Source organism: Amia ocellicauda, chromosome 21, assembly GCF_036373705.1.
Source record: "Amia ocellicauda isolate fAmiCal2 chromosome 21, fAmiCal2.hap1, whole genome shotgun sequence".
NCBI classification, from domain to species: domain Eukaryota; kingdom Metazoa; phylum Chordata; class Actinopteri; order Amiiformes; family Amiidae; genus Amia; species Amia ocellicauda.
Window position 1 is genome coordinate 5,857,224 of NC_089870.1, and position 106,130 is coordinate 5,963,353.

The 106,130-nt window shown below is 39.0% G+C and overlaps 7 protein-coding genes across 15 annotated transcripts; 3 read left to right on the forward strand and 4 right to left on the reverse strand.

The window, feature by feature from the left end:
- Positions 1–1,365: 1,365 nt before the first annotated feature.
- ubr1 (ubiquitin protein ligase E3 component n-recognin 1) lies at positions 1,366–31,822 on the reverse strand. 2 transcript variants are annotated; one of them, XM_066694971.1, is made up of 47 exons: positions 31,773–31,822; positions 29,928–30,187; positions 29,182–29,260; positions 28,556–28,666; positions 26,986–27,116; positions 24,363–24,501; positions 23,984–24,046; positions 23,331–23,454; positions 22,628–22,735; positions 22,402–22,490; positions 20,751–20,849; positions 20,321–20,478; positions 20,105–20,204; positions 19,809–19,937; positions 19,341–19,521; positions 19,143–19,204; positions 18,779–18,886; positions 18,005–18,070; positions 17,804–17,905; positions 17,435–17,498; positions 17,224–17,348; positions 16,529–16,581; positions 16,193–16,295; positions 15,820–15,868; positions 15,337–15,491; positions 14,923–15,022; positions 14,715–14,818; positions 14,407–14,487; positions 14,070–14,251; positions 13,785–13,987; positions 13,510–13,603; positions 13,058–13,210; positions 11,085–11,185; positions 10,876–10,960; positions 10,568–10,716; positions 9,918–9,973; positions 9,433–9,529; positions 7,225–7,292; positions 6,979–7,126; positions 6,780–6,867; positions 6,511–6,647; positions 6,227–6,335; positions 5,875–5,931; positions 5,647–5,724; positions 5,383–5,553; positions 5,170–5,271; positions 1,366–4,396 (listed from the first exon to the last, which is right to left on the reverse strand). In XM_066694971.1, exons 1-47 carry the CDS (start codon positions 31,815–31,817, stop codon positions 4,255–4,257), a joined length of 5,208 nt encoding a protein of 1,735 aa, XP_066551068.1. In that variant the 5' UTR covers positions 31,818–31,822; the 3' UTR covers positions 1,366–4,254. The 2 variants fall into 2 exon arrangements, with proteins under 2 accessions (XP_066551068.1, XP_066551067.1); XM_066694970.1 differs by having other exon boundaries at positions 13,785–13,990.
- Positions 31,823–31,967: 145 nt separating this feature from the next.
- Positions 31,968–39,615, forward strand: atxn3 (ataxin 3). Its single transcript, XM_066694488.1, has 11 exons — positions 31,968–32,256; positions 33,094–33,258; positions 33,511–33,555; positions 34,208–34,293; positions 35,389–35,455; positions 35,882–35,969; positions 36,326–36,461; positions 36,757–36,920; positions 37,255–37,378; positions 37,866–37,966; positions 38,237–39,615. Exons 1-11 carry the CDS (start codon positions 32,233–32,235, stop codon positions 38,314–38,316), a joined length of 1,080 nt encoding a protein of 359 aa, XP_066550585.1. The 5' UTR covers positions 31,968–32,232; the 3' UTR covers positions 38,317–39,615.
- Positions 39,616–42,898: 3,283 nt separating this feature from the next.
- LOC136716747 (protein Z-dependent protease inhibitor) lies at positions 42,899–45,547 on the forward strand. The gene is made up of 5 exons (XM_066694116.1): positions 42,899–43,002; positions 43,327–43,943; positions 44,302–44,575; positions 44,829–44,976; positions 45,208–45,547. The coding sequence occupies exons 2-5, from the start codon at positions 43,355–43,357 to the stop codon at positions 45,397–45,399; spliced, it is 1,203 nt and encodes a 400-aa protein (XP_066550213.1). The 5' UTR covers positions 42,899–43,002; positions 43,327–43,354; the 3' UTR covers positions 45,400–45,547.
- A 133-nt stretch (positions 45,548–45,680) lies between these two features.
- ppp4r4 (protein phosphatase 4, regulatory subunit 4) lies at positions 45,681–73,515 on the reverse strand. 6 transcript variants are annotated; one of them, XM_066694112.1, is made up of 25 exons: positions 72,610–73,515; positions 70,619–70,692; positions 60,881–60,983; positions 59,852–59,999; positions 59,271–59,347; positions 58,457–58,563; positions 57,547–57,654; positions 56,792–56,913; positions 55,726–55,848; positions 55,441–55,604; positions 53,214–53,333; positions 52,888–52,965; positions 52,330–52,413; positions 51,641–51,820; positions 50,099–50,204; positions 49,614–49,761; positions 49,112–49,256; positions 48,890–48,928; positions 48,725–48,796; positions 48,327–48,390; positions 48,019–48,099; positions 47,495–47,585; positions 47,141–47,202; positions 46,418–46,559; positions 45,681–46,323 (listed from the first exon to the last, which is right to left on the reverse strand). In XM_066694112.1, the coding sequence occupies exons 1-25, from the start codon at positions 72,697–72,699 to the stop codon at positions 46,278–46,280; spliced, it is 2,574 nt and encodes an 857-aa protein (XP_066550209.1). In that variant the 5' UTR covers positions 72,700–73,515; the 3' UTR covers positions 45,681–46,277. The 6 variants fall into 6 exon arrangements, with proteins under 6 accessions (XP_066550209.1, XP_066550208.1, XP_066550207.1 ...); XM_066694111.1 differs by having other exon boundaries at positions 59,271–59,344; positions 59,825–59,999; XM_066694110.1 differs by having other exon boundaries at positions 59,825–59,999.
- Positions 73,516–73,865: 350 nt separating this feature from the next.
- ddx24 (DEAD (Asp-Glu-Ala-Asp) box helicase 24) lies at positions 73,866–80,124 on the forward strand. 2 transcript variants are annotated; one of them, XM_066694966.1, is made up of 9 exons: positions 73,866–73,972; positions 74,598–75,364; positions 76,217–76,654; positions 76,854–77,007; positions 77,477–77,992; positions 78,141–78,216; positions 78,317–78,505; positions 78,820–78,949; positions 79,105–80,124. In XM_066694966.1, the coding sequence occupies exons 2-9, from the start codon at positions 74,602–74,604 to the stop codon at positions 79,380–79,382; spliced, it is 2,544 nt and encodes an 847-aa protein (XP_066551063.1). In that variant the 5' UTR covers positions 73,866–73,972; positions 74,598–74,601; the 3' UTR covers positions 79,383–80,124. The 2 variants fall into 2 exon arrangements, with proteins under 2 accessions (XP_066551063.1, XP_066551064.1); XM_066694967.1 differs by having other exon boundaries at positions 73,877–74,035.
- A 130-nt stretch (positions 80,125–80,254) lies between these two features.
- On the reverse strand, positions 80,255–90,396 carry LOC136717354 (ubiquitin thioesterase OTUB2). Of its 2 annotated transcripts, XM_066694968.1 has the most exons (7): positions 90,230–90,396; positions 89,998–90,123; positions 89,783–89,860; positions 89,243–89,361; positions 88,796–88,880; positions 88,498–88,689; positions 80,255–81,097 (listed from the first exon to the last, which is right to left on the reverse strand). In XM_066694968.1, the coding sequence occupies exons 2-7, from the start codon at positions 90,007–90,009 to the stop codon at positions 80,891–80,893; spliced, it is 693 nt and encodes a 230-aa protein (XP_066551065.1). In that variant the 5' UTR covers positions 90,010–90,123; positions 90,230–90,396; the 3' UTR covers positions 80,255–80,890. The 2 variants fall into 2 exon arrangements, with proteins under 2 accessions (XP_066551065.1, XP_066551066.1); XM_066694969.1 differs by lacking the exon at positions 89,998–90,123.
- Positions 90,397–90,669: 273 nt separating this feature from the next.
- Positions 90,670–96,868, reverse strand: ccdc197 (coiled-coil domain containing 197). The gene is made up of 9 exons (XM_066694679.1): positions 96,638–96,868; positions 95,923–95,968; positions 95,290–95,466; positions 94,405–94,562; positions 94,143–94,225; positions 93,595–93,767; positions 92,621–92,731; positions 91,652–91,768; positions 90,670–91,288 (listed from the first exon to the last, which is right to left on the reverse strand). The coding sequence occupies exons 1-9, from the start codon at positions 96,742–96,744 to the stop codon at positions 91,082–91,084; spliced, it is 1,179 nt and encodes a 392-aa protein (XP_066550776.1). The 5' UTR covers positions 96,745–96,868; the 3' UTR covers positions 90,670–91,081.
- Between the last annotated feature and the right edge of the window lie 9,262 nt (positions 96,869–106,130).

Sequence of the window (106,130 nt, forward strand, 5' to 3'; positions counted from 1 at the left end):
AGATAGTCTAACATTTTTTGTGTAATTGTAACCACAAAGTTTGCTTATGTTTATTGGATCTCATACAAAGGATATTCAACAATTATATTTAACAAAGTTGCCATAAAGGTACAGGGCCAGGTATTGCATTTGTGTCGAAAAGGTACAAATCAACAAATGTCACAAATTAAAAAAGATATGTTTACATTTCAATCGGAGACTCTTTAAGATAGCATGCTGAAAAGCATATATTAAACTAAAGCTATTTACATGTATATTGCTTCACTTGCTTCTTGGAAAAATGTAAATACAAAACTAAGCAAAACAACTACAAAAACAAAAACAGCAGCAACACCCAAAAGGATTTAAACATGTTGCTGTGGAAAATAGCTTAAAGTCCCAACTCAATGAGACATCAAAGATGGTTAAAATGTAATCCTTGCAAAAACAACCTTATCAGATATAACATCAAAATTGCTTCAGAAATTCCACACAGCCCAACACCTGTTGATTACAGCTAAGGGACTGCATGCTCACGAAGATTAAACTGCAATTATATCCCCCGTAGGGCTGGTCTTAATGTAGACTTGGTTCTTTGAATTGCATGTTACATGGGGTTTAAATCACATACCTCAGTGTTCTGCACTGTTGGTTCAGCAACGTTCTCTGGGATTAAAAAGAACAAACAACAATAATACGCCACCTCCAAAAGAAAATGGATACAAAATGTAAAATTCTCACCCCCAATGAACATAGTTTTTGGATATATTTACGGTACTCACTCCTCCAAACTAGTATACCTATAATCATACATTTGGTTCTTTAAAACAATTGTATATATACAGGACCACCTTTAAAAAATATTAAGCATATGTAAGACCTGTTTAAGGGTATATGGTTTAATTGCTCTATTGTGTAAATGGTACAACACACAACAAAAACAATTTCCTTGCCTAAGCATTCATTTTCTAATAGATTCAGCTCAAGACTTTCCTATAACCTTCCCTCAAATTGAAAGTGACACATGAGGCATAAGCAGTACCTGAATCCCAAAGCCAAAGCCCCAGTGTCTCTCTAAGCCACATTTAAATGCGATTCCCAATCTGTCATACAGCGCACATCCGATTACAGAGCAAGGCGTGGCCCTTAGACCTGCAAAGAGTGAAACAAGCAGAAAATAAGCCCTATCCTCCTAGAACAATTACAATATTGTAATTTTCGTTTATTTGGGGAGCCAAAATCAGGTTTCTTGCCCACTGCTGCTCCACACACACTGGTTGATGACTTTGTACAGCAAAACTCCCATTACATTAACATTCATATTACCAGAAAAAGTATGTGCATGCATTGATTATAAATTCATTAATAAATCAAAAAAAGACAACATTTTACACAAGATAAAGGTTTTATTTTATAATGTGCATTTGTATTTAAGTACAAGAAGTACACTGTGAATTAAGTGTTTGCATGAGACTTCCTTTTTTCAGATATGTATGCACTCAGTCCTTCAGTTGGCTAGTTCACTTTTTCTGGGCTTAAGTTTTCCGTCTGGTGATTTATAGAGCTTACATTGGAAACGTGTTTAAGCCGAAGCATATTATCTCGGGATATATAGTTGTGCACGTGTACTTCTACATACAGACTGGTGACACAAACCACAATCTTCAGCCTCGCATGAAAGATGCCAAAACTGAAACTGGATTTTGTTGCCTTTTTGTTTTTGTGTCCACCGATGGGAGTGGGAAAAAGCTAATGAAGCAAAAGATGTAGAAAGGAAAACAAAAGCACAGTTTACAGATTGTACTCATGAGAAACATTAAAAATGCTTTGAAACACAATAAGCAATAATCACTTGGAAAACAAAAAGACCAAGGAGAGAAATAAATAAAAAGATCGTTATTGCAATTATTTTATTTATTCTTTACTCTGTGCACAGTGTGCTTTTTAAAAAGCGACTTCTTCTGTAACCTCAGTTCAAAAAATAAAAAAAGAGAAATATTCAATGGAGGTCCCACATAACCAAATTACATTTTACTGCATCTTTGACCTAGTAAGGTTTCGCATACATTAAGTTATTTTACTGTTATGCTTAAATATTAAGTATGCTGTAGAATCTATTGTAAATCTAGTAAAACATCAACATAATAAACGTCGAGCACCACAACACCTTCAGAGGTTACAGGCGTTTACGGCTGTGGACATGTATGTGAATTCCTATGGTTTGTGAAGCTGCTGCTGTTGTTGTTGTTGTGTTTGTGTTTCACAAACATCAGTTTTAAATTAATTGATGGAAAATGCCCGAAAAAACTAAGGAAAAAACACGTTCATTCAAGCTTCATGGACAAAGCCTGAGAAACAGAGAGCCGATAGCTGGACGGCCACGGGCAAATATAAAGAACACCACTTTGTGAAAAACACAAAGCACTAGCCAGAGAGAAAGCTCAGAAAAGTATCTGGACTATGTGAACATAACTGCTTACGAAAACGAAAATCGGACTAAAACTAATTAATTTAATTAAAACAAAATATACATAAACGTAACCAATATACATCTTCCTTAGCTTATGTTTTATCATCCCTGTTTTTCAATAATTGCCCCCTAAGGACGGATGCTTCATGAAGAGGAAGAGATCAATCCAATAGTATGAAGTCTTTTTAAATATCAACAAAATAAGAGGTATATTTCCAAACTTCCTGGAGTAGTTTTATTAACAGTTGGAAATGGAAATGATTATGTGATTTTGATATTTATGTTCAATTCCCTGTAAAATAGAAACATGACACCCAACCTTGCCAGTTCATTATTTTGTAACATGATTTTTAATGGGAAGGATAAAATACTTTCGTTTACACTATGAATTGAAATGCATTGTTCTAATCTAAAATGTCACATTGAGAAAAACCACATACCTATAGTATAGTGAATAATAGATTGGCAGAGGATCACTCAGTTTAGGTATTTTATTGCTCCTGCACAGATTTCAAACGTTAGATCTGTTTTTGTCTTCTGTAGTAGGGTTAAGTTCATTTAAATAAATTTAATACATTTACATTATTTTAATCTTTAATTCGACAACATATCTCTTAAAATGTAATACTCTCTTAAGGCTTGTGCTTTTATTATTTCAGAAGGGGATTTTTTTAAGGATACTGCTACAGATGTTATACATTGATGCTGTTCTGGTTTCACAGTTTCTCCTTCTACATCTCTGCTTTATACATGTTATTCAACAGGAATACTCATAATTTATACATTTCCCACATTACATTTTGTGGCAATGGTAAGAATGCACATCAAACAAAAAAAAACACACTATGCCTTGTCAATTTAAAGCCATCTGCAACAATGGATTATAAATGAGATCTTTTGATCAGTAATCTTTTTCATTGATAGAATGCAAGAATCCTTTGATGTAACCTTTGTTGCAACTTAAGGATCAGCATCTGGCTTTGCAGTAAAACCCTATAAGTTCAGTTGCGATTCACACAAAACACTAATTCTGGAAAGACAGTCCCTAAAAGACTTTATAGATCTACATCCAACTCCTTGGTCCGTAATTGAAGACTAATATGGTAGATAAGAATCTTCAGTCATTTTGAATGGAGGGGCCCACTGTCACATTAGTACTGCCCAATTACAGTGCATATACTGATGCACATATAGAATTGAGTTGAAAACCTGAATATGATTCATATATTAACCATGAGATACAGAAAATTATGTTTTCAGTAAGGTCTATATCATTGGTGGATTCACAATATTTAGAAACAAACGACATCAACAACAACAAAAGACTGGATGAAATCTGAAGAATGAAACAAACTGGCTGCTCACCTTTCTGAGCACTTGGATTAAATGAAGACTTACAAAAAAAAATATTTTGATTGAGCGTAAACCCTTTACCATTAATGATCTGAAAAATAAAACTACTGTGGTGTGTGAGGTGAAAGCAGGAATATAGATTTATTTAAACAGCTCAGCAAATAATGCTTAATGTAAAGCCGTTCTCCTTGAACAAAATGGGGCCCAGCAGCTGCAACTGTGGACGATAAAAAGGCAATGTGGGCTTGCGTTGCGTTCCTCCTCCGTGGCAGCTGCCTCGCTTTCACTGCACTCCTCGTGGAATCTGGCCAGGAAGCAGGAAACGGCAGCTTAATCTTAAAGACTTCCAGGAATTGGATTTCGGATTGTGAACGGAGGAACCAAAATGGTCTCCACCGCCGAATTGAAAGCGATTTCCCGGTCATGCCATTTTTTCCTTTAGTATTCCTTCTTCAAAGCATCTGCCATTCGAAAGCAAACATGACACTGACTACCTCCAGGCTGCGCGCAATTTCTTCCATGATGCAGTGCTGCTGCCAGAGCTGGTGGAGCTTCTTGTATCTCTCAGGGGAAAGGTGCAGGGGATTCCCCCTCCTGTGAAACGAAACAGGTTCTCACTTAGCAATCCAATTTAAGCTCAGATACACTGCATTCTTAAAGTGAAAGAATGCAAAAAGGTTTGGTTACAAAAAGTCCTGCTGTGGTTGTATTTAATCATTCTGTAATAAGACTGTGTGCCAGCACAAACATACCCAATCGCCAATTTGATTGAGAGAACTCACCACTTTTTTTTACAATTGCAATTTATTATCAATGAACGGGATGAACAGCAACCTATCATGTTAATAACAGCAAACAAGATGAGGAATGCTTAGCAGCACAAATGTCTTATGAATCTCTATTCCTTACATTTGTTGCAGTGCACCAATTTTGCAACGGTGTACATAATGTAATTTACGATTAAGACATTAACATCTTTCAGTTAAAGGCAACTTTAAAATCCCCTGCCGTCTCAAAGTCTCCCAGTGAACACGGAGCATATACTGCCTTTAAGAATACATTTAAAACACAGAAATATCATACATAAGCATAAGCCATGAAAGTAAGTGCATGTATTTATGTATAGATTTGCATGAGCCGAGCATCCCAGGGATAATTTTTCTGTGCGTACCATTTTTGGGGAGAGAAAATGTTCATATAATTTGCCTATGCATGTATAATATATATCTGCAAAGCAATTAGGAAATTAAAGACAACAGAGTGCTGGATTTTAGATGGGAGAACTGCAATGTTTATGTATTTAATTGGTTTATTTATCAGAACAAATGCATAAAATGTCCTGAATGAAGTGACATCGTGTGACATACCCCAGCTGTGGGTCAGTTTCTCCGTAGTCATCCAGGTAAGGGGCTGGATACGTGCTCCCTCGGGTCTTGCTAGCCATGAGAACCACTTCACATTCCCGAATCCTGAGGACAGGAGCACAGCCCAAACAAGACTTAGCGTAACATTCGATTGATCACGGCCACCTGGCTGAATGTTAATCGACTTCACCTAGGGACTTCCTGGGAAACACACACCTGAGGAACATGCCCACTCCCGCCCCGCAGGTGGCCGCGTGAGCAGTGCAGGCCCCTACTTCCTCGCCATCCACCTCCTCCTGGCAGCAGGGGCTCTGGGAGCACAGCATGGCTCCACAGAATAGGCACAGCGTCGGGTGCTTCTTGTCCTCATCTGAAGACTTGGGACACCTGCTCAGGGTCACAGAATATAGTTTTGTGAATGTTAAACAAAGATTCAGGGGAAGTGGAGGAGAAAAACAAACAAAAAGATGAAAGCCGTACCTAAAGTGACACGCCTGGTTCAGCAGGCAACTGTAATCCTCGGGAAGCTCGATTAACCGATTCCGTTTCCTCGGATACCTGGAGGAAAAGCTGAGTTTGTTAAAAAGGGTTTGCATGTGAAAAGCATGATGTAAGCGTGTGTCAAATGTCGCAATACAGAAGCACTCTTATTGACCGTTTGAGTCAAGCTACATGACCGTGGAACCTGTGCGATTGAATGTCACTCACTGGATCACAGATGCTTCTTGTTTAAGTGCTTGTGACACCGCTGGATCTCCACACCACCTGGTAAGCAGACATTATTATTATTATTATTATTATTTATGTCTTTGAAGACGCCTTACCCAGGGTGACGTACAGTTTACACAAGAAGCATTTTAAAGCATTTCAAAACTGTGGTGAAACAATCAATACAAAATACATTAAGCACTAATCCTAGTACAGTGAGTTAACAAGTGCCAACAATTAAGTCCTAGGTAAGCAATAAAAAGGAGGTGGGGCATAGAAGTTGCAAATACAAAATACTTTTATATGTAGGGACGGCTGGAAGTTTGTTTATCTGTCTGTTTGTTTGATGTACCTTTGAAGTAAAGGAGGCACGGTCTCCTTGTAGTCCTGAAAGAGTTGGAAGAGGTTCCGTGGCAATGCCAGATAACTGCACAGAGCCTCCATCTGTCCTTCAGGAGAAACTGCAAAAGATCCAGAGAAATGCGTCATTCACTGATACGCAGACAACACACAGATCTGGTCTTGAGGATGAGGGGGAAAAACAAAAAAAGACTAAGATTAAACCATCAGATACTAAAGATGTGTATCGAGTGTTGGGAGTCTGGAGACCAGCAGGTCAAGCAGATTGAGAGTCACCTGCAGTGCTGGAAAGCTCCTCTGGGGGGGCCACTCCCGTAAGGCAACTGAAGAAGAGAGCCGTGCAGCGCAGGAACGGCAGGACTCCTTTGTTCACTCTCTCAGCCACACACCAGCCGGGCAGGTCTCCTCTGAGTCTGCAAGACACGGGGAAGACAAGAACATAAAGCTTCACCAACTTATTAGAGAAGATTAAAAACCAGCATGTGTTTAGATTGAAATTGGATTCAAAGGTGATCTCGTTCCCAAGCTACAGGTGTTGGACTCACCCCTCCGTGCACCGTATCATGGCCTGATAGAGCTCTGATGCTGCCTGGTCCTCCTCTCCTGCGTCTTCTCCCATCATCCCCGGGGGATCTGGCAGCCGAAACAAAAGGGTCCATTTCACATCTGGTCCTCTCTTCAAAACACATACCATACAGAGTTAAACCAATCATCTATCCACATGAATAACGCCATCAGCCTCACCGTCAGACGAGAGCACGATCTGCACCACGTGTGCCATGGTGATCAGGTGGAGGATGTACAGGTGATTGCAGGACGAGCTGACGGGAGAGGGCTGGAGGTCCACTGCCTCCTCCTGGTACAGTGCTGGGATGGCCAGCACCAGACCCACCTGCACAAAGCCCACAGGAACACAGTAAATCAAGGTTCTCAAAGGGAACTTTCATTGTCGAGGTACAATACCAAGTCAAGTCCAAGTCATACACTTACAAGAAGATGAAAGAGATCAACGTCTAGAATGCATGGCGTCCCCTCAATTTTCATATTGGGTATTAAGGCTGGTGAGAAAGACAAAGGGTCATGAGAATGTCAAACTTCTTATCATACAGAGTTTAATTTCACTACTCCATCGCAGTCATTAAAATAAATTAAAAATAAATAACATTAACGTGAAAATCAACAGCAGCAAAATATAGAATAAATTGCTGTGACCAGGGAAAGTGGAAAAACATTGTCAATGGACATATATATACAAAACATATTTATACAAATCTCTGAAACCGTACACAATAAACCATTCTTACATTTCACATACTTTTTTTTTTTTTTTAAAAGACGTGGCTCAGACTCATAAAGACTACAGTCTTTGAGGAAACATTTTTAAACCTATGCACTTTAAACTAATGCAATGAATTGAAGCAGGAGCACAGAAGTCTTCGGGGGATTTCAACCTGTGTGGGGATGCGTTAATAAATAAAAAAACCTTCAAGAAAACAGCTCTCCTTCCCTCCACAGAAGCAATGTCTGTTCTAAAAAGAGCTCTTGGATTACCCACTCAGCTCGATTACAGTCCCACAGGAGGTCAGTTTAATATTCAAATGCTGCTCTCCAATGAAGTCTCTCCGTTACTGCAGCGGTATCGAGCTCAGCTCCACAGGGGCTGCCATGTCTACTGGATTTTATTAAAACCCAGAACTATACTACTTAATATTGGTGCTTTAGAGGCAGTTCAGAGGAGAGCAACCAGACTTATTCCAGGACTGAAGGGAAAGTCCTACTCAAAGAGACTGAGGGAACTGAACCTTTTCACCCTGGAACAGAGGAGACTACGTGGGGACTTGATCCAAGTCTTCAAAATCATGAAAGGCATCGACCACATCATACCAGAGGAGCTTTTCCAGATCAGCTGGGACACACGCACCCGAGGACACAAATGGAAATTGGGCTTCAAGACATTCAAAACGGAGAACAGGAGACACTTCTTTACACAGAGAGTAGTCACAATCTGGAATAAACTACCCAGCGATGTGGTAGAAGCTGAAAGTTTGGGATCATTTAAAAATAGACTGGATAGGATCCTTGGATCACTTAGATATTAATGAACACCAAACGAGCACGATGGGTCGAATAGCTTCCTCTTGTTTGTAAACTTTCTTATTGTTCTTATTTGTCAGTTTACATCATTAACTGGATGAATTGAACACCTCTCCCCAGGCCCCAGAAAGTTCTCTGAAGACTGAAGTCAACAATATATGTTAAGCTCTTAGCTGTAACAATAAAATGTTGAAATCTTATACTAGCCAGAGTGAGGAAGTAATCAGGTTGATGTTGAAACTGAGAATATCAGTTGGAACAGACACAACACACTGTAGCTTCCAGGCCCCAAGTTTGGCATCTCTGTGTTAGAGTTAAAAAAAAAAAAGCACCAGGTGGTGCTTGGTATTTGCTCCAATCACACCGAAAATGTATCACTCCCTACTCCTACAAAAAGCAACATAAATACAATGCCTTGAAAAAGTATTCAGACCCTTCCAATGGTGTCCCATTTTGTGAAGTTACAAAATTACAAAAATGTTATCTTAATATTTTCTGAAAAACTTGAATGCTAATACTGAATACATAAGTTACAGAAAATGTCAGCAAAAGCTAAAGAGAAAAAAAAAAATTGAATGCATAAGTATTCAGAGCCTTCTACTTGATATTTGTTGCAAGTACCTTTGGTGGCAAATACAACTGCATATCTATTTGTGCAAGTCTACACTAACTTTGCACAACGGCCTGGTGCAATTTTTCCCTGCTCAGTCTTCTTGGCAGATTTGCTCAAGCAATTTGAAGTTGCTTGGGGATCGCTTATGGACAGACAATTTCAGGTCTTTCCACAGGTTCTAAATACAGGACTTTGACTGGGCCACTTAAGGGCATTTTCTTACACATTGTTGCCCCAGGTTTTGGTCTTTAGCAGACTATAGTATTTGCCTGTAGTTGCATTCCCATAGCATGATGCTGCCATCATCAAGCTTGACTGTAGGGATGGTGTTGACTGGGAGATTTAGACTTTAGAATTGTATATTATACTGATTTTAAACCTTCTGTTTTGTGGTGAAACCTCTGTTCCACAATGGAAAACCAGGGAACTTTGCTGACAGGGTAACGCTGACAGGACTTTAGCCTGTTGTCTGCGGATGGAGGGTACAGTACCTGCAAACAAACCCGTGAAGTGTTTCTGAATCACAGCTTGTGGGGACTTCAATCTCTGAGCTGCTGCAAACTGCACCAGCGCCTTCAGCCCTGCATGCTAAGGTTGGAAATTAAATAAACAAAAGAGCATGGTATGTCAAAAGGTTATAAAAGCAAAACCCGACTTAGTTGTGCACTAAACAAAAAAGACATTTGTACGTGTTTTTAAGAACATCTGTGTTTTTAAACATCTTACGATTATAGAGTGAAATATGATCTGAAAAACTAAATAATAGTCATGATTTTTAAGGAAACAAAGGGAGCGAGAGTATGGTCTTATTCATTTTTCTTGCAGACTGCCTTTAAAGTAGGTGTTCATGCATTTTCGTTGCAATGGTCGGTTTATAATCAAAGTAAAGTAAAGCATCCTTACAAAAGAATACCATTGTATGAAATGTTTCTTAATTTGTGTTGGTAAGAGATGTAACAGTGGTAAGATACTTCACCTGTCTGTTTTGAAGGGATCCAAACAATGGTTTACCCTCTTCCTCAAGCATGTTATCTATTGGAAGAGAGAAACCGGTTGAAATGTGAACCCTAGCTAATCCATCCTGTTCAACTGCATTGTTAGCATTAACAACAAAATACACAAAAGGACTTTTGTGTGTGTGTTATATATATATATATATATATATATATATGGCCTCCCCAAGATGTTTCCTCTTATTTTGACATACAGCTTCTCTTTTCCAGGAAAATCTTCTAATTTAATCTTCCTCTCTACTATGTGGTCATCTTCTAAGTCTTTTAAATCTCTTGGGATGCATTCAATAGCTTCCTTTGTCCATCTTTGGTCTGTTCTTCTTGCAACGTGTGCTGCTCTTTGTAATTTTATCCTCACTCTTTCAATGTCAGATTTTTTGTTAGTCTGTTCTTGTTATTCCACACATGCTTCATTCCATGCTGGTAAGATGCATTGATCAAATACATTTTTCCATCAAGCAAATGGGTAGTTTCTTCTCAATAGTATATAGTTTCTCCCAAATGTACTCCATCCCATTTATATAACAAATTAATTGATTTGTTTGTAGTAGTAGTTTGAACACAAATATATGGAGAGCTTGTTGTTGAAAATAAGAAAACAAAGCCCCTTTACCTATAGCCTGGATTGTGAAGGCACATGTGTTCCAGGTCATTAAGGGGACTCTGGGATCGATTTCATTGGGAGCCACCTTTAACCCCACTCTGTACACAGTGGTGGCACACACCACTAACATCTCGTTGATGCTGTCTGAATACCGCGTGCTGAAACAGAAGAACATACAGTTTTCATAGCACTGCAACCAGACTGTCACTTATCAACACAAAGAGCTGTGAATGACAGATGAAGACAGTGTCTCAGAAGAGGTTGTCACATTGCACTTCCATCTTCTATCAAGATCTTAATTCGATAGGTCTACTTACGGTGCCTGGACTCCAAAACTCAAAATAGATCTAAAATCAGCTGGGTTTTCCACAGAGAATGAGCTGTCTATGTCACTGCTTTTTTCTGCCAAATAAATACAACAGATGCTACGGTTAGTATCCAATCATTAATAATGCTGATTTAAAAATCTTGAACATTTTTTTTTTTTTTCTTCTTCAAGATATGGCAAATTCATAAGTAACCTCACCATCTCCTTGAGTGGCAGATCCTAATCCTTTTATCCTGGCCAGGATTATCTGTATCCATCTGGGAAGAGTAAGAAGTTGCCCCACTAATTCTGCATTCTCACTGTGAAGACAAACACATGGCATTGAAGGCACAACTAGTGGGAATTCAAATAGTTCACATTATCATGTGAAAATGCTAGCAGATTGACAAGCAGTGGGGATGTAGCCATAGGAAACAAGAGCAGGGAGCGGATCATGTGCTTTAAAGTTTCTTTGTTGTTGTTCTTTGATTTGTTTTGTTCATGTATTATGTTTGGCTAGGTGGCACCAATTTTTGCACTGGTGGGCCACCTGGCCTGAATAGCGCTGCAGGAAACCCTGGGACTGCTCATTCAGTCAGTACATTCCAGATTTTATTCTAAACACATGCACCACATTTGTTTACTAGGGAACGAGTCACTTCATTTCAAAGTTGTTTTTCGGCTAAGGTTGATTTAAAAAAAAAAATAATCTATTTGGCCCTTGCATATATTCTGTTTTGTGTTATGATTGTCATCATTAGTTTATTTTTTAGTTGATAAATAATTATTTGTATATGTCCACTCAGCCATATAGCCTATAGGTGCATACTCTGCGTTTAAACACATTATTTAATGGCATGTTTCCTGTTGTAATTAGTACTAATTACTACTTTTAAAAAATTGTTAAAATATATGAAAATCTTTGCTAGTACTGTACAGACTTGCTACCTATTCCAATTTCCAAAAAGGAAAATGATAAACAATGCAGAAGATGCCAGATTACAAATTTAATATGCATTAGTGCATGTTTGAGAGGATTTTATTATTGGCATCATTTGGAAACAGTAAAACATGGCAGACGTAGTGTATGTTTAAGAAATTACATAAAAAGTTGTTACTTAATATTTTATTACCCAAGCACCACCCCGTAGTGTACAAAGTCAACGTTGATCATTGCAGCAGCTACTGCCTAACAATGCAGAGCGGCTCGAGTTTTTTTAAATGTAATTTAAAAAGTACTAAGCAGTAATGACTTGTAATAGTGGTATCGATTCCTATGTTAAGAACTTAACAATCCATGTTCAGTAACTTTTGCATCTTTGAACAGTTAATTCAGACTGTCTGACAACTAATGCAATTGTTATAGTTTTACAATTTAAATGAACGTAATTAAAAGTAATCCATTACATTCAATTTTAGGACTATGACTGGATGTTTATTTAAGCTCAAACACATTTACAGCCTGTCATATTAAAATGTTAATAAAAACTGTAGCAAAATTACTTTACAGTAATACTGGCAAAACAAAAAATGCCTCTCAACCTACAACCAACTAAATACAACAAATCTGCATATGCATCCACATCTGAACGGATTGAATGCTTTAAATCCGCATTCGACAGATGTTTAATACTTTTATTGGGTAAAAGCAGGATCAATATTGGGGTATACATGGTAACCAGGATTAGTTTGTTTTGTCTTGTTTATCCGCCAAACATAAATCCAGAAAAAATGGCCAAAAACAAATTCATTCCCATTACAAAACTACTCGTTATGCCACCAATTCGCATACTGCCATCTGCCAAAGAGGTTTGAATCTCAGTACTTGTATTTAGTACTCGTTATTCCGCTAAATGATAAGTCCATCCAATGCAAATTGAAAACATTGACCGACTCTTGTATGCAATAACATAAATCTACGGTGAATATATACATTACTGCAACCCCATATACATATACCCACTTGTATAGCTTACTACTATTAGGCTACTAGTACAGTGGGTGTGACATAAGGCTATATAATAAGCTATAATGAACCTATACACCAGTAATTGCACATGCCTATAGAGAAAACAAATAATTAGATCTGGCAGCTATTGACAAATGAATGCATATATAATTCAAGCGTTCATGTTTTTCACATTCAGGAAAGTGTGTGGGATATGGCATTGTGCTGTAACAGGGGCTCTTACTAGTTGAGTTTGAGGGTCTCCAACGGGATTATAGGGATTACAGTGTTGCAGAGGGATTTGCACAGAGGACAGAGGTACTCTGCGTTCTCCAGGTCAAAGATCAGTTCTGCGTGCAGGCGGTTTCGGGTCGTGTTCTGCACAGCCTCAAAGTATCTGTAAGGGTAAAACATGGCTATAAAATTAATATTTCAAGGAGCCGGGTGATAAGAGAACAAGATCAGCAAATGGAAAGAAAGGGATTGAAACACATTTTCACTGCAGAAAACAAGCAAGACCCTAAGTACAATCACTTTAACGTGTACAGAACTGAATGGCTTGACTAACAATACTTGTTTATCTGTGCTAATCCTACTGTTTGGTAATTGAGTGTGTAGATCAATACACTTAAACTAACTTGTGACGTATCTATGAAACGAGAAAACCGCAATATTTGGTGTGCATGAAATACTCACTTTTGCCAGCAGAGGGCATGCATGACATGACCACAGCTTCCTGTGTGCGTTCCCACTGCCAAGTCTGGAGACATGTACAGAGGAACAAAGGTTTCTTCCAAAGGAGAAAAAAGAAAAAAATATATGAGATTCCCCCACTGAAGAAGAAAATCCAGAGCTATATCTTTATGAATTTAATATTCTGAAAGTAAAATCAAATTGCTGGTAAAGTCAAATTGAATGCAGCTTAAATACATAAACCTAGAATTAGATAATTTATGTACCATGCTCCTCACCTGTGTTAGGCAGTGCTTTGCCCCTGCACTGAGTTAGCACTGCTGACCTCTGTACACAGGCAGTCAGGACCATAGCTGGGCCTCTCGCTTGCACTTCCTGCTCCTCTTGGCACAGGATGCAGGTGAGAACTTCTCTCTCAGCCAGCGTCACTCCGCGCTTAGGGCCCACAGCCACTCTCGACTCGCCCAGGATCATAGCCGAGCTGCTGGACAGAACAAGCTCCTTTTAGACAAGGAAAGCAGTGCGCAGGAGTGAGTGTGTGCAGAGCTTCGAAGGGATCTCACCTCTCCAAGGTCTCTGAAGGTCCCCCCTGCCCTGTGCTCTCTGGCGTGCTCTCGTACAGCATCTTGTGCGTCTCGATGAAGTTCTTCTGCATGGCCGACATCTGAGCCATGATCTTCTGTCTGTGGAGCTTGGCTGCTTCGGCCTTCCTCTTCCTCTCTGCCTTCTCCTTGTCCTGAACACTCTGCCCCCACAAAACAAGACACATGCACACAAACGGAGACTTGAATAGTGTCTTTGAGGTGAAAAGGCAAATATGAATAGGCAAAAAGATTGATTCTCTCTAACTGGACATACATTATGATTCATATTTTTTAATCTGCAAAGACTTCAACATACCTCCTCTGGTTTGGCATGATCAACACTCGTTGAGGAAGAAGGGCTGGATTTCTCCCGGAGACATTTCACAATTTCAAACATCTACAAAAACAAAAACAAAGGAAAATATATAATCAAGGATACTTGCATTACAAATTTGACAGGTCAATCCTTTTCTTATTTTACAAAGGTTCCTGACCAATTGTCCTGTTCTACTGTTAGTAGTCTTGAAATTCAGCTGTTTAAGGTTCAGGTCACAGGTCAAGATCTTTCAGATAGTTTGATGCAGAAAGAATAGGCATTTGGGTCAGAGCAGAAAGACTCTTTACCTGCAGATTCCATTTGATCATATCCTTCTGAGCTTCCAGAGGTGGAAGACCCTTTAGCCTCCCAAGTAAATGCAGCAGAGACTTGCCATGCTCACTCCCATTCTCTACGAGGAATGCAAAATACAACATTAGGTCATCAACCTGATGTTCTTTTAACCTGCCACAGATAGAGAGGCCGTGAGGAACATGCATCCCCCAGATGACTTACTCTTTGCTTTGAGACTAAAGTCAAAGGCTACTTCCTCTTCACTGCAAGTCTCCAGCTGTTGTTTTTCTTCAATCAACGCCTGGGCGATGAGGTGGAGTGCCTGCCGAATTGAATTGAAAGCATGGTTATAACACAATATAGCCACACAATATTCTGCAGCCTAAGAAGCACACGTTTAAGGCTGCGTTACATTGTGTAGAATTGGACCCACACAACAGAAAATGTTTGCAGTCACTGATCACATGAAGACCTTTTGAATAGTTCTTTATTATTTTATTGAGGTCTTGTAATGTGAAATGCAGAGAAAGGCAAGCTGCTGCAGAATAGTGTCAAGGGTCATAAAAACAAAACAAAACGTTGATGAGAAATGCAACAGAGAACCTATTTAATTTTTCCTTCCGTTTTATTTTTTACCCTCTGTATCATGGCTTCGTTCCACAGTGTGGCCCGGTCTTCCACAGCCCTCTGCAGCACTGTCCTGAGCACGTACACGAAGATGTCACAGCACAGCAGCTGCACAATCTTTGCGAAATCAGGAGAGAAGGCAGGAGGGACTGGAGGTGGAAGAGCTGGAAGATGAAAGTTTGATTAAATCGAGATAGAAGAGAGTAACTCTTGCCGATACATTCCAGTGCAAGAACAAAATATGATCAGCTCTTTACCTAATTAACAATTAATAAAATACTTCAGAAAGTGGCGATTTCAAAATACTGCTACGACACAAGGCTACTTTTTCAAGATCTCTGTATCAGTGTAAAAACCTCCCGTCTTGACTCTCTTATGGCACAAAAAATTAAACACTTTTGCATTCAACCTAAGTAATACTAGTCAGAACAAGAAGGGTTAAAATGCTTTGATGTTGATTTGGTTCAAGTATAAAGTTTTAGGCAAAATTACCTTTATCGTTGATCTCCTGATTTCTTCTCTTCTTCTGAGCATCTTCAGCCTGAATTAGAGGAAGAAACCCTTAGAGCAAGAAACCAGTCTGATGTACGTCTAGATCACAACAGCTTTCAAGGTCATTGGCAATTTAATTAGATCAATGGAACGGAGTGGGGTCAGATGTGATCTGGATAAATATTTTTTTATTTAAGGTAGACAGATGGGAAAATAGATGATTGAAGGAAGACAGATGAGGAAAAACATTGACTGTGTGTCCAAAAATCTCCAAAGAACACAAGCATAAAAGATAAACAATAATTATAAGTGTGTCACAACCTTTTCCAAATAAAACTTTTCTTTTTACAAGCATTGAATGAAAAATGCATACCTTACTATGCTGCGACTTGGAATAGTGGTAGAAAAAAGGGTTAAATTCTTTTAGACATTCCTTCTTTACTTCATAAAGACCATGACCAGAAACTCCTGGTTTCCTACACAAAGAAAAGTCAGATTGTAAGCCACTGATGTTAGAACATGGTTAAATGGAGCCGCAACACTGATGACAAAATACAAGATTAAATAATAACATTTTCCATAATAATAAAAATATACTGTTTTTACTTAAATATAGTTATTCACCAAACAGCTTCTAAAATCACCAATTAAAAAATAAATATAAGCTTTAAACTAGTGTGGTGGTGATAATAAAAATAATAATACTTACTTAAAAGTGGCTACTTTGTGGATGACATTTTCCAATCCAGTTTCATTGTTTTCCTGTTCAGAGAAAAATAAATAGTAAATTTAATACAGTAAGAAATAAGCTATAATGAAACGCCATCATAAGCCCCATTCACACTGAAACGCTGGAAACTTGCAGGCAACCTTTGCCTGTTTCTGTCCTGTTGCACCCCGTTCACACTGGCTTTGAATGCCGGAAAATTGCCAGCAAGGAACCATTCACGCAAGGACGTGACGCGCCATTTGCTAGCAATTAGATTAGGACCCTTGCCGGGAAAAATAACCCATTCACACAAACCTTGCCAGCAACAAAATGCCACCAAATTGCCAGCAATTGTTCCAGTGTGAATGGGGTTTAAGTTCTCCCTTGAGTCGACAACAAATTTTTTCTTGTCCCAGGAGTAATAAAGCTTATATAAAATTTTAAAGAAAACAAATGTTTCTTTAAAGTAATCTTTAAAGAAAGAAGATTGTTTGGATGCTAAAAAATGATACATTAAACACTTCCTGCAGTTTCTGAACTTCGAAAATTTCTGCAGTATATAGACTCTAGTGCATTTATGCATTTATAGTGTATATTAGACTTTTCTGCATTTCACTAGGACGTCTAACCTCTGATTTTGTAGAAGAAAACTACTGTTAAGAGAGACAAAGAAAATAGAAATGCACTGCACTTACGTTCTCCGGCAGGGCCTTGACCAGGCTGCTGTGTGCCATGGGCTCTATGCAAAGCAGATGGATCACCTCCCTCATAGTCATATCCTCCTTCAACACATGGCTGATTCCCGGGATGTACCTCTCACCTGCATCCAGGAACACACACGTGAAAAGACATAAGACCTGGATGTTTTGAACAGAATGGTATCTACACAGATGTTTCCCCACTTGCCTGTAACAATGATGAGAAGGTGGAGCATTTCCTCTGTGAGTCGATTCCACTGCTTGACTAGGTCCTGTAGGGTCACAGTAAAAGAGCTTTTATTCAGGGTGTAAATATCAGAACACAATCTTGCTAGTAATGCAATTTTCACGATCCCGAACTGCTTTCTTATTCAAAGTATTAAGTGAACGAAATGTGATGGACTCATGCCATTATAAGTCAAATGTTAATTTAAACTGTAAAAATGTGTCATAATTGGACATAAAAACAGTGAGAGAGAGAGATGGATTATAGTGACCAAACTGTGACTACATATAACTGTTATTCTGGCCACACATTTTTTTAAATGACAAATTGCTTTAATACTGTTTTTCTCACCTGATCTTTACAAGTGATGTTCCCATTAAAGACATCAAACAGCTCAAACCTCTGCAGAATTATCATCAGAAAACTGTTGGGATCCAGTTTGGAAGCAGCAATCTATGGGTTTGATTAAACGCATCGAAAAAGCAGGCAGTCAGGAGAAAATCAAATACATACAGATCACACTCCATGTTTGGTAACTGAAATTGGACCTACCTGCAACATAATTACATCCTTGTCAAACATTTCATCTCTGCATTTTACATCTTGATAATAATACACCTACAAAATAAAACATGGTGTTATTAAAGAGATGATAATAAAAAGCAACACCGTTTGAATCACGACATGTAGAAATCCACCAACCCCGACCCCCACTGTGCCAAGGTGAATTTTCTATGTCTATGGTTTCAAACAATAAATGTAAGTTTTCCAAATAATTTGCATGTTTAAGCACTATAATTCTAGCTGGCAAACTCCAATATTCAAAGTCAAGAAAAAATTCCTGCATGGGAATTTAAATAGAGCAAGACAATGTATGAGGCAAAACAATGTAACTCGAGCTGATAACAGCTTTAGGAGAATATGTATGCACTATACATGCCAATACTTCCCAGCACCTGACAATTTAAATTACACAAAGAGTGACTGCGAAAATACAGGAAAACACCAGAATGACATGTGAATGTCCAAGAAAAAAAAAAAAAAATATATATATATATATATATATTGTAATTGTTCTTATTTCCTTATTGAAATGTTAGAAAATCCTAAAAAAAAAAAAAAAAAAAGTTACTTCTCACTTTTAGATACATTTGTTGCAATTGAATACAGTAAATCAGTGTACGTTATTTTGATTATGAATGTTGAATGCATGTAAATGATGTATCCATATTTGTGTGCCACACTGTAAAGAGGAAATGTGCTAGGAGCAACACAGATTTTAAACTCTGTCATACAGGCAGAGCAGTGCAGTTCCCCGTATCTCACCTGGCTGACCAGAGACAGCCCGTTTCTCCTCCACATCTCAGCGGACACCTGTGCTGCCAGGACCACGCAGCGCAGCGGGTACTCCATTAAGAGACTGAAGTCGCAGCTCTGCGGAAGCACACAGAGGAGACGCTTTTCCTTTGTATTCACAAATAAAAGGTTTTCTCAAGTAAGGTTAGATGATAGAATGATAATATTACCCATGAACACATTTTGCTCAGGAAAATGCACTGCCTGAAGCAACAAAGTCAAAGTTGTTGCTGTATGATGGAAGCCTAAACTGAGTTTAGCAAAAACACCAGAGACGTCAAATGTAAGGTCAAAGCACTTCAAAAGCCTTTATTTACCAACAGCATATACTCACAGTATCAATGTACTCACGAAGTCGCTCGATTGCACCAGTTCTGCAGAGGTGGACATATAATCCTGAGAGAGACATGGTCAAGACATTTGCTACACAAAATATTGTATGAATTAGGGTTCTTCATAAAAAGAGGAGTGGGATATTTAATTGTAAGATTTAAAGTAAAAAATGTAGTGTACCAAGAAGACCAATACTCACCAGCTAGAAGTCTGGAGATTGGGAGGTGGATGCTGACAGGTTCCTGAGACACTTTGTAGGGTCTGGAGTGCAGTATGTGTTTACACATATAGCTGTCTGTGGCTTCGCTGTGGAAGGTTTGGTTTGTGCATTGCCTCAAAGCAGCATGGCTTTCTTTAAACGCCTGCAGGAGAACCTCTTCCTGCAATGTCAAAAAATAGAACAGATCAAGCGTGCCAGAGTGGATTACTTACCAAAAAAACACTTCTCAGTTGTGTGACGAGTATGAACTCAGGCACTGATCCTCATTGTTTATTTACTTAATTACTGGAGTTTTAAACTTCCGCCTTCCCAAGAATAAGTGTTCAGCAACAAACACACTTTCCCGGCATTGGTTGCATTGCGTTATAAGTTGCTGATGGAATACAGCCCAGTTGAGGAGGTTTCTTTGAGTTTTTCTCTTAAAGATTATAACATGTTAAGACTCACATCAGCTGAACACCAGTCCTGGAACATGGAAAGGATGTGTCGAAGCTGGATCTGAATGGAAAATCCTGCCTCCCACTCCGGCTCGACCTCGATGTGCTGACCGAACTGCCTTTTCACTTCCTCCATTCCCTGAAATACAACCAGCTTGGTTTCACTTCCATTCATTTGAATAAAACATCTTAATCAAACATTTAAATAAAACCTACTTATTTGGAATGGTGTGCACTGATTCAATAAAACAGGGCTGCTTTAATAGCCATGAGTCATGAAGAAGCACAGATTAAACACTAAATTACCTGCATACAGGACAGCATTCTTAAAAACATTTGCAGGCCCTCCAGGAACTGCTGCCGGAGCTTCCTGGTCCAGACGGCAGGCTTGCTAATGAGAATGTATCTGTGCAAAGAGCAAGACTAGATCAGAGCCATCAACTGAGAAAAGCGTTTAAAATAAGAAAATAATGAATCCGGCTCAAAATCAGTTTCCTGACGGATGGGGAATCCAACACTCACTTGAGATCATGGAAGACAACCTGAATCCTGAAGAACTTGTCCGAGTTGTAGCCCTGGAAGTGGAATCTGTTATTGTTGTCCAGGTGCTCCGACAGCATCTCCATGAGGGTGTCGATGATCACCTTCAGCACGTTGCCCTCCTCGATCAGCTGCCTTGCCTGCATCAGCCAGGGACATAAATGGCACCAACGCTTACTTGCATTTGCCAAGAGTGAAAATATGGGCCCTCTACCCCAAAGCAGTAGCAGACCATGAATGCAAAACAATCAACTTCCTTATTTTTTATTTTTATGTATTTAAAATGTCAAATTCTCTCCTCTATCCACATGTGGCTTCCAGAGACTTTGATTTCCAACAATTTATTTATTTCTTATCATTTTCCTTTTTGGGATATTGCATTATAATACAATGTTTTTGTTTTTTTCCTTACCAGTGTAGGGACAGTGAAAATCTGCACAGACAGAGCTGTAATTGAAATACTGTGCTCATGGTCATCATTTATGAAATCTATCTGCAGCTGTTTATAGTGCTGTGGGAATACAAAAAGAGTGGATTAAAATTCTGATGCTCACAAGACCAGCAAATAACTGCATGCCTGGAAGGCTGATTTGTGAAATCTCACTGCATACATTATAAGCGGTTAAATTAAAAATACTGTCAATTAATTTCATATCTATAGATGCCAAATCAGCACATTTTAATATAATTTGCTGTCTTGGACCGATCTTATGATGGCATATAGTACTGTGCAAAAATTTTAGGCAGCTTTGAAAAAATGCTGTAAGGTAAGAATGCTCTCAAAAATAGACATGTTAATAGATTATATTTATCAATTAACTAAATGCAAAGTGACTGAACAGAAGAAAAATCTAAATCCATATTTGGTGTGACCACCCTTTGCAAAACAGCATCAATTCTTCTAGGTACACTTGCACACAGTTCTTGAAGGAACTCGGCAGGAGGGTTGGCCCAAACATCTTGGAGACCTAACCACAGTTCCTCTGTGGATTTAGGCACCTCAGTTGCTTCTCTCTCTTCATGTAATCCCAGACAGACTCGATGATGTTGAGATCAGGGCTCTGTGGGGGCCATACAATCACTTCCAGGACTCCTTGTTCTTCTTTCAAATTTTCACTCATCAGTCCAGAGCACCTGCTGCCATTTTTCGGCACACCAGTTCCTGTGTTTTCATGCATAGTTGAGTCACTTGGCCTTGTTGCCATGTCAGAGGTATGGGTTTTTGGCCACAAGTCTTCCATGAATGCCACTTCTGACCAGACTTCTCCGGACAGTAGATGGGTGTACCAGGGTCCCACTGTTTTCTGCCAATTCTGAGCTGATGGCACTGCTGGACATCCTCTGATTGCGAAGGGAAGTAAGCATGATGTGTCATTCATCTGCTGTAGTAAGTTTCCTTGGTCGACGACTGCATCTACAGTCCTCAGTGTTGCCCGTTTGTTTGTGCTTCTTCAAAAGAGCTTGGACAGCACATCTGGAAACCCCTGTCTGCCTTGAAATTTCTGCCTGGGAGAGACCTTGCTGATGCAGTAGAACTACCTTGTGTCTTGTTGCTGTGCTCAGTCTTGTCATGGTGTATGACTTTTGACAGTAAACTGTCTTCAGCAGCCTCATCTTGTTAGCTGAGTTTAGCTGTTCCTCACCCAGTTTTATTCCTCCTACACAGCTGTTTCTGTTTCAGTTAATGATTGTGTTTCAACCTACATATTGAATTGATGATCATTATCACCTGTTTGGTATACTTGTTTAATCATATACCTGACTATATGCCTACAAAATCCCTGACTTTGTGCAAGTGTACCTAGAAGAATTTATGCTATTTTTAAAGCAAAGGGTGGTCACACCAAATATGGATTTGATGTAGATTTTTCTTCTGTTCAGTCACTTTGCATTTAGTTAATTGATAAATATAATCTATTAACATGTATATTTTTGAAAGCATTCTTACTTTACAGCATTTTTTCACACCTGCCTAAAACTTTTGCACAGTACTGTATATATTTTTTTTTTTTCAGCACAAACATTAATCTCTGCAAAATCATATGAATTAAATGAACACTCACCTTGGCAAATTCAATGGCAAAGAGTCTTTTATACTCAGTTTCCATTAGCAAACTGCAGACAATTAACTCATGGACAATCTTCCGTGCTCCTACAGATAAAAGTCAAGTGGTAAGTTCACATAGGCTATATTGTGTGTATTTCAATTTACATTTATTGAAAGTGCTTTATTCTGAAGCCAGCAATCCCCCACCTCAATCAAAAACTGTTTAAACTGGAGGTGGATACCTTTATAGAGTTTTGCATCATAGAGCATGAGACTGCCGACGAGACTGTGACTGTCCACGAGAGAACGCGGCTCCAACATGACCTGACAGAAGACCTGGCGAAACCCAACTGGGGATCAGAGGAGAGAGAAAATCACAATCGCAATCACGCAGACTTTAGGAACATTTAAATATGAACAGCATCATGATACAAGGTGCATTACGGGCACAAAGAGGTCACACACCAACAGAAAGTCATACGGTTTACAATCAATTCACAATCAACCTGCAGTTTGATTTTCATAAAATCAAGACAGTTTCCTAATGATGGCAACAGAGGTGCTCAGTGGATGTGCAAACAGCTATTCAGATTTAGAAAATCTTCAAGTTGTTCCTTCTATTTGTTGATCATTTGCTTATGCAATGCATTAGTTTATGCAATGCACTTAAAAAGGGATGTTTAATTTGAATAAACTTTACATAGCATAAGCAGGACATTCTTAAGGTTCCACAAGTACACATACATGTCAAAGAAAAGCAGAAGGCAGCATCATGAAGTCTTGTATAACTATTTCAGCAGCAAACAAAAAATATTCGACAGAGAGAAAAAAAAAACTAAAGCTAAAAAAAGATTACTCAGAAAAACGGTTGTTTTCTGCTTTTAAAGTGTTGTTTTCGTCTTTTTAAACTAAGAACCCTTTCACACAGTTATGCAGAGAGCAGACCTGAGTAGTTGATGATTTGCTGGAACCAGTTTCCAAGCCTGAGGGCAAAGCTCTGGTGAGCCATCACATGGGAGTGCAGAATCTCGACTCGCAGGGGCTGGAGGGAGATATGCTCCGAGTTGGACTGAAACACAGGACACAACACATTCACAATGTCCTCAACTTACTCAATTGAAAGTTGATTTTCTAGTTTCTTTTCCAAAGTGGTTGACAGCTTGGTGTGACAATCTTTAGTTTACTGGATGTTATATTAAGCACGGTCTGGTAAATTCTCGATTACCATTCCTGGCTTAGATTATGCCTTACTTTGAAAACTTTTCCCGAGAAAAAACCCTTCTTAAGCTTGATTAAATATGAATGTTTTGGGGAAGTCAATTTGTATCACAAACTGCTCTGAATGTCTCTGGTTTCCAACCAATATTTCATACTTCACATTGAAGGAAGATATTATTGACTGGGATTTATACTCAGAATAAACCAACTAAGCAGAGACAGCAAATAACATGGATATACAAATCTGTGTGATATAATATACTTTTAAAATACTGAAACATAGAATACAATGCAAATCAGCAGTCAACATTTTACAGTTAACCTTTACAAATCACTGACTTAACAACAATCTGTTTTGAGAACACAATGTGTGCACTTACCCGGATGAGTTCCTTGGCTTCCCGACATGCCTGCAGAGGTCCCCTCTTCACTGCTCTGCGTCCCTACAGAAACATCCATTAGCAGAGTGTTTATACAGAAAGCACTGTGTTCAAAGCCAAGGCAAATCTGGAATACAAATCTGGAAGTACTCTAAGGTCAATGGTTCATTATAGTTCAGAAGTACAGTTTTTCAACTGAGCTTTAGATAAATACATATATATTTTTTTTTTGCCCTTAATTATTTGTTCTGGTGTCACATTCAGGAAATCTGTAATCTGTAACGTTAACAATAATATTCCATATAAAACATAGATCAAATAAAGTTTCTAGTACACTTTGATAGTATAACATTGAAAGGCATGGTCCCCTGGTCTTTACCTCTTTGTCAATGAGAGCAGTGTGCGTATGTGCCTCTCTCTGATTGCAATGCACTGATCTCTGGAGAGTGTAGATTACATGGTCATAAGAATGATGCTCGTCGTTGTACAACACACAGTAGTAAGCATCTTCATTCGCACTGCAATGAAGAAAACAAGAGATGGGATTCCCAATGAACAGCATGTACTCAAGCCAGAGTTGTAATGACTCGACTCGGACTCAAGTCACAATTTTAGATGACTCGACTCCGAGTCTTTGATAGCAAATGAGTCGACAACTCGATTCCCTGCAAGAAAAGACTCGACTCGATTCAGTGCTCATAAGACTCGACTCGAGTCATTGCATTTATGATAAAAAATAACTAAAACAAAAAATGCAGAAATCGGTGGTACCAGAAAGAATCCTAATATGTAGGCGGGGAGAAGATGTCATACAGTAGTGTTAAACTGTACAACAATATGGAGAGCCGCACACAAGAAAATAATATGAACATTAAACTGTGTGTATGCGCGCGCGTGCGCACATAATACATCTGCCTAGTTTTTTAATATTCATCCAGAGGTCACAACAGTTAAGTACTGCCTTGGTTAATCCAGTGTCATACAACAAATTACGTTGGAGTTGAATCTGAAATGTCGGAAACTGTAAATCGGATGCGTTTGAGAATGAAACGCGCTGTTAGCCAAGACAATAAGCTTTCAAACGATGTGCGCATTGTAGGAATACAGTGTAACTTCTATGCACAGGAGCTGCACGTAACACGGACAAATAATGCTTAAGAGGGTGTTGTAACACAGTATATTACTCTGAAATGTACACTATTTTTCATGGTTTTTTTACCTCTAGCAGTTTACCGCTTACCTTTGTACCATTTCAGGTTATTCACTGCTTAAATTTCAATAAAAACTGGAAAAACGGCGGTGTTCTAAAACTTTTGTACCTATTTTGATTAAGTTGTAATTGTTTACTGTACTTTTGCATTGCTCTTGTATCCTGTAAGTTGCCCTGGAAAAGGGTCTCTACCAAGCAATAATTAATAACAGAAACACACATACTGATACACACACAGTAACAGACATACATGCTGACAGTCTTGTACATGAAGACATTTAATAATGGGGAAAAAGTTTGAGAGAAAAATGAAAATATGCATTACATGTACATTACAACCTTGTTATTTTAGTTTTCTCTTGGCCTCAGTTTTTTGTCACCATATAAAGTTTAAACCCACCAAATTTCCTTTCATGTTATGTCTGAAACAATTATAGGGTAGTGTCACTGAAAAAATATAAAATAATTGTTTAATTTTGGTATTATTCATTACTGTACATGCAACACAATTGAGCACACATTTATATATATTGATACATGATTTTCTGTAATAAAATAATCAGATCAAATCAAGATGCCTTGAACAGTTGAAAATGAATGACTCAAAGCGACTCCAGCCAGGTATGTGACTCAACTCCACTATGCACTCCTAAGTGACTCGACTTGAGTCCTAGTTTTAGTGACTTGGTTACAACTATAGCAACAAACCTTAAAAAACAACTGGCGTGTTTTCTTGGTGGGGAAAACAAACACAATGTTATAAAAACTAGGAGAAAAAAAAAAACAGAACCAGCAGTTTCACATATTCTCATATCATTTTTTTATCCGGCAACATATAACATTTGGAAGTTCGTGCGCTTCCTTTTTTTTTTTACTTTCATAAAAACTGGCAAACCCTGCAAAGGCTCAAAAACGCTGCATTAATCACAGGGCTACATAAGATCTTAATAAGCTCTGCTGGAAGAAGCAGCAAATTTGCTGCCAATAGAGGTTCAGACAAAACATTTTTATGGATTGAAAGCAAACACACAAGAATGAGTTCAGGTGGACGGACACAGAGTAAATAAATTGTTAATTTCCACGATTCGTTTTTTAATGACTGAAACCAATTTAAAACCATGAGAAAGAGGATTATAGTGTTTGAAGGCTGTCTGTATTCAAATAAATATTATTTCTTGTCCACATTAAAGGATACCACCCACAACCACATTTTCCAGTTAAGCTGCTGTAATTCACCTGTTACTGCCAGATTTCTCTGGTATAAATAAAATATATATATTACTAGATTTTGTCCTCACTTTATTTCACGTTGTTTACAGACCAATTTATTTAATTCTTGTCACACATGTATGAATTAAAATCACGTTCCAGTCAGGAGCAAGGCTGACCGTGCTCCCCAAAGCCTTGCCAAATTATGCACTTCTGTTTTACAGAGTAAGCATCTCTCTCTCTTTAAAAAGATGCACTAGGAATACCAATAACTGCTCAAATTAAGTCACTGGCACTGTAGACAAGGCCAATACAGAGCCTTCATTTTCTTTTCCTTGCTGCAATAAACCCAGATGGTGAACATAAGAGGGCCTATAAACGTATTCCCTGGAGGGACAGGTGAAAAACAAAAAAAAGCTGACTCAGCTAAAGAAATATAGATCAGAACCAGAAGTGATCACGCAAGCATTTCTTGGTGATAATGTCTGTTGATACAAAAAAACTAAACTTGAAAACTGTTACCTTCAGGTATGCTGGCCATTTATGCAAAAGCTTAGTAGTGATCTGCAGGCTATGACTGTACCTGGGTTGCAGCTCCGAGGGCAGTTCGAATCTCTCTTCCCACACCAGCATGTCCACAGTGTACCGGAGCAGCACCCGGAAAAGCTTCTGGGCTCTCTCCCGCAAGCCTGCCTCCAGCACACACTCAGCGCCCTGCACAGGAGGACAAACCAAACCTTATCGAAGACTCTTAGGCCCCATACCTTTGGCCTATTTATTCCAAAAACAAATCATTGCAGATTCAACATTAAAAAAATCAGAATAAGCCCTAACCTTCTTGACTTTTTAAAAAACACTTTGAAAAAGTGCATCTCGCAAAATGTTTCACTGCGAAGTGAAGATGGGATTGGCTCAGCTTCTGCTTCTATACCCCGTCACTATATGAATAATAGTACATTCTTTCAAATCGGCATGGAATTTCAATATAGTTTGCCCGTCATTATTTTTATTTTCAACCCTACGTGCACAGAAGCACTTTATACTGGAATGCTCAGTAAGCAAAGGCGATCACAGGCTAAGTGGATATGATGACACTGAACTACACTGAGAACACATTGGTCTTCAAAAAGAATACAAGAAAAATAATGCGAGAGGATTTACACAAAGAATCTTTTTCCCAAGGACGTATTCTTTAAAAAAGGCTTTGTAATTACAATGACAAAATACCATGATTTTCCTGCTTTAGCTTTATTTGGGAGGGGGGACAGGACTTTTGGGCAAAACTCCAAGTTAATTCCAAGACTGTTGTAATAACCTTTCATCCCACTTCCTCTCTGAATGAAAGAAAATATTCCATTACGAGCTCCAAGTTAGTATCTCTGAGAACATATCCTTGCTCAGTCAAATAGCTAAATCAGGTCATACAAGTCTTATTCATAAAATCCCTTATGAAATAAGAATGGGATTATAAGGTTGGCCCATTATATCACATATACATTAAAAATAATAAAAAAATAGATTTCAAAATTATCTGATTTTAGATAAATAAATGCTGAAATACATGTTTTAACATATTACGCATTAAACAGTGACCATGGTAAAAATGCATCTTTAGACATAAGTCCAACCTGTACTAAAAACATCATAAATTAAACACAAGCTTTCCCTATTTGAACTAAGGCTCTTTTCAACATGTGCTGCCACTTGTACTGCTGCATTGTCTTCAAAGCAGTAAACACAAACAGAGCAGAACATGCTTTAATTCAATAGAAACACCTGCTGTTTGTGGACAGACATGAGGGGAAATGAGTAACTGGCTGTCTGCTCTAAAGCACATCTGTTAAATAATCTCCCTGTAGATCTTTTTCCTTTGAGGCCGACTGATGCAAGGAGTCTGAGTGAAAACAGTTCATTCTGTTCTCCACTTCTACTTTCCTGCTGCCTCAATAAGTTTTTGCACACCTGTAAAGTGCCCCTGTTTGATATTGACAATGAAGTGACCAAACACAAGGTAACTACTCAATGCATTCCTAGCCAATATAAATCGCGGGTTGGTCTGTGATTGACTGCAGATTAAATCTCCGGCAGCTGGCTTAATACAATGTTGCAGGCTATTCCTATCAGAAACCGTTGTTCAGTTTTTATGCACATACGGTTTCCATATCCCCTGCAGCTCCTTGTTCGTGTGTCGTACAAGAAGGCCCTGTCTTCCAGGCCTCCAAGTCACCACAGTCGCAGAAACCCCCTCCAGAGGACGAGTGCATCTGATGAAGGAACATCACATTGTTTGTAGGCAGTTGAGCAATCAGTCAAACTGTAATGGATGACTGGCAATGAAATACTAAACCTTCACAGTACAATTCTAAGTGCTAACTACGGATTAATGTGGGTTAAATGGAAGTAGGTGGTTTTTTTGTTTGTTTGTTTTTTCTTAACTTGGATTTTAATACAATGAGTGACTGATCAGTAAAATGTCTACGTTGATGTCCACGGTTTAATCAGAGTGGTAGTCAATATGAAATTCAAACAAAGGCATCGCCCACTCTGATCTGTGTCCTACTGAATGGAGCTCAAATACCGAAGACAAAGCATGATTTACATTCTGACATGCAAAACTAAATTTTTAAAACTCCATAGTTTTATTCCTGTTAACAACAGTGACTAAAGCAAATGCAGGATGCCTTTATTATTTAAATACAAAATCAAATAAAGTAGAAGACATCATGAGTTCTTGATAAAGCCCTGCAAAGGATTTTCTTATCTGGGTGTATTCACCTACCTTGTAGCGATGATTCCTGTGCACACTGTTCTGGAAACAGTCCATACATAGCACGCATGTAGGATCTATTGCACAATCTCTAAAAAAAACACACACACACAAAATTATAAAACCAAATATGAATTTTATATTGATCACTAATTTCAGGGCCCATGCACTGTTTCCATTAGACACCAAGGTCTTTTCACAAAGCTGTTTTGTGTGTCTTTGCAGTTTTTTTTTTTTTTTTTGTATATGTATGCATTTCGTAATATCTCTCTACATCTGAAAAAATTAAATATAGTTGAAAACAGTGATTCTGCATTACATCCACATTAACCTGCAATGTCTTATGAAGTACCACGAAAGATTATATATGGCAGACAGGTACACAAACTCCCATGGCATATAAACCATTTGAGGTTTTTTTTTCCGATTTGCATCCTATTATGTAAGCCGACACCTGGTGCTCGAAATGTCAAGTGAGAGTCTTTATTTGAGTCAATTTACATAGACAAGCGCTTGGAGTCTGATAATATTAAAAACACTACTCCATTACTCATCACTAGAAGACCTACGAGCTTGTAAGACCTGATAGCCCATTTTTCCCACAATAAAACTAAAACCAAATAAATTAAAGGAAAAAATAAATTGTCTGTAACTTTAGTTTCAACAAAATAAATAAATACAATAAAATGAAAAGCTGAAACGCTCTATAAAAGCGATACAGTGTTGCAGATGCTCAGTGGCTCCTCAAGGTATCTAACCTGCAGGAATAAGTAGTCTCTCCTTCTTTGAATACTCGGCCGCAGAGCTGAGAGGAGGTGCTACTCTGCTGTAGTTTCTCCAGGCCGGTGCCGGGATCCTCCCCGAAAAGGTACCACTCCAGGGGCTGCAGAAGAAGAGCCCCCGCCTGCTCTTCCTCTTGCGTGAGCTGCGGCTCGGGGCCAAGGCAGTAGATCTTCGGCACCTGCTCGGCCAGGTAGCGCAAAAGCTCAGGGCCCAAGTCTGAGAGCTCCTTCCACTTCTGTAACAGACAAACACAGACATAAACTAGCAAAGGAAGAATGGATGTAAAAAAAACCTTCATGAATTCAGTCCCAATAATGATAGGCAAGACATCTAACAAGACTGGTAGATTAAGGAGTAACAGTCATCAGAGTCTTGCTTCAGCAACAACAACAGAGGATATACAAACACAGTATATATTTAGATTGCTCCCCCATGACTACTATGGAGTGGCAACCAAATGTTTCAACTTCCCATACCTTAACTTTCAACTAAAGCCAGTGTTTAGCAAGATAAACAGGTCTAAGTATAGTTTAATGGACAGTATTTATTCAACTAAATGAAGTGTTGGATATCATTGTCCTGTTGTTATTATTATTATAGCAGGTTGAGAACACTATCCTGTTCATTATAGCAAATTAGCCAATTCAGGAGGACAGACCATATATTTGTGCAGTGAAAACAACATTATTTTCACTAGATACACAAACCGCATAGAGGGCAATAACATGTTTTGCAAATGCATGTCCTCCATGGAAAACAATTATTGTCATGTAAAAATAAACACGCTGGAGTGCAAGGTCTTCCTTCTGATTTGTGTTGATCTGGTAGAGATAAGCTGTAATAAATACCGATTGTCATCGATGTGTACGTTTTTGTATTTCTCCTGTTACGTCTACTATCTTACAGCTACTGGAAAGAGAAGCAGTGTTGCAGGTTGCCACATTTAGGTTGTACAGTCTTCACTATTTAGTTTGATTTGAATTTTTGTGGTTAAGGAGAACTATGGAAAATATGTCCCTAACAACATAGGGTGGTGTATATGATGTTTTCGTTTCGTTTTCACTTCTTTGCTGCGTGCACTGGACATTAAAAAGGTGTTCACTGAAATCTGATTTATAATATTCATTGTTGCTGCTGTTCTCTGGTGATTGTATTGCTTTTCATCAAGTAGTTTCAAAATAATGCATTATAACAACCACAGGATTATTAATCGAATGATGTCACCCTGGTATTTCCACAGAAAACAGGCATGAAACTATTGTCGCACACTTCAAAACTGAGTAGTAACAAGCTCTTGTGCAATGAAACGCCAAAATTGGGTAATTATTGTTGGCGTTTTGTTGTACTGTGGTTTTGTGTACTTCACATTTTTGACCTGACAGGCATGCAACATTATAGCTAAGCCACATGCATCGTTTTTAACTTGGCAAAAACACGGCAGCAGGGTGCATTACAAAATAAATAAATAAAAATAGCAATGCTGGCAATTGTTGTTTATTTTAACCGTCAACCATTATTTTTATGTTGCATAATACCGTGTGGATTAAAAGGCGTACTGTCACGCATTATATTCACTTCTAAATTAAAGTGGGATTCAATCGACATGATCGCATGTATTGTAGCTGCAATTCCCTGAAATTGCTCCAAGACAACTTGCTAAATAAACAAATACAAACCAAGAGAACTAGACATGCGCAGCCTAAGAGGAAAAGAAGCCAGACCTGAATAAAATAATGAGAGCCCTATACTTCAACCTCCTGACCGTACAATCCTGCATCTTTGTGGGTAAAACAGTGAAATCTAAACCCTTCTCCACTCACCATACTTAGCTCCTTCGCGTTTAATGTCTTTTCACCTTCCGCCATCTTTCCCTCTGCCGTACGCGGTTACCAGGGAGACGCTGGAGGGGTGGCTGAGGCGTTTTGCGACAGTGCAGCCGTTTCACGCTCGACTGGACGCGACACACACGTTCACACGCCCGCCGCGTCCGTGCAGCGCAGACGTCCGCAATTCTGCGCGGGTCTGCGCCGCTCCACCAATGGGATCGCTGAGATTCTGCAGATCTGCGCAGAAGTGCCGACATCTGCGCATCCAGAACGCGACCGAAGCCTTCCACCGACGCGCTTCGGGCCTTTCCGGATCATTCCGCGTAAATCCAAAGCAATAACAGACCCTCCTCCGTGGGATCTGTCACACGGAGATCAGCCTGCTGGTAGGCTGCGGTGACCTGACCCCCAGGAGGGGTCGAAGTTCAAAGTATGTTGTTCAAAAGAATCAAATATGGATTCCATTTTTCACGAGAAAGTAAGCTACCTCTAATTATTTGGTGTTATTTAAACAAATGAAAGGATGTAGACTCGGGCAGATCGTGGAATCGGGTGGTTGTGAACCTAGTCTTTTTGAAACGAAAGAGAAATGGTTACAAAATCGTATCTGTTTTCCCAATTAAACTAGTGGAAGATGCAATGTTTATGTTTGCATATAGGACTACAACTTCTGTCATGGCAAACTTTGGTGGGGTAGCTAATGCATTTGCTCGTCACGAAACTGATCGTATAGGAAGTGACTTGAGAAACGATACTGCTACACATTATTGGTCACCTTTTTCATTTTTATTTTTATTTCACAGTTTGTTAACACGCGTGGTAGCATTCCCCAGTAGTATAGTTTTATAATGTAAAGATCCAAACACTGTGTGATTTGTATTTCATTTGTCCCAGTATTCTCCAGATTTTAATGGCACCTAATGATGACCTAAATATTTAGTTGTCGCAATAGACTTATACACTATAGTGATGGCAATGTCAGTTTTACAACAAATTCAGAGTCTATCCACACTGCCTGGTGCATTGCAGAGTAGTATAGGCTGGAAATTAGTGAGAGCGTTGCTGATGGGGCTGCAGGTCTCAGCTGTGCATTATGGGATGGGAGCGTTAACAGGAGTGGCCAACCCTGGTCCTGGAGAGCTGCAGTGCCTTTTGCTTTTTTACTACTGAATTGAGACATTTGTGGGGCTTAATTAGTCAAACCTCCCATGTGTGGAAGGTATCCAGTGATGATTTAGGATGATGGAGGAACTCTCCAGGAACAGGGTTTGAGAAGCAAAGGGCTGGTCTGACCGCTCTGTGTTGTGCTCTACAGCAAGAGGGCTCTCTCTGCGCCCAGCACTGTCTCAACAACCTGCTGCAGGGAGAGTACTTCAGCCCCGTGGAGCTGTCCTCCATCGCACATCAACTGGATGAGGAGGAGAGGATGAGGATGGCGGAGGGTGGAGTTACCAGTGAGGAGTACAGGACCTTCCTGCAGGTAAAAAGTTTCCTCACTGCCTCATTTCTCTAGGATACACAAAGGTAAAAGGGAAAGTATCCCAAATCTTAATTCTCAATATCTGTGAAAAGTGTTAAATGTGTTGAGTTTCATAAATTATTACTTCAATTGGGTCATTATTACCCTCAAGTAGGATTGAATAAAGCTAAAACCCTCCAGGACCAAAGATGGACACCTCTATTGTAGCACACTTTTGTCTTATTCAATTGTATTCATTCCCTCTTTCCACAGCAACCTTCTGGGAATATGGATGACAGTGGCTTCTTTTCTATACAAGTACGTTTATAGAGTAAGCAGCTTCCTTGCAGAGATTTGATGTGTTGAACAAAATGGTGCTTATAAATGGACATGGGGAGGCTTTTACTTCTTAGTAATATTCTTATTTATTAATTAGGCAGGTGCCTTTACCTGGTGACTTTTTTCTTTCTTTTATTTAATCTACTGAACAAAAATATAAACACATCATTTCAAGTTTTGTTCCCATATTTCATGAGCTGATGTGAAACATCCCAGAAATGTTCCATACTCGCAAAAAGCTGATTTCTCTTAAAATTGTGTGCACAAATTTGTTTACATCCCTGTTGTTAGTGATCATTTCTCCTTTGCCAAAATAATCAATCCACCTGTCAGGTGTGGAATATCAAGAAGCTGATTAAATGGCATGATCGTTACACAGGTGCACCTTGTTAGAGTGGCCTTTTATTGTCCCCAGCACATGTGCAGTGTTATAGCAACCTGATGATTATGCATGTACTACCTAAGCATCTTTATAGTAAGTTATGTTTAACTGGGATTAAAAGATGAAATATCTACCATTGAAGTGAATATAAAGAGTAAGAAATTAAAGAAATAGACAGAATGAATTACCAATCTTACATGAATGGGGAGGTTTCTGACTATTGTTTTATCAATACAAACTTTGATACAGGTTATCAGTAACGCATTGGGTGTCTGGGGCTTGGAACTAGTTCTCTTCAACAGTCCGGAGTATCAGAGACTCATGATCGACCCAATGTAAGTTTTATTCAAAGAACATAACTATGTGAGGCTATATAAAATATCAGAAGATACATTATTTGCACATGTTTAAATAGTGACCTTCCTAGCCTCTGGGATGTTGTATTGTGTACTAGTGTCAGTGTGCCGTTTTTTAAAACAACCATACACCGATCAGCCATAACATTTTGAGCACCTGCATAATATTGTGTAGGTCCCAAAACAGCCCTCTAGACCTCTGAAGGTGTGCTGTGGTATCTGGCACCAAGACGTTGGCAGCAGATCCTTTAAGTCCTGTAAGTTGCGAGGCGGGGGCCTCCATGGATCAGACTTGTTTGTCCAGCACATCCCATTGATGCTTGATTGGATTGAGATCTGGGGAATTTGGAGGCCAGGTCAACACCTTATTCATCAGACTAGGCCACCTTCTTCCATTGCTCCGTGGTCCAGTTCTGATGCTCACGTGCCCATTGTAGGCGCTTTCGGCAGTGGACAGGGGTCAGCATGGGCACCCTGACTGGTCTGCGGCTACGCAGCCCCATATGCAACAAACTGCGATGCACTGTGTGTTCTGACACCTTTCTATCAGAACCAGCATTAACTTTTTCAGCAATCTGAGCTACAGTAGCTCGTCTGTTGGATCGGACCACACGGGCCAGCCTTCGCTCCCCACGTGCATCAATGAGCCTTGGCCGCCCATGACCCTGTCACCGGTTCACCACTTTTCCTTCCTTGGACCACTTTTGATAGGTACTGACCACTGCAGACCGGGAACACCCCACAAGAGCTGCAGTATTGGAGATGCTCTGACCCAGTCGTCTATCCATCACAATTTGGCCCTTGTCAAAGTCGCTCAGATCCTTTCGCTTGCCCATTTTTCCTGCTTCTAATACATCAACTTTGAGGATTAAATGTTCACTTGCTGCCTAATATATCCCACCCACTGACAGGTGCCAAGATAACAAGATTATCGGTGTTATTCACTTCACCTGTCAGTGGTCATAATGTTATGGCTGATCAGTGTATATAAACGTATATTTACTGTGTAATTGTATTCATTTTACACTATTACATAATCCATTTTAAAATTCTCAATTTTGTATTGTATTACAGAAATGAAAAAGCATTTATATGTAACTACAAGGAACACTGGTTTACAGTACGAAAACTAGGACAGCAGGTAATAATAGCGAATAATGTGGTACTTCATTCTACTTTTGTGTGTGTGTACTGTCTCAGGGATGTCAGCAGAATAAGGATTTTATCTGTGAAAAATATAACGGGAGAAATGTCTGAATAAATTCCAATACTGGCTTCAAAAACAAATTAATATTTGATTATTTTTCTAGGTAGAGACCTAAAAACGTTTAATAGGTACTGCTTGTAATTGTTAATTTTAGGCTTTTGCATTAAAGATGGATTGAAACAAGTTAATTTAGCTTTAGATTGTATAAGTCTGTATATCTCTTGCAAGTCATTACAGATCCAACAGAGAGAGAAGGGAATTCAGACCAAAAACAGACACATGTATATGTAAGGCCGTAATTTCTAGAACCCTTTTTTTAACCAATTTTTAAAAATGTGCTGCTTTTTTCAAACTTTTCAGTGGTTTAATTTGAACTCTCTGCTGACGGGTCCAGAGCTGATTTCAGACACATACCTTGCTCTTTTCTTAGCACAGTTGCAACAAGAAGGTAAATGCATTTTCCCTTTAAATCACTCTATGTGCAGCTATATAATCCTTTCGGAAAGATGCCATAAAGAAATAATCGCTGAAAAAATGCAGAGAACATGAACTGATTCTAGGTTATTATTGGTACTGGTGGACATTTTTATAATGATATTGTTATATGTGCACATTTCCTAGTAAAAAGACTAATGTTTTATAATTTAGGCCTTGTTTTGGTTCACTATAGTAGGATTACTGCTTTGCCAATACAAAATGGTGCCCATAAAGCAGCAAGACTGATTTATTACATTCATGAGAGATGTGATATGTAACAACAGAAATAAGCAGACACACTCTTCCCCCTGATGGTCCCGTCTACAGGTTACTCCATCTTCGTCATCGGAGGGAATCTCCCAGACTGTGAAGCGGACCAGATCCTGGGCATCATGAGGGTGGAGCAGAAGCAGAGACCAAAGCTGATTGGAGAAGAGGCGGCTCAGGCGGACGCCGGGCAGGGGTAGGGGCAGATAAAAGAGCAACCAACGAGGCATCTATACTAGCTAGTGAATAGTTTACAATACAGGTAGGAACCTCGTCTATACACAGAGAATGATACATGCATGGAATACTTGACTAGGTGAAGCTATAATGATCGATACACTGAAGTCAATAAAGAATATAGTGCCAGGGATACAGGGTGGGTGTAGATCAGACATTATCCGTACAGCGTGATGGACCACGTTTCGGTTTTCTGTTTGTATCCGGTCCCGAGCGGCTTGTGAGCGTTGCTTTCTTGTTGTTGGCTCGTGTAGCCTGGTGGTGGAGAGACCGGTGGACACCAGTCATGGCATGGAAGGGGTTGCTGCGGATGAGGACGAGGAGAACCTGAGGAAGGCGCTCGCCCTCAGCCGACAAGACATCGAGGTGGAGGACGAGGAGGCGGACTTGCGGAGAGCTATCCAGCTCAGCATGCAAGGTACTCTAAATCTCTGTTCTGTGTGATTATTACTGTGAGGAAATGATGTCTTGTAGTTATTATGTGGAGTAGTGGTCAGGGCTCCTGAGCAGAGGATTGTGGGTGTAATCCCAGGTGGGGGACACTGCTGTTGTAACCTTGAGCAAGGAACTGTACCCAGAATGCTCCAGTAAAAACCCAGCTATATAAATCGGTAATTGTTAGAAAATATCACATTATTTTTACATACAATTGTAAGTCACCCTGGATAAGGGTGTCTGCTGATAAATATGATTTAACATAGTTTATAAAGGCATTCTCAAACTTTAAATGAAGGCTCTTTTTTGAAATGTAGGTGCTGTAGGCATCAGTCTTCCTGATCCCCGAGACGGGAGTATGCCCCACACATCAAGGTCTGTCCAGAATGAAACGCTAACTGCAGAGGAGCTTCGAAAGAGAAGGCAGGCCTACTTTGACAAGTAAGTTCAGCTCATTCCGGTTTTGCTGGTAGTCTTGATCAGAACCTCCCATTTATAAAAAATAAAACAAATGTTCTGCCAAGCTTCCAGCGCAAGGTGAGTGGAGAGTGGTTGGAGATGGGTTGGCCCAAGGTAGAGCAGTCGACGGGGAATATTGAATTGGATGTGAGCAGAGCTCTTCTTCAGACTTGGCAACTAGTGGAGATGCATCAGGAGATAATGACTAAATCAAGATGCAGAGTGATGATCTATAACAGTGGTCTTCAAACTGGTCCTGGAGTACCCCCTGCCCTGCTGGTTTTTGTTTCAACTGAGGTCTTAATTGCTTAATTGAATCCTTAATTGACCTAACAAAGCAATATACCATTCAATTAAGTAATTAAGACCTAGGTTGGAACATAAAACAGCAGGGCAGGGGGTACTCCAGGACTGGTTTGAAAACCCCTGATCTATAACGATCAACCCTATTTTATGTGATATCTGGCAGGCAGTCGCAACAGCAACAACAACAACAACAACAACAACAGCCAGCCCCAACACCACAGCGGCAAGAAAGCAAAAGCTCCGGCACACTGGCAAATGACACAGGTAACCGAACAATCCCACGGATGGCCAGGTCAATTCTCAGTGATATAGGAGGTGTTTTTAAATAGGCACTCTGTCTTCAGCTCTGGATTTGTATTGATTTTGTTTTCTGACAAGTGGACCTTATCTTTGTTTTTATCCTCCTTAAGCAGGCCAAGTTTGTGAAGCAACAGTGACGGAAATCCTGTGCCTAGAAATGTCTGCATGGTAGGAAGCATTTAAATTCTTCTTCCGATCTTAATTTCAAATTGCCTTTTGGTATTTTTCATACAGGAAGTGTTCCAAGTGACCAAGACCCACCGTCTGCCTTAGATACAACCCTCGAGCGACCTGAATCCAAGAGCAGTCAGTAAGCCGTGGAGAATCCGCCACCAGCCCCAGATCACTCCCTGCAAATGCCCGTCCCTCTGATGCCGCTGACCCACAGCAGCGGGTCATCTCTGGGCGCTATCCACCGAGGACTGGGTTTGCAGAAAGTTGCAAAAAAAATAAAGAAAGGAACATTATGGGGAGGGAGGGAGGGAGGGTGGGATATGAATTTTCAGCCATGGGTCTGTCGTCCCGGTTCCATGGACAGCCTTCTCTACTTCAGCGCCTTGACCTTGTCTAGTTAGTCGTTGCTCTCTTGCATATCTGTCGTGCGAGTGCGTTACACGAGAGAGGGGCTGAGTTTGCAGCTTCTGGGAAAGCAGAGCGACACGGATCCCAAAGGCGTTCTCTAAACCGGGCTTTTGGAAGGATCAGGGACCACGTATACAATGATCTCTTGTCCAATGGGGTTGGTTTAGACCCGACGCCCCCCCCACCAATTCAGAGAGTGTCCGATTTTTGACGGCAGGGAACAGATTGGTTTCCAAAGCGTGGTGAAGAAAGAATAGTAATCGTGATTCAGATTTAAAAACATATATATATTTAAAAGAAATCCTAACGAATGTCAATCATATTATTTCAGAATCGGAAGGGGTTCACTTCAGTCATGTTGCGATACGTTTTTGAAAGATAATGGTTTTTCGTGGCTGTTGAACAAAAGGCCCTGGCATCGAATGAGTTTGTGCCAGCCTGGTTCTGACTTACTTATCGTTCACCATACATTCACTTGGTAACCTAACATTCTGCAATTAACCCCTTGAAACAAACACTATACTGCAGCTTTTGAGTTATCAGGTTTCGCTATGGTGATTGTAAAACCATGCGTTTACTTTTGTTTTTGTGTGCGTTTACATCGGAGTTGCAAGTGAGACCATTTCCTTTAATCTTTTTCTTTGGTGCCAATTAAGGTTTGTTCCACAGATCCAGAATAGCACATTGCTTTAATATCCCCATCTTGAATGTTGCGAGGATGTTGCACATTTGGTAGAGCATTAAATGGGGCCAGAGTATTGTTATTTTTAATCGATTTCCTCTTTTCACCTTTATTATTTCTGTCTGGGACCACTTTGAAGGAGCACATAAGGTTGAGGATTTTATTATTGTACCTGTTGTTTGTGCAGATATCTTAACAGTTTATTATAGTTATTTAAATTTGATTTATTATTAATGTTTTTTCTGTATTCTGCATTGGCACGTGTGTTTTTTTTTTTTGTTGATTTGTTTTCTGTTTGAAGCTAAAACCTTTATTTTCTTCCCATAAATAAACAACTTTTTTTTTTCCATTTCAGTCTGCTCTCTGTATTATTGTGTTAAATTGTGCCTCTGATTGATATTCTTCAGCAACAGAAAGTGGTACGGGGAATTTGTAATGCATTGAACTAGATATAGTGCAATTTCTCAATTTATATTTGTCCTAATTTATAGTTGTTTAATTATGAAACCTGAAGAGTTTTTTTGAGTACAGTTTTTAAAAAGTAACTTTCAGAAGAGGGAGAGCAAAAACATTGCAAATAGCCCTCCCTATTTTCTCTGTACAATTGTTGAATTTTTTTTTTTGTTAATATTTCATTCCTTTTAAGAATGTACATCCAAAAAAAAGATAAGCAACAAATCAGTAGCCTGTGAGCTTAGAAACTTGATTGGCCATTTACATTATTGTAAATGTGCAGTTTAAACCCTTCATGGGAATGACTTCAATTAAACTATTGAGCTTTACCTTTTTTTTTTATTTACCAGCTCCTGTTTAAACATGTGAGACACTGTTTGCAGAACTGAATAGAAATCCAGAACCTTCATGTGTCAATTAAATGTTAAATGGGATGGGCAAATACACCGATCAGCCATAACATTATGACCACCTGCCTAATATTGTGTATGTCCCGTTTTTGCCGCCAAAACAGCCCTGACCCGTCGAGGCAGGGACTCCACTAGACCTCTGAAGGTGTGCTGTGGTATCTGGCACCAAGACGTTAGCAGCAGATCCTTTAAGTCCTGTAAGTTGCGAGGTGGGGCCTCCATGGATCGGACTTGTTTGTCCAGCACATCCCACACATGCTCGATTGGATTGAGATCTGGAGAATTTGGAGGCCAAGTCAACACCTTGAACTCGTGATTCATCAGACCAGGCCACCTTATTCCATTGCTCCATGGTCCAGTTCTGATGCTCACGTGCCCATTGTAGGCGCTTTCGGCAGTGGACAGGGGTCAGCATGGGCACCCTGACTGGTCTGCGGCTACGCAGCCCCATACGCAACAAACTGCGATGCACTGTGTGTTCTGACACCTTTCTATCAGAACCAGCATTAACTTTTTCAGCAATTTGAGCTACAGTAGCTCGTCTGTTGGATCGGACCACACGGGCCAGCCTTCACTCCCCATGTGCATCAATGAGCCTTGGCCGCCCATGACCCTGTCGCCGGTTCACCGCTTTTCCTTCCTTGGACCACTTTTGATAGGTACTGACCACTGCAGACCGGGAACACCCCACAAGAGCTGCAGTTTTGGAGATGCTCTGACCCAGTCGTCTAGCCATCACAATTTGGTCCTTGTCAAAGTCGCTCAGATCCTTACGCTTGCCCATTTTTCCTGCTTCTAATGCACCAACTTTGAGGATGAAATGTTCACTTGCTGCCTAATATATCCCACCCACTGACAGTGGTCCTTGATAATGAGATTATCAATGTTATTCACGTCACCTGTCAGTGGTCATAATGTTATGGCTGATCGTGTATGTTGACTTTATTTCTGATCCAATAACTCTGTATCTGTAGTTTTCTACACTAAGTTCTTCTGGTGGATGGGTGGGATATTTTAATATTAAACCCTGAGATTTTTTACTACAGTGTTTCCAGTTAACCTAAATGAATAAGTGGATATACACTCACCTAAAGGATTATTAGGAACACCATACTAATACTGTGTTTGACCCCCTTTCGCCTTCAGAACTGCCTTAATTCTATGTGGCATTGATTCAACAAGGTGCTGAAAGCATTCTTTAGAAATGTTGGCCCATATTGATAGGATAGCATCTTGCAGTTGATGGAGATTTGTGGGATGCACATCCAGGGCACGAAGCTCCCGTTCCACCACATCCCAAAGATGCTCTATTGGGTTGAGATCTGGTGACTGTGGGGGCCAGTTTAGTACAGTGAACTCATTGTCATGTTCAAGAAACCAATTTGAAATGATTCGACCTTTGTGACATGGTGCATTATCCTGCTGGAAGTAGCCATCAGAGGATGGGTACATGGTGGTCATAAAGGGATGGACATGGTCAGAAACAATGCTCAGGTAGGCCGTGGCATTGAAACGATGCCCAATTGGCACTAAGGGGCCTAAAGTGTGCCAAGAAAACATCCCCCACACCATTACACCACCACCACCAGCCTGCACAGTGGTAACAAGGCATGATGGATCCATGTTCTCATTCTGTTTACGCCAAATTCTGACTCTACCATCTGAATGTCTCAACAGAAATCGAGACTCATCAGACCAGGCAACATTTTTCCAGTCTTCAACTGTCCAATTTTGGTGAGCTTGTGCAAATTGTAGCCTCTTTTTCCTATTTGTAGTGGAGATGAGTGGTACCCGGTGGGGTCTTCTGCTGTTGTAGCCCATCCGCCTCAAGGTTGTACGTGTTGTGGCTTCACAAATGCTTTGCTGCATACCTCGGTTGTAACGAGTGGTTATTTCAGTCAAAGTTGCTCTTCTATCAGCTTGAATCAGTCGGCCCATTCTCCTCTGACCTCTAGCATCAACAAGGCATTTTCGCCCACAGGACTGCCGCATACTGGATGTTTTTCCCTTTTCACACCATTCTTTGTAAACCCTAGAAATGGTTGTGCGTGAAAATCCCAGTAACTGAGCAGATTGTGAAATACTCAGACCGGCCCGTCTGGCACCAACAACCATGCCACGCTCAAAATTGCTTAAATCACCTTTCTTTCCCATTCAGACATTCAGTTTGGAGTTCAGGAGATTGTCTTGACCAGGACCACACCCCTAAATGCATTGAAGCAACTGCCATGTGATTGGTTGGTTAGATAATTGCATTAATGAGAAATTGAACAGGTGTTCCTAATAATCCTTCAGGTGAGTGTATATGAGATGGGCACAATGCAAAAATGACACAAACTGCAAACCACACAAATCAGCATGGAAAGATGCATGCTTAGAATAAGAAGAGACCAAATTAAGGTATGTGACATCATCGAAAGGGTGGAGGTGTTAAAATGGCAATGGGCTGGTCACTATTGCAAGAAGTGTAGTATAAAGATGGACCAAAGAAGCTATAGACCTGGAAATCTCTTGGGGGGTGCTTCATCCAGCAGTGGATCCATAAAAGCTGATGAAGATGATGTGTATATATCTATACAAACACAGTATAGTTTGTTTTCTGTCCTTGTATGATTTTTGAGCATATTATTGTGTTTTAGCTGAGTAGGACTGGAAACTTTTTTATTTTATTTTTTAACTTGAACCTTTGCTTTCTGAAGCCACAGGGAACTGACCCTGGTGGACTGGCCCCTATTTGCAAAGCAGTTAATGTATAACCATAAAAGTACACTTGCACTTTGTCTCCCCAAACAGTAGATGTGCATATCCTCTTCTTTCGGCAGGACCCTGTGTTTTGACACCAAAGCAGTTAGTAGGAACACAAGCAGAAACCTGTAAGTCCAATTTTCATTAAGTATTTTTCTCTCGTATATTGTCTTGTTTTAATAGTGGTCTGCTGGTATTTAATATATGTATTTCATTAAACTTGAATGAGTAATAAATATGGACGCATCAAAGACATTCTCGTTTCAGCTTCAGATAATTTTGTTGCAGGATGGCAATACGTGATGTTTCTGAAAGTTGAGACGAAATGAACAAATTGCTCTGAAATGTGTAAAATCCATTATATCCATAATTGCATGCATGTATTCATTATTTAAATTGTAAAAAAAAAAAATGTATATACTGTCTGATTTTTATTTTTTTTGTCTTTACAGGGGGGAAATATAAAAACATATATTCAAAATGAAAACCGGACATCTCTTTCTGCTGGTATGTGCCTCTCTGTTTTCCTCCTTCGGCAAAGCCCAAGAGGAAAATCCCACTATTGGAGATCTGACGACCAAAAACATAGACTTTGCAATGAACCTCTACAGGAAAATCGCCAGCCATCACGACAAAAACATATTTTTCTCCCCCTTGTGCATGTCATCCGCCTTTGCCATGCTTTCGATGGCTACCAAAGGCCCTACTTACGAGCAGATCCTTGAAGGTCTCAACCTTAACCACCTCAAGCGTGAGGGCCAGCCAGACCTGATCCCTGAACTGTTTCACACACTGAGTGATAACATCTCCCTAAACCAGGACTTGGTTTTGGCCCAGGGCAGTGCCATGTTTGTACACCATAAGTTTGAAGTAGAGAATGCCTTCAGTGGCAAAACCAAAAAGTATTTCAATGCAGATGTTATAAACATAGATTTCAGTAAAACTGAAGAGAGCAAATTCACAATTAATGAGTATGTAAAGAGTAGGACAAATGACAAGATTAAGGAGCTCATTCGGCATGTAGATCCACTAACTCGGATAATGCTTATAAACACTATTCTTTTCCAAGGTGAGTGCTCATATAAAATGATTCTTCCTTATAATAATAATAATGTGTGTGTTGTATACATTTGCAAGATACTTATTTACGACACAAATGCATTCAAAATATTGTTTTAAAATATGCGTTCATTAGAACAAACTTTAAGAAAATATACTGTTAATTAAACAAATGTGTTCAATTTACAAAGGCTCAACAATGTACCAAGGAAATAACATCTAGTATCCAATAATATTTCTGCGTTGGCAAATGCAGAGAGACACTGAACAGAAATATTGTAATGACTCATCTCTTAACTTTTTGAGAAATTCTAAATAACCTAAAGAATGTTTCTTGTATATGTATATGTGGCTGTTCTATACCTTAGGCAAATGGGAACACCCCTTTAACGCCAGCTTCACAGAAGAAGCCCGGTTCTACGTTGACAAATACAATATTGTCCAGGTCCCTATGATGTTCAAAGAAGACAAATTCCACTTGGCTTATGATGAAAAACTGAAACTGGGGGTTCTCAAGCTGCCATACAGAGGCGACGCTGCGATGCTGGTCTTGCTTCCGGACAAAGACATCGACTACACAGCCATTGATGATGAAATCTCTGCTGAGAGCTTCGTCGGCTGGCTCAAAAAACTGAAGAAAATGTAAAAAGCTTTGATTTATTTGATGATAGTTCATTCAGTTAGAGGTACTCCTTAAATGAAGGTAATACAAATTTTGATTGTCTCATTCTGGCTCACAAGGTACTGAAAGCAGGACAGTAAACCAGGAAACTATATATATATATATAATGAAGACTGTACATAAAGAGATGCTAGTGGGAGGATTTACCCAAATATGTATTCTCAAAGGCTTGTTTTTTAATTATTTTTTATATATTTTTGCCTGTTATCACAGCAAACTGGAAGTGTACCTGCCAAAATTCAAGATGGAGCAGTCTTATGAGATGCACAAAATTCTTCCCGAACTGGGGATAAGGAATGTCTTTGAAAATATTGCTGATCTTTCAGGAATAAGCAAAGAAGTGGGCCTTAAAGTGTCTGAGGTCAGTGTGATGTTCACCATATGCTTTATTTCTTGCTTCCTAAGCATGTCAAGCAAACCTATAGATACCAGACTGTACCAGAACGATTCCTTATCACACTCTTAAACGAAAAACATCCCATTATTAGAACCTGAATGATATTTGATAAAACAATCTGGGATGGAGATCGTTTTAAAGTAAAATTTGTGTACGATACAGCCATTCACTTCAATTTGTATTGTCTGGTTTCAGGTACTTCACAAGTCTGTGATCGAAGTGGATGAGAAGGGCACAGAAGCCGCTAGCGCCACCGCTACAGGCATCACTGGATACTCCATGCCGCCATCCCTGATGGTGAACCGTCCCTTCCTCTTCCTTGTATACCACGAGAAAACCAACAGTATTCTGTTCATGGGAAGGGTGATTGATCCCACCAAACTTTAACAGCAAATGTTTTCTAACCTGGCATTGAACCACATTTTGAAAAACCTTTTCCTTATAAACTTCAATTTGTGGTCAACCAAAAAGTGTTAGAAACGGGCTAATATGATCCCAAATCTTTGCAAAATAAATAAATAAACCTGGATTTAAACATATGCCTCATAGATAACACAGCAAATGGTATATATAATTTGTAAATGTAGGGGGTTAATTATAATTTAACCAAAAAGGTTGTGCCTTTAAATAAAGGAACTGTGAAAATGGAACAAGGCAACTACACAGGCTACAAAAACAATATACAGTATTTAATTATTCTTCATTAAAACATAACAAATATTACGCACATATCAGAGAAATCGCAGATTCTGAAATGTTGGCTTTCTTACTCAGGTGCTGATACACCAGGCACATGTTTTTATTTGTGGGAGAGTATATGTTAGGATATGCGTAGAATTTTAAATTACTCTAAATTAGATTTGGAATATTCTTTGAAAATACCCATAGAAGGTCTTTAGATTGTGACTTAGATTGGGGGAAGTGAAAATTCATAAAGCATGCTGTATTACAAAATAAAACAATAATAATTAATAATAATAATAAATACATACTGTACATGACATTTTTCAAAATGTAATCCTAACAAATGGTACAGGTATTACGGAAAGGTAGACAGGGATTGATGTCAATAAAAAGTGACAATATAATCCTGACTTTTTCTAAAACTCAGATGACGGAACACGGCATTGTGTATCAAGAGCAGAAATGCACATTTGTGACAGCAGATATGAATTGAACACCTGTGGGCTTGCGAGGGTGTTGGCCAATGGTCTCCCACAGGCATCTTCAGCAGTCGGAGCTGGCAAGGTGTCAGCCTGGCGCGGTCACTCCCTCCCTGCCTGCATCCCAAAAGAGCTAGACTTCCTTTGCCTTTCTCCAAAAGAGGCAGAGATTGACAAGTTAGAATTGGGGATGCCAGAACTGGGTGAATTGTTAAGAAGGAACAGAGACACAGGAAACTCACATGGTAAGCTTCCTAGACTGTGTGTCCTTGCTGCTATTGCTCCTGTGCTCGACGGTGCTGATGGTGTTACTGCGAATTAACACTGGCACAGAAGAGGATGACGACGAGACGGCACTGAAGTGATGGGATCTAATAATGTCATCTGCAAGAGGGACATTGTGCAAATAAATATTCCACAGAAGGCCTTGTCTGGCTTTTACACCCAAATCTGACCTCATGTTCCAAACTAGTAAACATGCTGCAGGTTTGCCCTTGTACTTTTGAAATTCAAGTGGTTTGGCAGTCGCTGATGTTGAAAAATGTGAAGTAATGTGTATCATTATAAAACAGATAGAGCTTACAGGGGTGGGGGGTAGAAGCTCAGCAAATTAAATTATAGGTTCTTAGTAAGAGAAAAACAACAACACAAATGAGGGCAACAAAGCTTTTAGGCCTTTCAAAGTTTTGAAAAACAACTAAATAAAACCGATTAAGTGTATTGGGGGACAAATACAAATAGTGAGCTATTAGAGCATTTCTTTTACTTTACTCAAACAATATTAATAGCATGAAGAGGAGCCTGACAAATGTTTTTGAAAGTGCTTCACATATATTAGAAAAAGCCAAACAACAGATTGGCCGCTGCATTTTGTATGGATATATAGTTGGTTCTGCTTTAAATGCAATTTACAGTATAGATGAATGTTTACAAAACAATTGATAGTGGAAAAACAACAACCCTACCATTAATGGGTAAAAGTGCACTCTTCCCCGATCTTGGGCCATTGCCTGACTCCTTTACTTTTCTGAAAGGAAATATTACAATAAGTTTAAGGGAACTGATGCACTGTTGTCAGGAAGTACCTCAGGAATAAATAAATGAACTAATTAAATTGTTTTCAAACCCTGGTTATGGTGGCAAACTAAACATTCCAAATGATTCTTTCATACCTGTAAGCATTCCTTAAATAATCCTCTATTGATTGCCTTTCTAGATTAAGTTGACAAAATCCCAATCATTAAAAGACAAAGAAAAATAAAACAAAAAGATGTTGAATACATGTTTACAGTGAAAGAATCGAAATTCGAAAAGCTTACATGGTTTTATCTGAGTTAACCATTTTGGGAGTGGTGGGGTGACTGCTGAGCGATCGGCTGCGCGCCAGTTTCGCCTTCTTTATTTCCTTACCTTGAAATCAAAACAAAGGAGAAAAGACGGTTGAGAGCAGAAAGTCTCGGCCACCACAGCGGTGACAGTATTCAATATGTCACGCGGGTCCGTGGTCATACAACTTCCATGTCACCCCTTTACGAATATATACACTAAAAACAAACTATGACTTTATTCGTTTATTTGTATTTTACTAGTGACAAATCAAGAAACATTTAGATATCCTTTTTTAACTCTTAGACAAGAGCTCTGTCTGTTTTATGTGACACTTCCCCATTTTATTCTCTTCTCATTTGGAAAACAGGTGTTAACCTAGAAAAACAGTTCCAGCTCTATGACTAAGGCCCTCCGTCTTGAGGACAAATACATGCAGACACACCTTTTTCTTGTTTAAATATAATGTGTTTGCAAGTACAACACACCTTTATATTTCACACTGTCTACATCTTACCAGCTGGGGTAGATACAGTAGCTCCGGAAGTCGATCCTGACATGTTTTTTGGTACAGATAATCCAGGTTTACTGTCTCTGCCTAAAATAATTCAACACTTCTTTTAAAAACGGACCATATCTTGTGGATCAAAATGACAAGATTTGATAGGATACACCAAAACACAATGGGCTAATTCGCTGGACTCGCTGTCTGGCTCTTTCATGTGAGATGCCGTTAAAAACCCCTGAGGTATGAGGATGTCCCTTATAAATACATATCACTGTGCTATAAATATCCGGTGGTGACATTTGCACGCAAACACTTACGTTTCTTGTCCGAATGCTTCTCGTTAGTTAATTTCCCTTCACTCTGTTGTCTTTCCAGCTGCTCCTGTTGGATTAATATTAGTGAGTATCAGTAAAAAAGGATTTCTTAGTCTGTTAGTTTGAGGAAGTAACAAATTAAGATTCTTAATACTCCTATATAGAGCTAATTTGGTTGTTCCTTTGAAGATTGTATCATTGACTTGTGGTCTTTTTATCCAGTGTGTTATTGTTATTTTAAAATGGATGTACGTAATTCCATTATCTCAGAATAAATAATAATAATAATAATGGCAAATGTAAATGACCTTTGACCTTGTAGGGTGCAGAACATATTCCAGTATTGACCAGTTCTTACAGGTCCTTATACCTGTGTGCATGTCCAGGCCACCAGCTCTTACCATCTCTAGCAGAAGATTCTCCTCCTTTTCTTTCTTCTGGTCGAGCAGATCCTTCTCGTGCCTCTTTTGATACTAAATGGCAGAAATACTGTATAAGAAAATGGATTCGGGAGCCTAAGCTAAAGGAAAATGAAAGGAGACACGCTGAAGGAATTTGGTTCTTACTGGTTCTGTGATGTCCATTTTATCCAGTTCTAAAACCGTCTAAAAAAGAAAAGAAAAAAAAAAAAAAAAGAAAACACCCATTGAGATTCCTACGTACCTTAAAACACAAATCTGATTGTTAGTGGATGATTGGGGTGTATTTACGTATTTCTGGATGATCAGGGATTGTTATCAGGGTACCAGACAGTGATTGTAAGTTTCGGAAAGTGAGGCAGGACTTACTTTCCTGACGATCGCCATCACATCCTTGTCCTTTTCGCGGCACAGCAGCTTCCGCACACAGAACTCCAGCTGTTGCAACAGATGTTTGTCTGAAGGTAGTTTAATGGTGGACTTCAGTTTTGGCAGCATGTGGCATAACTTATACCTACAGAGTTCAAAGCAAAGGTTTATCAATGTGACAGAAATGTATGGTATTTAGGACAATGCTTGGCTCATTATAGCTAAAATATCAGGTAATACTTCATTAAATATGAGTCAGACAGGTTCATATGTAAGTTACTACGACTGTTATTATTGGTCACACCTGGAAAAACCTCAATTTACACAAGTCCGTTCCGATGAGGAAATAAAAAGAATTGACCACTTACTTCTTTGACTTTATCTTTGAAACTCGAATCCCTATGACTAGTGGACACATATCTAGTAAAATAATGCAATTTATAAGGTCATAAATGTCACATTTCTTTATACAGAGGGAAATAAAAATCAGAGTAATTCCTACCTGACGTTTGCTACAGGGTCATTCACCAATTCCAGGGCAGGGATGAGGAAGTATTTACAGAAGTAAGACTTGGAAAAGATCTCCATTGCAATTTCACACAGGTCAAGGTATCGCAGTCTGTTCCAGTAACTTCGGCCCTGTCCCAGTTCTGGACGAGAAACGAGTGTGCTGGACTTTACTTTTCATCCTAGGTCATGCTTGTCACCATATCCTCTACAGCGTACCCCCTTCACTTCTCTAATGCAAGCGTCGGGATTTGAAGACTGTCCTACTAAAGTGGCCATGCAACTTTACCCACAGCTCTCATGTTAGTGCATTTTGGCCTAGCCGCTGCCTGTAGTTTCTCTTAGGTTGAAGTGAGGTGAGCTCAAAGTGGTGGTTTTACAGGAGAGGAATTTTTGTCCTCAGCGTACCTGCCTGTGTGTAGGAGGGCTTAAGTCTTACGTGAAAAGACATAAAAATACGTAAAAATAATGGTTACTCACGCTCAACCAGTTTACTGATGATCTCCTGTCTCTGCTCCTGTTTGCGGTTATAGCGGAGGAAAACACACAGTGTTCTGGCAGACTCTCTTTGCACGGGAAGAACGTTCTGCACAACAGGGGGAGAGCAAAGAAACGCCACATATAAAGTCTTGTTCCCTCTCCTCGGTCACTGCATTATTCACATACACTCACCTAAAGGATTATTAGGAACACCATACTAATACTGTGTTTGACCCCCTTTCGCCTTCAGAACTGCCTTAATTCTACGTGGCATTGATTCAACAAGGTGCTGAAAGCATTCTTTAGAAATGTTGGCCCATATTGATAGGATAGCATCTTGCAGTTGATGGAGATTTGTGGGATGCACATCCAGGGCACGAAGCTCCCGTTCCACCACATCCCAAAGATGCTCTATTGGGTTGAGATCTGGTGACTGTGGGGGCCAGTTTAGTACAGTGAACTCATTGTCATGTTCAAGAAACCAATTTGAAATGATTTGACCTTTGTGACATGGTGCATTATCCTGCTGGAAGTAGCCATCAGAGGATGGGTACATGGTGGTCATAAAGGGATGGACATGGTCAGAAACAATGCTCAGGTAGGCCGTGGCATTTAAACGATGCCCAATTGGCACTAAGGGGCCTAAAGTGTGCCAAGAAAACATCCCCCACACCATTACACCACCACCACCAGCCTGCACATGTTCTCATTCTGTTTACGCCAAATTCTGACTCTACCATCTGAATGTCTCAACAGAAATCGAGACTCATCAGACCAGGCAACATTTTTCCAGTCTTCAACTGTCCAATTTTGGTGAGCTTGTGCAAATTGTAGCCTCTTTTTCCTATTTGTAGTGGAGATGAGTGGTACCCGGTGGGGTCTTCTGCTGTTGTAGCCCATCCGCCTCAAGGTTGTACGTGTTGTGGCTTCACAAATGCTTTGCTGCATACCTCGGTTGTAACGAGTGGTTATTTCAGTCAAAGTTGCTCTTCTATCAGCTTGAATCAGTCGGCCCATTCTCCTCTGACCTCTAGCATCAACAAGGCATTTTCGCCCACAGGACTGCCGCATACTGGATGTTTTTCCCTTTTCACACCATTCTTTGTAAACCCTAGAAATGGTTGTGCGTGAAAATCCCAGTAACTGAGCAGATTGTGAAATACTCAGACCGGCCTGTCTGGCACCAACAACCATGCCACGCTCAAAATTGCTTAAATCACCTTTCTTTCCCATTCAGACATTCAGTTTGGAGTTCAGGAGATTGTCTTGACCAGGACCACACCCCTAAATGCATTGAAGCAACTGCCATGTGATTGGTTGGTTAGATAATTGCATTAATGAGAAATTGAACAGGTGTTCCTAATAATCCTTTAGGTGAGTGTATATGGTCACTATATCATATCTTTACTCCAAAGCATCAGTTGGATGTGTTGTTTTTTCTCATAAATTGGAAAATAAAAATAAAAATCTGGAAATCAATCCCAATCCCCCTTAAATCATGCATCCCTAGTTCAGTAATTTCTCTGTCAAATTTAGGCTTACGTTCGTTGTAGTTATTGTAAACATCCTTTGTAAGAACCGGAAGTAGATCTGGTCTCCTGATATGACCCGAGGCAGACAGGAATACCTCTGCAACACTTTCTCATGGATCCTCCATTTCAGAGAGGTGGCGGCTTTCTGCTCGGCTGCAGTCAGCGCTTGAATCAGGTCCGGGATATTGACCTGCTCCATAAAATATGCCGGCCAGTTGAGATATACCTATTAATAAATCTGGCACTATTATAGCCATATATACATCCTTTTTAAATCCCTAGAAACTAGAGAATTGGGGCTTTCAAATGATATCAATATTCTTTAGATCTTGCTGTATGGAGATATTGACTTGCAAAGTAGGGGGAAAAATTGACTTGGGTTCGAGAATTAAATAAAAACAAATGCCTTTTTGCGTGTATTTTGTTTTACACATTTTCTCTAAACATTTCTGCATAGGTTAGGTTCTTTCAAATGTACATTATTCCTTCATTAAAGTACAGGTTGTCTAGTTTTATTTGACAGGTGTCACATACCTGTACTCCTTATAATGTCCATATTAAACACTTGCGAAAATGGGGCTGACTGTAAAGTGTTAAGACGAAAACATGGCCCCCTAGGTCCACAGTGAATAACCACAGGATTGAATATGCTCTCACCAGCAGAGGGAGCATTGTTTAAAGAAAAGAAGAGGAAGTAACCTTATTCTCCGATGCCGCTCCTTCTCCTCTTGATGTTGCGAGCTCCAGAGTTTCTTGGAGATTATTCATCAGCGCATCTAATACCTAAAGACATCAAAATACATCATCCTGTCTCTCTGATGAAGTTAGAACACTGCAATTTACAACAGACATTAAGAAAGGCAACAAAGATCCATTGCATAACACCCAGAGTCTTGAAACGTGGATAGAAGATAAATGAGACACCAATATGAAATGGTTCCACATACAGAAGAACCCAGAGTTTTTATTTATTTATAATCGTTTGGCACAACCCACACCCCTACCCTCATTCCCCTTTTCACAGCTGTCCAATCCAGCTACATTGAAACACTCTGACATGAAACAGCAAATGAAAACTACGTCAATAACCTTTGAAAGATCAATTAGTTCTTTTAGATCGGGGGGCTGAACTTTGCGAACAGATAACGTGTTATTCCAGAAAGAAGCCCCTATAGAGCAGTCACCCAGCCATTTTGATGAGATGGGTGTGTTGCAAAGATGGCTGATGAATTCCTTTGAAACATTTTTGCATCTTACCTCTAACGAGTCATCCTGTAACAGGGCTATCAGTTCCTTGTGTATATAATGTACATTCGGGCCTAACAATTGAACAACCTGCAAGACATAAAGATGCATGTGAGTGCAACCCAACTACAGACAAATGACTGGTTTCTTGTTCATGTACAATTATTGAGGTATAAACAAGGAGCTTCTGCCAAACTAATTTATGCATTTACCAGGCTGGCCAAAGTTTTGATTGTAACACAGGCCCTAGTGTGGAAACCTTATGAGCTAACAACAGCTTTAAAAGCAGACTGGTGCTTAATGGCTGAGGGCACTGGTGGCCTCGAACTCCAACTTACTTCATGGAAGCCACTAGCTGACGTACGCCTGACAGAAATTTCAGGATCATGACACAAGCTTGAAAACGTTGAATACAGCTCTGAGAGAAAGCATTTAGGGTCTGCAAATAATACCATGGCCTGTGAGAAAAAGAAACATGGGTAAACAAGGGTAAAATCCTAATAAAAGGTAAAAACATTAATCACTGATTAAAGTTGCCACTTAATAAGGCTTTCTTTATAGCCAGTAAACTCAGTTTCTAAAAGCTTGCAACCTGTTTCCTTGATATGTGAGATGTGAGAATTTCTGTAAAATTCCTATTTTACAGAAAATATGGTATGTCTACAATATGTTCAAAGTCAGCAATTTACTTATGTGGCTTAATTATTGCCTGTTACAGTAGGATTTGATGGAGAATGTCCTCCGCAAAATGTCATTCAGTGTAACCAAATTTTACTGCATTAAATCTGAATTTAACATTGATCATTGATTAATCGTTGCTTTTTTTTTTAGGAAAGCCTATTTAAGTTACATTGTTTATTAATAGTCAAATTTGACATTGCATTTGAAAACCTCATGTCTTCTGCCCATATATATTATATTGTTCATTTTAATTATAACATGAAAAAAGACACATGTATTTAAGAGTTCAGCCAGACAGCACCAGGATTGGCTATACATGAGTAAACCAGTTGGTGAGGCATGTACACCATTTAAAAGACTAAGTGGCCACTGCGAACAAAGGGCCTTAGACAAGCACTGTCAATGATAGCCTCTGGAGTTTCACACAGTGGAGCCGCACAAAGGGGCCCAGAAAAAGGGCTTTGAAAAGGACCCTCCCAGAGCGCACTGGGAAAACTGCTTGACCGTGAGACAACCTTTTAACACAGGGGCGGTGATGGAGATGTTTGCAGAGGCTGACAAGCGCTCAACGTCCGTTTATCAACTGCTCGCCAGTCTATAGGTTTGGGTGCGACGTGTGTTGTTAATGTAGCAAGTCGCACAGTAGTGATCCCACTCTAGGCTTAAAGAAATACAATGATACAATGGCGAGCTTAAATGTTTGCTGTACCATTGTGGCCTATTTATGTCTGGGCTTATTGACCTTTTTATCCCAGGGTGAAATCTACACAGAACAATGGAATATAACCACTGGGGAAATGCTCATGGGCCATGCATGCAGTCCCTAGAAAGCAGCTGATGCAATGGCTCACAGCACACTGTTTGTTTGTTTTTGTATGTTGTTGTTGTTTTTATCTACAGTTGTTTAACCACAGGAAACAGAATGACGTAAAAAAATATTTTCCAGGCTCAGAGTTTACAAACAAACAAACACACTTCCTAGTCAGGCTGTTGATGTTGATTCTGCAAGATCCTATAAATAAGTATTAAGCTACTTTCCAGCAAATGACAAAGAGGTTATCATTTTGTGACCTTTTTAGTGGTAGATTGTCAATAACCAGACCTTTCCTATACTAAATGTATACATCTTTGTTGTAATGCATTCATCCATAAATACCACCCTCAAGTGTTTTTCTTGCATGCCTTCAGCACTGAACTCCGGGCCTGTCACTCCTCCTAATTGCGATTGTGGGACAGAAACATCCCAGCTAACCATTCAGCTGGGTAACGGCAAAGCTTGCGCTGATACTGCTCAGTCATGGGAGTGCTCCACAACACAATACTCAGATTGCTCTCTGTCAGAGGCATGATTTGCAGGCCCAGACTTGCACTACATGCCCATAAATACATACTGCATACATACTGGAGTAAAAGGGACGACCAACAAATAAAAACAACCCATACTCCATGGTCCAATGAATACATGCTACTATCCACCTTTATTCAGCTTTGTACAAAACCACAATGATTTCTCCCTCACCATACATTACAAAAATAAAAATAAAATAAAAGATTAAAAAATGTCTGGAAAAAGTTCAAATACATTGAACGCCTTATGGATTCTTAAACCTGAAGGCAAAAGGATTATTATTCCTTTAAATTTGATTACATGTTTGGGCTTTCCATACCCTGCCATTGTAAACAAATTAAGATAGTGCTTGCCATGAAAATTCACTAAATAAAACTAAAACAGATTGTTAAGAAAACGTTAAGGAAACATATATTCCTGCAAGAGCCAAATGGACTTCCACAAACAATGCAAAACTATTCTGTCCTGTTCGGCAGAAAAGTACCAAACACGTTTAAATATATTTTATATCCATAGGATAATAAAATAATACTCACGGGAAAGTTATAGGCACAGTTTTTTCGGACTGACTCATATTTCTTCTCTAGTTCGAGTGGGTAAGCCTGATTCTCACAGTGACCGTTTTCGTGATGGATGCCCAGTATACACAGTTTCTTGAAAAACTCCAGAAACCACACACGCTGCTCTTCAGTAAAACTCCCTAAGGAAGAACAAGGGATTTAAATAGAAAAATAGATCCATGCTTTGTCTATCCCTCAGAGCACAGCAGTAAAAACTCTGGAAAGCATAATTGTTCAAATCCATTGAGATGAAAATACTACCTGAGAGGCCATGACAGAGCTTGCCATATTGATAGGACAGAGAAGCCAGGACAGCATCATCAGCTTTGAAACATTTTTCACAAAACGCTTTCACTAATGGAAATATAATGCGAGTCCTGTCATCTGAAAGTGAAGTAAAAAAGAAAGAGAAGGACATTTAAAAATGCTGTCAAAACACGACTAGAGCCTAGTTAATTAAGGAGCTTAAGAAAATACTATTTCCTGAAAGACCATGTAAGAAGTAAGTATGCAAATGAAACACATCATTCTTATTATTTCCATGAAAGGAGAGGACAATGTGAGTGTTGAAACAGAGATGAACTCTACACTTCCCCTGATAAAATGTAACATAATACATTCAGCAGTATTGCACATTTATTTATTTTTTCTTAGGTCACGTCAATAATTGATGTACCTGAGTGTATCTGGTTTTAGTGATACTGTGGGACAAAATGTTATGATCAACACATTGGCTCTTAGCAACATGGTTGGTTTAAGGCATTATTACTAGGTAGCGTATTCAAAGATAGATCCTTATACTATTTTCATTTGGATTAGGAATTGTAATTCATTGCATTAATGTATCCCACTCAGTACAACATTTGTTTCTGTGCAGAAATTGTGTTTACAAACATATATATCTACAATCTTATCTTACTCCTGATTACCTTTGACATTTTGTATTGTTCATAGCTCATGCCTTGGCAATGAAACTAAATTCATATTAATCTTTAGCTGGAAAACATTAACTATTACACATATTACCTGAAAAGCGAAAAAGCAAAGTCAAGGGCAGGTTTCTATAGTTTCAGTACCAGGAAAAATATGAATATCTCCAAACACAGTGCCATCCAAGAATTGCTGACTCAATTGGATTGTATGTAACTTTGTATTCTTGCGTTTTAAAATGATATATTATGTCTTTGTTCAACTCTAATGCACACTATTCTACAAGCCCCATGACTTCATTTTACAAGTGGAACAGTGAGCGCAGGCACAAAGCCCTAGGCCTATCGTCCAAACTGAAAACAACAGCCTATGCACCAAACCGGGCCTGCAAACTCACCGCTGTCAAACATTTCCAAAAGATTGACGATGGTGTCGAACGCAGCCAGGCGCACAGTGCTTCCCTCGTCTCTGGCCAACTCCATTAACTCCGGCAGGACCACAGCCTTTGTGTGGTCAGGCCTGGAGAGAGACAGAATGGGAAAAGGATGTCTTGCAATCTGAAAAAACGTAAGGAAGGGGGCTGCAACGCAAAAGCACTAGATCTGACTATTAAGCTATTATGGTGTCAAGATGCTTAGGGGATTTCTGAACAAAAAGGCATTACTGTTTGTCTAATCCAGCAATAGCATATACCTTCCTTTTTTTACCTTAAGTAAACATTAAGCGCTGCATACACTGTGCACAGCTTGTAAACATTGGCAGTGCTGAAATGCATACAAGCTGATAAGTAATATACCGAACACTGAGCATTGTCTAGTCAGTCATGTTATCAGTTCCCTTTGTTTGTTTTTATCTTCATGCATCACTCCCTACTGATACTAACAGTGCCAGGCAGTAGTATGTTTGAATTGCGTCTTGTTGTTGTTGTTGAGTTTTTTACAGTATGAAATATGCTCTCTGATAAACATACAAAGAACTTAACTTATGATCAGGGACTGGTAAGTTATATCTCAGAAAGAGCTGGTTTGGGGCACTGATATCCAAATTGTCGAGTGTCACAGCGCTTTTGAAGAGTCACACAACTCAGCAGAAGAAGGGTACTGTATCAAAGCTAGTGAGAAACGTGTTTACAGAGGTGCCATGGTGCTTTACCCTATACCCCGGGCTATGTTCTCCAGCTGTCGACACATACAGGAGCGCACTTCATATTCCACATCTTGACACAGAGATCTGACCAGAGGCAGAAGGTCCTTTTTAACTCTGAAAGAAAGGCGATGGTTAAGACTCCATTAAATGTAGCTCGGGAGTGGTGATGTGTGCCACACAGCCATACAATGGGAGCCCTGCACACTAAATTCACCTGCACTGTTGTTCTGATAAGGCCTCTATCAGGACTACTGATATGTGGCTATAACAACCATTTGGACACTGTTAACATTTACATTGCATTGTGTTGAAACAGTTGCCTTGATTTAGCTAATTCTCTGTAGGTAGGTCAGGAAATGTCTATTATTTGTTTGCTTAGCTACAATGTGAAGAAGAAAAAAACAATTGCAATTTACAGCAACTTACTAGTAGCTTATTTTTCAGGAGCTACTATAAAAGTAACATACTATACATTTGACAGGAGTAGTGTAATTATTCCAGGACACTAGCCAGTTCAGGTCAGTTTTTTAATACTTTCTGATTCCTTTTCCCCATGGCAGCAAGGGCTGTGCCCCAGTTGCGCTCAATGTATCAAAATCCATCTCGCTGGAATATTTACAGCTGGCACAACTTGGGCTAGCCAGAATACGAACCTACAGTCTTTAAATGAGAAATCAGTGTCATACTACACAATCCAGTGGCTCTAAAAATGTCACATGGTATTTTACTGTAAAGAATGCAGTAATATATGGTAATTTTACAGCGATTTGTTACAGTGTAACTCATATTGGTGTTCTAGAATGTTAGTTAGTGTTATAGACCAGTGTTTTGGAGTGCTGGCTACTGAAATCAAAACACTCTGAATTTCAACCTGTACAATTCAGCGGTAGGGAAAACACAGTTCTGTTTCACTTACATTTGCGATTCAAACTTCCCAGCAACTTTCCCAAGAATGCGGCAACTGGCCAAGCGCGACTGTAGCGACTGGGAGAGCTGGGCCTTTGAAACCAGCGGGTTTAAAATCTGCAGGAAAATTAACAATCAGCAAAATGAATCAGAGTGCAGATGAGTCAGCCATGCTGTTCTGCCATCTCATCGTTAAAGGACACTACATGCTTGCTGAGAGTTCGCATCATTTGCAGATTTTCAAATGCCTGTTAAGCAACATTGGGAAATAGGCTTTAGTTTATAAGGACAGGCTCTCGTCTGGAAGATACCTACGCTGAGACTGATTAGCAGGTGAAAATAGGGCATTAGTTGCGAAAGGCCAAAGATAATTGAGTAAAAGTGGATCATACGGCTTGATCACTCTTTCCCCAACCAGCCCTCTGCCACCCGTTTCTCCACTTTATGGTGTTTAAAGACTCCATTCACTTTATCGTGTTGTTATTCACTACTCGCGTTTCATGAATGCATTTGAGGTGTTGAAATATGAAGGGCTATATCCAGTTTGACACTATTCAAATGAATGTTGATGTAGCATTTCTCAGCTGACACTACACTTATGAATGAATAACATCAGATGGACAGATAAATATTACAAAAGCATTGACAAAAAACACATTGCCTGCCTGGAAGGTGAATTGTGACCATGGTACACTGTACTGTACATTGTAGAACTGTTTTCCTCTTCAATTAAACCATTAAAATATAGAGAGAGTAAAGTATAATCTATAATTGTGAATTACGCATTTTGAATTATGTTTTTATAAATACAATATATCAATTACCTCTTGCCTGATGGTTTCCTTTGGTAAAGCATCAATTGCTGATAGTAGTGTTTCCAGCCATGCATTACTGACCACTGCTGAGAACAAAAACAAAGTCATTTAAAATGCATACAGATCTTAAATTGACATATTCTGGGGGGGGATTTTTAAGCACATTAATGTAATATAGATCCTGGTTTCATACCAAGACTGTTGATGTGTAAACACATAAAGCTGAAACAACTGGAACTCTATCCAAAATCCAAAAGCAAACCATATAGATTTGAACTAAATTCTTTTAATTGCTGTAGTGTCGGATCTCCAGAAGGTGGTGGCCATTTTCAGTCAAGTATTTTGATCGTTTTAACAAAATTCCATTTTCGTTTTGAAATTGTGTTGCGATTCCTCCGCGCAAGAAATTGTCTTTTTTTTTTCCTTCCTTTCTGATTTCTTTCTGATTCTATTGTGGATGCTTTTGAATCCCAGCTTGTAGGCTTTTCTTCACAACAAACAGTGACAATCACAGACGGAGCTGCAGACTGCCCCAAATAATAGACTCATCACATATGACTCACCAGCACTTCTCTCGTTACGAAACTGACCTGCGTCCCTGTGATCTAGGTTTAGCAGAATGATTTGCAAAATGGAGTGGGTGTGCGTTTGTATCAGAATGAGATCATCTTGTAGGATGGTAAGGAAAGAGCCAGCAGCCGCTAACTGCATCTCCACCCCTGCAACATGTAGGACTTCCTACGGGGAGGGGGGAGCAAAGAGTCAGTCAGGAAAGGAGCATCTTCCAAACTTTCATACAAATTAGAGAAAGAAAAATACGTCAATCAAACTTGTGAGGCTGTGCAATGCTCACAATGTACAATATAAAGCTGTCCTGTATTGATTGTAGCAGGTTACAAAAGAAGGTTACTCTTTCAGGGGAATATATGATATGAAACATAAGGCCAATCTCTCTCTTTAATATGTATTCTAAACAAGAACAGTTTAGAATCTGTTAATCTGTTCTAAATCCATGCCTGTTCCTACAAGTCAGTTTGTTTATTGAGGCACCAGTTCTTAGGACTATTATTTTTAACATATTTTTCCGTCATGTTTATAAACAGATTCCTTCCTTAAACACCAATTTTGGAAAGTTTATATCTGTGTATTTACACTGTTATTTCACTTCTGTTTTCAAAATATTATTGCTTTACCATGACGTCTGAAGTTTTGCAACAGTCAATTTAAGTAATTAAACAATTAAATCACCAGTATATTATTCACTTTGGGTTACAACAAGTGCACACTGGAATAGTCAAATCCAATAACTGGAATACATGCTCAAAATATGTTAATTTAAAAATGAGAAGCTCCACCTCTTCTTTAGACTGCATTATAAAATGATTGTATTGCACTGGCATCTGGAATTGTGGTGTACATGTCTAGCCTGCACCAGCTGACATATGGATGCTGCCCAATTGTAAAAACAAAATTAAGCACTTTTCTATTGACTACATTTCTGTGACTCAGTCAAACTTATAAATAGTGAATCACTGAAACCAGTGTACAGTTGTCTATTTCTTCTATAAATCCTAAAATACTATTTAAATGAACTTGGGAGTGAATTAAGTTGAGCTTACTCTGACTTTTGGCACTACCCTCCGAAAGGTCTCTGCTGGATTCTGTCGGACAAGGTTCGGCAGATTGATGACGACGCTTGCCCTCTGTATGTCCTGACCTGAGCTGCAGGTGAATTCAGAGGAAAAACATTTAGCTTATACCATGGGGCTCTCTAGAAGAGCTCATGCATTTTTGTGTGTGTTAGTATTGTAGCAAATAACTACATGCTTACTTCACTCATTATAGGTGACTACAACATTCTGTAATCATCATCTCCCCAAAACAGACTCCTGCTACTTTACTTTACTTTACTAAATTTAAAAACCACACTAACCAACACACCATATCAAAGCATCGCCCTTTTGGAGTATGAATGAGTATTGTGAACAATATCTTCCCTTTCATTAGCCTTCTTGTGATGCAACAACAATGCAACTTTGAGCTTGGGAATGCTCTGATAAAATATGCTGCACCAGCTATTACACGCACATCCTGCTCTTGCTACAGCTGTTCAAAAGAAGAAAGAAAAAAATGCACCTTGTCCTCTCTGTTCCTTTACTTATTTATCTACTGACATTGGCAGGCAGGCATGGGAAATTAAAATGCCTAAGAAATGTGCTCCAGTTCTACTCCGAAGGAGATAAGAGGACATCTAATTGTGCTTTAATTGAATTTGCCTCCTTGATCTCCTTGAGGAACAGCCCACAAAATGAACTGAAATTAGACGTGCAATCTGGTGGCATCAAGCCTAACACATTCCCAAGATGTGTTACCTCAGTAATGTGTCGGCGACTACAGCAGGACAAGCCTGAGCTGCAACTAATTGCCAATCATGGGTGGGGATATTGTACTGTGAAAAACACAACAATTGTGATTTGCATTCCCGGAGAGGAGGGAGGGGAGATCTCCAGGGAATGGATTGGTCTCATCCCACCTGAGTCATTGCTCAAAAGCAGTGGGCACAATTTAGCAATTATCGAATTAATGGATGATCCCAAGTTTAGTCGTCTGCTTTGTCATGCTTGATTGGTAGTCGGTTATGAACCTGAAATATGAAAGTTCATACAGGAGAGACAGAATTCTCAGCTTCTTTAAAATCTGTATTCTGTTTTTTATCTTCTTCAGTTTCAGAGACTGCAGAAGATTTCCACATAATTGATTGTTATTGCATGCACATTAACACATTTGTTTTGAGTTGTGTAAGGTGTTTCAGATATCACAAACTTAAAATAAAGAAAATTACAAATAAATAACAAGACTTTCTCAATTAAAGCCTTCTACAAGAGGAGGTTGTTTTCTAAGATTGTGTTTATATAGACCTTTGCTTGTGAAAGGCTATAATAAAAAAAATAAAAAAGTCTTGTTATTGCATAGACTGAAGACCACCGATATGCCTAATTCTAACAGTACAGCTAAATTTTGCTATTTGAGATAATTACATTTATAGAAACTAAACAGTATGAATTTATTCCGAGGGACAGTCATTATTCCTTAGTGTTAATAACTAAGAAACAATCTGGGTCCATTCCAAGTTCATCTGGCAAAGAGCCCAAGGAATTGTAGGCATGGTGGCTGCACTCCTTAAAACAAGCATTATGACCTTGGAGTTGAGATTATCGCAAACTATCTAATGTCTGAAAGAAAAAGACATGAAGCACAACCAGAGGGCACCTGCAGCCAAGAATGACTAAACCAATTAAATATTTGGTGTTGAGAAATCTGGTAATTTTATCCCACACCTGAAAGCTGTGCTTTGATCTTACAGAGAATATTTGCATCCAACATTTCCCATAGCTGGAAAACATTCAGGAGGGAAAAAGAGCCGGCTCCACTGGCCTGCCGTTTGAAAAATGCATTGAGACTTCACCCACACAAGATCCGATGGTTTCAACTGTCTGTATGGATCCATATTTGGAAACTGTTCTCTTGGTCTGACAATGCTATTCATGTACACTAAAGAGGTCATTTTCCCACTTAGTTGAACAGTTTGATCGACACCAACACTTCATTAAAAACAAAACAGATGGTGGTAAGTGAGTCAACTCACAAAACCTTTCATGCATTTACACCAGAAAGAGTCAACTTCTCTCACGATGGCGATTCCTGCAGAATTCAGAGAAAAGCTGTACTGGTGATGCGACGCCATGCTGGACTGAAGCCGGGACACCAGCGCGCCTCCGAGCGTCAGAAGAACAGACAATACAATTACAGAGCTATGTTTTACGGTTAAAAGTAAAAATAAATGTCAGTATTTTGGGAAAACCCAACAGAATCATCAGCAGATGAGGAGGAGGAGGAGGAGGAGGAGGTGGTGGTGGAGGAACAACGTAGGCTACTAACAATATGTGCTAGGTGGCTTTGTACTAGGCAAAGTATTGATTGTGAAATATTTATAATGGTGTTGATTGCTGAAACACGTATATTCATTATTATTATTATAATTACTTTATTGGCAGATTTGCACCTGATATAGCTCTCGTCTGTCTGTCCTGAACTTTCCTGTGGAATTCAATCTTGATAACGTTGCAGACCCAGGTCTCTGGATCCATGCCTTGACCAGTCAGCGGAGCATGTTCATTATGTTGCAGTGGTTCTGCATTGATATGCAGCTATAATAGACGGAGCCATTTCAAAGCGCTTTCTGTTGCATAATATGTTATATTTTAGTTTTATGCAATTTGTTTTTCAACTGGTTATTTATGTTTTGTAATTGTATAAGTCTGCTTAGATATGTGCAAACCGAGTTCTACACCAGTTTACTGCGTAAAGTTTAATTTATTATTATTATTATTATTTATGTTTATGTGCGCTCGTTTTGAAAAACAAAAACAAACTTATATTTTCAATGCAAATGCAGCCTTTATGTGAAGTGTTCATATGTAAAACTATTACGTTTTATCCAGTTCTTGGACAGCTGTTTAATAAAGTAGCCGCACGTTGTGACTGTATGTAGTATGAAATGTCGGCAATTCTACTTGTGTTAAATAGCTTGTTCTAAAACTATTGTGTAGGCATACCTAACGTAAAGAAAAAGTGGTTCAAGACAGTTAATTAATGTACAAGGACGCTTGATTTTATTTTCAAAACTGTATATGCAACGGGGAAACACAAAGCCATGTCTCCATCCAAGTTAGCACAGTGATGAGGTATTGTTTAATTAAATACTGAATATACTGGTGCTGGTGCTCACCCACTTTTTTCTTTGTACTGAACAAATGCTCTTCACTGCATACAGTGTGAAAAAGCAAGTAAGCGCCTTGCTTGGATTTGAAAATATTTTATATTTTTAAATGGACTGTTCTAAAAAATGTGTACTGTGCGTATTTAAACATTGATGAGTACATTGTGTTTGTTCAAAACACAGTCAACTTAGTAAACCAGTTATTATTATTATTATTATTATTATTATTATTATTATTATTATTATTATTAAGTGCTTAATACATCGGTGCCATAGTGTTGAACATTCTGAGTGATGTCACCGCTGTAGCTGGGCCGCCATTGGTCGAGAGCAGCGCGTCTCTGAAGCGGCGCGTCAGGCTGCCCTGCAGAAACTGGGACGCGGCGCGCTGGTGGGTGCCGGGCTTTCGCCTTCAGAAAGCGACTGCAGTACTACTGTGTTTCCCCAATGGAGGCTCCCCAGTCATAAATGAGACCGAAAGAGCTCCAGGAAGACATTTGAAACCTCAGTGCAATTAGATTTCATTTTGCAGCTCCGCAGATCCTGCCAGCGCAGCCATCACCGAGACTCCGACCTCAGCAGCACTTTCATTTGGGGAGAGTGGCAAGAGACGCCTCCACCTAACGCGGCTCAATTATATTATGCTGAGGTCAATGATTGGTCAGCTATAATCGTATGTCTTCTTCATGTCTTTTTGTTTTTAACATGCTAATAAAGCTGGTCCCCCCCCCCCCCAGGCTTACTACCCTTGTTTCCACGGGAATGAAAAGATGAAGATAAGACGTGTAAACAAACAGCCAGCTCCGACATTGCGCCGCCCACCTCACTGTCACAACACTGCAGCCAGGGCTCCTGTGCGCACTGGTCCTCTGAGCTCTCAGTCACAATATCTCACTGGCAATTATTTGGATGTCGGAGCAGATTGACATTCTAGCTAGGGGTTCATCTTCCTGGGAGATCGGAAGCCATTTTTGGAAAGGGGGTAGGAGACATGACTCTTAAGGGTGAACAACAGCGAGTCTTAGGTTCCACAGAGTGTTCTAACGCAAGTCTAATGAGGTCTGCAGTGTCCCTGGAAGGATACACAACAGTCAAAACATAATCCAGCTGGCAGGATCACCTACTTCATCCTCACTCTGCTGAGTCACTGGTGTAACACAAAGCCATATCGAATGGAAGTTAATCGATAGCTTGAATCAGTAAATGATTAAATGATTTCAGAGGACTGTAAGCTTGGGAAATCTTGTCACTTAAGGTCTCGGTGTGTTCGGGATGCACTGCACTGGCAGATCTGATATATTGTGACAATGAAATCCGTTCTGTATCATCAAGCCACAAACTAAAATACTGTGTTGGACAGTACAGAGCCATTTAGCCTTCATGTCAAAGGCATGCGAAGAACGACTTAACTCTCCTAGATGCTTTAACTTCTTTGTTAGCCAGAAGTCAAAGATATAACTATGCTAGATCATAATACAATTATTTTATTTATTTATATCTAGTTGAAGAATGTGTTTTCAAAATGCTTACCTGTCTTATTACAATAAGATGGATCTAATGATAAATTAGAAATCTTATTGAAATTAAAAAGGGTACTTGATTGAACTTTCAAATGGAAGGACTACTAACTACTGGTCGCTTGGAATGATGCCCAGGGCAATACAAAAAACAAACATGTAAAAAGTAAAAAAATAAAGTTTAAAAAACAAACAAAACATCTTTTTAGGTTTTGTACACTCTTTGATAAGCCCCCTAAATAATTGTGTGACTCTTCCCCACTTATTTTTATTTCTCATTAGCACAAGCAGGTTTTAACCTTGAGTGACAGCAAATGTTTTATAAATTTGGCCCTCGGTCAGGTTCTACTTTAGACTCCAGGCAGAGTTCATTATATTCACAGCAGACATTGAAGGTGGACTGTGCCTGGAGACAATGAAAGAGAACAGCCCTACACTCTGTAGAATCTGCTATCTGCCAACCTGACAAACAAAATAAGGTTTTGTGTCCACATGCTAAGTGAATTTTCTTCAATACATCTTGGGAATAAATAAAAGGTCATCGCTTTTTTTGCACTGACTAAGAATACCCCAGTAGCAGCTTCAAAGTAAACAGAGCACCAGCAGCAAGTGCTTGGTGAAAGAAAAGAAGAAAAAGAAAAGCAAACATTAAAGGTTATTAGTATTAACTCTGCAGAAAGAAGCTCCTCAGGAAAACAAATATTGTACAGCAGGCTACAGGGGCTTCTATTCTTCAGACTCCTTTAGACAGAGCAGTTCCTCAATACAGAACAAGCACTATGCGTGAAATGTGTGTTTGGGACGCCAGTTCCAGTACAACTGCAACGTGGAGAAAGGTTACAATGAATTACATTGACCCCTTTTTCAAGATCTCACATAAAAAATAAAAAATAAAGAATACTGTATAAAACGTGTAGCCTATTATTTGCTCTTAATTGATTTCTTACTATTGAATATATCGTTATCTTTGACTTCCGCAGAGATGGCTATTTGTCATTTTACCTGCTGCCTCTAACATAACCAGCACGATGCTTTAATTTAATTTCCATGTGTACTTTAAGACCTTGAGCCGTTGTATCCAAGTGTATTGTTTGCCAGAATATCTGTGCTAAATAGGTACAATCAACATGGTAGAATTACTTGTAACGCACATGATTTGACGGGTAACCAATCAGCAATAAGGGGGAACATACAGTGAAAATCAACTAATCCTCTTAGCAGTCACTTCAATGAACCTGGGCTGCCCAAACAACAACATTTCAAACAAGTTCCACAGGAGATTGATACGGTTCAGTAAATCCAAATAGTTACTGGTGATAAGTGAGTTTTGGACAGATTTATCAATCAAATAAACTCAAGGTTGACAGTTATTAAGTGGGACCTTTTAATTTCAATACAGTATGTGTTTATAGAGAGATTTAAATCTGTTGACTGTAAGGCAACCTAGCACACCCCTCATTATGGGGCTGAGGAATAAGAGGCCAAAAAGTCAACAGATAAGAAAATAAAGTTCAAAATCACAAAAAGGATTGCAATGCACTCTGTTGACTGTAATGGCATTGAGGAATAAGAGGCCACAAAGTCAACAGATAAGCAAATTAAATTAAAAATCATAGAGGGATTTCCATGCAGTCTGTTGACTGTAAGGCACACTACTCTAGAGAAAAGAGCAACCAAGTACACCTCCTTATGGGGTTGTGGAATATGAGGCCAAAAAGCCAACAGATAAGAAAATCAAATTAAAAATCATAGAATGGGAAATGGAAATAAAATGGGCCAATTTGTATTATTTTAATGCTGATTAGAGAGAACTCAGCTTATTTAAAAAATAAAGCAGTTACAAACAACCATGGAATCTTATATTAAAACTTTCTTATAAGAAGACTTTGGATTTCCCCATGTAGCCTATTTGATTATATACTGTGTCTGTATATTGTATATCACATACATATGTCGGTTATTTATGTGTGTTTTAATAGATTACAGTCATAAACTACAGTATTCGTTTTCAGGTGACTTGCTTTTTAAATCAGAATTTCCAGTCTTGTTTTTCTTTTAAAGCACGTTTCCCTGTGTAGATGCTTTTTGGTGTCTTCAGACACAATTTGTATGCTAAAGCACTGCATAAACACTGGGCCATTAAAAAGCTCTTCTGTCTTAACCCAATCACCTTTAATGAATCACTGCAAGTGTATTTGTACTAATGACACTTTTGTACTATTTCAAAAACAATAGCGGTTTACCTCTCTGCCTGTCACCATGTTGTTTCTGTGTCCTTGTCAGTTCTCTCTACAGCTCTGATCTTCAGGCAAAAGACAAGGCAGAGCATTTTTTGTGTCATACAGAACAAGTGTGCCACCCAATCAAGCACAGAAGGGCAAAGGAATTCTACATTTGATTAGCTTGAGCTCCAGAAACTCCCAAACTCGTATGTGCACATCCCTAAAGGTCAAACCTTTACCTGGGAGAATCTGGTAGAGTATAAAATCCCAAAAGCTATTAATGTAAACCTCTTTCATTTTAATCTCAGGAAATCTAAAATTAGCATGCCAGAGTAGTACTTTCAAGGAAACTATCTTTCCTCCGATAACCTTCTTCACCTTCGTGTTATATAATGGTGTAAGAATCTCAATAAAGCAGGGGGCAAAATTACTGAGTTGCTTTCTCGTGGAAAACCAAAAGAGATGTTGAACCAGGTCAAGTAAAGTGATAGTTTCAAAAGAAACGAGGGTCTAACTCAATAAAACTGTTCCCTCAACCACACTGACAAAATAAAACACAAGCATGTTGATTCAAACTCTTTCTGTTAAGATCAATTATAAAGACACTTGATATTTATGGATTCTTAGCCAAACCAATAATTGAAGGACTTATTCCTTAAAGAAGAAGGCTGCTTGTTAGACATTTCAACAATACAAGAATGCACGTTCACCCCAAAACCCTATTCTCCCTAGCAGAGAAAAAGCCAATGTCAATTTCAAATTGAAAGCAAGAACAGCTATAATTTGTAAATATTGCTTTATGGTTGTTATCTGTTTGTTTTTTTACAATAGTATTTGTAGGTATCTCCTGTTACAATATTTAATTCTTCATTAATTCTTCTCTGACAGTGTACCTGAGAGCAAGCAATACAAAATAATAATGAATTGATTCATCCTGCTTCATATGTCATGGCTGCTAATTTTCATCCTGAGCAGCAAACTTAGGGGCTTTGATTTCCTTTCCACTCTGCAAAGCCTTTCTTTATCACAGCTGTAATCAGAAACAGAATATGCAACTTTAATGATACGCAAAATAGCAACAGTGCATCGAATGGCAGTCAGAAGCTTATTTGCCAGGAGTCTTTGCCCTGAGTGAGTTTGCAGATTGATTGTACAATGGAAATAAAAAGGTGCCAATTGGCTATGGGTAACAAAATAAAAGTTCCATAAAATTAATTATAATTACAAAGAACCTCATTTAAGTGACTAAACTTGCCTTCCCCCTTTTCCAATGCATTCACGTGTAAGAGCAATAATGTAGTCTACCCATTCAGATCCTGACTTCAGGCCTTTCATACATTTGTTGAGTTTTGTCTTTTTCTTTACGTTATTTTAAGAAGCCTCCTACACCACAAAATAGCCAGAAGTGAAGTATGTCTCCATTAAAAGCCAAGAGTTGTTTTCTTAGACACACACAAACAACACACAAAAGGATTGGCCAAACGTTCTAATGCAAAAATGTTTTGGGGTTGGATTCTGCAGGGAAAGTATATTTGTATATTTCATAATTGTGTTTCTCCTTTTCGCCTCATTGGTAAGGAAAAATGATGAGAGGAAATCACAAATATGAAAAAGTTTTCATATATCAGTGAGATGTTGTGTTGTGTTGTGTTCCTACATATTATTTAGGTACCTTTAAAAAAAGTCACCAAGTAATCAAGCTTCACAGGAAACTGTCAGTAACATCAGTAAGATATTATTTGTTGCCTTAAACACAAATCATGATACTTCCCAAAATTGGCGCAATATTTCTTATTTCAAATGTATTTTAATACAATTAAATATATATAACTCATGAATTCTAGTAAATTATACCACACATTTCATAACTACTAATGCAAAAAACAAACAAACAATATGATATTTGAACCCTGTGTGGTAACAATGTAGTTTGATGCTATTTGTTATCACACAGTACTGCAATCCCGTGTAATTTCTGCTTCCGGCTAAAGTGGCATTGTCTAAAGTTACCATTACTTCTAGACAGTGGAAAACAATCTGTCCAAGATAGTTTCAAATATCATTATGTTAAGCAAGCTTCACTCTGTTCAGTTGGCCTCCCTTAAACCACCCCATCAACTATTAACCCAATACCAGTGAAACAGGAAACGAAGAAAAGAAAAAGTATACAGCGGACACAGGAAAAACAGTATTTATTTCACTGTATCTGCAATGAAATTGGTGAATACTCTAATGGGCTACATATACTTCTAAATAGGCCTATATCCCTGGAACCCGTTGCTTACAATTTCTGTGAGATGTCAGTGCTTTGATCCATTTCCATGTTTTTTGGTTTAAACCCCATTGAAAATAAGGAGTATGATACAACTCCTACTACTAATACTGTTAGTTTAAAGGTTCTATGATTTCAAATAGGAAAAACAGCACAACATTGATTGTAATTTTTCAGCTAGGGTTACAGTTACAGTAAAATATAATGCCTATGACCTTAAGCTAAAATTTGGGTTGGATCAGATTTTTTCCAAATAAAGAATAAAAATAATCGTAATTGCTATCCGTATATAAAAATAGTAAGCAACAGTAAATCTAGAGGAGAGTCCACTATGAATTTTTGCATTCCCTCCTTTAGGATATAGCTTGCTTCAGAATACAGATTCATAATCTGTTAGGAACACTGATTAGAGATGTGGAGCAGCTCCTTCCAAAGATGATATTCAGTATTCCTGCATCTGAGACCAATAAGAAGCAAGCTATTCCTGTTTATTTGTTTCCTTCTTGCAGTCTCCCTGATTGATGCGCTCAATCCAGCCACTCATCAAGAGTACGGTGTGTGCCTACCTGAGGAGATAGACAGCTCGCTCAACATCATTGAGGTCTTCATCCACAGTGAGTTTTTCAATTTCCTCTGCAGTCTGTGAAACAAGTAGGATCCTATTATTGTGGGATGCTACAAGAGAGGCAAATGGAGGCTGAGAAATAATAACCTAACATATATTTCTTTATAAATAACTTCCTGAATGGATAAACTAATAAAAATGCCCATGCAATCAATTCAAACTATTTCTCTAAGGATGATGGAAAGCCAGTGCATGTTTGTGAGTGGTGTGTGTGTGTGTGTGTGTGTGTGTGTGTGTGTGTGTGTTGGGGGGGGGTGCTTGTGCTTTAACCTGCTTTCTTGTAACCTTCTTATAACCTATGGAGAACCGAGCCCGCAGAGGTGCTGTATACTTTTCCAGCCATTGTCCGAAAACTTAAGCTGGGCACCTGCTGCCACTCCACTGGTCTGCTTCCCATGCCTTCACTTTGCCCACAGCCTGCATTCACAAAGACTACATTCACAGAACAGCAGCCAAACTCGGTTATATACGTTTCTCCCAGTGACTCAACCAGACGTTTCTTCTTCCCCTATGCGGTGACACAATGAAATGAGTTTCAGTCCTGAGTGTAGGTGGAGAGGGGGTGGGCCGCGTGGATGGAGGAGTAGGAGTATAGCCTATTACTCGGAGGCCCGTTTCATTATCTGAAGATGCAGTGCTGAATTCTTATATAAAAACAGCTTTCAGAAAATACCCACCCCCTCTAGAGCTTTTAATGATATTCCCCACACACTGGATCAGTCTACTCAAATAGCTATCGTCACAAATCCAAGTACAGAACATAAAAATAACCGTTTCCTTACCAGCAGGCTTATATGTAGGGCAAGAAAATATAGATATGGACAGATTCATAGATAGATAGATAGATAGATAGATAGAGAGAGAGAGAGAGAGAGAGAGAGAGAGAGATGAATATAAAAGCACAAATAAAACCTTTAGCTTGCACTTTAAAATTATTAATATTATGGATTGTTTTTACATGATAACACATTTGGGAGATGATGTAGATGAAACTGTAAGCTAAATAATGTCTTCTGTCTATTTGATTTGGTGAGGTCGAGTCTCCAGTGAGGATCCTGGCTCTACAGCACAGATCCCCCGCAGCAGCTGACTGTATCTGAAGTCTGACTGAAACTGCGTCACGCAATAAAGCAAATTGGGCAACCCCTGCTACATACTTAGCTGTAGTGGTGCTTTTGTACTATGAAAAACATATACAGGCTATAGGATACACCCCTTATGCAAGACATTAGAAGGCTCAGGTTAATGAATACTGCTCATATCCAAGTGCAGTCTTTCACACTTACTATGATGAAAACACATAAATTAAATGTATTCAATTTGTTATAGCTTTATATATGTATGTATGTATGTGTGTGTGTGTGTGTGATTATGTATGATGCATATGTGCTATGTGGATCTGATTTTAAAGACATGCACTGACAAATTGAAGGCATCTCAGAGAAAACATCTGGAAAATGATCCAAATGAAACATAAGGTAATTCATGATTAAGACAGCTTTCATTTAAAGCAATTCGCCTATGTCTGGTCGCATCCTTGTCTTATCTATCACCAATTATCTCCAATTTCTATAAGGAGGTGTACTCTGTGGAGAAAATCTGATTTTAGCCCCTGACATTTTCATTCAAGTTCCAGTGTTGATTTGCATGTCTTTCAAATGCTCTTCCATCGCCTGGAAAGTGTGATTATTTTGAAGACTTAGATCCCTTACATCAATCGACGTACATGTACATGTTTTAGAAAACTTGCTCGATCCGGCATGCAGTTATCGGGGTTTAAAGCTGATCTCTCTCGCTTTTGATCGTTTTGGCAGGCAGGAGATGCCTGGAGCCTACAGCTGTGTGTTCATGTACATGACAACAGGAGGCAACATGACAGAACAGAAAGCACACACATCGCTTGTAAAAGTGCCACGGAAAATGTCCAAATACCTTCAGGCTCCTGCGTACTGGTCTCTCGATAATTGCGAGGTCCTGCAGGTCATCGATTTGCCCGAACAAACCGGCTGGGTTCAAAGTCATTTTTGCCGAAGTAGAAACTAGTCTGCTTTTTGCGGTGGCCGATGTTAATGCCGTATCGTGATCATGGCTCGGTCTTAATAACAGTGAATGAGAGAGACGTGTCTTTGATTTGGGGAAAGCTGTGGTCCACCCACGGCAAAGCCTCTGCGGGTTTACGCCGCCTTACAACCCGGAGGATCGCGGTGATGTCAGGCTCGTTTGAAGACCCTGGCTGTAGCTGCACCGTTTCCTCGCATGGTTATAGTTAGTGTCACAACAGTTGTGATCGTGTCAGTGTCCGGCAGTGTAACTTAAAAGGGTCTGTACAAAGCCTACGCAAAATAATACGCCTCTCAGCGGCGAGGAATCCAGTCAAATAAAGTTTATTTTTTTTCAAAGTCTCGTTGCAACGTTTTCCTCTCCGTCAATCCGGACCGGAGCCGGGCAGCCACCGGCTAACGAGGACGGGTCGTGCGAAAACTTGGTGTCCCCCAAGTTATAACTTCTAGCATTTTTCCTCCCCTCGGTGTGCTCTGTCGGTCCGTCCGTCCTTTTTCTCACAGCTTACATAATACAACAAGTGCCCTTTCTCAGCTGAGGCCGGCGCTTCATCTCAGATCAGTCCCCTCCGGCCGTGTGCATAGCCAGCTCGCCACCGGGCACCTGGATACAGCCGGATTGAGAAAAGAAGAAGTTGCGTTCAAGTTGGCCGTCGTGAAGTAAGACAAGGACGTGGATATCTTGCTACATTTGCATTGCTGGCGAAGAGCTGGGAGAGGGATCTGCGGACGGACGCACACTGACGCACACTGACGCACGGCACGCACTGCAGCAGCGACGGTCTCCATGGAGATGCGGCACCGCACCGCACCGCACAGAAACACCCGCAGGACAGGATCTGAAACAACAAAACAAAACAAAACACACCTGAGATTGTATTTTATGAATAATCTCCCCTTCCACTGGTTTAGGGTATTCAAAAGTGCGGGTTTTACGGTCCAGTTTAGGGGGCCTACTTTATTATTATTATTATTATTATTATTATTATTATTATTATTATTATTATACATACGTACGTAATTAAGTAAACTTGCTACTTGCAGATTCTTCACTGTTTTGTCATTGGATGTTTGTTTGGCTTGTTAATAAAGTTATTCAATGTGAGTCGTTTCTGATTGGTCCACAGGGCACGTGGGTGCCACTGTCATGGCGGCGCCCTCGTGTAATGTGCAAAGTGTTGCTTCTGCTCATGTGCATCTGAACTTACATTAAAGACGGCAAAGCGATCTGCGAGGTGATCAGCCGGGTTTGGGTCTCACTGTAGCAGCGTCGACAGCTGTGCCGGCGTTTACAAAGTGTGTGTAGCGGCCATGTCATTTGGGATTATGGTGTTTTGCGTTAAAACTGGTTGTATGGTTATATCGTAAAAGCATGGGCATGTGCAAGCCCACAGCGTTATTCAGTGCGGAAAACGAACTTCGAAGTTATGATTTCTGTGAAAAAGCTTCGCCTATTGTGTTTTTAATTAGTTTGTATATGATAGAAACGTGTCTGATCAGTATGAACTTTTATTTACCGTTTGCATTTTTGTGAATCATATACATGCTAAGTTAAACAAATATCTGAAGAGACATGAAAATGAAGTAGATTGTGACAACTTATACGTAATGAAGTCGAACTTAAAATGTATATATGAAGCCTATGGGTAGAATTTCACTTAATTAGAATTAGAAAACTTTGTCGTCCATTACGTTTACATAAAATTGTCAACACAACACAGGACAACAATACAAAACACCTAAAATACATACAAATAAATTCCAATAGCAACATATAAGAACTTAGTTTTATATAAAAGAAAGTTAGGTGATTTCATGTGTTGCTGTTTTTTTTAATATTTGTGTTTGTTTTTTCTTCAGAAAAATGAAGTTTAAAAGGTCAAATAAAAAAGTCTTCAGGACTCCCTTTAAGCCCAAACGGGGGATCCATGTAAAGGGAAATTGGACACCAGTTGAGCTTGATCCCAGTCTCTTCTCAGAAGAGGACATGGGAGGGATCGTATGCTTTGAGGAACTTACAGACTACAAACTCGTTGATTCTACATTGCCAGAGGAGAACAAGAAAGCTACTTGTGCTGTGGACAAGAAAGCTAAGAAACGAAAAGCTGGGGCAGAAGCTGACTGGGAGGAGAAGAAAGACCAGGAACAAACAGATGAGCCATCAACACCACCTGCCAAGAAGAAAAAGAAAAAGAAGAAGAAGAATCAAATCCAGCAGATTGAGTCTGCAGAAGATACTGGTATTGGAAGTGAGGTGGGTGAGGAAGAAGGTGAGATCCTACAGGAGGAGCCACAGGAGGTTGGAGTGTGTCTTGAGGAGGAGAGCACTCAGGAACCCAAGATACCCCTGAAGGAGCAGAAGAAGAAAAAAAAGAAGCAGAAGAAAAACACAACACAGGCCCAGGAAGCAGATCCTCCAAAAACCAAAAAGAAGTCCAGAAATTGGACAAGTTCTGTATCTTCGAGCCAGGAGGCCGACGTGTCTGCGTGGAAGGATCTGTTTGTTCCAGAGCCAGTGCTGCAGGCGCTCAGCTCCCTTGGATTTAAAGCACCTACACCTATTCAAGCTTTGGCTTTGCCACCCGCCATCAGAGACCATATGGATATATTGGGTGCTGCAGAAACGGGTAAGTTAGAACTGACATTGTTGTGAGTTGCATCAATCTGGTCATTAAGTTATATGATGCTGTGTGATGTAGTGAAAACTGTCTAGGCTGTTTTTTGGACTTGAAGTATTGAACAGGTCTTGGTGGGTTGAGGGTGGGTGGCTTGTGATATAAGAAGGGGATTAGCATCTTGCTGGTTAGTGTTTCCTGAGATACAACAGAAAAGACTGTTTAAGCGGTGACATGGTAGCCCTAGGGCACTGTAAGAGTTACTTTAAAGCAGTGACACCCTGTAGAGAACTTTTTTTTCCTCTCTCTCTCTCTCTCTCTCTCTAACATTATTTCATACAGAATAATAGACGTGCTATAAATGGAGCTGCATAAACCGGCAGATTGCAGTAGAGGCACAAGCCTACCATTACTTTGTTTCCATGGCAACAGCCAAGGCGCCTGCATGAACTGTTGCTAAAATGATACATTTTGAAAAGTTAATCTTTATTATAATGTATTGTGTGGAGGCTGGTTTTTTCTATGCTTCTAGGTTATTTCTAATTCACTTTTGACATTTTATCACATTTATCATACTTACTGGGTGGGGTGGGGGAGATACATTTTTTTAACAAAAGTAAAATCTACACAAATCTAGCATTAGATCGAAAAGTTCATTTTCCTCATTCTGAAACTGAATGCAATATCTGAAGATAGCCTTACAGAAAAAGACAAATGTGTTTTGTATTGTGCATCTTCTAGAAGAAATGCAGCTACTATGAAAGGATCAGGGAGATATCCTTAACATAGTGGGATTCAGTGATGCCTAAATAGGAACTCGGTCAGTATTTACAGCATCCTTATCTTTTGTCTCTATTCACCCAGGAAGTGGAAAGACCTTGGCTTTTGGTATCCCTATGATTCACAGCATCCTGGAGTGGAGGAAGGTTCATGAGGAGATGCTGAGCGGCCAGGTGGAAGCAAGGAAAGAGCAGCAGGGCATTCGGCTGTCTGCACCTAGTGACAACACCGAGGAACCTTCTGAGAGTGCCTCAGATGAGGACCCTGAAGAAGAAGGACGAGTAGAGGAGGTGGAGGAGGAAGAAGAAGAAGAAGATGATGAGGAAGAAATCAGTGACACACAGATGATGGGCTGTGTTAAAGTAATAGAGGATATAGAGTTTGACTTTGATACCCACGAGAAGACTAAATCCAAAGCTAAACATAACCCTAACAGCCCACTGCTGGGGCTGGTTCTCACACCAACCAGAGAACTTGCCGTGCAGGTGAAGCACCACATAGATGCTGTGGCTCAGTTCACAGGTCAGTATGAGGGCACAGGCACCGAGAGCAGTGCTGCTTTATCATGAGTCCATAGTCTTGCTAATGTGCAGCTTTCAAGTAGTTTTTTGTTTTGTTTACTATTGCACATGACAAAAACTGTATTTGTAGCCAAGATTGTGTGTCTTTGTTTTGCTTAGAAACATACACCATCAGTGATTCCTGAATCTTCTCTCTTTAGGTATAAAGACGGCTATTATCGTAGGGGGAATGGCTCCACAAAAGCAGGCCAGAATGCTAAACCGCAGGCCAGAGATTGTGATTGCCACACCAGGACGCCTCTGGGAGTTGATTAAGGAAAGACACCCACACCTTTTGAATCTCAAAAAGCTCAGGTAGGCTGTCTATGGTTACACAGTCTTTGGCCTTCTTTCGATTATGGGGTATTAAGTAGCATGCAGTGTGCAGTTTGCCTGGATAATTTCTTGGTAATGTTACATCCAAGGTCATGTTACCGAATGAAAATGGACACCCAGGTAAGTGGTTGAAATATGGGACTTTTGCTTGCCGTTGAATTTTAAAAAGCATCCCACTGGATTTGGTAAATTGATTTTCTATGCATCCAACAAGTCAAGATGCTGGTTTAATTTAAAGAATATATTTGCCTGGACAATACCTAGACTTCCAGTAACAAAGTTAACATAAAAAATAATCTTCATATACAGAATATTCAAAGGAACGTTGTGATATCTTATCGGTTGTTTGGGTACAGTGTTGCTCTGTCAGAAGTGCATGTGATGCAGCTTTTCTGAAATCAAATGCTTTGTTATTCAAATGCTGCATAACCCATTTGGCATCCTTCAGGTGCCTTGTCATTGATGAAGCAGACCGCATGGTGGAAAAGGGCCACTTTGCAGAACTGGAGAACCTCTTAGAGATGCTCAACGACTCCCAGTTCAACCCCAAGAGGCAGAACTTCGTGTTCTCGGCCACGCTGACTCTGGTCCACCAAACCCCGAGCAGGATTCTCCAGAAAAAGAGAGGCAAGAGGATGAACACGCAGAGCAAGCTGGAGGCGCTGATGGAGAAAGTGGGCATCAAAGCCAAACCCAAAGTCATCGACCTTTCCAGAAAGCAGGCCACGGTGGAATCTCTGACGGAGACGCGCATCCACTGCGATGCTGATGAGAAGGACTTCTACCTCTATTACTTCCTGAACCAGTACTCAGGCCGCACGATGGTGTTTGCCAATAGTATTGACTGCATCAAGCGCCTCAACTCCTTGCTCACCATCCTAGACTGCAACCCGCTGCCATTGCATGCCAACATGCACCAGAAACAGAGACTGAAGAACCTCGAGAGGTTCGCTGAGAGAGACAAGTGAGTTTTTAGTGTCCTGCGTTTAGTGCCCCAGTCAAAGATTACCACAATATATTTGCACAGCACTTGGCAGTTCTTTGCTTTGTTTTTTGCTCGTGGCATCGCTAAATGCAAATTGCTATTTTTTCTTTTTCTTTTTTCCCCGAAGTTGTATTCTCCTCACCACAGACGTGGCAGCTCGTGGGCTTGATATCCCAGATGTGCAACATGTTATCCACTACCAGGTATGAAAATATCACCTCAGTTCTGCTTGTCATTTGTAACAGGCACTTGGCATACAATATGAAATCTGAAAGGTGGTTTTGTTTGTTTTTTCATCGCCAGGTGCCCAGAACGTCTGAAACCTACGTCCATCGTAGCGGTCGTACTGCCCGAGCCGCCAAAGAAGGGCTCAGCTTGCTTTTGATTGGACCAGACGATATGATGAACTTCAAGAAAATCTACCGGACCCTGGAGAAAGATGAGGAGCTTCCAATGTTTCCAATACAGACTAAATGTATGGCATCAATAAAGGTAGGTATTTTTGGGGGGATCCCAGAGTCTGTAGAACGACTTAATGGATTATTAAATGTCTCCATATTCCTCGTTTCTCCTTCAGCAAGGTGGTTTTCGTTCTGTTTCTAGATGTCATTGGCAGCAGTGAGGGTAGGAGAAGCTGAGACCTCAATGTTGTTTTCTAAGCTTAAAACTAAGCTTTAGAGCAGCAGTGTTGCCTTTGCCTCTTAATGAACACAGCTCACCTTGTTAATTTCATAACACGTCTGGGATTCCAGAATACAAACTAGGTGCGAAATGCAATGTGAATCTGATGCCGTCAGTCTTTTCAGGAGCGTGTGAATCTGGCGAGAAAAATTGAGAAGATCGAGTTCCACAACAGCAAAGCCAAGCATCACAATTCCTGGTTCCAGCAAGCGGCCGAGGCTCTGGAGGTAGACCTTGATGATGATGTTCTCATCGGTAAGACATCAAGTGTGTCTTGTGTGTGCAGGACTTTTGTTTTTAAATATTTGCATTACAGTAAGTGGGATATTTATCTGCTGGTTGTGCTCTCTCAGAGGTTGAAATCTTGTTTGTGTTTTTGGAAATGAACACGTTTTTGCAATGTTTTTCAGGTGGAAAGAGGGATGAGAATGAGGACAGGGAGCAACAGAATATGGTGAAAAGCATGAAGAAGCATCTCAAATACTTGATCACCCAGCCTATATTTAAAACGATGATGAAGACGAAATACCCCACACAGATGGGCAAACTGCAAGTCCCTGAACTGCCCGTTAATACAGAAACGGCATTGTGCACCGTGAACAGTCAGAAACAGAAGCAAGAACAGAAAAACAAACCTCAAAAAAACAAACAGAAGAAAAAAGCTGTCGTTGCAAAAATCGGCATTTAAATGGATCTAAAGAAAAAGGCCACATCTTTCATTCTTTATAAAACATCAGTTTTAGATAAATGTTTGCAATAAAGCACACGACTGTTTAAACATGAATTTTATAAATTATCATTTTTTAAAAGCGACTGGAATTGGTTTGATTTGTTGATTGTTTCTTTAAACTAATAGAAAAGACAAGTTACATTGTAGCTTGTATGTCCCTGTTTACTTTAAGTCTAAAGGATTTGTTGAGCAAAGCCTCTCTCTGTAAAATCTACTGGAGCAGCACATTTCTAAATATACCTCCTGTTTGATGTTTGATATTAAATGGACAGGTGTGTAATTTCCTGGGTCACTGCTGGCTCTCCTTTTGTGTACTGCTTCTGTCTTACCAATTATCCTGTCAGCTAGAAGCTGCCTGTGTTTAAAAGTTTGGCAAAAGACATAATATACCACTTTAAATATCTATGCCAAAAAAAAGATGCATCTGTTTTCTAATAATATTATTTGAGTATCACAAATGATGCCAAAGTTGTTTGACTTCTATCGATTGCGATTGTCATTAGCCAGTTCTTCATTGAAGATTCATCTTAATTTAATTCAGCGTACCACTGTGTAAGTATATTCTGTATCGCAATCGCAGGCTGTAAGCAGTGAGGGCGGACTTAATGAACAATCTTCCATTGTGTCAGATTTTTGTGTCACCCTTGAGAAAGGAGCCTTACCCATATTGTTCCAATAAAATCCCAACATTACAAATGGATACCCGTGTACATTGCTTTGGTAATATTAATAATAAATCACAAGACTGGTGAGTCACCAACACACAGAGAAGCAGCTGTTCAGTACAATCAATAAATGTGAAATGAAATGAAATTCAAAACGGTAAGATATCAGTTTAAAAGCGATTTATTTAACTTATTCACTAAACGAGAAAAAGATACAGCAGATAACATCATATGTTGACTTGTAGTAATTCGGTACTTGGTGGATGTCCATTAGGTCAAAAATAACCTTGGACAATATGAAAAATACATCTGATTCTAAGTTTGTTTTGTAATTTCAAACCAGTAAGTAAACTGATAGTTTAAATTTAATCCTGGCCTGTAAATCCCATGCCATTTAATATAACTCCAATGTGAACTGTAATTGTAATTGTAAAATATATTCTACATGACCTAATATTATTATATACACTTAATAGACTTTGCTTCCCCCACAGATTCATCTGGTATGTAAACACAGGATTGTAATATGAAAGAGGCTCTGGAATGATATAGTTTGTCAATTAAAAAACAGATAATTACCTTCTGTTCTCAATTATTGTACATTCATATTTGCATATGACAATAGTGCTGTAATACATCTGTAATATAAGCAGCTTAGATATTTACCAGAATTTAAATGTTACTAAACCTTGAATAGAATACACTTTTCTACTGTCTATTTCTTATACAAGGAAAAATAACCTGACCACAGTGGTTTCATTTTATATTTTAATTAAAAACATGCTCGATCTTGTTGGGTTTTTAAGATTGTTTACCTGGGTACAGTATATCATAGTGTGAGGCTTTGTACAGGAGGTGAAGGGAGGGCTTTGTTCCTTCGGGAATTATGTGTTGAGTAAGGTCACTGTTGCTTCCTTCCATGTATTCAATTTTAATACTGATGCCAAGGGCCTGTGACAGGGCGAGAATCTCCACATGGTCACATTCCATTGCCATGGGCTCCACCTCCTAGCAATTCAAAATGGACAGCATTAACACCCAGGCAGAAAAATACAGTTCTCCTAAGGCCAGACTTACTGAGTGCTCCAGTGGATGTTTTCCAAAGAAGATTTAAAATAAATAAATGACTAATCTGGAAGAAATCCTTGAGATTCAAGAAAGAGAACCATCATTAAACCTCTATTAATCCTTATCCACATCACTCGACTAAATATATACAGAGTATGAACCTATTCATTGTCAACATATTTTTTCTTCAGAAACCCACCAGAGAGCAGTGTAAGTCCACTGTACACCAGCACAGAGTTGTGTATTCTCCAATCTCAAGCACAATTCTCTCAGTACTTAAAAAAGCCATTATGTAAAGAATGTTAGATATTTTGGGGCACAGATTGCAGTTTTAACTAGAATGCTAAAGTTCCTGGAGAAACTTCATCTGCATGTGAAAGTATGTTTGAGTACAGTAAGCAGTATGTTACACTGTACATGTAGTACTGTAGTAAGTACATAACTGTAGTATATAACATGTTACTACAGTATACTATAGTATAAAAGTGTAATATGGTATAAAACAGAGTATTATAGTATTTGTTGTATTGTAGTAATAACGATAATACAAAGTAATACAGTATACTATATTACAAGGTACTACAGTATGCAATAGTGTACTACAGTATATCACGTTACTACAGTTTAAAAGTGTACTATAGTATATCACAGGCTACTACAGTATTCTGTAGTGTAATACTATATTATGGTATAATAGAGTGTACTACAGTATGTGTTGTACTACTGTAGTAGGAATTTTAGTATATCACAGGGGTCTACAGTATACTACAGAAAGCGTTATAGGGGATTAATTAAGGTATGTAGGTTGTAGTAGTGAATCACATGGATTAATAATAATATTAATCGGTACTAAATGTCAGAGCTGAATTACTGTTCTTAATTATTGTCAATAATAATGCATAGTTTCATTGGTAATCCTCAGTTTAATTGATGCATGCTCCTAATTTAAACTGTAAATGTTATTTGATGTATGTTCTATTGCCTCTAGTGGTTATTAAGTTATTGCTAATTTGCTATATTGATATATTGCTATTTTACATTGCTCCGGAAGTGCTAGGTTGTAGAGTGATGAGTGAGGAAATCAACAGTGTGGAGCAGCTCGTTTTAACTCTTGGAGCAATTCATTTTTTCACTATCACAATAAGCCAGTGGTTTTCAAACTGGTCCAAGAGTACCTCCTGCCCTGCTGTTTTTTCGTTCCAACTGAGGTCTTAATTGCTTAATTGAATCCTTAATTGACTTAAAGCAATATACCATACAATTAAGTAATTAAGATCTAGGTTGGAACAAAAATCAGCAGGGCAGGGGGTACTCCAGGACCAGTTTGAAAACCCCTGATGTAGAAGAAGGATCTTGCATAGACAAATACAGAATGTACTTTCGTTGTACTGAAGAGATTGCCACTTGCATGTCTGCTGCAAATGTGAGTAATAAACACATTGTTTAATTTCACAAAGTCTGTGTGCGTATGGAATTATTCTGCGTATCAAGAAGATTAATGTTTTACGAAGTATAAGTCGATACAAGCAACCAGGAGTTTAAACCAGCTTACGAGTGGTAAATGTATTTTGAGTTTTTATTACAAAGCCATTACACTAAAGCTCTGTATATACAAATGTAATGTAGTGTAATTATTATTAGTAGTACAAGTGGAATAAGTATTAGTTTATAATACAGTATTAAATGAATGTAATGCAGTATATATATTATTATTAGAAGTGGAATACATATTTGTATTTAAAACAATATTAAACTAATTTAATGTAGTATATTATTAGTAATAGAAGTGGAATAAGTATTTGTATATAATACAGTATTAAACAAATGTAATTTAGTATAAGTATTATTAGTAGAAGCGGTATGAGTTTTAGTATGATCTAAATTGGGATATCATATGGTAAGAACTTCTTAAAAGCAAGGTAAAATCATAGAGAACATGCTATATATAGGGAATAAACTGAGATATGTAGGCTCAATGTGCAAATTTAAGGCACAGAGTACAGGAGAGACAGACAGAGAGACTGTTCGTAATCTACACACAATTCATAGGGCCTGCAGGCTGATTTGGCCTTGGGCCCGCACCTATCTTCCGTAGGCCCTGGGTGTGCATATTAGTATGTGACAGGTGATGGTGAGATAAATTATGAGTGATAACCGACCAAGTGGACACCATACTTCCTGGCCCAGGGCCCAGTGTGTTCATATTTACAGACGGGCCACGATAGCAGTCAACCGTAAACATGGCGACGTTAAAGATACAGGTAACTTACTATGGCAAAGCGGTATGGGTCACATATATAAACATGTGACGTCACAGTGCCCCCCCCACTACTAGACTCCTGTCGTTAAACCACCTCAGCTGTCCAGCAAACCTGACAGAGGAAATAAGCTCTCAATACTGTAATCTTTTACAGTGGTAAGTAAGTCCCTTTAAACTCAATTCCTGAAGGGCCGTGTGTATGCTGGTCTCAATTACATAATTTGTCTAATTAATTATTCAATTTGAGATATTTTAAATATATATTGTTAAATTAATGTATAATCTATCAAAACACTCCACCCATGACCTCTGCTTCCTCTCCTAATACAGGATCAGCAGCTCCGGTGTGAAGCGTCTCAGCGGACGCTGGAAAGCGATGCTCCTCTGCAGTGTCACTTCACCACCTTCACCGGAGAGACGTCAGCGCCAGACTGAGAGAGGGACAGCCTCCCGGTGTGTGTCTGACACTGACTGCACAAGTTGTCATTTCTGAGAAGAAGCATGGATTGTCACTGAAGAAAGAGGATGATGTCTCTACTGCGCAATTCAGTTCATTATACAAATAAAGAACAGAAAGTGTTACCAGAGAAATGTGTTGTTGGATTTAATTTCCACCTTGTACTGGCCTGATTGAGGTGAAGTCACACAAGGTGTCTCCAAAATGGTCACATGTTCTATAACTTCTCAATCATATTTCATCTTGTAACTCCAAATGACAATTAAACACCAGACCATGTAAACCACATTATTATTATTAATGTCCATATGTGGTGCTACGGTGGTGAATAAACACCAAGAGGTTGTTTTATTGTAATGAGGGAGTTGGGTCTTGTTCCTCTTTTATTAATATTTGTATTTGTGCCTCTTTTCTGTAACACGGGGCACTGGTGATGGCAAGAGGAAAACAGCAATAACATCTTGCCTGGGAGCGGTGCCTGCTGGGTGTTCTATACGGGGAACCCAAACCAGGAAGGGAAGCAACGGATTACAGTTCCCATAAACCCTTGCGCTGAGACACCAGATCGTCAGCAGGGAGCCATTGATTCACTTAAGCCAAGGATCCTGATTTTCTACGTTTGCCCACTGACAAAGAAATGATCAGTCTATACTTTTAATGGTAGGTGTATTTTAACAGTGAGAGACAGAATAACAACAAAAAAATCCAGAAAAATGCATTTCAAAAAAGTTATACATTGATTTGCATGTTAATGCCCTGGCTGAGGGAAGGAGGTTCTCACCCAAGATTTGACGGTACATGGCCCCGTCCATCGTCCCTTTGATGCGGTGCAGTTGTCCTGTCCCCTTAGCAGAAAAACACCCCCAAAGCATAATGTTTCCACCTCCATGTTTGACGGTGGGGATGGTGTTCTTGGGATCATTCCTCCTCCTCCAAACACGGTGAGTTGAGTTGATGCCAAAGAGCTCGATTTTGGTCTCATCTGACTACAACACTTTCACCCAGTTCTCCTCTGAATCATTCAGATGTTCATTGGCAAACTTCAGACGGGCCTGTACATGTGCTTTCTTGAGCAGGGGGACCTTGCGGGCGCTGCAGGATTTCAGTCCTTCACGGCGTAGTGTGTTACCAATTGTTTTCTTGGTGACAATGGTCCCAGCTGCCTTGAGATCATTAACAAGATCCTCCCGTGTAGTTCTGGGCTGATTCCTCACCGTTCTCATGATCATTGAAACTCCACGAGGTGAGATCTTGCATGGAGCCCCAGACCGAGGGAGACTGACAGTTATTTTGTGTTTCTTCCATTTGCGAATAATCGCACCAGCTGTTGTCACCTTCTCACCAAGCTGCTTGGCGATGGTCTTGTAGCCCATTCCAGCCTTGTGTAGGTCTACAATCTTGTCCCTGACATCCTTGGACAGCTCTTTGGTCTTGGCCATGGTGGAGAGTTTGGAATCTGATTAATTGATTGCTTCTGTGGACAGGTGTCTTTTATACAGGTAACGAGCTGAGATTAGGAGCTCTCCCTTTAAGAGAGTGCTCCTAATCTCAGCTCGTTACCTGTATAAAAGACACCTGGGAGCCAGAAATCTTGCTGATTGATAGGGGATCAAATACTTATTTCCCTCATTAACATGCAAATCAATTTATAACTTTTTTGAAATGCGTTTTTCTGGATTTTTTTGCTGTTATTCTGTCTCTCACTGTTAAAATACACCTACCATTAAAATTATAGACTGATCATTTCTTTGTCAGTGGGCAAACGTACAAAATCAGCAGGGGATCAAATACTTTTTTCCCTCACTGTATATCTGAAATAATAGGAACAGCTGATTTAAACAATATTGACGTTATCCTGGTGTCCTTGTGTTAAACAATGCGGGTGGGGTAACGATACATTCTCGGACCATGTTTTACAATAAAAACTAGAATGCTAAAGTTCCTGGAGAAACTTTGTCTGCGTGTGACAGTATGTTTCAGTACTATATGAGTTGTGTATGTGTACAAAAGTATGTGTTGTACTACTATAATAAGTACTATAGTAAATTGCAAGGCACTACAGTATAATATAGTATACATTATACTATAGTATTTGTTGTAGTACCGTAGTATGTACTATAGTACATTGCAACATATTAGAGTATAATATAGTATACAGTAAGCTTTAGTATTTCCAATAGTACTTTAATAAATACTATAGTATGGCCCAAGGTACAAGGTAGTATAGAGCACTACCATAGTAGTGTTATAGTGTACTATAGTATTTGCTGTACTATAGTAAGATAGTAAGAAGTATTATAGTACATTGCAAGTTACTACAGTATAATATATAATACAGTATAGTATATGTTGTTGTGCTTAAGTAAATCCTATAGTGTGTCACAAGGTACTACAGTATTCTATAGTATAAAAGTGTAGTATAAAATATGGTATAAAACTGTACTGTAGTATTTGTTATACTATAGTACATGACAAGGTGTCATATGTTTAGATTACTAATAATAGATGTATTAGATAATAGAGGTATTATTATTTTAAAAAATATATTGTGAAATGTTATGGGGTGCTATATACAGTTGTATGATTTATGATTAGTATTAGTATTATTATTAAGTTGGTCTATGTAGAATGACAAAAACACATTGACAAATATGTAATACTATGCAGGTTAATATGATTATAACCACACAGCAGAAGTATAATAATCTGGAATTGGAGCATCATTCATATTTTTGTAAAAGTATGCAGCTTAGTAATTGTGTATGGAAGGTACTTTCATATTTTTAATCATAGTATGTAAGTAAATTTAAGTTGTTATTATTAGTATTAATAGTAGTAGTAGTAGTAGTAGTAGTAGTAGCAGCAGCAGTAATAGTAGCATTAGCTATTGTAAATAATATTAACATCAGAAAAATTGATTTAATAGAGGCCAGTTTAAATGTATTAAGACGTAGTGTCAATATTTAGGAAATTGTCAGAGGGGACATGCTTTATGTAGAACACGTTTAATGTGCTTTAAACATACCATTACTATGCGTACGCTCACAGTTACAGGCATTTCCTAATATTATGAATAAAGGATGGATATGCTCTGACATGATTACAATCTGCTATTAATCACTTAATATGAATTTAAAAGACAAGCATCTACCAGTACTACATTCAAAACAGTAAGCATTTAAAGTTATATTAAAAACATAAATGTAATGTTAAGCTCTATTAGCACAAAGTGCAATGGGATATAATAGGGATTAGTTCAATATACTATAATTGTTATTCGAAGAAGGAGAAAACGTAGTGGGCTATGTATAATACAGTATTATACGAATTTAATGTATTATAGTTATTATATGTAGTAGTAGTACAAGTAGGAACTGTAGTACATCACAATGGTCTACAGTATACTATAGAAAATATCATAGGGAATTAAAGTATGCAGGTTTAAGTAGTGAATCATATGGAATAATAATAATATGAATCGGTACTAAAGCTCTGTACATACTAATTTAATGTAGTAGTAGTATTATTAGTAACCTAAGTGGAATATTACTATATAAAGCAGTATTAAACTAATGTAATGTAGTATATACTGTATATTAGTAGTAGCAGTGGAATAAATATTAGTATATAAAACATTAAACTAATGTAATGTAGTATATTATTAGAAGTATAAGTGAAATAAGTATTTTTATATAATACAGTATTAAATGTAATGTAACATAAGTATTATTAGTAGTAGAAGCGGTATGAGTTTTAGTATGATACAGTATCATATGGGGATATCATATGGTAAAAGCTTCTTAAAAGCAAGGTAAAATCATAGAAAACATGTTACATTATAGGGCATAAACTAAGATATGTATTTTTTTCTAACCAAGGCCTGGATTAAATCAAAACTTTAACCCACACACTAATAGAAAACTACAGAACTGTACTCAGTTGTGGCTGCATTTTTAGCAAGATGCCACTTTCTTCTAATCAGAAATGTAACCGCTATGATGTACAGGTTTGTACTTTGCTATTAGCGGGTGGGTCAAAGTTTTGATTTAATCCGGCCCCAAGTCTCATAGCGCAGAGTTGTGACTGAATAATATGGAATAACAAAAATACAAATAATCTGTATTAAAGCCCTGTATACACATATTTAATGTTGTATAATTAGTAGTAGTAGTAGAAGTGGTATAAGTATTAGAATAATACAGTATGTTATGCGGAAGTCAAATAATATACAATATGAGGACCGCAATAGGAAATCCCAGTGCAAGACGCAGAGTATAGGAGAGAGAATCCGTTCCACCATTAAAGTCAATGGGATTGTTTTGGTTTTTAATGGATCATAAATCAATAAATATTGATCCATTCAAAAAGCACAACCTAGCCGTACTAAAAGCAACCTGAACTTAATCAGGACAAATAAGTGTTGGTATGTGTAGATTAAGAACTGTAGGAGGAGTAGCAGTCCTGGGGAATGGCAGAAGAAGAATAAAAATAATAAAGATTTTGTAAGAGAACAATACTCTACACTCTAGACTAATTATCTACATTTCTCTGAAGTCAACAAGCATAAATTCAGCACTAAAAATTGTGTGAAACTGATAGAGAACTAATCATCAACCAACTGACCTGGGTACAGTACTCCTTCAGACTGGGAGCCTCAACAAAGTGCTGGAAAAATTCGGCATGGTTTTGTAGGTAGGCTGAGGTCAGAAACCGAAGATATCGGACTATGGTGTCTGAGGTAGTCTGGTCAGTGAAGAGGTTTAAAAGAGTAGAGCCCTGCTTATCTGCCTCCACCTTCTCTATAACCTGCACAAACTGAAGGAAGAAACAAAGAAACTTCAGTAATTTGTGAACAATTCGTAACTGCACTGTAACTGCACAGTAGTCTGTATGTCAGTAACTGATATTGCAACATACTCACTGTTTTAAGCATGTCCAGGAAAGTGTTCTCATCAAAACCAGCAGACAGAAGTTCAGTCCTGCTCTGCATCACAGTTTCCTTAAAGCTTGTATGCATTTAAAAGACGATTTAGAAATCTATACATTTTCTGCATTCAAATTTGTCATTGCTGGGAAGGGGAAAGCAGATTCAACTGAACTGTCAATGAAACTTTGTGCATGACTCAATCTGTACCTTTACCAATCAAAAGAAACCATATAATCCACATGATTTATCCCAAAACTGTGCACACCTATTGTGACTAATAAATTGTGAATAACACACATCACTCAATCATACTTTTGGGGAATTGGATTGTCAGTTGTTACAAAACATTGATGACAAAATATGAATGAAGACAAATTCAGAACTGCTGCTGCCTAAAGAGAGCAAGGAGTCTCGAAAGCTATGAAGCTTTTAATGACTTACTTTTGCATTTCTTTGCTGTTGTCCAGCACAGATTCCAGGTGTCCATAACTAAGGGCTCGATAAAAGCAGTTCCCATCTCCTTTTATTCTTCTAATGCAATCATAACGTTGACTAATATCCTTCCAAAAATAAAGATATGTTTTGTTAGTGTGTGCTAGAATAAATAAATACAGAAAGTAAGTTTTGTTTTAAAACTATGCCAGATTTGTTTAGCTTGAGGATATCTTATTTGACCTAGTATGTATCCTTACAACAGGTAAACTTTTACATCAATAGTTACATACGTTTAATTCCTCACTTCAGGCACTGAAAGGTTTGAAAATCAGTTAGAAGAGAATCATGCACGGTAGCAATATATTATTACATTTCATTCATGCGAAGCAAATGCATATAACAATAATAATGAATGCTGTATTAAATTTCTCCTTAGACTTCCTGCAAACACACATTTAGCCTATTTATCATACTAAAGTTGCATCATTAGCCTCTATTTCGTGTTCTCAAAAAGAATGGGTTGTAAAATAAATATATTAAGACTACCTGGTAGTTTGCATCCTCTGGTTGTTTTTGCAGCAAAGTTGTGATGTCCAATTTATCGGAGACCAGTGGGGCATCCGTCTAGTAATAAAACAATGAAATGCATAAAACATGTTTGGAATTGCCTGGTTTAAAATATAGTATTAATCTAAATCATCAACTACTACACAATTTAAAGAATTTGCAAAATGTAGACAGGAATTGCTTATATAACTTACTGTAGACATCATTGTTAAACTTGTACCCACATGTATGATTTACATTCGTTCATTTACTTTACTACGTCATTTATGGTTTCCCCTTCACAGGCATAGTGTGATCCTAGTCCAATTTAATTTTCTGATCTATAAAACACGTAGAGTACCTGTTAACAACCTGAAACCAGATTAGTTTGCGAAACTGTAGGCCTTGTTACTTTGTACACAAAATAAAAGATAGATTTTAACTAACCATGCTTGCAAAAATGTCAGCAAAATCACAAATGGATTGAGAAAATTGGCATTAAATCCCCGCATTATGACGGGAATCAATGCATTTTGCAGCACAGTTTATCATCCCGTAAATATGAATGAGCGGAACAACATTCTAAACTCGATCGTCACCCAGCAGACGACTCGTTTCCGCAGATCTGCACTGCTCCACCAATAGGGGCCGTGGGATTGTGCAGACCTGCGCAGAAGTGCGGAAATCTGCGCTACAAGAACGCGACCATAGATATACGCCATCATGAAAATATACGCCGTGTTAAAGAGACAGTGCGTTTTAATTATTTCCCAGGAAGTACGTTGCAAGAAATTACTACCTTGTGTTTAAAACAATGAAAAAATTGGATGGTGGACGGAAGAAATGGAAGAGTTGGAAAAGAGATTCAATAATTTATCCAGAAACAATTCAAAGTTTAACTTTTTATTTTCATCAACATTTGAATTGCATCAAATGGCAAAATAAATTCTTAGTTTACAGAAAGACATACATTGGAGCAATCTCGAGGTTCATTAGCACCTTACGATCACTGTAAGATCAACCTGGGGGTATTTATTTAAAACACAGACACTTCTTCGATCACTACCACAGCAAAGTGAAATGAAAACAAGTAGGAACCGCAGAGCTGAGGTCAAATAAAAGCCGTTTTTCACATTTGGTCATTGGCTTGGAAAAAAAATGAACCCCAGATCCCCTTAGATCAGACTCTTTGTGCCATGATGTCTGCTTCCGAGATACCCATGAGCTGTAAAACATGCTTCTCCTTAAAGAGCTCCCTCTGACTCCACAGACGTTATCAATTAATTTCCACAACCGTCTCTATATTTTCTGGCCTGACACGTTGGACACCGTGCTCTTCGTATTAGTCTTGCTCATTCTTCTCAGCAGAGTTTTACTGCTGGTCCTGTGCTGTAGCACTCCTCTCTCCTTGGCGTTGGTCTGGTCTGTCGCACTCGTCAGGGCTGAGCTGCAGTCAGAGAAACGTGCAGCCTTTCTCTCAACTTCAGTCTTTTCCAATACAAATTCCTGAAATTAAATAAAGTGAGTAAAAATTGAAGTCATTTCACTGTAGCAGGTTGTTTTATTACAGGCTGTTTTGTGATATCATCTAAGAACAGTAAATGCAGATCAAAATGTTCCTGGGTATCTTCTCCTTTCCAAGGCCTAGGAAAGATGTATTTTGGATTTTATATAATTGTGGACCATTCATTCTACCTAGTCACATCTGAATGTCAGTATGATTTATGTACAGTATGTATCAATATATAAGTAATATATATATATATATATATATATATATATATATATATATATATATATACATACAAGTAAATAACCTGCACAGAAACAATATAGCGAACTCCACTGGCTTCATGTTTCGGGCCTCACCTTTATCATTTCCAGCATGGTCAGTATATCCATGCTCTCTAGTGGTCCGTAGTGACGTACATGGCACAGTCCTGCCAGGTTTGTGACAGCCATCAGCAGACTGCCCAGCTCCTCACTCTAGGAGAAGGCAGATTTGAGACAAAAACATTATATAGCTACACATTTCAAATCATACAGAACCAATCCCCCAAAAAACACTTAGTTCCAGATTTCATATACATATACATGGGTGAGAAATTAAAGGAAAAACCTGAATAAATGAGTGGAGGAACATAACGAATGCAGATGCCTCCAAACAGGTGTACTGCATGATACAATTAAGCAATTTACACCCTATCATGCTCTGTGGCATGTATAAAAATGCTGAGCAGGCCCAGCTGACCTCAATTTTGGATCAAGATGGCAAGAGGAAATTATCTAAGTGACTTTGAAAGATGGGGCATTATTGGGGAACTAATGGCAGGAGCTTCAGTCACAGGCTGCTCAACTGGCTAGTGTTTCAATAGGAACATTGACTAAAGTTACATCTGTATTTAGATCTTTGGGAAAGTCATCAGTAAATAGGGTTGGAAATTGTGGTCAAAAGCACACATTCGATGACCGTGATGCTCGTGCATTACTGTGATATGTAAGGAAAAACAGAAGAGCAGCTCTTTCCCAGGTGACTGAGAATGTCAATGCAGCACATGATCAGACTGTCAGCAAGAATAGTCCGTCGAGAACGACACAGAGAGGGGTATTATAGTAGGGTTGCAGTGCACAAATGCCTCATTACAACGACAGATGTACATTATTCCTCCAGTAGAGTTCCACCTCACTGAGACACTTGTTTCTTCCTTTCATTTGTCACCCGTCTGTACAAATTATAAAGCATAATATTTTTATTGTCAGTATTATATATATATATATATATATATATATACACATGCACACACACTTTTCTTTTGGCATGATCCACTTAAATCAGACCTGGTTTCTGAACTGTCCTTGGCGTCTGTTCAGATTAATTTCCAGCTGTTGGTTTCTTTCCTTGGCTCTGTCACACTGGATCTGAAGGTCAGACAGCTCACTGTTTGTCATCTGTATGAACATGGAGAACACACAGCTATTGAACTGAGTGGCTCACAGCAGGGAAACAGAAACTCTCAGCTGGGGGTTCCAAGTGGAAGAACAGTTGGACATAAACAAGCCCTATGTTATTATCCATTTATAAAGATTATTGTCATAATTAGGCACGGAGAATAATAACTTCAATGTTATATAACAAAAAAATCTATGAAGAAGGCTGAAGCTATGAATATCAGTATGTTCATGATTATTATAAATGCAGATTGAATAAACTCAGAGGAATATGGCCCGCAGTGAGTTAGCAATAGGTCCAATACTGCTGAGGGAATTAAGTACTAATGTGTTCCAATCCAGTTAATGCCATTCTGCACATCTTAGCACCCTCGCCCTGAAGGAACGTTCTAGTTCAATATGACTTCATTAGAGCAGATATTTAGTGGAAAGCATTTTATATAAGTAAAAAAGAGACTAATATAAAACAGAATCAAATGTGGGCAAAATTCCAGAGTTTAATGGTTCATGAAATTGTATTAACAATGATAATTGGATTTCTTATTTTGCATCTGCAAGCTCCACAATCCCTTAGGGAACATTTAACAAGCATATGGAAGGACTGGATGGTTTGCATTCATAAGCAAAAAATATTATTATAATAATTGTTAATTATTTTAAAATGTTAAACTCCCAGAAGTATCTATTTTATATTCACAGAGCAGTGGCCCTCTATCTATAATGCTATACGAATGAATGTGATTTATTTGTATATTGTATACAATACTGTTTTGTATGTCTGTTTTGTTTGTGTATGCATGTTTTACTTATTTACTTATTATTTCTTATGTATCTATGGTATATAGGCTTCTCTGTCTCCTCACCAGTTTGTTGGTTTCGTGCTCCTGGTGGAGAGACTCCAGTTGTTGTTGGCTCTTCTCCAGCTCCTGCGACAGCCCTGCCAGACGCTTAATCAGCACCTCGTTGGTAATCGCCAGAGTCTCGTGCCTCCTGATGATGGGCATAACTAGGGAGTCCGTGCCGTACTCCAGATAATCTGCACATTGTAATAGTTTGCAATGGGACACACACACACACCCCATTTATAGTTTAAATGCTGCTGGTGCCACACTAGTGCACAGCTAGTGAACTAATTCTGTTGGATTCCATTGATACATGAAAACAGCCAACCTTTTGTTTATTAACAGGCAATGAATTACCTATTACCAGGTTGAAGACACTAGCAGGACTGTTATTGTATTCCCTGTTCTAATCAACAGTTTTGTTGCAATACATTTTAGCATCATCTGTCATTAGTTTTATGGGAGGCTTCATAAAAATACTGTAATTAGTCTGTGTAGTGTAGTCTACATCCCAAAGGTGGACTATGGATGGCCTTTGAATGCTTTTTATTCTTAATATTAGCACTTACTCTCTGGCAGCCGATCAATAATTTTCAGGAGATAATCTTCATATATTTTGTTTTTTGCCACCTTCATCTTTAAGCGTAGCTGCCTGTCATAAATGGCAAAGTAAAAAAACAATAAAATGTAAGTTCACAGATAAGGAGAGAACATAGCTGGAGGGGGATAAACAGATATTGCGATAGCTGCTCAATATCAGTGTACAGTACAAGTTGTATTCATACTCATAATAAAAAGTAAAGGAAAAATAAGAAGAGATGCCATATAGACCTGGCCTGGAGTTTCTCAAGCTGTTGCAGCAAGTCTTGCATCTCCTTCTCCTTCTCTTCGTTTTGCTTCCTCTCCACCTGGTATTTCTTGATGGCTCTTCGTCGTTTGGCGTCATTGTCTTGGAGGAACTTGTCAAATTTCAAAGCCCTCTCTTTGGTCTGTTGTGAGAAATAGGCACTTCAAGAAAGTGGCTACCAATTTCAAGACAATGTATTCCGTTTCTTAAAAACCTTAGAGACATAAATGTGAAACTCATTTTTGCTTAGGATTTAATTATTTGAAAAGATCTTTGTTCTGGCAAACCTGTCACATGACAGTCCCCTTGTCCAAGGGCAATGATACTCAGTCATGGAAGTGGAGAGCTAAAGTCCTGTCAGTTGTATAAATAACTTTAAAATCCACAAAGACTCACTATCTGGAAAGAGTAGAAATATAGGCCAACTAACTTATGTCAACCAATCATCAAGATTTTGGTTAGAATTAAACTTCAAATATCCTATTGGCCTCCAAAGACTACAGGACTGTGAATCACTGACTACATGTGCTTCATTCTCACCAAAAAATATAATTTTACCCTGCACTGGTGACCAAGTAAAGATGTTCAATGGAAATGCCAGTATAACTAACCTCATATCCGCTCTCGGCATCTCCAAAAAAAAAAAAAAAACAGCTTGCTTTTGTCACCAACAAGACTTGATCAGACACAGTCCTCCCTCATTATACTGCCACGTCCGGGACATTGAAATTGGCAGGAAGCGGAGGTGGTATTATAAAGCATGTCGTATGGAGACAGGATTTTTAAAGGAGTGAAAATTTGCCTTATGTGTGGGTGATGCTATAAGACTTGGGGTGGTTTAAAGAGCGACAACTGTACCTACAACTTACTGTTTTCTGTCTCAGCTCAAATTCTGCTCTCCGCTCAGCTAAGGCCTTCATCCGATCGCTGAACTCCTGACGCTTCTTTGCCAGGTCCCTGTTGACCTCACCGACTTCTACCTCCTTCTTCAGGACCAGTGTTTTCTGAAGGGTGTGCACCCCAGTTTCTAAAAGTTTTCCAGACGCCTGGAAGATAGATAGAATTGTTCAAGCATGACTCCTATTTTCTTCCCCCGTCTCTTTATGTTACATTTCGGATAATATATCTAGCTTTTTTTTTTTTTTTTTTTTTTTCGAAACTGATGTGTTATAGAACCAAGTGGCCACATGAGGACACTGTGCACCATAAATCAGCTGTCAGAATTTAATGGCATGTGAGGAAAGGAAAAATAAATGCATGCTGACAATGTCTGAAATTACAGGCACCAATCATGTCTCACAGACAGGGGATGAGAGAGGAGAGTAGGGAGTGGGTTTTTTCCTACCAAACAGATTGCTAGAGAAAGAATCCCTTGCACCTTAGTTTTAAAATACCTTTCTGTTTCATCCTACAATCCAGTGATTCCATTGGTCAATTAGCCTAGATTAATAAAAGGTTCATCCTTGACCAAATAAAGATCAGTGCTGGATCATGTTTCTTACCTCTTTGATGACCGGGATATGATTAATGTTGTCATCTTCTTCCTCTCTGTTGAAAACATAAAAAGGTAATACTAACATTTTTGTAACATCTTAAATTAAGATGACACTTCGGACCAGGGAATCACTCACATAATGTGATCTTTATCTCTGGATCTGTTTTTTCTAAACCACTTTTGACACTGTTTTCAGGACTCTAAATTTGCCTTGTACACGCTGCTCTTACAGGTTGGTTTCAGAGAAATCAAGAACTCTCAAGAATCAAGAATCTTCAATACTATCTCAAGAATCTTAAGCACTCCAAGATTCCATATAGAACCATTTCAGATTTCTAGAACTTTCATAAGAAACAACAACAACAACAACAATAAACAAAGGTCTGATCTTGACATTTATGGTTAGGCTTGAAAGCTCAAGACCATGCAGAGATATTGTCAGTGTACACAGTGTAGAAACAATATGAAGTGAATGTCATGTGTGTAAATAAAAGTGTGTGATTGATCATCGTTATTGATACTGATACAAGAGAACTAAAACTTTAAAACAACAATATACAGTATCATTTTAACAATGGGGAAGCTAAACAATTTGCATCATATGCAATATCATATCTGAGCTGTTGTGCAACTCCCAACTTTGCATTTATTAAAAAAATAAAATAAAATAAAATAATAATAATAATAATAATAATAATAATACATAAAAAAACATACCATACCTGGGCTCTTCTAACTGGGTTACAAAGACGTTTTTCATTCTATTTTCCACTTTCAGCACTAAACGGGGATCATCCGTTTTTATGTAGGGAAGAGACAAAGTTTCCATTGCTGTCGGTTTGCAACCTTCTTGTGTCAATTCAACAAGAGTGAGTGATTATTGTGACAACCTCGGTATATCAGGATCAGTTAGAATTATTTGAATTGTATATATATATATATATATATATATATATATATATATATATATATATATATTTTTTTTTTTTTTTTTTTCCAATGGCTTCTCTTAAAAACAACAACAGCGGAAGTCTCCAGGTTGCGTGCCCTGGTGCCGGTGATTGCTGTTGCCCAGAGACCAGCAGGCACAGAGCAGCTATGCCCGGGGATCATTCCTCCGTTGTCATAGCAACCGCCCGGCAGCCTTGTATTTCAGAGCGAATGGGGGGAGGGGGGGGGGGGGGCAGACTGTCCAATGCAGGACAGAGCTGGAAAACATGCACTACAACAGTCATTGCCAACAATTAAAATATGCATACTTAAAAAGGCTTATATTATTTAAACTGTTATGCAAAAACGGTGTGGATAGTTAATCACCTTGCAGGCTTGGAATCTGGGCGAGTTTAGGTTTTATTTCCAATGCATTTTATTGCTTAATTTGTTTACGCCTCATATATTCAGTATACGTGCATTATTAAACGGAAGATTTACTTTACCCGGAATAAATAAAGCAAAGCAAAAACAAAAATAGTGTTATCTTGCAGAAACATGTTTAGCCAACTACATCATTCGACCACAAGGGTGTGCAGCTGACACAACAAAAATGAATACAGTAGGCCAGACATAGATTTTGCAAGGTATCCCTTTCTGCGGTTTACTGCACTTTAAGGTAATTTGAAATACAGCTGTCATACTGAGTTGCAAATCATTTTTCAGTGGAAGAGTAAGGTTATGATTGCACAGCTGAAACGTGGTCGCATTGGAAGGCAATGAACATTAATTCAATTAATAAAATAATTAGTTGCTGGCATACTTGCACTTTTTATTCGAGCAAACACATTTTCAAAACCTTAAATATAGCAAGTAATAGCTTGCCCAAACAGGCAATCTGTTGGTCGTTTTATTTTATAGTCATCACACTAAACTGCAGGAGAAAAATAAATAAATAAATCAGTGTGCAGATTTGAAATTGGTTGCTATCTATGGCTATTAGATTTTAGATTATTATGCTATTAATCACAAAACCTGTATGATATCTGAAAATGTATTTATTTGTAGAAAAAGCAATTGGTGTAGACTAAGTATAATCTGTAATAACCATTGGATGTAGGCCACAATCCATAACTTGAGTGAGTGAGTGAGTGAGTGTGTTTTTAATATCTTTGTGCAGATATTGTATATATTTTTTTTTAAATATTAATTTATTACAATTTCACCCCAAGGGCTGAGGAATCATACAGTAAGAGTGTATGATATATTAATCTTAGAACTACATTTTTAAATGCCATAAAACAAAACAAAAACAAAAAACTATATAAAAAAACTAATAGATCTACCTATTAAGTTTCTTCATATTATTTTTATTTAATATTTATTTTGTCCAGCTGGTTAATAGCTCTGTAATAAGGAAATAAGTTGCAATGGAGAAATGATCTGAGGATAGAATATCAACTCAGGAAGACCAGCTAAACAACAGGTCAGGAAAAGATTAAACCAGAGCTGTTTGTGGATTTTAACAGTTGCGCCCCTTGTTGTGATGTTCTTGGAGAGTATTTTCGGTGAGGTGAACTGTCCCTGTTTTCTAAGCTTGAGATACCTATTGGTTCCTTTTAAAATGCCAATATAAAAGCTGAAGAATAATGCCTATTTAAGGAGAGACTTTTGTGACCAGTGGAACAAGAGGCCTCCATCCTCTTACCGAGGATACAAACCATAAAGCTATTATGGGAAGATAGACAAGGACTCAATGTACAACCTGCTTGGCTGAGCTCTTAGACACCTTAAAAGACCTGGAACACACTGGGCGTAGTGTGTTGTTGTGTCCAGCAGCTAGCTTTTGAAATGTCAGTTGAGGTGCTGGCAAGCATGCTTATGAACGCAACAGTGGAACTATTCTGTTATCCTAGAATACCAGCTCCTGGTTTTAGAAAGCCACAAGATCTTTTGATTTTCCCTCCATCTGAACTCCTCATGACTCAATCAAAGGTAATGACCTCTTGTTTCCAGCGAAAGCAACATTTGAACCTGCCTGTAACAGGTGGACAGGATTGTGACTGCCCTGGATCAAGAGTGAGTATCACTGTACCATGTGTTTTACCATGACGACTATAGTTGTACATAACAGGCCTCAGCATGCATATCAGCCTTTTATGCTGATGTCACCCCTATGGTTTATAAAGTGTACAAATCCCAGTTTCAAAACCTGGTCTTGAGATGTTTCAGAATGGCCTAATACCTGGTAATACTTTAATCACTGTTAGTAAGAATTACAGCATGACATAATACCAATGTATTCTCAGGTTGCGGGACATGACATGAAAGATGCAATGTTGATGTTAATAGACTTTAAATATTCCTCTCTTCTGTTTCTCTTCCCCCAAAACAGCAGGCTAAGAAAACATAATATCTGCAGTGCTGCCATTTCCTTTCGTGGTATGGTTTGCATTTGTAATCACTGTGCTTCCTCTGAGATACTTGGTTATTAAATGCTCTATAAGAATTTAATTGATTGTTGTTGGTGGTGCAGAAAGAATAGAAAACTACTCCCAGTCTCAAATCACCGTTACTGTATTCAATCCAGCCCGATACCACTAGATCATCTTCTGATCTTATTCAAATATTTTTTATTGTCAAAATGTCTCAATCGAATGCCTTATACAGCCATATTGATTTCATGGCGTAAGGGCTTATTGATATGTTAAAATGAATGCTGCTTCGTTTTCTTGTATTTATTTTCCCTGTTTGTAATTTAAGTGTCGACACCATTCCAGTCCTTTTTCATTCCACCTCATATATGAAATACTTAATTGAAGCCATGATTAGGATTTATTTCAGGTTTGAATAATTTACTAAGTGAAAGGAATCAATTAATGCTGCAGGAAGCCAGCCTGAAAGGACTGGAACTACTCAGTCCTGGTCTAGACCTTACTTAGCTCTGACTTCTTCAAAGTGCAATGCAGGGTTGTCCCAGGGCATTTCGCAATACACAGACCCCTGTCATGTGCTTGGCACTGAAGAGAGAGATCTAAAATTAGCTTTCCCCATTGCTTCATTAAAACTGTTTAGCAACAGAGGACTGTAAGATAAACTAGTGTGAATCTAGGTCAGAGAAGCATGTAAAAGTCAATAGGTTATGATCACCAGGCTTTGAAACATGGCATTGAACAAGTAGCTGACAATCTGTATACAAACATTGTAAACTGAATGTGTGTGTGTGTGTGTGTGTGTGTGTGTGTGTGTGTGTGTGTGTGTGCTTAATTATATATAGTTTTCTGGACAAAATCTACTACTGATCTACATGCATAAAGTTTGAAAAACTAAACTTTGCAGCTGCTTTATTATAACATTTCTTAGTAGATGCCCTTATCCAGGGTGTCATATTATTTATATTACCCATTTATACAGCTGTGTTTTTTTTCAGGAGTCTGAGTAAAGTATCTTGCTCAAGGATACAACAGCAGTTTCCCCCAGCTGGGACTGAACCCACAATCCTCTGCATCCAGAGCCCTTGACCACTACTCCACATGGCTTCATGCTTCTTTTATCCCCTTTGACCTTTCATAATTGTCTTTGTATCTAACACAAATAGGCATATATATACATACCATTGCCAGCCATTCTCAGTAACACTGGCCTAAAATGCAATAAACACAATAATATAGAAGGTTTAAAGGTCAATAATGTACATTTTTTATTATTACAGGCACACTAGTCCATAACGATTTTCCGTTTATCCAGTAGCTTATGTGCAAATCTTTTTACATGGAGGACCCACTGACTCATGCTTGTATAATACAGTTATATTAGCATTTTTGTTACTCAAATTAAACAAATGAAAACTTCATACAAACAGCTGAAACATATACATTAGCAAAAAGGCAAACAAATAATACATTTCCAACATTCAGATTGAAATGCGTTTCCTTTGTCATTCGTAGTATTTTAAGATTAAATGTTTAAATGATATACCCATTTAATATCAAAGGAAGGTTTAAACAATGTCCTTCATATTCACTTCCTTACACCATTACCATTTACGCCATTACCACACAATACCGGGCACTACTTGAACCACAGCCTTCTCTTGTTTTAACATAAATAAAATTAAACCCAATATATTTACTGGCACACAACATTTCTCTGTATCTTATTCTTGTACTGTATTTATGTATTTTTTGGTGTAGGAGGATTGGAGAATTTTCATAGCCCCGTTGTTACCACACCTGCACTGCCACCTAATGGTTTTAACATAATACTGGCATTTAGTGAAAACAATAAATTATTCTTTAGTTACTTTGTTTGGTTTGGCGGTTCCAGTTTTTCTAAATGTACATTGTAACTATAGTACACGTACATAACTTCAAAATTACAATATTTAATAATATCTATTCAAGTATCTTTTTTCTTCTGCCAGTTCAGTCTCATTCACTCAAAGGTCTCCAGATGATAGGTGGGTTTTGGTTCAGCTGTACTCTTGTCCCAAATTTCCCAACTGAGAAAGTTGATTCTGATAAAAGTTGTTTCTCCTTGCATGTCATAAGTTAGAGTTTTTGGTGCCTGCCCTCTCTTCTTGCATAACAATGTATTGCATATAATTTTCAGGGTTCCTTAAATTCTACTCCATCAAAGATTTTCCCTTACCATTCTCTGCAGATGGCAGACTTGCTGTCCATGGTCTCTCTCGCTGTAACCACCGTCTTGAGTCTCCATTACCTGGCTGGGTGGCTGGAGAGAAATCCAGTGGCAATGCATCACAGGACAGAAGTAAATTACAGAGAATACTTCTTAATTTGCCTCTTCCAATTTCTGGTCTCACCTTGAAAACCAAAATGTCTTCATTCTTCTGACCTACTATGACATACACTTGATCTTCCCAGTAACGGTATACGGGAGCTCTAGTAGGTCTCTTATGCTTTTGTCTTTTTAAGTACTCACAGATGCTCGTTACCTAATCCTCCATGTCCTTCTACATCCTGGGCCAATAGAACCATTCACTGACAGGGTTTGATGTTCTTTCAGCTTCTAAATATCCCATTTTATTGTGTTATTCCTAGACTAACTGGTGGAATTATTTTGGAAGAATCACTCGTGAGTTGTTCCCTCTGGACCTATGTCTAATCTGAAATCCTCTTTGGGTTCCATCCATTTTTCATTTTCACTAGGTTGCTGATTTCTCCTCACTGCTTAATGTTGTCTCTAGGGATCATTTGTACAGATTGCTCTCTCACAATTCTCTGGATCTTGTAATGCATTCATGACCCTGAGGCCAACCCATGTAAGTGCCTGTTTCAGCTGTGTAATGTTCCCACAGGAATCAGCCTGAATGGTCTTTACCTGGACTTCTTCCTGTGACAGCCTATCTGCATCTCCATTCCTTCGACCAGGTTGGTATTTAATTGTGAAGTTGAAGTCTCCTAGTGCTGCCACCCACCCAGGGTCCTGTGGCATTCAGTTTCACCACTGTGAGAATGTAGGTAAGAAGGTTGTTGTCTTTGTATACCACAAAAGATATGTATATATGTGTGTGTGTGTCGTAAGTGTAGCTGTGAAAGTTAACATTATGTAGTCCTCTAATATCACCAGTGAGCATGTACAATGAAAAAAGTATAGGTCCAAGGACTGATCCCTGTGGTACTCCGTATTTAACCTCAGTTAAATTTGAGCAGGTTTCATTAATCTCTACATCTGTAAAATTGCCCTCTTCAGTGCGGGGAACTATAGTTCAGCAGAGTGTAGGTGGACATTTCTATCTGCTGGCAGTCGAAATACTTGATCCATAAGCTATCACCATCATGACTGCCCTGGCATTGATACAATACAGCTTCCAAGCCATTACGATGCAAAATTAACTGGCAAAATTAAGTCAGGGTATTACAGGACTGGGGGATTTGAAAGGCAGTCCACTAACTCTTCCAGGACTCTCTGATGGTCCTCAGTCCAGGTCATGAGCATGCTACTGGGTAACTAATTCTGTTTTCCTCTCTACCCTCTCTTTTGGTTGTTTATCTCACTCACTCTCACTCTGGGCCCTTGTGACATCTCTTCCCTGTGCAAGTTTTGATAATAGGTTATTCAGGAATTTGGCACTCCAAAATAATTCCTGGATGTAGGGTCTGTAGTTAGAATGGAAACCAAGTACCTTTTTAAGCTCACCAACTGTTGTGATTTTCTATTCTTTTAAGCCCTCAACAGGGACGATGTCTTTCAGGTCCATGGTGCAGCCTTCTTCTGAGACAATTTTCCCAGACTAACACACCTTCCATTGGAACACTGCACACTTTCAGGCTGTTAGCTTATTTCTGCGTTGCCGATAGCAGCTGCAGGACCACCTAGATGTATTTGACATGGTGTGCAAAACTACGACTATCAACTAAACGATCACCTGAGTAAGGTTGACAGCTGTCATCCCTTAAACTCTTTAAGCATTCCTCCATTCCTAGTTGAAATCCTGCTGGAGCACAGCTCAGGTGAAAGGGAATCCAAAAACCCATTCATACAAGCCCCACAGTGTAACCCATGCAGTCAGTGGGTTGGCTCTCCTCATCTAGGAACCCCATATGTTATGCTTTTCCTTGATCCAAAACAGAGAATGAAGCATGTCTGCTCATACCATCCATTAAGTCTTGGATTGTTGGGATGGGGTGTTGATCCGGGATAGACTTCTGATTCAGCTCTCTATAATCACAGCAGTTTTAAGAGGTCTTGTAAATACTGCATAACCTCCTGGTGAAGTGGCTTTGGAATGGGCATGGATGTCCATTTTACAGGTGTATTTGTCTTTTGGGGTTATGTGCATTCGTTGGGATGGGACGACGCCTAGATATTAATGAACACATGCACATGCCTTGAATTTGATTGAGCACAGCCTGTTGCTTTTTAGAGAGATGGCTCAAATCTACAGGGACCCACTTGTCTTTTTCTTGTATGATGTTCCCCACAGGGCTCTCTTCAAGGTTGTACTGGATCCCCTGACTTTACCCCTCTGAGACAAAGATCATTAATCTGGCCTCATCATCATCCCAAATGTGTTCGGCAATCCTCTACATCCCCCTGTGGTCTTCTCCTCCATTCCTCAACTGTGTGCCGATGGTAATCAATTCCTATGGAAGCTACCAACATCTTCCTTATTTCTTCCATCTGAGCTTTCAGCTCTTTTAACATATCCTTGGTGTCTGCTTAACAATGTCCCTTTGCCCCTATTGGTTTCTGTTTCACCTCACAGGAGGCCACAGAAAAGGCTTGGCTGCTATTTTCTTTCTGTCCAGCCAAGTCCTGAAGAGAGATATTTGAATTTCCTTTTAGCTTTTCTTTTAGCAATTCATTTACTTGTGTTGCCTTTGTACTTTCGGCTGTCTTTCAGCTGCCAAGCATGTAGCTTCTTTCAGCCTTTCAATTAACGTTTCATCAGTCACGGTTAGCGTTTCCAAATTAATCCATGTACAATTTCAGTGAATCACTCAACAGACCTGTACCAACTGTTCGAAGGAACTTCCGTGGTATCAGGTGAGCATCACAACACACAGCCGATCCTTCAGTTCAATGTCTCTGAAGAAGAAACTTTGAACTAATTCTCATGGCTCCTGAGTTATGTTCAGCAGTGGTATTAGGTTCCATTTCTCCTTCCAGCATGCCTCAAAAGGGCAATCCAGGACTGATTGCTTTTATTTCTGCTTCCATAATCCATAACATCAGAGTGGCCCTTGTGAGTGAGTGACAAAGAAAGAAGAATTCTGGTAAACAAACTGTGGCTTTTGTACTGGGACTTGTTTGCGGATTACTATCTGGACTGTGTCATTGTGGTCTTTATTAGTTATATATGTAGCAAGGGACCTGATCACAAGTTTAGGTAGGCTCGATTCAGAGTTAGGTTTTGTCTGTTTTCACTTCTGGCTGTTTGCCTAGACCCTGCCTACAAGCCCCCCCCCCCACTGTCCAGATTTAAATGTGTTTTGTTTGAACATTGACACTATTTTAACTAACAGTTTAAATGTTTAAATGAAATAACCATTTACAATTAAAGGAATTTAATTTAATTTTTAATTAAACCTGACATATTTACTGGTACACAACCTTTCCCTGTATCTTTTGCTTGTATGTATATATTTTCGTAGTAGGAGCTTACCTGACGAAAGCAATTAAAAGTTTGATTGAACTTATTATTCAGTACAGCGACTTCCTGCTTCTCCTATTCTACTGGAAAGATTGAATTGGAGAATGTTCATAGCCCCATTGTGACCACCCCTACACTGCCACCTACTGGTGAGGACAGAATACTGTGAAAACAACATACAGTGCATCTGGAAAGTATTCACAGCACTTCACTTTTTCCACATGTTGTTATGTTACAGCCTTATTCCAAAATTTCAAACTTTCCTCAAAATTCTACAAACAATACCCCATAATGACAACATGAAATAAGTTTTTTTTTTAATCTTTGCAAATTTATTAAAAATAAAAAACATAAAAAGCACATGTACCCAAGTATTCACAGCCTTTGTCATGACACTCAAAATTGAGCTCAGGTGCATCCTGTTTTCACTGATCATCCTTGAGATGTTTCAACAACTTGATTGGAGTCCACCTGTGGTATATTCAGTTGATTGGACATGATTTGGAAAGGCACACACCTGTCTATATAAGGTCCCACAGTTAACAGTGCATGTCAGAGCACAAACCAAGCCATGAAGTCCAAGGAATTGTCTGTAGACCTCTGAGACAGGATTGTATTGAGGCACAGATCTGGGGAAGGGTACAGAAAAATGTCTGCAGCATTGAAGGTCCCAATGAGCACAGTGGCCTCCATCATCCGTAAATGGAAGAAGTTTGGAACCACCAGGACTCTTCCTAGAGCTGGCCGCCCGGCCAAACTGAGTGATCGGGGGAGAAGGGCCTTAGTTAGGGAGGTGACCAAGAACCCGATGGTCACTCTGACAGAGCTCCAGCATGTCTCTGTGGAGAGAGGAGAACCTTCCAGAAGAACAACCATCTCTGCAGCACTCCACCAATCAGGCCTGTATGGTAGAGTGGCCAGACAGGAGCCACTCCTCAGTAAAAAGCACATGACAGCCCGTCTGGAGTTTGCCAAAAGGCACCTGAAGAACTCTCAGACCATGAGAAACAAAATTATCTGGTCTGATGAAACAAAGTTTGAACTCTTTGGCCTGAATGGCAAGTGTCATGTCTGGAGGAAACCAGGCACCGCTCATCACCTGGCCAATACCATCCCTACAGTGAAGCATAGTGGTGGCAGCATCATGCTGTGGGGATGTTTTTCAG

Bases quoted from the DNA above. Each gene is read 5' to 3' on its own strand.
- ddx24 (XM_066694966.1), top strand. From the start codon at position 74,602: ATGAAGTTTAAAAGGTCAAATAAAAAAGTCTTCAGGACTCCCTTTAAG. The intron at 76,655-76,853 runs GTCAGTATGAGG...TTCTCTCTTTAG, and splicing joins TGCTGTGGCTCAGTTCACAG to GTATAAAGACGGCTATTATC. The intron at 78,950-79,104 runs GTAAGACATCAA...AATGTTTTTCAG, and splicing joins TGATGATGATGTTCTCATCG to GTGGAAAGAGGGATGAGAAT.
- LOC136717354 (XM_066694968.1), bottom strand. The intron at 89,362-89,782 runs GTAGTCTTAATA...TATTTTTGGAAG, and splicing joins CAGAGGATGCAAACTACCAG to GATATTAGTCAACGTTATGA. The intron at 81,098-88,497 runs GTCAGTTGGTTG...TTGAATTGCTAG, and splicing joins TGAAGGAGTACTGTACCCAG to GAGGTGGAGCCCATGGCAAT.
- ccdc197 (XM_066694679.1), bottom strand. From the start codon at position 96,744: ATGGAAACTTTGTCTCTTCCCTACATAAAAACGGATGATCCCCGTTTA. The intron at 95,969-96,637 runs GTATGGTATGTT...TGTTTTCAACAG, and splicing joins ACCCAGTTAGAAGAGCCCAG to AGAGGAAGAAGATGACAACA. The intron at 94,563-95,289 runs GTAAGTTGTAGG...TTCTCACAACAG, and splicing joins TTGAGCTGAGACAGAAAACA to ACCAAAGAGAGGGCTTTGAA.
- ppp4r4 (XM_066694110.1), bottom strand. From the start codon at position 72,699: ATGACTTTGAACCCAGCCGGTTTGTTCGGGCAAATCGATGACCTGCAG. The intron at 53,334-55,440 runs GTGAGTATTATT...TTTTTCTCACAG, and splicing joins ACTGTGCCTATAACTTTCCC to GCCATGGTATTATTTGCAGA. The intron at 52,966-53,213 runs GTAAGTTGGAGT...TATGTCTTGCAG, and splicing joins CAGCTAGTGGCTTCCATGAA to GTTGTTCAATTGTTAGGCCC.
- atxn3 (XM_066694488.1), top strand. From the start codon at position 32,233: ATGGATTCCATTTTTCACGAGAAA. The intron at 32,257-33,093 runs GTAAGCTACCTC...TGTGCTCTACAG, and splicing joins ATTCCATTTTTCACGAGAAA to CAAGAGGGCTCTCTCTGCGC. The intron at 36,462-36,756 runs GTAGGGGCAGAT...TGGCTCGTGTAG, and splicing joins CAGGCGGACGCCGGGCAGGG to CCTGGTGGTGGAGAGACCGG.
- LOC136716747 (XM_066694116.1), top strand. From the start codon at position 43,355: ATGAAAACCGGACATCTCTTTCTGCTGGTATGTGCCTCTCTGTTTTCC. The intron at 43,944-44,301 runs GTGAGTGCTCAT...TCTATACCTTAG, and splicing joins AAACACTATTCTTTTCCAAG to GCAAATGGGAACACCCCTTT. The intron at 44,576-44,828 runs GTAAAAAGCTTT...CTGTTATCACAG, and splicing joins CTCAAAAAACTGAAGAAAAT to CAAACTGGAAGTGTACCTGC.
- ubr1 (XM_066694970.1), bottom strand. From the start codon at position 31,817: ATGGCGGAAGGTGAAAAGACATTAAACGCGAAGGAGCTAAGTATG. The intron at 20,850-22,401 runs GTGAGTGTTCAT...GTATTCCCACAG, and splicing joins TTGCCATTGAATTTGCCAAG to CACTATAAACAGCTGCAGAT. The intron at 14,252-14,406 runs GTATGTTGAAGT...TTGTGGGGGCAG, and splicing joins ATCATGCCAAACCAGAGGAG to AGTGTTCAGGACAAGGAGAA.